Genomic DNA, 128,477 nt, shown 5'->3' on the forward strand with positions numbered 1-128,477 from the left:
GCTCAGACAGAAGGAGCAAGCTTGCCACAGCCAAGAGGGACACTTTGAAGAAAGCACAGGAGTTGAGAGAGAAGCTGCAGATGAGAGACATTTTGGAGATGGCCTTTGACAGCAGACTTTTGCTCCAGAGAAGTTAAGAGAGGACAAATGCCCCAAGAGCAACTAAGAGTGACATTTTTGAGCAGCTGCAGCTAAGAGAGGAACGTCCTGGGAGAAAGCCATTTTGAAACCAGAACTTTGGAGCAGATGCCAGCCGTGTGCCTTCCCAGCTAACAGAGGTTTTCTGGAAGCCACTGGCCATCCTCTAGTGAAGGTACCCGACTGCTGATGTGTTACCTTGGACACTTTATGGCCTTAAGACTATAACTGTGTAACCAAATAACCCCCCTTTTATAAAAGCCGATCCATCTCTGGTATTTTGCAAAAAGGCAGCATTAGCAAACCAGAACAAATGGGGATTTATTAACTTACAATACACCATTCTTAGGCCATGAAAATGTCCAAATTAAGGCACCAACAAGAGGACACCTTCTCTGAAGACAGGCTGCCGGCCCCTGGGCTCCTGCATCACGCGGGAAGGCACACGGCCGCGTCTGCTGGTCCTTGGCTCCCAGGTTTCATTGCTTCAACCTCTGGCTCCTCCGTCTGGGGCTTCCTTCCTCAGCTTCTGTGTCGTTCTCTGTGAGCATCTCTGAATTTCATCTTGTAGCTTCTGTGTGTGTTTTATCCCCTTATAAAGGGCTCTAGTCAGAAGATTATGACCCACCTTGAATGGGTGGGTCTTATCTCCATGGAAACAACCTAATCAAAAGGTCCCACCCACAATAGCTCAACACCCGCAGGAAAGGATTATAAGAACATAGCTTCCCCCAAACAGCAAATGTTATAAAAGCTGCAAAAGAGATCAGCCTTCAATTAAAGATAATAACGAAATGGACTTGGTTAGGACTACGATAAATCAGACTAAAGGGTAAAGGATGATATTGACGGTGTTTTAAAACTTCAACTTCTGTGTGGGACCAAAGGAAGAGAAGTTTATTTGGTGGAAAATCTTTGTTTTCTGTAGCATGCTATATACTTGAACTTCTATGGTCAGTTTATTTGAACACTATAATTACAGGAACCTTGACTAGAAGTGAGATCTGCTTGGTTTGTACAGGTTAGTGTGGAGCCCCGATACATCCCAGAGTAATTTGGGTAGAGAATAAAAATGTGTTTGTAAAGCCCCCTTGAGGGACTGGGGGAAAATGTGGAGATATTAAACTTCCCACCTGGGAATTACTGATATTGTCACAAGCATTGGGGACTGCCAATTTAGAAGGCTGAGACCTTGATCTTGGGGCTTGCCCTTATGAAGCCTGTGACTGCAAAGGGGAGGCTAAGCCTACTTATAATTGTGCCTAAGAGTCACAACCAACCTCTTTCATTGCTCAGATGTGGCCTCTCTCTAAGCCAGCTCTGCAGGTGAACTCACTGCCCTCCCCGCTACGTGGGACATGACTCCCAGGGATGAGCCCGGAACCAGCACTGTGGGATTGAGAAAGTCTTCCCGACCAAAAGGGGAAGAGAAATGAAACAAACTAAAGTTTCAGTGGCTGAGAGATCGCAAATGGATTTGAGAGAACATTATGGAGGTTACTCTTATGCATTATATACATATCCCTTTTTAGTTTTTCGTGTACTAGAATAGCTGGAAGGAAATACCTGAAACTGTTGAAGTGCAACCCAGTAGCCTTGATTCTTGATTCTTGTGTAACTATTTAGCTTATATGGTGTGACTGGGAGATGTGAAATCCTTGTGGCTCACACGCCTTTTATCCAGTGTATGGACAGATGGATAGAAAAATGGGAACAAAGATTAAATGGATAGTAGGGGAGGATGGGGGAATGGGATGTTTTGGGTGTTCTTTTTAACTTTAATTTTTATTCTTGTTTTTATTTTTATTTTTTTTGGAGTAATGAAAATGTTCAAAAATTGTGGTGATGAATGCACAACTATATGATGGTTCTGTAAACAATTGCACTCTTCAGATAATTGTAGGGTATGTGAATATATGTCAATAAAATTGAATTTTTTCAAAAAAGAACTTGTCCTTTTCTGGGGTACATACCAGCTTCAAACTACAGCAAATGCTTATGTTATAAGGTGTGCTGAGGAAAGCTGACCAAAACTATATGGAAAGCAATGTAGTTTGGGAGGGGTTGAGATGGGAAGTTTTATGTTGTATATTTGCACCACTAGAAAAGAGACAGAGACTAACGAGATAATGACAATTAAATGCAACATGTGATTCTGGACTGGATTAAATAATGGTAGAGAAAATATCCAAAAAGACATTATTGGGACAATAGAAAAAATTGGAATATAGACTGTAAGCTTTATATCAACATTAAATTTCCTGAACTTGATGACTGTACTTAACGTGGTAACAAAAGTAAATAGTCTTGTTTTTAGGATGTTTACATGGAAATATTTTGTGTTATGGATATGTGGTGTACACAATCTACTCTCAAATGTTTAGAAAACAGATCGATGGATGGGGTTGGATTAGAGCAAATGTAGCATGATGTCTCCTACTGGGTGGGTTGGCGTTCTCCTATTGGTTTTGTATTATTTTTGTAATTGTCCTGTAAGTTTGAAATTATTTCAAAATCAATAAATAAGTAGCTAAAACAAAATGCAGTGTGGTAAGCACACAGTAAAAAGGCCCCGGCCACTCTCTGGGGGTGTTGGCCCAGCCCCTCCGCTGCGGCCCCTTCCTGGGTGTCCACGGCTCTGCCCTGCGCCCCCACCCGGTGCCCGCACTGCCCTGTGTGGACACTTAGTCCGAACCCGGGCTGGGGTCTGCCCTGCTCTCCCCGGAGCCTGCGGGCAGCACCGGCCTGATAAAGCCCTGGTGAAGGCCTGGGGTGCACCCCACGGTGTTCCCTCCAGAACCCAAAGCGCAGACAGCCGGGCCCCTTCCGGGGGGAGGAGAAGCAGGCATGAGGACACCCCCGTGCTGCGTCGGGGGACAGCCCCTCCATTCCCAGCCCCCACTCTGTCGCGTGCCTTGGATTCAGTTACTCAACCAGAGGTGGCCCAGCCCGGGGAAGGGCCCCCACCCCATCTGCCTCCTCCCTGCCTCCCCCGCATCCGGGCACTGCAGACGCAGCCCTTCCCGCCAGCTCCAGCTCTGCCACCCGGCGCCCCCGGGCCGCCCGGCCTCTGTCCGGCCAGGAATGTTGCAGGTCACAGCTAGGGGGACCCCCTCCCAATGCTCTGGCTCCCCAGCCCAAGAAGAACCCAAGTTCCTCCTGGAATTGCTCAGGATGCGGGGGGGCAGGACAACCCGGGTCAGGGCAGGGGGCAGGAGCCCCTCACCCGCCGGAAGTGGCCCCGCTACCCAGCTCGTGGGCAGAACCAGCGCCCCAAGACCACAAGACTACAGGAGAAGGGCCCCCAAAGGGATGGGGAGGGGTGGAACAGAAGGGGGTGCAGGCAGAGAGGACGGGGTGGTGATGGGGGCCTCCCGGCACCCAGCTCAGAAGGTCCCCGCCCCAGCGGTGCCCACGCAGGCTGAGTCGGGCTTTTCTGACCTTTGCCTCCTGACCTTTGACTTCTGGCCATCACTGGAACCAAAACAGAGACACCTGCTCCGGGGACAAAGGTTGAGAAGGGTTGGTAAGAACGGGGGTCTGGAGACCACCTGCCCCATCCGTGGGCAGCTCGGGTGCTGCTGGGTCCCACGAGGGGCGGCCAGGGTGGGCCTGTAGGGGCCCAGATGTGCTGAGCACCCCGCAGGTGGCCGGACGGGCGACGGCTCTGCTCTGGGGCCCACAGGTGGAGGAGGCCCAGGGGACGGTGGGGTGGGGGCACCCACAGGGGGCGGTGGAGGAGGAGGCCTGGCCGGGGCTGGCCCCTGTCTCAAGCGGAATTACATTATAGTTGGGGAGCAGCGCCGGGAGGACAAGGGACAGCAGCCAACAAAGGAGGTGACCAGCAGCCAGGGCAGGTGCCCAGGCCACGGTGGCCAGGCAGGGGTTACCAGGGAGTGGACACGGGCAGGAGGGACCTGGGGATGGAGAGGGGCAAGCGGTCAGGGGACGGCCCCAGTGCAGACCCCACAGAGATGGGATGCAGGCTGGGGAGAGCGGAGGGTGCAGCAGGAAAGAAGACGGCTTGGCCCGGAAGGAGAGGACAGCCTGGGGTCAGGGGTGGCGCCAAAGAGAGACAAGGAAACCCAGGGGTCTGGGTCCCGGAAAGGGGGGCTTTCTGGGAGGAGGGAGTAGCCAGCAGTGTCCCAGGATGCTGGGAGCCAGGAAAGATGGGGTCCCCCAATGTCCCCGGGTCTGGTGAGCCTGAGAGGCCTGCCGGGGTTGAGGAGGGCTGGGGGGTGGAGTGAGGAGTGGAGACCCCCAGGCTGAGGTAAGGGCAAGGGGAGCACAGAGGTGATGGGGAATCAGGGACAGGAAGCCCGGGGTGGGGGGCTGGGGGTGCAGTGGGGGGAGATCTTCTTTCTGGGTCTCCGGGAAGTAGGAACGGGGGAGGGGTCCGGCGAGGGGAGGGCGCGGCCGGCAGCCGGCTGGGGGCGGGGGAGGGTGGGGGCCGTGCAAGCAGCAGCGGAGGCCCCGGGAGCGGTGCAGCACAGAAGGGGTTAAAGGGCACCTTGCGCTCGGCGAGTGGGGGGTTTCTCCTCCCCTTGACCCGACCTGCTCCGCGATGAACGAACGGCGTCGCCCGGGAGCGCGGTGGGCAGTGAGGGGGGGTCCACCCTCCCGGCCAATCAGGGGGCAAATCGGGGGGGCACCGCGGTTCGAAGTTGGAGGCTCCCGGGGGGCCAGGGGGAGGGCGCCGAGCGCAGACACCCCGGGGGTCGCGGACCCGGCTCTCGGGGGGAGCAGCAGACCCGCCGGAGGGCGCGCCAGGGAGATGGGGCGCGGGCGCTTCTGCGGGACCCCCGGCGCCCGCCCCCGGCCCCCGGCCCCCGCCCGGTGTCGCTGTCGCCCAGTTCGCGCGGCTGGAGCGGGCGCGGGGCCGGCGCTGACCCGGAGCCCGCAGCGCCGCGGGGACGAGCGGCCCCGGAGGACGGCGGCGCCGCGGCGCGCAGAGGAGCCCCAGCCCTGGGCGGCGCCGCGCGGTGAGCACCCGGGCCGCGGCCCCGAGGGGACGACAGGGGGACGCGGCAGGGGCAGCGGGGTCGGGGGCGCCTCGACTGGGGGGACCAGCGGCGGGTACCCGTCCGGGGCCGGGTGGTCTCGGGGTCCCCGGCTGCCGCCGTCCGTTTCCCCGTCGGACACCTCCGTTTCCAAACCCCGGGTGCGCCCGCCGGGCTGAGGCAGTGGTCCCGCCGTGTCGGGCAGCTTCGGGGGCGCAGTCCCTTCCCCTTGTCCCCGGGGGCGCCGTCTCTGGGGGGGCAGCTGTCGGGGGCCCCAGGAGCTCTGTCCCGGGTCACACTCCAGGGACTCGCTGCTCCCTCCAGCCCCGCCTGTGCGCTCCCCTCTCCCCGGGTGCGCGGGGACCCCCAGGGGCGTGGGAGCCCCCTCTTCCCCTGCCCCCTGGTCTCCTCGGAAGGGTGGGGAGCATCAGCTGGGCCGGCCCGTCCCCGGGGGTCCTTCCCCGAGGGCCCACGCAGGTGACTGACCCGCGACAAAGGTGGGTCACTGCCCTGTGTGGCTCTGACCTCCCCAGCACCCCTCCCTGCACCTCCGGGCCCCCCCCCACAGCCGACTGAGCCCTGACTTCCCGGCGCCCGCATTCTCCGACGACTGGCCGGGGCTGTTTTTCCACCATTCTGGGTTTGGGGGATGAGGGTGGGTGGAGGGGACTGCAGGGCGCCCTGGCCGACACCCCAGCACAGCTGCCTGGGGGAGGGGGAGGCAGGAACCCGGCTGGTCAACAGCCTGTGGCCCAGATCCTGCCTGGGGCGGTGACCTTCCACCCCTTGCTCCGGTTTCACAAAACAGCCCCTCCCCCACCCAGTGGGATCCTGCCCCCCCCCCCTCCTTTCTTGGCTGCTGCCCCACGGCTCCCGCTCCGGGCCCTAATATGCCTCGACCACCCCCAGGGGACACCGACCCAGGCCCAGCCCTGGGTGCCAGCTGGGAGCTGGCGAGTGGCCGCGGCCCTGGCCCTGCCTGACACTGCCCGAGAGGGAGCCGCCCCGCCTGGCCCCGGGAGGGGGGTCGGGTCCCGGCGCCCAGGAAGGGAACAAGGTGGAAGCGAGGTCCCCGCCAGTGACAGCCCGGGCGGCACCCCACATCTGGCAGCCGCGAGGTCGGAGGTTTCCATCCACTTACTCTTTTCGACAAATATTTATCAAGGCTGTCGGAGGCCGGGCTGGGCCGCCGGAAGGTGGGGGGGCCCGGCCGTGGATCAACAGACCTTCCCGCGGCTGGCTGGGCCCTTTGCCCTCCTGATTTCATTGTCCCCTCGGTTGTGGGGAGGTGGGGAGCCCCACGGCGCAGGTGCCCTCCATCCCGGGCGAGAACAGGGACTTCCCCTGCAGGGCGGCCTACCACCCTCGGGCCCCGCCGGGGACCCTGAGACCTCGCCTGGAAGAGGATGGCCACGGGCCGAGCGGGCCCCGGGGCTGCCTGCCGGGCCTGGGTTGAGTGGCCCAGCCCCTGCTCAGAGAAGGGTCCAGAATCACGCCCTCCTGTAGCCTTTCCTGGGTCCCCACCAGAGGCCCAGTGGGGGAGCATCGGCAGCTGCTGCTCTTCTCAGAGGACCTCAGGCTCCTGCCTGTCTCCCCAGCCCCTAGGGACTGGGCACCTGGACTGGGGTGCATGCCCAGCCTGGGGCTTCCCACTGGGGTGTAGGCACTGAGCTGTGGCGGGGGGTTAAAGGATCCCCCCACCTGGCTGCTGTGGAGAACAGGTGTGGGGGGCAGTGAAGAAGGGGCCCAGGCCAGCCCTGCTCTCCTCCCCTGAGGGGCTCTGGGCCGACTCATCCCTCCCCGCCATAAGCAGCCCCCGGGTGTGGATCAGCCCTGCCCCCCCACGCCCCGTTATGTTCTCCTAAGCACCCTGGGAAGTCGGCGAGGTGCCCGTGTTTCTGATGGGGAAGCTAAGGCAGAGCCCACCTGGGGGCTCCCAAAGGGCCTCCAGACGGGGAGGGGCTCCCGGCCAGTGCCCCTGCCTGCCCGTCTGCTGTCCACCCCACTTCCTCGGGCTCCTCGCTCCCCTGCCCTGACCTCAGGGCCTCCAGCCACTCACGACACCCCTGCACCCGAGCTGCCCAGCCGCCCCCTAGGCCCTCTCCGGGCATCCAGTGGTCTCCGGAGGCTCCGGATTCCTGGGGCCTGGGCCTGCCCAGGGCAGCTGCCTTGGGGCACGTGGACCCAAGCCGGGAGGAGATGAGCCCCTCAAGGAGCGACCCTCCTGGGGACACCCGAACTGGCCCTTCCCCTCTGCCTGCTGCTTCTCCACTTGAGGGGCTGTCCGCTCTGGGGGTCCATCTACCCAGCCCTGTGCCCGGACAGCCCCTCAGGAATTGGGACCAGTGACTCCCAGGTTCCCCATGCCTCAGGCCCTGCCTGAGCCTGTGGCCCAGAAGCTGGGAGCGGGGTCCCCACCGCCAGAAGTGTCCATGTGCCGGGCCTGGGCCACTCAGTTCCACCCCTGCATGGTGGCCACCCAAGGGTCCTGTTAGGGGCCGAGTGAAACGCAGGGAGGCTTAGCTGGACTCACCAAAGGAGGCCAAAATTCCAGGTTGTCCCTCCTTGGCCATCTGTCCAGCCCCCTGGCAGCCCCCCCTTCTCCCTGGGTCCTGGCTGGCACCATCTCTCATCATCCACCCCCATCTACCCGTCCGTCCGTCCGTCCGGGGGCCAGCGTGCTCAGCAGGCCCAGCCCTGTCCCCAGGTCCCCAGGGAGCCCTGTCCTCCCCCACAAAGGCAGGGTGGACTCTGCAAGCAGCAGCTGATGGGCCCCTGCTGTCCCCAAACCCCTGCTCAGACGCCGGCTCCGGCAGGACCAGGGGTGTGGCCAGAGGCCCTCACAGGAAGGTGCTGTCAGCCTGGGACGGGACCCGCGGGGGGCACCGGACACCCCCATCCTGGGGAATGGACCTGTGCTTGACGGAGGCCACCTGAGTGGGTGTCCTGGAGACCGGGCCCCTGGCGTGATGGGTGGGTCTTGGCATCCAGCCCCCGCCCAGCCCACGGGGTCAGCACGGCCTGGCAAGCTGACTTTCCCAGGGCTGTAAAGTGGGGAGGCTGTGGGGATCCCCCAGCCATGGGCAAGACCTCTTGCCACTTGGGGGCTGGCCTGATACCCCCCAGCCCCTCACTGGCAATGAGCTGTAACGCCCGGCCTCTCCTTCGTCGAGAGGGGCCGGATCTACGGAGGAGGACACCCCCACACCGCCGCGGCACAGCCAGCCTGGACTCCCCCTCCTTGGGGTCCCTCCCCAGATCCTCCTGCTCTGGCTTTTGGCAGCCTCCAGAGGAGGGCAAACACCCCCGAGAACCCTTTGTCCCCATCGTGCAGCCCCCGATGTGGGGGGTGGCTGCCCAGCAACATGCCCCCCCCCCAGCCTCGGCGCCCCCACCTCCTGCTGCTGCTGCTGGCGGCCTGCCAGGTGAGGGCTGCGGGGCGGCCTCCCCGAGCTGCGGGGGCCGGGCGGCCTGCACTGCCAGCCCTGCTGTGCTAACTGTGTCCTGTCGTCTGTCTCTCCGGCTGTCCGTCCACCTGTTCCCCAGCCACAGGGCCCCTCCGCGCAGGTGATGGACTTCCTGTTTGAGAAGTGGAAGCTGTATGGTGACCAGTGTCACCACAACCTGAGCCTGCTGCCGCCCCCGACCGGTGATTCCCGCCTCCTGCTCAGCTGGCCCCGGGGCGGCCATCCTGCTTGCCTGTGTAGCCCACATGGGGACCCTGCGAGGGTCCCTGCTCCCCCCCTATTTAAGGGGTGAAATGAACAGGGGGGCGGGAACGCGCCTCGGGCCGTACAGCCAGGGGGCAGCAGGAAGGGGTCCGAGCGCTCAGGGTGAGCCTGCCCTTGAGGCACCTCCGGGCTAGTGCTGGGCCTGTGGGGCTGCCTGGGGAGAAGCCGGGAGAATTGGGGTTTGGCTCCCAGGAGGGGAGGCGCTGCAAGGGCAGAAGGAAGACCCCAGGGTGGGCTTGGGGCACGTGAGGCGGCCAGCCACGAGGTCTGCAAGGGAAGGCCCTGGGCAGAGCCGGAGCCCCCGGCCGGGCTGGGCTGGAGGGGTGAGGGGGTGCTGGGCCCGGGCCCCGCTGAGGGAGCCCCCGCCCGCCCGGCAGAGCTCGTGTGCAACCGCACGTTTGACAAGTACTCGTGCTGGCCGGACACCCTGCCCAACACCACAGCCAGCATCTCCTGCCCCTGGTACCTGCCCTGGTATCACAAAGGTAAATCCAGACGAGGCTGGGCCAGGGCTGGCCCCAGCCCTGGGGACCTGGGGGCCGATCCGAGCCCCGGGGCCGGGGTGGGGGCTGCGCTGACCCGCGCCCTGCCCCGCAGTGAAGCACCGCCACGTCTTCAAGAAGTGTGGGCCCGACGGGCAGTGGGTGCGGGGGCCCCAGGGGCAGCCGTGGCGCAACGCCTCCCAGTGCCAGATGGACGTGGGGGAGATCGAGAGCCAGGTCAGCGGGTGGGGAGCCGGGCGGGGTGCCGGGCGGGGCGGGGTGGCCTGGCAGGTGCTGACGGCCGCTGCCGTCGGCAGGAGACGGTGGCCAGGAGGTACCGCAGCTTCCAGGTGATGTACACGGTGGGGTACTGCCTGTCGCTGGCCGCGCTGCTCCTCGCCCTGGCCGTCCTGCTGGGCCTCAGGTACCCGGGCGCTGGGCGGCCGCCCCGGGGCCACGGGTGGATGGTGGTGCCGGCGCTGAGCCACTGTCCCCGCAGCCGGCTGCACTGCACACGCACCTACATCCACATGAACCTGTTCGCGGCCTTCGTGCTCAAGGCCACCTCCGTGCTGGCTATCGACGCGCTGCTCAGGGCCCGCTACAGCCAGAGGGTGGGCAACGACCTCAGCGTCAGCGTCTGGCTCAGCGACGGGGTGAGAACCACCCCACCCCGAGCCCCTGAGCCCATCCTCGAGGACCCTGAGCTCCCAGCCCTGAGCCTCTGCCCCCCACCCCGGTCCCCACCTGGCCCCTGGTCACGCTGTGCCCTGTGCCAGGCAGTGACGGGCTGCCGCGTGGCCACCGTGCTCATGCAGTACAGCGTCGTGGCCAACTACGGCTGGCTGCTGGTGGAGGGCTTGTACCTGCGCCGCCTGCTTGGCTGTGCCACCTTCCCCAGGAGGAGCTGCTTTACCCTCTACCTGGGCATCGGCTGGGGTGAGTGGGGTGGCCGGGCTGTGGGGCAGGCTGGCCGGGGCTGTGGGACCAGCCCTCCCTTCCGTGCAGGTGCCCCAGTGCTGTTCGTTGTCCCCTGGGCAGTGGCCAAGGGTCTGTTCGAGAACGTCCAGTGAGTACGAGCCCCGGGTGCTGGCCCAGTCCCCTCTCTGCCCTGGCCAGGCCATGGGAGGTGGCCGCACCACTCAGTGCATGGAGCTGGCACAGGGGCTTGGGCTGGAGGCAGTGCTGGGCGTGGGGGTCGCTCTCGACCAGCTCCCTCCTTTCCTGGGGCTGTCCCGGCCGGATCAACAGTGGAAGGGCGGGTGGAGGCCAGCAGCCTGCGCCCGGGGCCACGAGGATGTGAGCCTGGGCCCTGGGGGTGACGGGGCGCCCGGGACCAGCAAGAGGCACAGGAAGTGGGCCCAGGACCTGTCCCCACAGGTGCTGGACCAGCAATGACAACATGGGCCTCTGGTGGATCCTGCGCGTCCCCGTCTTCCTGGCCATCCTGGTGAGGACACGAGGCCCTGAGGGCTGCCAGCCCCTGTCTTTCCCTGGCAGCCCTGGGCAGCTGGGTACCCAAGCCAGTGGTGCGGCCCGAGGAGACAGACAACATCCTGCCCAGGGGGCCGGGGGAGGCCTGGGCACTCGGCCAGGACAGTGGCCAGCGCCGGAGGCCACAGGCCAGGCTGCCCGGATGGCGTGTGTGCCCATCCTTGGCGGGGTGCCACCAGCTCAGGCGCATCTGGCTGCCGGGGCTGGGTGTTGGGCTGGGGCTGACCCTGAGCTGCGCCCCCTGCTCCCCAGATCAACTTCTTTGTCTTCGTCCACGTTCTGCACACCCTCGCGGCCAAGCTCCGAGCTCATCAGATCCGCTCCTCCGACCACAAGTTCCGGTGTGCAGGCGACAGGGAGGCCCCAGGGGGCGGCCGGGCCTGGGCTGCGGGGGCGGGGGCTGGGGGGCGGGGGCGTGGCTCAGGCTCGGCCCCCCCAGGCTGGCCAAGTCCACGCTGACGCTGATCCCGCTGCTGGGCGTCCACGAGGTGGTGTTCGCCTTCGTGACCGACGAGCACGCCCAGGGCACGCTGCGCGCCGCCAAGCTCTTCTTCGACCTCTTCCTCAGCTCCTTCCAGGTGCCCGCCCCCGCCCCAGTGCCCACGCGGCCCCCTGGGGTCCCACCCTGACAGCACTCTCCCCCCAGGGCCTGCTGGTGGCCGTGCTCTACTGTTTCCTCAACAAAGAGGTAGGGGTCCGGCACCGTTCCTGTCCTCCGCCCGCATCTACTGAGGGCCTGTTGCCATGGTGCTGGGGGGGGCACCCCAAGATGGTGGGCCTCAGCTCCATCCTTGGGGAGCTCACAGTGGGGGGCAGTGGTGTCCCCAGGTGTGCCCCAGGGGAGTGCTGCCCGTCCCATGGTCAGGGGCCCCCAGCAGAGCACTGCACGCCCAGGGGCCACGTGGCCCTCCGGAGCCCCGAGGTCCCACTGTGTGGGATGGTGGCACAGAGGGGAGGGGACAGGGTGGGGGACCCGCGGTGGGCAGGGATGGCAGTCCGGACCTGTGCCCGCCCCAGGTGCAGTCAGAGCTGCTGCGGCGCTGGTCCCGCTGGCGCCTGGGCACGGCGCTGTGGGAGGAACGCGCCCCCAGCAGCCACGCGGCCTCGGCCCGGCCCCCTGGCACCCCCAGTGAGAAGCTGCTGCTGGGGAGGGGCAGCAGCAGCGGCAGCAGCAACAGAGCCGGCCAAGACCCCTCCGAGGTGACCCCCGTGGCCTCCCTGGGCTCACCGGGAGCCCCTCCTGAACCCCCACCCGGAACCCAGCTGGGGCTGGACGGCTGCCCACGTGGGCATCGTGGGACAGCCCAGGAGCGGATGCCCCACCGAGCGGGAGGGGAGGGCGCGCCCCCCTGGGTCTGCCGGGCCCCAGCTCTGGTGGTCTGAGGGCTGAGCTCCCGGCCCCGCTGACCCTGAGGCAGAGGGCAGCAGACGGTACGGAGGGAAGACCTTGCTGTGGACTGTGTCCCCATGTCATGGAAATGTGTCTCCCCTCCAGCAATAAAGAGCCTGAGCTGGCCGCCTGGTGCACACACCTGGACGGGCCACCTGCCTGCACTGTCCCTCGCACGCACCCTGCCTGTCACCCCCACTTGGTGGCGAGTTGGATCTTGGACCACAAGGGGCCCCGAGGTGTGAACCTTGGTCTGTGGAGCTGCCACGGCCCCTCCCCTGCTGGGCAGGTTTAGGGTTCAGTCTCCTCACCGGCCCTGCACTAGCCCTGAGCCTCCGCCCCCCGCCCTCCCAGAGGGTCCCCATTTGCCGAGGGAGGCCACCGGCCACCATGGTCTTCCTACAAACCACCTGTGACCACCCCTCACCCAGAGGCCGTTTCCCGGGGCCCCCTCTCCCTGGAGGTCCCGCAACGCGCTCACGAGAGCAGGGCCAAGCCCGGGGGACGGCCTCCCTTGGTGCCCACGGCCCCACCCCAGCTGCCCCATCTGGCTGCCCTGACAGTTCCGCAGCCCCCGGCCATCACAGCAGGGGGAGGTGGACCCTGAAACTCCCATGAGTCCAGATAAGAGTGACAGCAGAGTTCACCCGAGACCCACCCCTGGGGCCTGCTGGTCCGGGGTGGCTCCCCGCGGCCGTGCTGGACCCGCTGCAGGGAGGCCAGGCCACCCGGGGCCTCTGGTGTAGGAATGGTCAGGCGGTGCTGGGGATGACCTGGGGCACCACCGCAGCCGGGGCACGAGTGAGTCCTGAAGCGGGGACCCCTCTGGGGCCCTGTGGCAGGCACCGAGTTGCCTGGTGGGGGAAGGGAACCTGGGGGAGCGGCTACGGGCTCAGCAGTGCCATAGCCCGGGACACGTGGGCTGAAGCCACCCAGGCAGAGCCAGGCTAATTGGAGCAAATTAAAGGACAGGAGGCCTCGCAGGAAGGTAAATAGAATTATGCACCTGCCAGGCGCTGGGGCCCTCTGGGAGCCCCCCTCACTGCCCACTGCAGGCCCAGGGTGGGCAGGGGCAGGAGCTGCGTTCGGGGGAGGCTGGGCCCTCCCGGGAGTCGAGAGGGGCCGTCAGTGTCACCGTGGCTGATGGGGGCTGCTGGGGAGGTGACAGCGTGCAGCACCCTCTGCAGGACCCATGGACAGTGGCTGCGAGGCCTCGGACTTGGAAGTTTTGGCCACCTCTGTCCCCAAGTCCCCAAACCTCAGGCCCTGACTCCCCTGCCCACGGAGGCCCCAGGGACAGGGCTCCACTGCCAGCCCTCGCTGCCCGGCTGCCTGTGTGGGCCCCAACCGGTTCTCCTTCACGCCGGCTGAGCTCGGGTTGTGCCTGCCTGGGGGGCCGTGCCCTCACCTGGGGCCTCCTGACAACCCCCCACCCCCGACTCTCTCTGCCCTTGTCCTTCACCCGTCTGGGCTCCCCAGGGGAACCGGAGCAGGCCGGTGGAGCGCTGGGGGCCTGGCAGGGGCCGGACTCTCCCTGCCAGTAAGCACTGGCCTCTGCAGGCGGGCAGAGGGGCCCCACTTTCTGACTCGGGCCAGCTCCTGGGGGAGAGGCCCTGGCCCAGTCCCCTCATCTCTCCACCAGGGAGGACAAGAGCTCCAGGCCTCCTGCCTTCCCCCCTCTCTTCCCTTCCCATGACCGCCGGGGCCTGGGCCCCATCTCCTTCCCCAAAAAGAATGCAGGGGTGCTGCCCAAGAGTGTGCAATAGAGGGGTGGGAGGGGGCGTGCACACCTGTGTCCCAGGGAGGGCCGGTGCACTGTGTCCTGGAGCAGCCGGGTGAGGCGTGTGCCCCACCTAAGATGAAGATGCAGACCCAGAAAGACACAGACTCCGAGAGACGGGTCACCCCAGGAGAGGCAAGGGCTGACCCCAGAGGCAGAGTGGCCCCTGCGTGTGCATGGGGGGGGGTGGGAGGTCTCACCCCCTGGCTCAGCTCTGACCGCGAGCCCTCGACTTCCACGTGAACAAAGTTACCCAACAAGAAAAAGATCTATCTGGGGAGACGTGGCTGGGAAGGGGCCTGTGCACGGGGCGGGGGGTGGGTAGGCGGGAAGGAGATCCTGGCCTTCCACGGTGGGCTGCCCAACAGGAAACTCAAGAGGTAACAATTCACACGCGTGGTTTAGAAACAGAAACAAAACCCAAAGAGCCAGCAAAGGAGCAGCCTCGGGGGAGGGGAACGGGGAGGAGGGCTGGGGGCTGGCCCGCCCCGCCCCGCCCTGCCCCTGGCAGCAGCCCTGGGCCTCACCCCGGCCTGGGGTCCACCCCCACCCCCCACCCCGCGCAACCCCACCTGTGCAGGCAGCCCCGAGGCTCCTGCTCCCGCCCCATCCCCACACCCCTGCAGGGTCCTGTGGCATCAGCCTGCAGGCAACACAGGGGCAGAGGGGTCTGCTCAATGAGCGCCGCGAGGATGCGACAGCCAAGCCCAGAATGGGGGAGCCCTGAGCACCCCGGGATGGCCAGTCCATGAACAGGAGAGGGAGCAGGGAGACCACACGCAGCATGTCACGTCGCCTCCAGCCTGGGCCGGTAAAGCACCGGACACATCGCAGGCTTGCCCGGGAACGGGGCCTGGGGGCTGGATTTGAGGGAACGACTGCTCGTTGCAGAAGGGGTGCACATGGCTCGGGGCCCCAGAGGTGGCTGGAGCGTGGTGCGGGGCGCAGCGGGCGGCGGGGTGGGGGCAAACAAGGCGGCTCCCGCCCTCCTCCAAGCGACACTCCTCAAACGGGCCCGCGGATGTAAAAAGCAAGCAGGAAACAGGGCAACCCCCTCCGGCGGCAATCCGGGGTAATGAAGCCCCCCGGAGCTGCCGTGGGGTGCTAAAGGAAACGAAGGGCCAGGAGGCTGTGGGAATCCGGGAGCTGCCTTGCTGTAAAACGGGGGTGTTGTGAGCCATGCGGGTCCCAGGGCCTCGGGGGGCGGCTGCGGGGTGGGGACCGCACCTCACGAGCCGCCCTGGCTCCGCTCCCCTTCCAGCCTGGGCAGCTCTGAGACAACACGGAACCTTCACCCCCAAGGGCAGCCCCCCTGGGGCGGGAGGGCGAGGCCAGGACTCTGCTCACCAGGCCCCATGGCTGAGGGGAGGTGGGGGCTGCTGTGAGCTGGGGACCCCCGCCCCCCGACAGCCCTGACCCTGGGTGCTGCCCTTCCCCCCACCCCCCACCCACGGGCACTGGGGGCGCCTGAGGGGCGGGGAGCACGGGAGCAGAGGCGTAGAGGGCAGGGCGTGCCCCTCACCACGGGAGGTGCACAGGCCCCCAACGCCCGGGAGGCCACAGGGCGTGAGGTGAGGAGCTGCTGCGCCGTCCTGCCCCGTGGTGGGTGAGGGGCTAGGGGCGGACCCAGGCTGGGCTGGGGAGTGGCCAGCTGCTCCCTGGGCGACCCCGAGGGCGCGGTTGGCAGAAGAGGCCTTTGGGTCTGCTTGGCCCCCAGCCTTACTTTGCAAAGAAGGAAACTGAGGCTCAAGATCACACAGGGGCCACAGCCCCATGGGGCTCAAGCTCCCCCTCCCCCTCCAGGGGGGTGAAACCTGCCTCCTCATCTCCTGCCCTGTCCCTGGTGGCACGGGACACGTGGGGAGCGGAGGGCACACGGGTGGGGGCTTGCAGCTGGCCGGGGGCACACCCACCTTGGCTGACACCCCCCACCCCGGGAACCCCGGCAGTGGGAGGCGGCTCAGGTCCTCCCGCCTGGCAAGACCAGCCCCTGCACCCCCGAGACCCAGCAAGGCTGCGCAGTTGACCCTGAGGACTCGGCTTGGGCTGGGTGGGCGCTGCTGCTCCCAGGAGAACCGGCCGTGTCTGCTGCCCGCCCAGGCCTGGACACTCACCCACCCTGGCCCACCGGGCCACCGGGAGCCTCCAAGCCCTGGAGAGCTCTTCCGGGAAAGGGTGCTCTGGAGCCCGGTCCTGCTCTGACTTTTGCACGGGAGTGGCTGCTCCCAGGCTAGGACTCCTCAGCCCTCAGAGATTAAGTGCAGTCCCAAGCTGGCCCCGGGTAAGCTGTGCCAGGAGGCTGGGTCCAGGCCATCCGGGGTGGGGGTGGGGTGCTGCTGCCTCCAGCCCCCTATCCTCAGGGAAGGGCCCCGACGGGGAGCCCGTGGCCAGAAGAGAGCAGTCCTGCCTCTCTCCTCAGTGGAATCCCAAAGCTCAAACTGATCATTTCTGAGCTCCCCAGGCCCTGCCCATGATGGCGGGTTTCCAGGCCGCTGCCGTGTGGGGGGCAGGGTGTGGCCCAGGGTGGGCAAGGGGCAAGGGTGCCATAGACGGCCCAGGAGACTGCACCCAGTGCCAACCCTTTATTTGCACAGACACTTGGCTTGTGGAGGGCACAGGGAGGAAGGGGGCCCTGGTGACCCTCCCAGGCACACTCCCAGAGCCAAGACGAGCCAGGACCACTGCAGCTCAGGGCCAGCCTCAGCGCCACTGCTCATGGGGGCAGGCTCCAGGGGCCTCTGCACTGGCGGCCAGGACACCACGGGGGCTGCCCCGAGGATGAGGCCGGGAGGAGGCAGGGGCTGGAGGGTGAGCAGCCCAGGGGTCCCGGGGAGCAGAGCTGGGTACTGCCTCTCGGCCACCTCGGGGACAGATCCTGGCGCAGGACACAGCCTGAGACTCCAGAGACCCCTTCTCACCTCGTATCCTTGGAGGTCAGTGACCAGGGGCAGGGAGGTGGAGACAGAGACAGGGTGGTAGGAAGAGGGGGTCTGGGGCCCCCAGAGTGAGCAGGTGGGGCCAGAAGGCTCCAAAGACACAGCTAGGCCAGGGCTGGGGCAGGGGCTGCTGGGGTCCAGACCCCCCAGGAACGGGGTGGAGATGAGGGAAGGGGACTTGGGGAGGTGGCGCTGGATGGGACCACCCATCCTGCCCCTGGGGTCTGCAGCTCGCCCTGAGCACAGCCCCGCTCCTGCCCCTCTGGAGTCGGCGCACGGGAGGGAAACCCGTGTCCGCGCTGCGACCCTGAGCTTCCGGAGGCCGGGGTGGCTGCCTGGCACGCTAGGACTTCTTGGCGTCCTGCGGGTTCCGGCGCCTCAGGTCGCCCAGGTCGATGGGCTTGAAGGCTGTGGGGTGGGGGGGCAGGTGGGACCCTCGAGAGAGCCCTGCCTCTGAAGCAAGCAGGCAGAGTCCTCCTCCTCCTCCAGCCCAACTCCCCGCCAAGCCCCTCCTGGGGCCGCGGGGGCGGGGGGTCCCCGACTCACTCTTCAGGCTGGGGTTCGGGACCTTCTCCACGTACTCCTCCACCAGGCCCCGCTCGCTGCCCGACATCTGGCTCCGCAGGTCGCGCTCTACGCCCTGCCAGGCTGCGGCAAAGAGGGGCGCTCAGCTGGCATCGGGGCCAGCAGCTCCATGGCCCGTGCACCCTGCACCCGCCTTCCCCTCAGAGGCCAATTCCACAGGCCTGCTTTCCTGCGTGTGCATTCTAGAAGCTTCCACCCCTGCTTGCCCTGGGACAGCATCTGTTCTAGCTTCCACTCCCTGGGTGGTGCTGCTGCCTCGGCACCCTGGCCAGCCATGGGGGCCCCACCCCTGTCCAACTTGGGGGCAGCCTGGCTCCCTGGGGTCTTCAGGGCACAGTGCCACTCCCACGGGGGCTCCCCCCACCCCCCCACACGTTCACACACGCACCTCCAGCCGCACTGGCCTGTGCACCATCCCTGACACACCAAGGCCCCCCCAGCGCCGAGCAGTGCCACACGCCCCCAGGAAGCTGTCCACTCCACAGGTGCTGCCTCGGGGCCCCCGGCCACTGCCAGCGCCGACCCCCGTTACTGGACTCCGTTTCCCCCTGACCCCATCAGCCTGTCTGGTCCCCAGAAGGCCGTGGCCAGATAGGGGCAGGAAAGGGGCCCTGGGGCTCCGTGGGGCACCCACCCTCGTAGATGAAGCGCACGTTCTCCTCGTGGGCCGGGGTGAAGATCTCGGAGCTGCTGGCAGGAGAGCGGGGGCTGCTGTTCCTCTTGCCGTGGAAGACGACCCTGGAGACGGGCGAGCTGGGGCCGCGGGGTGGGAGCCGTGTGAGGGGCCGTGCAGGGGGCCGCACATGATGGGGCACATGTGAGGGGTGGAGGAGCAGAGCGTCTGAGGGAGACTGGAGGAACGTGTGCGTGGGGGGGGGGCACAGAGATAGAGGCCACACTGTGTACCCCAAGGCTCACCTGGTCATCGCTGGGGTGTCTGGTCCTCGCGCTGCGCTGCCCGATCCCCTCGGCCTCTGAAAGGGCAGCCCGGGCACAGGATGGACGTGGCGTCCCCTGCAGCAGGGCGTCCACCTCCCAAGGCTGTGCACCAACCTGGCTGTCCCTGCTGCCAACGGCGTCCCCAGGGTGGGCCAGAGGGGTGGCTTGTAGGGGACTAGAGGGGTGAGCTGCCCGATGCAGACCAGTTGGGGTGCACCTGGCAGCTCGGCGGGAGCCCTCAGCTCCCAGCATCTGTGAGCGCTGTGGCCTGGGACCCCAACCCGCAGGGCGTGGGCCCCCTTCATATCCCTGCTTCCCGAGTAGCCAAGCACCTATTGAAGGCAGTTGGGGTGCAGGAGGGGGCTTCGGTGTCCCCCCAGTGAGTCCTAACACTGCCCTGGCCGTGGGGCCCAGCCGGTTCTGTCCTCGGAGGCTCGTTTCTCACCCGGCACGGGCCGAGCTCCCAGGCACAGCCGGCCCCGAGGCTGGGGCTGCTCCAGCTGGGTGAGCCAGGCCAGGCCGACCCAGTGACTGGCGGCCGCATCCCAGGCCCGGGGATTTTCACAGCCGGCGGGATGGGCTGGGGGTGCTTATTTTTAGGCTGCCTCTCGCAGTGGCCGCAGGGCCGGCACACCCTCTTGGCCCTCCCCAACTGGGACAGGAAATGCTTTGCGCCCCGGGGAAGGCAGCGGCTCAGACGACTCGGGGAAGCCAGGCTCCGTGTGTCCTCCCGCCTGCATGAACCCCAGACTGAAGGTGGGACTTGCCCACCGTGTACCTGGCCCTGCACTAGGACCCCTGTCCGGGAACACATGAGCCCATGGGCCGGCAGAGAGAGGCGTGCAAGGCCAGTCCCTGGAGAGCCAGGAGCCGGGCAGGCCCCGGCAACCTCCCCTTCCTTGGGGCCTGGGGTCCCCAGCCCTGGCCAGCGCCACAACAGGGAACAGTGCGCTGCCTGAGGACCCCAAGTGGGGCCACAGGTACATTCCTCGCACACTCCAGGCCGCGAGCTCAGGCAAGGGGCCTGCAGGGCTTCGCCAGGGGCTCGGCCTGGCCCTGGCTGCTCCCCCTAGGATGCCCCAGGTGGCCTCTCCTTGGCTTCCTTACAAACGCAGGCCTCTCGGCCTGGGGTCCCCTCACGGGCCACCCTCTGAGGCTCCCGTGGGATGCTCACTCCCTATTCTGGCTCCCCATCAAGGCCCTGCCCGGCTCCCCACGATTCCGTGGCCCTGCACAGCAGCTGCCCCCAGCTTGCACCTGCCCGGGAGCCGCGGGCCACGGTACCGGCTGCATGCATGCAGTCTCGGGCAGCGTGGGGGGCGCTGTGCAGCTGAGGTGGCCGTGACAGTGACGCTGGTGCGTGCAGGGTCCTGTATTCACACCACACACCACCGGGCATGCACTACCCTTGGGACGTTATGCCCAAAAGGTTCTAGAATGTTGCCTGGAAGGTGGACTTGCAGGGCTGCCAAGCACTCGGTGCAGTCTCGGAGGAAAACTGAATGGCACCAGGAAGGCCCCGTCCTCCTGCCTCCCCTCCCCCGGCGGCCCGAGCGCTGCCGCGGAGCCTTCCCAGCCCGGAGACTCTCCCCTCCCCGCTCAGCGTCTGACTACCCCCTGCCCCCGAACACACGGAAACCCTGCCACCCGGGGCCACCGTGGGCATGACTCCTGGCGCCCACTGCGGCATGTCCTGGAAGCACCAGCAGCTCCCTGCAAGCCCAGAGGTCTGCTCCGCCGGAAACGGGTGGCAGGGAGTGGCCTACTCGTCACTCGCCGGCCCTGGGCCCCATGGTTCTGACCCCAAGGGAAATTTTCCATTAAAAAGCAAATAAATCAGCACAGCCCACGACGTGTACCCAAGAGAGAAGCACCACCTGGGCACCAGGAGGCACACATGAGAATGGCCAGGAAGGCCCAGTGATGCCCTGGAAGAGCCGCCCCGAGAAGCAGCTGGTCCCTTCCCATGCCAACCCGCACGGACAGGAGCTGTGTGGCCACACTGACAGGGAAGGGAGGGCACGCGAGAGGATGAGCCTGAGGCCAGGATGCCAGGCAAAGTGATGAGGGGCTCGGGGAGCCAGCGGGGGCTCCTGGGAAGGGGGAGAGGACCACTTCTCCCTCTGGGGGCTGACAGCAGCACACTCTGCAGGAGCTCCGTGGGGTGGGAGCTGTGCCCGCTGTCCCGGTGCAGCCCCACCCAGGGGGGAGGATCGAGTGAAAGGCTCGCAGGGCCTGGGCAGAGAACACGGAGGACAGCAGACCTGGAGTACAAGCAGGGGTGTCAGATCAGGAAAAGGATGGCGTCTCCGGGGTCGGGGACAGAGGAACTCCAAGGGGGTGGCTGGGGTCAAGGCGTCCTGAACCAAGAGGTGACCTCTAGCCCAGGCACAGCAGATTTACCAACGACCTCAGCATCCATGTTCTGGCGGAGATGGGAGGCCAGTGCGGAGACCGCAGGGGCGGGGGGGGGACGCCAGGCAGCCAGAGACCCAGTGGGGGCCCAGCCCAGAGATCGCTGGAGTTGGGCTAAGTGCAGAAAACTTGAGCGTGTTTATGGTCAGTGGAAAGCCAGGTGTGGAAAGACCCAGAACGTGGGAAAAGGCGAGAAGGCCGGGAGAGCAGCACCAGGGATGCCGTGCAAAGGCCCGGCTGAGGCGAGGGGTCCGGCGGGAGGAGGGCTGTACCAGGCCACCTGGCACACACCTGCCCTGACTCCACCCACCTGGCAGAAAGCTGCCACCAAGCCCCACCCTGCCCCGGCCACAGTGAGTCCCTCGGCACCTGCTCCCATCCCTCAGCGGGCGGACCACGTCCTGGCGGCTCTGGGCCTCTCCCATCCTGACGTCCCTGAAACTGGCCGTATCTTGCACTTTAACGTGTCATGGTTCATCAATGACGTTTTTTCTCTCCGGGGACCGCAAAACTAGGTGCACCTCCCACATGTGACGCCACCCAGTGACAGCCTCCTCCTGGCCCCCATGCCTGACCCCCACACCCACATTCTCTCCACTTCCTTCCTCCCACGCAGGGACGGCTTCCTGCGCCAGCCCCTCAGGCCGTGATGCACACGGGAGCCAGCTTGGCATCATCCCACTGTCCCCAAGTCACTCACCAGCCGGCCAGAGCCCAGGGCCTCCAGGCCATCGAGCCTGCAGTCCAGCCACTCTGCTTTACAGGAGTCACCTGCTGCCAGGCCGCTGTGCCTGTGCGTCCTGAAGGACTCAACCCCAACATCAAGCCCCATGAGGCCTGGCAGGACGGCCTCCAAGCATAGGACGCTTCTGGACTCTTCCGTGATCCAGCACTCTGCCACCCCTATGCCCCAAGGCTTGCTCTTCTCCTCCCTGAGCCTTGTCCATGGAAGCTGGCTGGGCGCCCACCCATTCCAACAGCGAGGGAAGCCCAGCGCCATGCAGCCACCACCTCTGACGGATCTCGGGGCTCCTTAATTGGCACGGTGATGGACGCAGTGGTCACGTACTCTGCTGTCTGCCTGCACATTTCTGAGACTGAGGGGACCTGCTGATCGAGCATGGACAGGGACGGTGCTGGGCCATCTGGCTGCAGAGCCAGCGAGGTGGGAACCCAGAGAAGTGACTGTGAGGGGGCACCTGCTGCCCACCACAGCTGACGGCTGCCAGAGGCTGGTGGCCAGCGGCCACCACGTCAGGTGCTTTACAGGCGGTGTGGCCAGAGCCGAGGAAACTGGAGCTTGCGGGGCGAGGCAGCCCACTCAGCAGAGCAGGGCCTGCCAAGTGATGCCAACCCGCCCGCCCAGGGCCTCTGGGTGTGGGCCAGACCCTCAGCTGGCCTGAGCCTCCTGCAGCCGGGCCCCCAGCCCCTGGAACAGGGGCAGGCTGGGTCTTGATGGCTCTGTGCCGTACTTTCCTCTTCCAGAGAAAAGGGGGTGTGGGAGACCCAACAGGGAGCAGGCGGAGTCCAGGTCCCTGGCCCTTTGCCTCAAACACGGAAAAGATGAGCTTCTGCTGTGCAGAAAAGCGACACTGGATATTCCGGAGTTAGAACCGATGATGCCGTTGGCCATTCCGTGTTCCTCTGGAATTTCTGACGCTCAGGTTTCCTTCGGCTGCGCCACCCTCCACACCCTGTGCCTGGGAGGCTCTCTGCCCAGTCTTGGCCAGTAAGACTTCTGGAAAATGGCCTGTGACCCAGTCAGGGCCAGCAGGGTACCGGCGCGGCATCCCCCGAAGTCCCCTGAGGACCCCCAGGCAGCGCGTCCCCGCCGGGCCCAAGCCCGTGACCCCTTTCCCGGGTGGCAGCAGCAGCAGCTTCCCCCGAGCCCCGGACCCTGGCGTGTCCACCCTCCTCCTAAGCCATGCACGCCCCGCTCGCCCCAGGCCGAGGCCATCCTCCGGAGGCCGCTCCCGGGCGCCTGCCCCGAGCCACCACATCCTCGGGGCCCAGCCGAAAGGCGACGCTGGGAAGGCTGCCCGGGCCGGGACGGAAGGGGACGGTACCGGGGCTTCGCGGCAGCAGCGCCCGCGCTCAGGGCTGCGGGCTCGGGGGCGGCCCTTCCGCCCGGGGGAGGCCGGGCCGCGGGAAGGGCCGAGCGCCTCCTCCGGGACGCCCGCCTCGGGGGATGGGGCGGCCCCGGCGCCCGCCGCCCTCGGAGGAGAAGCAGCCCCAATCCCCGCGGGACCCCCGGGACCCCCGGGCCGCGGCCCCCGCCCCCGCCGCCCACAGCCCCGCGCCGGCCGGGACCCCCGGGCAGGGCGCGCCCCCCGCCGGCTGCGCGGCCCCGGGCGGCGGCGTGGTGGAGGGGCGCGGCCCGGGGTTCCGTGGGCCGGGCGGGGGTCGCCGAGGACCCGGTGGGCGCCCCCGGCCGCCGCGCGCCCGCCCGGCCCCGCCCGGCCCCGCCCCGCCCGCTCACCTCGCCCGGCCCCGCCGCCGCCGCCGCCAGCTGGGAAGCCCCGGCCGGAAGTGACGCCACGGCGGCCGCGCAGGCGCAGGAGGCCCCGGGCCGCGGCACGTGACGGCGCCGGCCGCGGGGACCCCCGGGTTCCCGGCCCACGTGAGCCGCAGGGACCCGCCGACGCCCGGAATCGAGGCCACCGCCACGGGCTTGCGCATCGCGTTTATTGAAAAAGTAAAAAGTGTCACCATACAAAAAAGGCACCTGGAGAAAAAGCCGGGCCAGAGAAGTGGGGGGCGGGCGTGAGCCCGGGGTGGGGGCTCCGCAGAGGAGGGCGCGCGTCCCGAAGCCCGGCTCAGTACACCCTGGTCCCCTCCAGGAGCTCCACCAGCTCCTTGAAGTCGGGGTCCACGAGGTCGGAGGGCAGGTCCCCGTCGTCGTTGGCTGCATCTCTGTCTGCCCCCAGGGAGATGAGGTACCTGGGGGTGCAGAGGGCGCCGGGGTGTCAGGCTGGGGTCCTGAGGCCCCCGGTGTTTTTTCCAGGTAGCGTGATGAGGAGGAAACCTGAGACTTTGGAAACTGGCCCGCTGCCCAATCCGCTCTTGTGCAGGGGCAGGGTTCCCAGGCCCTCAGGGTCCTTGCCGCCGCGGCCGGGGCTGCCTTTTGGGGGACCACCTCCCAGACGCCAGCCTGGTGGCCTGCCCCCACCGCTCACCTGGCTATGTCGGTGTACCCGTCGCTGCAGGCGATGTGCAGGGCCGTCCAGCCGTCCTCGTCACGCTGGTGGATGTCCGCGCCATGCTTGACTAGCAGTTTCACGCACTCCAGGTTTCCAGAGAGCACGGCCTCGTGCAGGGCAGCCAGGCCTGGCCAGGGTCAGAGAGACGGTGTCCGGCTGGGGCATGCGGGTCCCTTGCCCCCTCCCCCCGGCCCCGGGCCAGCCCCCGGCCGGCACCCACCTGAGGGGTGAATCATGTCCAGGGTGACCTTCCGGGCCCGGATGAAACGCCCCACCTGCTCCAGGTCTCCCTGGCGGATGTGGTCCAAGAACAGGACATCGTTGGGGAAGCGGACACTGCGCTCAGCCAACAGCCGCCGGCGCCGCCGTTCGGGACTGTAGCGGGTGTAGCGGACAGTTCTGCTGGGCATCCTGGGGGGCCGTGGAGTGGGCTGAGCACAGGTGGGGGAGCGCCGGGCCCAAGCAGACTAACGTAGGGCTCTCCTGGCTGGCAAGGTCCCAGCACAGTGTCCGAGTTCTCCCTGACAGGACACTTCTGACTTATATAGGGCACACGGGGCTATATAAAGCTGCGCGGTCACACCGAACCTGAGCCGCCCCCCTCCCAGGGAGGTGTCCGGGATCAGGTTGGTAGCTCATCTTTCAGCGCGCCTGTCGTCGTGCCCGGCCAAAGAGGTCAGATGCTTCCTGGCTGCGGTTCTGTGTCCCACAGCTGGACCCAGAAGGTGTTTTTGGAAGGCAGAAGAAGGCACTAGAAGGACAGAGCGTGTAAAGAAGGCCGAGGGCAAAGCAGGCCACCCCACAGGGACAGAGGGAGAAGGGCTGCCTCTGCACACTGCCCTCCCCCCACCGGGAAACCAGGGGACACCTGCACATCTGAGGGAGCCAGAGGTGCTGGCCGTGCCGTGGACAGGGAGGCCCTACCCAACTCCCTGCCCAACATTTTCACCTCCCAGCGTGGCTCACAGCTCTCAGAGCCTTCTCCCCAAGCCTGGATCTAGGAAGGGCTGCTCTCTTGTGCAGAAGGCTCCCCAGCACCGTAGCTTAAAATCTTGACCCCTGCACCTCCTGCCCAGCCAGCCCCAGGGTGCGTGGCCCCCAGACACCCTCGGCCCGTGCCTGTTCCCCCTGCGATCCCTCCTGGGCCGTGGGGGACTCAGTGTCCAGAACCCACATCCTCACCTGGATGGCGGCCTCTGGTCTGCACCCTGAGGACGGGGGCCGTCGTGACCCTGGGTCGTGTGCTCCATCCACACCCGCCTCAGTGCAGACCCCTGTGGGAGTTGCAAACGCACCCGGGAGCCTTAGGTGCTGTCTGCTGCCTACGCTTCTGCCACCTAGACCCGTGTTCCCGAGGTCGATGGGGCATGTCAGCAGGGTCAGGGGCAGCCGGTGTTCCCCCTGGGGGTCCTGTGGCCTGAGAGAACCAAGACCACCTGCCCGGAGGGGCTGGCAGTAGCCCCAGCCTCACTGGGCCACTCTGGATCCCACAAAATCAAATCAAACTTACTAGGCACCCTCTGGGTGCAAAGCCTCTTGTCCAGTGCGACGGGAAACTGAGGCATCCCTGCCCTGCCAGCCTGCTGCTCTACCTTCCTTGGTGCCCGGGGACACCCCCCAGCATGCCTAGCCCTGGGGGCCTTGCGCCGTGTGCCCCTGACCTTGGGGGCCCCCAGTGTCCCTGCATTTGGGGCCTCAGAGGAAAGTGTTGCTTGGTCACAAATCCTGGCCTCTGGGAGGCCACAGCGAGTCCCTTTGGGCTTGTTTAAGCAAAGCTGGAGACAGAAACTTCTCGGCTGCAGACGGGAGGCAGAACTTTCCCTTCACGTGAAGATCGTCCTCTGTTGTGGAAAGTTCTACCTCCCCACCTCTGAGAGGATCGGGTGAAAGCTGCCGAAGCTGCCCCCCCACCTGGCAGGGATGAAGCAAGCCCACCAGGTTCCGCCTGCTTGGGGACCCCAGACGGCTCCTCCAGTGCCCTCCTCCAGGTCAAAGGGGAGGCTTTGGGCCCTGGGTCTCTATTTGGATCAGAGAAGGGACTGACCACCAGAGTCTCCCAGCCTCGGCAGCTCCCCAAGAAGGTGCTGTGCCGTGTATCCTCCTGAGGACATGGGAGCAGACGTCTTCCGGAGCACCGATCCGAGTTGCAGCCTCTGACTCCTGAGCCTTGTTGTTGGAAGCCACACAGCCAGCCTGCTGCCGTCGGGGAAGAGGAAGTGTGCTGTTTCCCGCAGCGCGACACTGGGCCAGCCCGGGGGCTGCGTGGCTTCCTCCCTGACCCTCCTGGCTGGGTATTGAAGCGTCTACTCTCTGGAGGAGGGAAAACTGATTGATTACAAAGCTTACCGCCTGACTTTCGGAAAGGCTACGGGCTGCCGGCAGTGCCACCCTGAGAGCCACAGGAAACTCGAAGCCCAAGGGCCCGTTAGGAAAGCTGGGTGCAGGTCCCGGGGCAGGCCACAGGGGACCCCGAGAATTTCCTGTTTAGAGTCCGAGCCAGCGGCTTCTCCGCACCCGTAAAGCTGAACAGAGAGCAAGGGCGGGAGAGCAGCCCAGAGACCTCCACGTTGCCTCGCCTGGGCCCCCAGCCCTGCCAGCTGGTTCCGGACCCGGGGCACAGCCTCCCAGCAGGACCTGCCCGGACCGCACCACCGGCTGCCGCTGCTAAAGCGGGGGTGTCAGCGACTCACATGCCGCGCCCAGAAGCCGCACCTGGCCACGCTCCACACCGCTGGTTGTCAGGGACAGTGCACCCCAGCCCACTGCCGCACCCCTGCTCTGGAGGCCGATGAGGAGCCACGGGGGCCTTTTCTGCAGGTGGACAGATGTCAGCAGCAGCCAGGCCCCAGAGGTGGCAGAGGCGTGGGTAGGCGGCCCGTCGGGAGGGCCGGACACCTCGGGGGGTCCTCATTGGGCACCTTCTGTGCTCCCTGCTGCTGGGCTGAGCTGTCCCAGCACCCGGGAAGGCCTGGACCATGGCTGGTGGCGTTGTGGGGGACACGTGTGGGCCCCCACGGTGGGTCCCATGGGGGTGGCTCCCTCCAGCACAGGGACATCAGAGCTTGGAGGGACCCACGGGTCTTGGCAGGGTTTTAACACCACCTACTCCGGGTCTTGGCAGGGTTTTAACACCACCTACTCCGGGAAGCAATTTACACTCAAAGCAAATCTGAGGGTGATGTTTGAGGGGTGTGGGTCCCAGCCCAGGTCCCACCAAGAGGCCCAGCTCCACCCTTGACCTTCAGAGATGCCTGTCTGTGCCCTCCCCCCCAGACCCTGGCTGCTGTAGGGCCCCCTCCCGAAGGCCCGGGGTCCACTCCCGCAGGGGCCTGGCAGGAACCCAACTTGCGATCTGAGTGCAGAAGCGCTGTCACCTCCACTGCCCGGCAGGCTGGCACCCATGCCGGGGAGGCGCTCCGTCCTGGTGGTCCTTTTCCTGGTGCAAACCCACTTCATAAGCCAAATGTCATCTTGGAAACGGGACTTCTCTCAACACCACCCAAGGGAGGGGAAGGGAGAGAGGCCAAGGGCCTTGCTACTTCGCTGACACTGGCCTCGGAGGCGGGTCCTGCAGGGCACCTGGTGCCCTCCAGTGCTCACAAACCCGCAGGAGCCACTGGGCCCGGGGTCAGCCCAGCCGCGCCAGGCAGGCCTCCCTCTGCCACACCCGAGCTCCAGCTTTGCCTTGAGAAAACTCACGTGCGGCCGGCCACCCAGTCGTGCTCATTCTGAGGGCGTTCGCGAGCTGTACGCTTGGGGCGTGTGCGGCTTGTGGGTGAACATGGCTCCGACAGATGCCTGTCAGTGATGCCCCAAACCCCACCCGTCTCCTCAGATCAGTCCCACGAGGCTCAGAGAAGCATAAAGCAGAGACCACCGCAGAGAGTATAATTTCAACTTTATTTGGCCGATGCGTTCAATTCCAATGTTGTGGCAGAGGGGCCTGGAGGACGGCTGTCGCCGTGCAGCTCTGGCACCCAGAGCCACCTCCTGGCCTTGAACCTGAGCTCCCACCCTGTGCCCCGGCAGGCCCCAGCCGCCTCGCTTGGAGGAGTGGGAACCCTGCATCTGTTCACAGCGTGCACCCATCCCAGCCGCCCCAGGACGGACAGAAGGGCAAGGAGCCCTGGCCTGAGGAGGAGAGGGACACTGCCTTAGGCCCGTCCTGGGTTGTGGCCCACAGCTCCCTCCCCTTCTCCCTACACGGTGGGGGTCACCCTCCAGCAGAGATCCGGAAGTCTCCACCGAGCCAGAAAACGCGAGGCCCAGGTCCAGACGCCCTGACACTGCAGGAGGAGGGGGGTGGCTGTGTCCGGCTGGGGTGTCCTCTCCCCATGTGGGGAGCAGGAGCTTCCAGGGGAGCTCGACCAAGGTGACAACAGCTGACATCGAAAACGCTTCACCCCACAGGAGAAACTTAAAAGCGATAGCGTAAACCTCTCCATCAGGAGGAAAGCGTTTCCAGCGTGAGACTTCAAAACATTTTAGCGAGCGCTCTGGACAAAAAACCATGTACAAAAAAGTACATCACGATTTAAAAAAGAAAAAAGCAAAAAAGAGTCCACCAAAATGGGCTGGCCTGGAGACAAATCCCTTTCCAAAATTTGAAAAGCAAAAGAAACATTTAAATTCACACGTGTATCAGAGGACGAAGTGTTATGTGAGCGAAGTCCCTGGGTTTCCGACAGGTGCCCTCGCCGTGCGGGAGCTGCAGGTCTGGGGGCATCTGCTGGGGTGTGTGGCCCGCCGAGGGGTGTCACGTTCGGGGTCCCAGTCTGGCTGCTCATTACAGCTCATCTTTCATAGCTTTCTGGTCATCGTCTTCCTCCATGTCAGGCTCTTCAGCTTCTTCGAGATCTTCTAAATCCTGAGGCATGAAGCAAACGGGTGACGTCAAGGCCAGGGCCACGCCCGACCCCACCCCACCGGGACCAGGCTGGCCATGGCCGCAGCGGTCCAAGCAGCCAACCCGTGAGCCCTCCGGAGGTGGACACACTGGGGTCTTCCCGGGCAGGGGCAGCACGAGCTGCTTCTCACTACGAGACGGGGGGAGGTGGGGTTGCCCACCAGACAGGTCCCTAGCGGGTGACGGCCCGAGGGTGACCAAGGCAGCCCCCTTCCCCCGGCACCGTGGGGCTGCCTGAGCATCCAGCTGTCCCCGCCACACCCCCATGGGGCAGCCTGCACAGATGCCCCCCGACACGCAGTCCCACGGGACTCCTGTCCCCCAGGACCTCCCTGACGTGTCCACATTTGAGGAGAGAAAACATTTCCCCACTTTAGAGATGACTTACAGGACACTGAGGCCAGCTGCCGAGCAAGACAAAGGCCCCATGACCTGGCCGCACCCTCCCTCCCCCTCCTGCTTTGCACAGCAGCTGCCCCCACGCCCTTGACCTGGGCACGCAGCCCCCTGCCAGTTCCCGTGGCTGCCACATGCCGAGACTGGCAGGACCCCAGCTGCTGGGAGCAGGTGCTCTGGGCTCTCCCCCAGAGGCCGAGGCGACGCTGGCCAAAGTGCCGCCGCAGGCCCTGGGGTCCTCACAAAACACACTCACGTCATCGCTGCCTGCCCCGTCCTGCCCACCGCTCTCCAAGAACTTCTTGAAACCTTCTAGTGTCCGCTCCCCATTATAATCAATGACCTGTGGGGACATGAAGGGCAAGAAGCATGAAGCAGGCCTGGGCCCTGGGCCCCCACGCAGAGTGGGAGTGCTTTCGGCACCCCCTCCCTGGACCTGTCTGGCTCCAGGCTTCCCTGGTGACAGGTTCCCAGGAAGGCCGCCTTGGGGGACAACAGGTGGAAGCCAAGTCACGAGCAGCCCACAGTTGTCCCAGACGCCAAGTCTTGGGGTCCCGGGAAGTTACCACCAGCCCCCTGCCCCGTGCCCGCCTGTCCCCCAGCCCACCGTTCTGTCTGTGCTCGCAGGGAAGAACTTGAGTGTAGGGAAGCTGTGCACTTTGACCGCCTCCACCTCGTTGGCCGTCGAGTCCATCTTAGCGATGACGATGCTCTCATGGTCCCTGTACGCCTCCCCCAGCTTGTCCCAGATGGGCGCCAGCTGCTTGCAGTGCCCACACCACGGGGCATCTGGAGAGAAGCCGCCCTGAGAGGCAGGCAGGGCCACCCAGCTGCCCACTCCCCAAGCAGGTGCCCCAGCCAGGCAGTGGGCGGCAGCTCCAACTTACAGAACTCCACGAAGACGTTCTTCTTCTCATCAAAAGCGACCTCCTCAAAGTTCTCCCCGACCAGCACCTTGACAGGCTGCTTGTCCCAGTCCTCGGGCAGCTCCTGGCTCATCAGGTGGGGCTGCAGGGCAGATGGACCTCAGTTGGGGCGGCCCAGGCCCTGCCGAGACCTGCTTCAGCACTGGGGGAGTTGATGCTGAGACTTCCTGGTGTGAGGTCCAGGGCCCCCTTCGGCTGATTGGGCTCACGGACCCTCAGGGCGGAGGGTGGCCAGTGCAGATGGCATGCGTGACCCCAGCACGCCAAGCCCACCCGCAGAAGGGCAAGGACGGCCGCGGCATCAGCCCCGATGCACACCCAGGTGGCCCCAGCGCTTTCGCGGGTTCCCCAAGGACAGGGCTTGCCCACCGCCTCACGGGCTCTGTCCCCGGAGTTTCACGCTCATGTCTCTAGACACAGCAGAGAAGGCCGCGGGGCACCTGGGGTCCCGAGCGCGTGAGGCTGGCTGGAGGGTACCCCGCCGGACGCGCGCCTGTACCTTGATCCTGCCCTCCAGGAAGCGGCTGCAGAACTCCATGATCCTCTCTGCCGTCAGCTGCTCGGACTCGGGCTTGTACTTGGTCATCTCATCCTGCAGTGTGATGAGGCGCACGGCCGGGCACTCCTCCTTCTTCAGCCCAAAGAACTCGAGGATGCGCTGGTTGTCGCCGTGGCCGCTGTCGACGAGGATGAACAGGATCTGGGGGAGAGCAGGCCCGTGAGGCGGGCGCCGGGGAAGCAGGCTGCCCGGGCGACACGTCTGCTTCTGCCTTGTCTCTTCCCGGTGAAGCGAACCGGCGCCACGCACACCGGCTGATGCATCTCCCTGCCCAGCCGGCCGGTACCTGGGCCACCCCCCACCGAGCCCAGAGGAGGCCACAGCAGCCCCTGCAGCCCTCCAAGCCCGAGAGGGACACCCCCGAGCCTTGTCCGGCACCGTGAGCCGGGATGTGCCAAGGCCCCACCTTGCCCCTGAAGCTCTCCGCTGCCTTCTTGAAGTTGCTCAGCTTGCCGTCGTAGTCAGCTGCACTCTTGGGCAGGAACAGCAGGATGTGAGTCTTGATCTCACCTCCAAAAATCTTCGGGGCCGTCTGTGTCACAGACACGAGGGACTCAGAGCCACGAGCTATGTGACCTGTGCGGGATGTTCTCCCGCTGGCCCCCAAAGCCACTGGCCACCTGGACAACAGTGACGGGAACAGACCGTCTCGTCCACCCGAAAGGTCCCTGGGGCCAGACCTCCAACCCCCTCCCACCCGTGAGGCAGGGAGCCTGCCAGGAGGGTCCCTACCTGCTCCGTGAACTCGATGACCAACGGCAGCTGGTTGTGCTTGATGAAGGTCAGCAGGTTCTCCTTGGTGACCTCCCCCTCAAAGACGTTCCGACCTTCATCAAACTGAGGGTGGAGAGAAGGGGCGTGAGCGAGCCTCCTGCAATCTTGGCCATACTGGGCCCGAGAGACAGGAAACAGGACAGAAGTTTGTCCCATGATAGCCCATCCCAGCCCCGTCACCTGCTGCCACTATGTGGGATCCACGAGGGGCTCATGTCCACCCCACTCACGCCAAGTGCTCCTGTCCCCCCAGCTGTCCCGAGCAGCCAGCAGGGCTCGACCGGCCCCTGCCCAGCCCCACATGGCAGCCACAGGTGCTCAGTGCCATCCCGGCTGGGCCAGCATCACCCGGGGGAGCGTTACTCTGCTTCCCAGAAGCACTGGCAGGACCTCCGCATGCCACGGACGGCAGCCACTCTCCTCAAGGCACGTTGTCCCCGGGCGTGCGTTCCACCCCTGCTGCCTGAGGACCTCCACTTCCCCTGGTGACAGCTTCAGTGTAAATCGCCTTCTTCATCTCCAAGTTTCTAAAACTGTTTCTCAAAGTGTGGCCCGTACACACCTGGGGCTCCCTGAGGCCCTTTCGGGGTGCTTCAAGGTCAAAGCCACTTTTGTTTAAAACCATGATATTATTTGTCATTCCCAGGCTCAGTCTCTCGCCTGCGTACAGTAGGCCTCGCGGAGGCTGTGTGGCGTGGGACAGGCTGGCAGACGCCAGAGCAGGGCTGCTCTCGTCACAAAAAGTGTTTTGCTCGGGAAGAATTATTTTTCATAAGAATGTTATCTGTGACATCACATTATGGACAACCATTACCATAAACTCTTGACTTTACTTTCTAACACAATAAACCGGGAGGCAGAATCCACGTAACAAAAGCCCCGTAGGGTCGACACCGTGCCCGGTACCAGCCAGCGTCCCCGCAGACAACAGTAGGTGGAGCCTCGGCCGGAAGGTCCCGGCCTCGGGATGGGGCACGCGCCGTCCCGCTCCTTCTGGGGCGAACAGGAAGAATTTCGAGGGCAGGAAGTGTCTGCCTGATGTGCTCAAGGCTTCTTAACTCAGGCGAGCCTTGCATCATTTACTTCAAACTTCCTACAAGAAACTGTCTTTTCTTGCGAGCCATTTTCCTTCACACTTCCCCAAAGTAACTGCCGGGGAAGTGGGCTGTCGCCTCCCACGCCTGGAATGCCCGGGCTGCGCACTGCAGCTCCCGTGGCAAGACACCCCTGGACAGAGGTGCCATCGCAGCCACGAGCACAGCCCGGCGCCCACCCCGCCGCCCCGACCCATGAGGGGAGAAGACACAGGGCTGGAGCGATGGCAGCTGGCAGGGGCCAGAACGCATTTGGGAAATGGCCACAGCGGGGCCCAGGTTGCTCTTCTCCAGGTGCAACGCTGGGCTGTGACCGGGGGCCAGCTAAGACGCCACCTCCAGCGTCCCCCCGGAGTGGGGAGTGCTGGTGGCCCCACCGCCTGCGGAGACACCCCAAGGGTGGCACACACCTGCCCGGGACTGCAGCCTCTTCATGTCACACCGTGCGCACACTCTGCGCCCGTAAAAACCAAACAGGTGGAGCTGGCAGGAAGCCAGGCCCTGGGCAGAGCCCTGAACCCACCAGGCATGGCATCACCATCGTTGACGGTGTAAGAAGCTGGTGGAGGGGGCATTGGCCCCGCAGCTGAAGAATCGGCACAGCCCACTCCTCACTCCCCCGGTGTTAAAGAATGAAAAAGAGAATGATGTAAATGAGAAAGGAAGTAAAGATACAGGATGCTCAGCTCGCTGAACCAATGAGCGCATCTCCGGAGGCCACCGACCAGAGCCCGCTCGGCACCCAGGGAAGGGCAGGGTAAGCGGCAGCCAGTCACTCCCAGAGCCCGGCCACCGGGTCCCCCCAGGAAGCAGCCAGATCAGCCCAGCTCCCACGGTGGCCGGGAGGACAGGAAGACAGCTTACTCTGAGGGTCCCCCAGGAGGAGGAGCAAGGTGAGTCCGGGACGATGGCCCTGGGCGTCCCCTGACCCCCAGCACGGCTGACAGGAAGCTAAGTCTGCGATCTCTGCCAGGACCCGCTGAAGCAGGCATGGGTGTGCTGCCCGCCAGACAGCTCCAGCCGCAGGGGGAACCACCAGGCCTGGTCCTGGGCAATGAGCCCATGGACGTCACCTGAACGGACCCCCTACTGCCCACCGAGCTCTCTGCACCAAGAACAAGAAACATGTGTGACTGCAATAAAACTGCAAGGAAAAAAAGTTGAACTTTGCACACAGAAAAATCCTGTAATTAATTTAGCAGCTACGATGCTGGATATGACGACCTGAATGAAGATAAACGAGGGTCATAAATAAAAGGGCAACCTCTGACATTGTCAAGCCAGCAGAGAGGACCAGGATTCGAACGTTTGCCTCGGCCACACCTGGCTGGGGCTTCACCAAAGCTTCAGAAATGTGATAAGGAAACACATGGAATGTCCCGTTTGCTCGCTGTATCGCCGGTCATCTGTCCACCCAGGTGAGCTGTGTCTATCTCCAGTATGTTGAATATACGTTCCCTAATTGGAAAAACACATCCATACGTATTTTCTTTACTGAGATATAACCTGTGTCTAGAACAGTACATGGCACACAAGTGGATAAGTCAATAAATATATGCTGGTGAATTAATGAAAAAAAAAAAAAAAAAGAATAAGAAACCCTCCGCCCTGACTTCCAGGTGCCCAGGTGCCCGAGCCTCAACCGGGCGCTATCAACGGCTGCCCGAGATTTTCAGGCGTTGGGAGAGCGCCGGGTAGACCCAGCAGAGACAGAAGCACGTTTCTACAGGCCCAGGAGACGCTGCGGGGGTGGGAGAAACCTTGGCTCCGTGCCCCACTCCGCACTTCACTGCTTTACCTATCAGGCGCCGATTAGAGTTTCCCGGGCACAGCCACCGCGGCAGTTGCAGGCACTTTGGGGAGACTGAGTTTTTCGTCGTCCCAAGAGCCTTGGCGGGAAAGGCCGAGGAAACGAGCGCAGGCAGCCCCAGAGTGGCCCAGGTGGCCCGAGGCCTCCGGAAACCTGTCCCCTTGCCCTGCGGAGCCCGGCAAAGGGCTCAGGTCACAGCAGTCACCACAGAAGGTGAATCTTGCCTGGCTGTTCCCTACGTGACGTCCCTACAAGAAACAACCTTCGACCTTCGCTCACACAGGCCGACACAGTCTCCGGATGCCGCGCCCCCTTCCTGGCCACGTGGCTCCTCAGATCCTTCCACGGGCATAGACAGGGCCGGACTCAGAGACCCTGTCCCCACCCTCTCCCAGAGACACCCGCCCTGGCTTCTCTGTGACAGAACTTTCTCTCCTTTTCCATGGAACCCCGAGCTGTTCAAATGGCATCACTGCACGGTTCGGCCCTGCCCTGAGAGCTCGGGGGCTCAGCCTCATCCCACTGACCACCTGGCAACTGAGGCAGGAGGGCCCTGCTGGGGTGCTGTCCTGGTACGGCTCCTGGCCTGCTCCTGGCCTGCCCCTGGCCTGCCCCTGGGAGCAGCTCAGATGCTTAGTGCCCACAGCGGCCCCTTAGCAAGGGGGAATTGACACCCCCAATCAGCAGCTTTCTGCCAGGAACCTTTGGGGTCTGGGGAGGCTCTTGGGGGTTGGGAGGCATACAGAGGGGCTCTGCAACCTCCCTCCAGGAGCTCACACTCAAACGTGGCTCCGCTGGTGTCTTCTACCCAACACCACATCCTGGGCTGACTGGGAGACCAAGGGCCCAGAGCCCAAAGGTCTGAAGTGTGTCCTGCAGTCTGATGTTACAAAATCGGATAACAGACGATGTCCTCCAGGTCAATGAGCAGGTCCCAAGGCCAAGGCCTCATGGGGACAAGGTTCCTCACAGCCGGGCAGTAATGTGTGCAACCCCACCCCCTGAAGACCTGCAGCCGTGCTGCCTGGGCACTGCCTGGGAGCGACTCACCTTCTTGAAGAGGACAACCCCATCCTTGTCGAGCTGGTATTTGGAGAACACGTCACTGTTGGAAGTGATTCCAAATGGTATGTCATCAACAGACTCTGCTGCCAATAAGAACTGCTTGGCGGAGTCAGACTCCACATCCTGGAAAAGGAGGAGACACCAGAGGTGGCCACAAGGCCCAGCTCAGAAGACCCCTCCACGGGAGGGGGCGGGACCGACCCTGCGCCCAGGACCTTGGGGACACGGGCAGCACGGAGCCAGGAGGGGACATGCGAAGCTCCAGGGCCTCTACCTTGAAGAAGCCAATGATCGCCACCTCGCTGGACTCGACCAGGGACTCGGCGGCCGCCCCATCTTCCAGGGCCGTGGCAGCGGGGCCCGTGCGCTTCTTCAGCCAGTTCACAATGTCGTCTGCTTCTCTGCCAGCTGCACCCCAACAGACGGAGACGCCCTGCTGAAGCTGGGGGTGCCGCCACCGCCCTGGCCACACTCGGAGCCTCGGCCTGATAGGCCCATACACAGAAACCACTGTACCTCATTTACCTGCCCTCTCAGGTGTGTTTCTAAAGGGCGCCCCTGTGTGTGAGATTGGGCTTGTGTTAGAAGGAGGGGAAAAAGGGATTCTGTCCTGGGTAATGGGATTACCAATTATTTTTCTTCTTGAATCCCTCCAGGTTTTTTAAATTTCCTTTGTCATTTAAACACACGCATACACACACACACACTCACACACAGGTTTTCACCCCAAAGATCCCATGCCGGGCTTCGTCTTAACTTCGGAGACATGGAACAAAAACAGGCCCATCAGAAAATCGACCTTAGTGCTGGGATCCCCACCTGTGAAACCAGCTGCTGTCTCCCAGGCCTGGATTTAGCCCAGGAGGGTCAGGCATTGTGGCTGCCCTACTCACCTCCTCCCAGACTGGTGAGAACGAGAGAGATCACACGTGGCTGCATGCCACCAAGAATGGATAAAACAAAACAGGGAAGCACCAGACTCAAGAGGCATCTGACTCCCTGGTACAACTTGGGGAGGGGCTGCCGAGTGGGCAAGTTAAAAGGATCCCGCCCAGTGGTGACGAAGCTGAGTCGCCGGCTCAGAGTGGATTTAAGAGCAGCTGCCTCACCTACAGACCAAAGTATCAGTAGCAGGATCATGACACCTTTGGACAAGGTACTTCCTGTTCTAAAAGCAAACACAACTACAAACGGGCACAATAAAATTGGAATTACTGGGCGGCCCAGAACTGGTAATTAGAGTATCAGAATAACAAGACAGGGCTGTTCCCAGGGCAGCTACCCAAGAGGGAGCTGGCCACAGGCCGCATCCCACATGGGGCTGACAGGTGCCACCGGCACCCACCTGGCATCAAAGGGCCACCTGCTCCCTTCCGGCCTCTTTGGGCAGCACCTGAGGTCGAGCTCTGCTGCCAACAGCGCTGTGCTGCCGAGGCAGACCTAATGCCACGAAGCCTTGGCGCCCTCCTCCACGGGGAGGGTGAGAAAGCGCGCACGTGCCCTGCTGGTGTCTGGCTTGCTATAACCCTGGAGCCCCCGGTGCTTAGGAGGGCCCCAGCTCGGGCTCCCTGCCTCCACCAGCAGCCTCGCCTTCCCGACCCAGGATGTTGCCACAGATCACACCACACACCCTACACCCCAGGACTTCTTCCTGGCTGAGAACTTTCCTCGCCAGATGGAGGACCCAGGCCGAGGATACGTTCCCTTCGTGCCTCTTCATTTGCCTTCCCACCTCTCAGTCACGACTGAGAGGCAGGGCCACGTTCCCACCTGTGTACTCTTTGGGGGAAGCCGTGTCTCCGTTCTTAAAGAACTTGATCGTGGGGTAGCCGCGGACGCCGTACTGCTGAGCCAGATCAGACTCTTCCGTGGCGTCGACCTTCGCCAGTCTGATCTCGGATCCTTCTGCTTTCAGTTTGCCGGCTGCTTTGGCATATTCGGGGGCCAGGGCTTTGCAATGACCACACCAAGGGGCATCTGGAACAGAAAATCAGGGGCTGGGAAGGGGTGCTTGGTCCAGTCCTTCCAGGCCTCCTTCCTTCTCCTCCCCGAGATAACCCCGGTTACACACGGCGCCGAGCCGATACCCTGCGGCTCTTGGGCAATAATGCTGGGACAGAGACCATGAGTGACAAACCACACCAAACCCCCACCCTGCTGTCACCCCCGGCCCGGGAAGGCTAATCCCCCGACGTATCCGCGGAGCCTCCCCTTGAGAACCCGGAGTTACGAACGTCAGGACCGGGGGAGCGCCCGAGACTCGGACGGAACCGGCCCGGCTGCCGAGCGGCTCGCAGCTGTGCTCGCCCCGAGGGCCGAGGCGCGGATGCCCTCGCCGCCCTCCCGAGCGCGCGGGCACTCACAGAACTCCACCAGCAGGTACTTGTGGGCCGCCAGCGCCGCCTCGAAGTTGTCCTTCTTCAGCACCAGGACGTGGTCCTCCTCCTCGGGGGCGTCGGCGCGGACCCCGGCCGCCAGGGCCAGGGCGAGGCAGAGCAGAGCGCGGCGCAGCATGTCGGGGCGGCGGGGCCGGCGGGGCGGGGAGGGGGCGCCGCCGGGACAGCCGAGGTGACCAGAGCGCGCGCCGAGCGCCGGCCTCGTCTTTATAAACGCTGGGCCGAGGGCGCGCCCGCTCCCCCCACCCGCCGCTCCCCGGCCGCGGCGCGCACGCGCTCTCGCAGGCCCGCCGCCGATTGGCCGGCGAGGACCCGGGTCCGCCCCCGCCGCGCCCGGATTGGGGATCCACACCAGAGCCCGGCCTGGACTGGGAATCGCTACGGAGGCCTCGCTCGCCCTCTCCTGGCATTGGCCAAAGACCTCGCGCTCGTACTCTCAGCCAGCTTCTCATTGGCTCACAGCAGGGAACTTTCTCTGCTGCGACTCCTGATTGGTAGCTTTTCCCCGCACCGCCCACCAGTCTGGAGCGGCGGCTACTTTCGGCTGCCCGAGTTCTGCGGCTTCTGATTGGCCAAGGGGTGCGCGCACCCGGCGGGTCCTCCGTCGTACGTGGCATGGGGCGGAGCCTCCGGCCAAGGGGCGGGGATGCGCCTGCGCCTCCGAAACCTCTCGTGTTGCATTCTGACTGGACCGCGTAGCCGTAACGGGCACCGCCCCCGGGCTTGTGGGCCGGAAGCTGGCGAATCAACTTCCGGCGAGCGTGCGGGCCGTGCAGCGCGGGCCCGGGCGGGCGAGTTTTGGGCTTCGACCTGCCTCTCGCCGACCCGGGGCTCAGCGCGCCCCGTGGGTCCCCGTGGGGCATCTCCGAGGCGTCTCCACGCGCGGGCAGGGTCCCGGGTGTGAAGGGCCGGGGGCTTTCCCGCGGTGAACGGAGGCGCCGGGAGGAGGGGCCGTGGTTTCGAGACGGAAATCTCGGAGCAGGCCCCGGGCCTCTTCCGGGAGGGCTGCTCTCCCCTGCGTTGCCCCCGTCCCTCTCCGCTGCTCGGGGTTCTCGGGAGGCAGCCCCCTGAGCCACCCGCGGCGCCCGGGCCGTTGCCACCGGGCGAGTCCACCCGACGAGTCCACCCGACAGGTGCCCTTAGCATAAAAGGCGCCGGTGGGAGCGCGTAAAGCGTCCCGTCCATAAGTGCTTTATGGCGACCGCACGTCGAAGTGATTTCTTGTACACATTGGGTGAAATTACATCGTTAAAATTAATTCCACTTGCTTTTGCTTTTTTGACGTGGCTACTAGGAAAGGGTGAAAGCCCCGGGAGGCTTGCGTTTCTTCTGTTGGCCTGTGCCGTCCCCTCCCTCCCGCTGCCCGGAGCTGACCTCCGCCCCGGCTCGCCACTTTCTCCTGCAGCCCCCCTTCCAGGGCACCGGAGCTCACCACCAGTGTAAAAGGCAAACCCCCTTAAAGGTGCGCGTTAGCTGCGGTGACAAGATTTCAGAGACGGTCCAGTGTAGGGAAAGAGACTGCGGTGCTTTTGAGACTTGTGTTTGCTGACATGTAGCCCTTGAAAGTCTGTTTCCTCACCTTTTCCAGGGAGGACTATGCATTCCTTGAGGTCGAGACCACTTTAGTGTCTCCCTGACCCTGCCCAGCGCCAGGAGAGGAAGGGTCAGTTGGAGGTGGCTGCCCTGTCTGCGGGGCCCTCCCAGGGGTGGGTGCGGGTGGGGCTTTGGGCAGGGCCCTTACGGGGGCTCAGGTGCCCAGCAGCTGGACACCATGCACGGGCAGCCCGGTGGGGTTGCTTCACTGGGTCGCCCTATCTCAGTGTCTTTGTGATGACCACGATCTTGTCAGAAACCACAGTTTGGGGCCTGAGACAAAGGACGTTGGTTTGCACCATCTCTAGGTGCATCTGACTTCCCCAGGGCGGCCGTAACGCAAACGGGGGCTTAAAACAACAGAAATGGACTATCTCAGAGTTTTGGTCCGAAGTCTGAAGGTGAGATGTGGGCAGGGCCATGCAGGGGGAGTCTGTTGGTTCCTCCCTCTGGGCTCCCGGCGGGGGCTCAGGCCACGTCCCCACTCAGGCTCTGGCCTCTTCCCCGTGTCGGTCCATCTCCTCTCCCTGCAAGGACGCCAGTCACAGTGTGTGAAGAGCCCAGGCGCCCTATGCCAGCGTGAGCTTGTTTCAACCTGCCTACTTCCATCTGTAATGATTCTGTTTGCAAATAAGGGCACTTTCTGAGGCACTGGAAAGGAGATGTTCAACATATCTTTTGGCGGGACACAGTTCAACCCATGACAAAGCATAAGAGATGCTTACGGGGTCGGAGTTTTGTGGGCAGATGGGGACCCAGTGAAGGAGTTTGAGGCCCTATGACAAGACTTAGTTTGGGATGGTGTGGAGGCCCCGCCCCAGAACATAAAGCATAAAGGATGAATTTGCATGGAAGGGGAGAACATCGGGCCTGGCATGGGAGCACCCCGACGCAGAGCAGACAAGGATACGTGTAGTTGGCCAAAGCCGAGGGCAGTTCCGGGCACCCCTCGGTGCGGCAGAGGACAGCACCAGCGCACTGAAGGTGAGCCGGGCTCGAGCCCACTCCCCAAGGACCGGGTGCCCACCAGCTCCCCAGCGGGCAGGTTGCAGCATTTTAAGCTGACACTTCCCATGGCAGATCCTGCAGAAGGAGCCATGTCAGGTTCTCAGAAGTCGAGGGCAGCCTGGTTTGGGGCACGACTCGAGACTCCAGTCTAAGACCGAGTGGGGGGCTGGGAGGTCTGACTCCTGTCCTGAGCCCACTCGCCTTCCTTCCCGGAGCCGCCCAGGGAGAGGCTTCCTTGCCCTTCAGGCTGGACCAGGGCTCCAGAGGGGCCCCCATGGCGTCGGGACCCGCTGCTGTGGCTGCGACTGGCCTGGCCCCAGACCCGTCCCGGCTGACTCGGGACACCCTTGGGTGCTCAGTCCTGGCAGGACGACGATGCATCGAGTGTTTTGGTCAATGCTCCTGTGAAACCAAATCCAGGCAGGCTGGGCATGCTGGAGGCCCAGGGCCTGACCTGGCTGCACAGCCCTTGGCCGCGCACAATGGTCAGGAGCGCTGGCCATGGTGCACCGGGGAGTGGCCCTTGCCAGGCTGGCCTGAGGCTGACCAGTCACATCAGAGGGCCCCGTCCGGGCAGCGGAGGGCCGCTCATGGGGCCGAGGTCAGGCCTGGGGCCTCGCTGTACAAACGGGTGTGGGGTGGGACCAGAGGACTGGGGTAGACTTGGGACCTGAGAGACACATCACACCCCTCGCCAGGGAGGGGCCGGGGCAAAGTCCTGGCTGTGGGCAGTGTGCCAGGACAACAGGGTACTCGAGGTCCGAGTTCACAAGGCTGACGGCTGCCAAGCCCCAGCAGGCCTCACCAGAGCCGCCTGCTGCCCACAGGGCGCAGGGCTCCTGGAATTGCTCCCTGGGGGCGCTGCGGGGCGGCCTCGGGCTGTTGGAGCTGGGCCTCGGGGCTGGCCGGCCACAGCCTCTCCCAGTCCCGGCTTACGGGACTTGGGGCCCAGGTGGAACTTCGGGAGAGGCGGCCGGGGTCTTGGCCCTGTGGAGTTGTGTGCTCAGCCCGGTCCTGCGGGACAGTGCTGGGGGGTCATGCCGACCCCTGGGTTACCAGCCCTGCTGGGGAGGAGGGCATCTGCGCCACCACTGCTGCCCGCGAGCTGGCAAGGAGGGCCACCTGTGACCGAGGCCGGGCCCAGGAGGGGAAGGCACCTGTGCTCAGGCCACAGCAGCTGCTCCCCTTCCTGACAGGCTCGGACCAGACGGGGCAGGTTTTCCCACCACTCTTGAGGGCCAGGGTGGGGCACATGTGGCCGACCCCGCCGTCGGGAGGTGGCGCTTGGTGGCCGGTGCAGCCCCAGCCCACTGGCCCCAGGCAGCTCTGCGTGGGCTCGGAGAGGAGTCGCCGTGCCCGGCCCCTGGAAGCCTTGGGATTCCCTGCAGCCTTTTTGTACCCCAGCGCAGGGCAAGGGTCTTGCCCCCAACTGCCTGTCCCACATAACCTGCTTCACCCCGGGTCCAGCTCTCGAACCAGCCGATGTGCTTGAACCCCTCTGGCTTTCCCCTCCGGCGCCACCTTCCTCTCGGAAGCCCTGAGTCTGCCAGCATTGCCAGGTGGACAAAACAAAGGGGGTATCTGCTCTTTGGGTTTGCTGCCAGGGAAACCTGGTTGGGGTCTTGATTTTTGGTTTTTAGGGAACCCGTCAATTCCACTTGCTCCCGCTCACTGTCTGGCACAGCTGAACTCCCCGACTAAGATTCACTCTTGGGAGTTAGAAGGCAAGGACCCGTTTCCTCTGGGACCTGTGGCTGCCACGCGGGGGCTCCAGACAGGGCTGCTCCCCGGGCCTTGGGAAGCAGTGGGCCTGCGATTCTCACCCAGCACGCCCCAGGCTCTGGAGCTGATCTCTGGCTGAGCGGGCTCAACGGTGTCTGGTAGAACTTTCTGGGAGTCAGGCCACGTGCTGCAGTTGTACCACCCAGGACAGCGACGACACACACTGAACTTTTTTCCTCTGGATAGGCACAGGCGTGAGTGGGCCGGGCCGGGGCTGCAGGGCCCAGGAGCTGCCCGCCCTTCTCCCACCCGGGCCCCCTGGGCCTCCCCCTCCCCTGGTCTGGGAAGGACATAACCAGACACGCCTGGCTCCTTCGGGGACTTTATTTCCCGGCCAGCAAAGGAGAGAGGAGGGATAGGCTCTTCCCTGCCCGTTTCCGAGGCGCAAGGACCTGGCAGACACAACAGGAGACCGGGACAGGCTGGGCGGGTGGATGGGTGGGTGGCAGAAGCGTGGGAAGCAGCTCCTGGCACTGCGTGCACTTGGTCCCAGGCTGTCCCAGCTGGGCCTGTGGGGGCTCCTCAGGGCAGGGGCCCCAAGCCAGGCCAGACCCAGAGGACAGCACAAGTGGAGGCAATAAATACTGACAGGCTCGGCTGGGCCTTGCCTGTGATGGGCTCGGCTCTGTGGCAGTGGGTCGAGCGGCTGCTGTGGGGGCACCCCGGCCCTCCTGAGGTGGGACTGGAGGCGACTGGAGTTTTGGCAATCTGGCCTGGTGGGGAGCAGCAGCCCCCACACCTCATGTCACGGGGTCAGGCTGGGGGAGACGGAGAACCACATGCTCATGCAGACTCGGGGCGTCAGAGGTTGGAGGCGGCCCCCACAGCACACGCTCCACGTTAAGGCATCATGGTTAGACGGGAACGGACAGCGATGGATGAACTGACTGGGTCCTGGGGGGCCATGTGGGTGGGAGCTAGGGACCCACAGCAGGCACCCCGGCTTCAGGGATGGGAGGGGACACATGGGGCAACCACAGAGGCGTGGAGATCTAGGCGCCTCGAGAAACCCCGGGCGGCACTCCGTTCCAGGGCCTCCGGCCTGAGGAGGGGAGGGAACCCGAGGGAGCACAGGCAGAAGCAGCAGCGAGACAGGCAACCACCGCGGGGCTGGGGGCGAGGAGGGTGGGCTGGGAGGCAGGCGGGGCGAGGGCGGGCGGCCTGGGGGGCCCTGTCAGCACTTTGGTATGGGGTCGGGAGGTGGGGGGTGGGGGGCATGTCTGTCCGTCCCTGCTGCTGCCCGGGGCCTGGCCTCAGTCCTTCCACTCCTTTTTGATGGTGAGGTTCCACTCCCAGGACAGGTGGTCAGTCTTGTCGTCGTCTGTGAAGCGCGACTTGATGTTGTAGCTGCCCCGCGCCAGCATGCCCTTGGGTGCCTCCTCCATGGGTGTCAGGAACTCGTACTCCTCGGCCCGGGGCCCGTAGCTGCCCACCATGTAGTCAGTCTTGTCGACTGCGGCCACAGGGGAGGGCAGTGGTGAGCACACCCACGGCATGTGTGCACGCAGACACACGGATGCACACACGCGTGGCCCTGCCCTGCCCCTCCCCACAGGGCCCACTGCTGCCCGTACTCACTCTTGACGCCTTTCCTGTACGTGTGCTGGATGTATTTCATGCCGGACACGATCTCCCTGTTCACCTGCAGGGATGCCAGACGAGGGTCAGGGGGCTCTCAGGCCCCGCCCCCTCAGAGCCCCCCACGGCCCCTGCCCTACCTGGAAAGAGATTTTTATCTGGTACTCCACGCCCTCCTTCAGCACGAACGAAGCCTTCTTGAAGCTCTCCAGGTCGCCTGGGCAGAGGGAGGGCTGGCTTCAGCAGGAGCCTCGGGGTGGGGGTCGCTCCCGCTGCCTCTGGCCGCCCCTCCCCTGCTCCCCACCAGGGGGCGCCCTCACCTGTCAGGTCCAGCTCCAGGGGGCCCGGGGCCGTGCTGCACACCAGGGTCAGGCGGGTCACGACGACGTTGGGGACACTGGGGTCTGGGGAAAGGACAGGTGGTCAGAGCTCCACCCCTTGCTGCAGGGGTGGGGCCCGTCGCGGGAATTCGAAGTGACAGGTGTCCAGAAGAGGCTGCGGGGGCCTCACCGGCAGTCACGGCCACGCGGCCCAGCAAGGCCTCCTTGTACTTGCGCAGGCTCTCGTCGTCCTTGTCCAGCTCCTGGATCTCCTGGATGCTCTTCTGGGCTGGGGGCTTGTAGTTGACCGAGTGCTCGTCCTCCTCGTTCTCAGCTGCAATCTGGGCCAGCTGCTCGGCTGTGGGCTCCTGCTCGGCCATTCTCGCGGCTCGCTGGCTCTGGGACACCTGGGGGAGGGCACAGGCTGCAGTGGTCTGTGCTCTGCTTGTCCAGCCCGGGGCCACCTCCAGCCCTCTACAAGCCCAACAACCAGCTTGGCTCACCCGTGCAGAGGGGAGCCACTGGCAGGACCAGCCCCACCACCCAGAACCCTGAGCAGCAGCTGAGCTTTCCAGTTCCCAGAAAAAATAGCCCAAGACATGGGGGCAGCCCCTCGCCTGCCCCTGGACTCCACGGGAACTGGGTCCTGTTCCTCTGGGACCAGAAGAAGGAGAAATGTAGGACACACACAACCCTACCCCACTGCTGCGGGCACCCCCCCCACCAGCCCTCCTGTGCAGATGCAGGGAGTCCTGCTGACCCCCAAGGCCAAGGACTGGTGGAGCCTCAGCGAAACCATCTCCACAGCCAGCCGAGCCCTGGTCTTGCTGCTGTTTCGTCTACACCGAGTGACACCCCCACCGGTCCCTGAGCTGGGACTCCCCGCAGGGGATGCTCACGCTCCGCCCCCTGCCCGGGCAGAGACAAAGCCGCGAGCACCGCAGGCCCCTCCCACGGGGTCTCGGAGGAGGGGGGACCCTGGGCCTCTGCCACGGTCCTCTCCCCTTGTAAGTGTGTAACCGAGACCTGAGGACCCGCTGCGGCCTCTCAATCCCCTCGGGATCCTCTTTTGGGCCCTGGGCCCAGGAAGTTCCGAGACAGCTTCCCTCCTGCCGAGGACGCCGCTACCATCCCCGAGCAGCTCCGCCGTCCTTCCTGAAAACCCACTCACTCGATCCTTCCGGGCGGCGGCAGGCACGCGGTCTCGGGGCGCTCGGGAAGGCGACAGGCCCGGAGCAGACCTGCCGACAGTAGGGATCCCGTGTCACGGGACCGCGGAGCCGTCGCAGGCCGGGGGTGGGCCCGGCCCCCTCCCAGGCCCCCGGCTCGCCCGCTCCAGAAGCGAGCCCGCAGGGCACCGGCCCCGGCGGCGCGATCCTCGCGGCCACTTCCGCGCAGGGCGCCGCAATCTGGGCCGGGCGAGGCAATCTGGGCCGGGCGCGACCAGGCGGGGCGAGAGGCCCGGTGAGGGGCGCTCGGGGACACCGCCGCCGGCCGCAGGTCGCCCCGGGAGGCGCAGGAGCACGACGACCCCGGCCCGCCGCCCCCGCGCGCCCCGCTCCCAGGGGAGGGGCGCGCCCCAGGCCCCGCCCCGGCCGGCCGCGGTGATGCGGGCGCGTGCACCCCGAGGAGGAAGGGCCCCGCGGCCCCGGCCCGCACGTGGCGGCCGCCCCGGCCCGCGCCCCCGGCCCGCGCCCGCCTGGACCCCGGGGCTGCCGCCGTGGGGCGGGGCGCGGGGGCGGCGGGAACAAAGGCGGCCCCGCCCCGCAGCCGCCCCCGCCCGCGGCGCCGCCCCGGCCCCCCGCGCCCCGCGCCCCGCGCCCGCGCCCCGCGGGCACCCACCGGAGGCTTCGACCGCGGCCGCTCGCGCTCCCTCCGCACCGAATGACGAACGTCGCCGCCGCCCCACCCGCGCCCGCGGTCACTTCCGGGGTCACGCGACTTCCGCTCCGCTCGGGCGGGGCCGGCGGGGGCGCATGCGCGGGCCGCGGGGGCGCGCGCCGGGCGGGCTGGAGCGCGGAGCCTCCCCGGTCGGACTGGGGGTCCGCGCGCTCTGACCCGCCTCCGCCCTGCAGCCCCCGCGGAACCGAAATGGAGCGGGGTCCCGGAAACGGAGACGCCAGCGCGCACACGTTACCGCAGAGGACATTCTCCAACACTCCTGTCCGGCGAGAGCGTCCGCTAGTGACCGCCCGCTGCCGGCTCCCGACTGACCCCGGGCCGGGCGGACGCCGCGCGCACGCGCACACGCGCCGCCGCGGCCCGGCCCAGAGCGGACACACCGGAGGCGGCTCTGCAGGAGAACGTGGGCGAATCTCTTGGGAGATTTGTGTCTCCTGGAAGGTTCGCGATGACTGGGGTCCTCTGTGCAGAGTCGGGCCCGTCCGCTTCTCGTGCAAGGCCTCCGTGCCCAGTGGGTGTTCGCTACGCCGAAGCTGCTCCTGTGAAACTCGGATCCCGCCCGAAGCCGTTCTCGGCGCACCCCTGTTGGAGCCATTAGTTGCTTGGGGAAGTCTGCGTTCAGAAAACCCAAATGCTCACGCACGCACACACAAAGGAGCCCCTAGGACAGAAAATTCCATATATACACTTTTTTTTTACATTTTTAAATTCTGAAATAACATATACAGAAGTGGTAACTTTCAAAGTATGATTTGGCAAGTACTTAGCAAGTTTCAAAGAATGTTACGGGTTACAGCTCCAGTTTCCTTATTCACACATACAGTTTATTAGTACAGTATTGCTGGGTGAAAATCATCCCTGAAACTTAACTATCTTACAGCCAACATTGTATTAGTCAGGGTTCTCTAGGGAAACAAAACCAACAGGAGATACCTGTAAATATAAGATTTTTAAAAAGCGTCTCAGGCAACTGTGGGGATGCACGAAGCCACCAAATTCCACACGGCCGGTGGTGAGCTGGCCACTCTGATGAACCTCTTCGATGAAACCCCAGGAGAGGCTGTCTGAGGAAGTGAAGGTTCTCTCCTTCTCCCTTAAAAGTCTTCCAACTGATTGGATTAAATCCAGCTGATTAGATTCTCTCATTGTGGCAGACACGCCCTTCATTGGCATCATCAGTCGCAGCTGCCGCCAACTGACTGATGATTTAATAAACCAGCCTTCTGGTTTATTAACAGCCACAAAAGTGCTTGCAGTAACAGGCCAGTGCTTGCTTGACCAGACACCTGCACACCATCACCTGGCCAAGTTTATCTCGTGTGGCTTCTGAGGTCAGGGAGCAGCTTGGTTGGGTGGTCCTGGGTCTCCCAGGAGGTTGTGGTCTCTGAAGAGCTGACCTGGAGGATGCGCTTCCAAGCTTGCTCAGCAGCTGTGGGCAGTGAGAGCACAGCAGGACTCCAGTCCCATTTCCCTACCTTCCAAAGCTGCCATGTCTTTCATAACCTCACCTTGGAGGTGCTGCCCATCACTCCCACCCCATCCTATTGGTGACGCAGCTGAACCTGGTCCAGTGTGGGAGGCAAGGACATTAACTGCAGAGGTGGCCTCCCCAGGCCACCCTAGGGGCTGCCCACCACCTGCAGCGAGGTGGAGACTAGTGTCACGAACCCGTGGCCTGACAGCCAGCTCCAGCAGTCACCAGCTCATGGGCAGCCTCCTTCCTACCTTCCCACACACGGCAGCCTCGAAGCAAATCTCAGACATCGTTCAGGCATCAACATTTCAACCTGTGTTTCTAAGGAAAAGGTTTTTTTTTTTTTTTAACAGCCCCAACATTACTCCTACTGTTTCAGTTTGCTAACGCTGCCATTTTATAAAACATTAGAAATGGATTGGCTTTTATAAAGGCTGTTTATTTGGTTACACAGTTACAGTCTTAAGGCCATAAAGTGTCCAAGGTAAAGGATCAACAATCTGGTACCTTCACTGGAGGATGGCTGATGGCATCTGAAAGCCTCTGTTAGCTGGGAAGGCACGTCGCTGGTGTCTGCTCTGGAGTTCTGGTATCAAAATGGCTTTCTCCCAGGACGTTCCTAAGCATTTGCTTGCTCCTAGGCGTTCTCCAAAATGTCTCCATAAGCTGCAGCTGCTCTCCAAAATGTCACTCAGTTGCTCTGAGTCCCTCTGTTTGTGAGCTCTTTTTATAGGACTCCAGTGAACTAATCAAGACCCACCCTGAAAGAGCAGGGCCACATTTCCATGGAAACATTCAATCAAGAGGTCACACCCTAATCAAAGGTGTCAGTCACAGTTGGATGGTTCACATCTCCATGGAAACACTCAATCAGAATGTTCCAACCTAATGAACACTAATGTATCTGCCCCCACAAGATTGTGTTAAAGAACATGGCTTTTTCTGGGGAACACAATATACACAAACCAGTACACCTACCCAACCCCGAACATCTCTGCATCATGACCAGTCCACTGTGGGGTGGCTTCTTGAAGCAGCAGTGCCTCAGCCGACTCCATTAGTTCATTTACCCCGTTGCAGCCAGACAGGGTCTGTGCCAGAGCCATCCGAGGTTTGCCATCCGCTATGATCCTGTGCCATCAGCCAGAGGCCCCGACGTGTTCCCTCACTCGGGGCAGGGCTCCAGGGGCCACAGTTCACAGGCTTCTGCAACCTCACCTCTGCGGCCCAAGTGCAGGAGCTAGGCCAGCCCTGGTGGGTGGTGCATCATGAGAAGCTGAGGACGAGGATATGTGGCTGCCCTCCACGGGGCCACAGGTGATTCACGTTCCTCTGATGTGTCAAACACTCACAGCCTCCCAAGACCCCCAGAAGTTGCCTCCCGAGCTGGCTCCAGCTCCAGGCCCAGGATCTCATCACCCCAGTTGCATCCAGACAGTGACGAGGCCCCGGGCCATGGCTGCCCGCAGTCTGGATACCTGAGACAGCAGACAGGTGGTCTGGCCCGAACCCTTCACGGAGACCCCCACCAGCCTGTCCCCTTGCCACCTTCAGGTTCTGGGAGCAGAAAGCAGCTGGTTTACACAGCTGAGTTGTGAGGTGGATCTGCAACACCAACCAAGAAAATTCACAAAAGTCTGTGACGTCGCTGCAGATGTACCCAGTGCTCTCCTTGAAGCCCCGGGAGTTAACTGCTTTGTGTGAGCTGCGTGTGTGGCAATGAGCTGATCATGAGGACGGTCCTTCCTGCGCCGTGGCTTTGGGGGAGGAATGGCCGCTGTCCCGTGGGCCCCTGCTGCCAGGACCAGCCCCGTGTTGAAGCAAACGTTGCTCTCCCCTCTGCTTTCCGTGGCGTGGAGGCCGGCCCTTCAGGACACGACCCGCTGGGGGCGAGCTGGTGTTTTACTTTCACACTGTCACAATGCTCAGGAGTGACCATATTTTGAGCCTTTTATCAAATTGGTTAAAAAAAAAAAATCCAGTGCCGTGAGCAAGCATGACGCAAGTGCTGTCTTGCTCCAATTGTGGCCCAGCAGGTTGCGTAGGGATTCGTCCGGAGGAAAGTCTCGGATGTGTTTGAAGTGATGGGGAAGTGCTGGTGATGGACAGTGGTGACAGGGGCACGTCCACAGGAGTGGATGCGTCAAAGTTATGTCAGGGTGATGTACAGTACCATAAAAATTAAAAACAAATCACAATTGTGTGCAAAGGTTTAGTTACAAGGATATTCGATGCCACCTTTCGCGCCAAAAACGTCAACCCCAGGGGACCTGAGGTGCAGGGCCTGGCCGGAGAACAGGTGCCAGCGTGGCCACGGGACGCCCCTGTGCTCCCTCACTGTCCTCTGGGAGACGGCGGTGGTGAGGGGTGCACAGCACTGGGGGGTGATCAAGGCCACCGCATTGCGGGCTTGAATGAGGTTAAAATGGGAAATGTTACACTGTGAATGTTCCCATAATAAACAATGCTTTCTTCTTGTCAGGCTCCAGGTTCCAGATTGCCCTGACGGGGCTATGCCCTTCAGACCCACATTCTGCACCCAGAGGCCACACCTCGTCTCCCTTTCGGGGTCGTACCGTTTAGGCGTGGAAGAGGCCGGAGGGTTCGCCCTTCAGCCTGCCGCTTCCCCTCCCCTCTCCCAGGCCAGTTTCCAGAGCCGGGCGGGGCGCCCCTGCCCGCCCCCCCCATTCTCCTGGCCCGTGGACCCAGCACCCTGCGGCAACGGTGTCCTGTGTGCGTTCACGAGGGCAGCCGAGTGGGGGGCTCTCCCTGTCTGGCACGTCCCAGCTGCACTTCTTTTCAAAGAACCTCCTTCATCGACCTACTTAGTTGCCCCCCAAATACAGTTTGTACAGAAAAGACAGATTCGATACTAGATTCTTTTCCTTTAACAATTTCTAGGTGCAACCAACAAAAGTGAGCATGAGGTATTTTTCTCATTATGTAGGAATTTTATAAAAACAAAGTCTATGAAATCATCAGTGGTAACTTAAATGACTTGTTTATGAAGACATACATTTAAAAAATGGGTATACTCACATTAATTTATATAGGTAGATATTAACTTACAAGTAATTAACATGATAAAATATTTTAGAATTTGTTTCTACAACCTGCAGAGATAGCATAAAATTAACTCTGGCTTAGCTAAAGTGAAATGATCACAAACAAGTTCATATTTAAAATTAAAGAGGTTTATCTTCTAGTATTCTGAGTATATGATCATATTTTTATATTAAAATCTTTACTGAAGTATTATTTATAATTTCCCCCCAAATGGTTGGCCAGGCAATCCCAGAGTGACTCATTAATAACTTAACATAAAGCATATAAGCATTTATGAATATTACACAGCCATATATAATTCTATAACTAAGAAACATAAAAAATAAAAATAAAAATAAAAAAAACCCAACCATGGTGTGGGAGGCTGGCGAGATGGAAAACACTGTAGCCAGTGAGTCTGACTGTCTTACAAAGTACCCAGCTCTGCTGAGGGGCACGGGGCAGGCCAAGCTCACCTCCTGAGCAACCGTGGGCAGCACCCAAGCCCCGAGCCCTCCTGGGCCAGTCTGTGTTTCAAGGGGTACCCAAGGGCTTGGAGCCACGCAGGCAAATGCCGAGGAGAAACGGGGAGCAAGGGCGGGTCCGGGGGAAGTGGGTGGAACCACATCTACCTGAGCGCCTGGTTTTTACCAGACACACAGATGGGCAGGCGGAGAAGGAGACACGTGCCTATGCGCAGGCAAGCACGCTTTAGGAGTTTCCTTGCTCTGTCTGCTGAGGGGGCCTGGAAGCAGGGAGCGCACCCAACGCCCAGGTCTCGGCTGCTAAAGACCATTCACTGTCCAGTGGAAGGACCCGGGCTCCTGGGAGAAGCGGCCGATTCCGGGTGTAGGACACAGGAACACACAAGGAGCCGGGAGCAGCTTGTGGGGCCAGGAAGTAAAAAGAAGTGATTGAGAAACCTGAAAGGGTTCCCAGTGGCCAAAGCTGGAACAATTTAAGCAACAAGATAAATGACAGCCTCAGATTACAACCTACAGAAGAAAGATTCAGGAGCCCAAGCAGATTTAACCACAACAACAGAGTAAATGAGTAGGAGGGGAGAAGGATCAGCTCTTCCTCACTGAAGAATTCCAATTAATAAATGTCAAAATGATGAAGGGAAACCAATCAACCAAATAAACAAGAAAAAAACAACCAAAACCCCACCATCAGACAGCACAGGAATGACTGCTGTAGACAAGTCCGCTGGCAGACGCTAAAAGCAGCAGGTAAAAGAATCTCACCCCCTAATATATACTTTTTAGTTTTTTCTTTTCTTGGTAATCTACGTATTCTTTCATGTCGGGATTGAGTAGTAGTTAACAGGAATAAGACGTTCCTCCCTGGGAAGTTTGGAGAACTTGACTTGAAACAGTCACGGCCTAAATGGAGGACTGGGACAGCCAGTGCCCGCCTGACACCTCCCCTACGGACCCCCGGTGGGAGCAGACCCAAGCTCCCCATGCAGCCCGGCAGCTGCAAGGGCTGAGCCTTGTAGCCTCATCACATTTTTTTTTTTTTTTGAAATAAATTCAAAGTTACATGAATAGTTGCAAAAACAATACTAGTCCCATACACGGAATTCCATCATATCCTGACCCCCCTCAGATAGCTCAATCCACCAACTTTAATGTGCTGTCACATCGCTATTTCTTTCCCTCCCTCCCTATCATCCATCATCTATTGCTCGTCTTCTGAACATAGCCTCATCACATTTTAAAATGTAACTGAAATAAACGCAATAATTTAAAATTTGGTGAGTAAATTTTAGACTTATTCTTGTATCTCAGAAGTTGATTCTATGTTGTGACATTTTACTTCATCTGAATTCAATTAGTTTCAAATGGCCATTCACCCTTCAATCAGAAGGTGCCCTCGGGGTCCCTGCTGTGGCCAGCACCCTCTGGCCCCGCCCCCAAAGGCAGAGGGGAGGCAGTGCCTCCCTTTAAAAGGCCTGTGACCAAAGGAGGAAGGGGCCCACCCCACCCCATATTACCAACACTAACTCAAAAATAATCACAGACCTAAAGGTAAGAGCGAAAACTCAAACTCTTAGAAGTAAACAGATGTAAATCTTTGTGACCTAGGATTAGGCAATGGCTTCTTAGCTATGGCACCAAAAGCACAAGCAACAAAAAGAACTTTTAATCATCAAGAGTAAAACTTTCATCCCTTGAAGAACTCCGTCAGCAAAGTGAAGACAACCTCCAGGATGGGAGAATATTCTGCAAATTATTTCTCAAGTAAGGAGCCTGTATCCATAATATGTAAAGAACACCTAGGACTCAACATAAAAGACAAAAAGCCCAATTTAAAAATGGGCAAACAATGTGAACAGACATTTCTCCCAAGATATACAAATGGCCAGTAAACACATGACAAGATGCTCAACGTCATTAGTCACTTAGGAAATGCAAATCAGAACCACGAGACACCACTTCACATCAAGGATGGCTAGAATTTTGCTGTTATGCAAAATACCAGAAATGGATCGGCTTTTATAAAGGGGATTTATTAGGTTACAAAGTTACAGCTCTGAGGCCATAGTTGGCCAGATTAAGGCATCAACAAGAGGAACCTTCACTGAAGACAGGCCAACAGGTCTGGAACCCCTCTGTCAGCTGGGAAGGCATGTGGCTGGCGTCTGCTGGTCCTTTGCTCCCAGGTTGCACCTCAAGATGGCTTTCTCCAAAACGTCCCTGGGATCCTCTTCTCTCAGCTCCTATGCGTCTTTGTTTCTTTCTCCCAGGGCATTTCTAAGTGTCTCAAGGTCCTCTCTTAGCTTCTCCAGGGCAAAGGGCAAATTCTGGGCTTCATCTCTTAGCTTAGCATCTCCAAAGGCCCTTCTGTCTGCATCTCCAAGCATCAGTATCTGTGTCTGCTCTTAGCTTCTCTCAAATACTCCAGTGAACTAATCCAGACCCACCTTGAATGGGCGGGGCCACACCCCATGGAATTCAATCAGAGATCCCAGCCTAAGCAAGACTAATCCGTCTGCCCCGACAAGACTGCATTAAAGAATATGGCTTTTCTGGGGGACATAATAGATCCAAACCAGCACATAAGGGTTAAGGAAGATGTGGAAGCAGGAGACACAAAACAGTGCACTGTGGAAAATGGTTCAGCAGTTCCTCAAAAATTTAAACACAGAATGACCCAGCAATTCTACTCTTAGGTATAGACCCAAAGAAAGTGAAAAGAGGGTTGGTCCAGTTTGCTAATGCTGCAGGTGCAAAACACCAGAGATGGACTGGCTTTTATAAAGGGGGTTTCTTTGGTTACACAATCAGTCTTAAGGCCATAAAGTGTCCAAGGTAATGCATCAGCAATCGGGTACCTTCACTGGAGGATGGCCAATGGTGTCCGGAAAACCTCTGTTAGCTGGGAAGGCACGTGGCTGGTGTCTGCTCGGGAGTTCTGGTTTCAAAATAGCTTTCTCCCAGCATGTTCCTCTCTAGGCTTCAGCTTCTCAAAAATATCACTCTTGGTTGCTCTTGGGGTGTTTGTCCTCTTAGCTTCTTGGGAACAAGAGTCTGCTTTCAAAGGCTGTCTCCAAAATGTCTCTGTAAGCTGCAGCTCCTCTATCAGCTCCTGTGCGTTCTTCAAAGTGTCCCTCTTGGCTGTAGCAATCTTGCTCCTTCCGTCTGAGCTTCTATAGTGCTCCAGTGAACTAATCAAGGCCCACCCTGAATGGGCAGGGCCACACCTCCATGGAAATTATCTAATCACTTATCACCTACAGCTGGGTGGGGCGCATCTCCATGGAAACAATCAAAGAATTACAATCCAATCAACACTGATACGTCTGCCCACACAAGATTGCATCAACGATAATGGCGTTTTGGGGGACATGATACATTTAAACTGGCACAAGGGTCTTCAGCAAATAGCGGTACACCAATGTTTACAGCAGCATTATTCACAGTACCTGAAAAGTGATTACCCAAATGTCCATCACTGGACGGATAAACAAACTGTGGTCCGTCACACGGTGGGGTATCACTCAGCCATAAAAAGGAAGTTCCAGTCCAGGCTGCAATGGGGACGGACCTTGAAAACATTAAGCTAGTGAAGTAAGACAGACTCAAAGGGCCACCTATCGCCTAGCTCCTCTCCCGAGTGGACACACTCTGAGACAGAAAGCCGGGCAGATGTCACGACGGGTCGGGGCGCAGAGTGGGGAGTTCCTGCTCAGTGGGCACAGGGTTTCTGCTGGGGTGATGAACAAGTTTTGGGACTAGATAGCGGTGCCCTATAAAGACAAAGTTTAAATCTGTAGTTTGCTGTACGGCAATGAGACCTCTTTAAAGCTGCCCTTTAAAAAAAAAAAGGGCCCCCTTCGTGTAGGTGATGTCCCTATTCCGGGTAGAGAACTGATGGGCAGCTCAGGCGCTCGAGGTCTGAGGATCACAATGGCCAATCAACACCCAGCACCTCGACTCCTGCTGGGTGAGCACAATCCACAGGGGACCCAGTTCCTGCTTATTCCAGACCTTGCAGTCACTCGGGGCATCTTTTTGCCACAGGAACCAAAAGCCAGGAGCTCAGTGGCTTCTTGGATGGGGTGGGCCCAGGAGCCCCCCTCCTGGCACACTAGTGTCACACCCTCAGTCCCAGCTCAGGCCGTGTCCTGCTCATCACTCGAGGGCCAGCCCAACGCCACATCCTCAGGGAAACTCTGCCTGACCCTGCCTAGACAGAGCCAACAGCCCTCGTCTCCAACCCTCACGGCTGTGGGAACTAAGGCCAGACACTGGCTCACCCTCCCTGCCCGACTGGGCCCCTTGGCTCGGTCACCCTCCCTCTGCCGGCCTGTGGCCCCGCAGCCAGCTGCATGGGGGGCGGGGGGGGTCACTCGAGTGACAGCTGCTAGCTCTGTGGCAAGGGCGTGGGAAACTAAGGGCAAAAGGCCACCGTTATTCACGCTCCCTCCCACATGACACGCTAGTCCTGGAAGCCCGCCCTGCACGGGGTGTGGCAGCCGCCTCACTGGGGAGCGGCCCCGGGAGCTGGGCCTGACTGCCTGCTTCCAGTCACCCTTTCTCTTGATTCCTTTAGCCAGGAGCAGGGACACCTCAGCTGTCAGACTCAGAAGGAACAAGACGGGAGGTGCATTTTCCTCCCTCCACCCCAGCCCCCAGTACAGGCCCTGCTCTCCCAAGGCTCCCACCGTTTTCAAAGAAGCCAGCAGATGGCTCTCTCCTTGCCCCACTCTTCATGTGCCCTCGGCTTCTCCACTGGGCACTGCCCTACAGAGAGGGAGGCGAAGACACAGGAAGAGACCCCCAGGTAGCCTCCATGTCCCGCCCTGCCACCGGGGCCCCCTGCTCCACCTGCACTCCCAAGGGGTCCTGCCTGTCGAAGGCACCCATCATGTGCCTGCCGCTCCTCCCCTATTCCGCTGGTCAAAGCTGAATTTTGATTCGGCCACAGCATCCATGAGCTTCCCAGCAGCCATCTTACCAAACTGAGAAAAGGGAATCAATCCCCTTCTGTCTCACGGGGAATGCGATGGGACCTCATGAGGTTAAAACGGCTGAATCCAGGTTTCTGGAGAAAAGCTCCAACCTGGTCCCCCAAAATCTGTGCAGACAGCACAGTGCTCTGCCCCTGCCCTGTGCCCTCACCTCCAGGTGCAGGTGCAGTGACCAGGTGGCTCCAGGCAAAGGGCCGCCTCTGCTCTGGGGTCCTCCCGCCTATCAAGCCAGAGAGAGAGGAGTTAGGGACAGCAGGAAGGAGACGGGGAGCTGTCGAGACACAACTCTCCTGAGCACAAACTAACCCCGGGACACAGGCCCCAAATGCCAGGCAGGATGGTTCCCCCCGCCCCGCCTGGGGAGAGCCCAACAATGGCACAATCAAACCGTTCCAGCTCTACACACATTTCCATTTTATTATGGCAAAGGTGAAAACGCCACCTTCTCCACAACAGCAACCAGTAAAATTTATCCCAAAAATAACTCGGTACAAAACAGGTCTGTTTCAGAGTTTAAAAAAAAAAAGAAAAAAAAAAAACAAAAAAAAAACAACCTTTACATGAGATTTTAAATCCTATTTTAAAACATAAAAGAAACAAACCCTCGGCTGCACAGCCCCACCGCCCCCTCCCTCCCTCTGGGGAGCGTGGACGAGCTGCCGGGGTCCTGCGCACACATGGATCCGCCAGTCCGCTTAGCTGGTGTCCATCTGAAACAGAGGACAGGCTGTCACTTGAGAGGAGGCCCCTCCCGGCTCCACCCCTGCCACCTGCCAACTTGCCCCTGCACTTACCCGGGCGTTATAGGCATCCAGCTGGGCGTCCAGCTCCTCCGCAGAGAGCTGCTGTCGTGAGCTCCTGCCGGCTCCTCGGCCTCTCCCCCGGCTGCCCCCGCGGGAGCCTCTCCGAGCACTGCCACCACCTCCGAAAGCCCCGGTGCCGCGGCTTCGCACCATTCCACCTCGGTTCACGCTGATGATGAGAAGAGAACTTGCTCGCACACACGCCCAAGGAGGACACGACCACACCCCACAGGCCAGCCCCACTGCTCTAGGGGCCCTGGAACTCACCTCTGTGCAGGTCTCCGCTGTGTATCGATCTGTGATGTGACGAGCTGGATGTTCATGGGACGGCCTATGGCAGAGAGCAAAGAGGACAGGCATCAGGTAAGAGCTCACACCTAGTCCAAGGACACCCTACCTGGTCTCCATGCAAACACTAGAAGGGCTCCTCGTGCCGTCTCAAACACTTCCAACAAGGGAAAGGCCCGGAAACACCAGTAGCAAAACGGCAACAAAAGCAACCCCCCAAGGCCTCCTCTTTGCTTTCAGCCCAGTTTGGGTGGGCGGGGGGGTCCTCGCGGGGGTAGCAGCGGTACCTTGTCTAGACTACAGCCCCACACTCAGAGGTGCACTATGGCAGTGCTGAGGAGGCTGCCCAGAAGTGAATCTTCCGGAAGGAGCCGAAGGAGGGGAGGGAAGTGGCTTGCTGGATGGGGGTTCACAAGAGGTTGGTCCGGATGTGAGGGGCAGAATGGAAGAGAGAGACAAAGGGGCAAATGCAAAGTGTCCTCGGCCACAGGGCCACGCCGTATCCCTAATTCCACAGGTGCAGGCGCCACCCCACGGCTGCACTGGTCCAAACCCAAACTCACCATCCAAAGGGACCCCGTTGTACTGTTTCATAGCCTTCAGAGCGTCGGCCTTCCGTTCAAAGTGCACGTCTGCCGTCCCTAAACTCCGGCCAGATCGGTCATAGTGTACAGCTGCCTTTTTCAGAGTTCCAAATTCAGCAAAGAGTTCCTGGGAATTGGAAAGAGCAGCCTCGTTAGCATCTGTTTTCTTTTTGGCACCCCAGGGAGGGTCCCTGGAAGGAGTGTCACCTGCTCTGGGGCATCTCCCTGGGAGGCAGGCCATGTGAGCGGGGCAGGGCGCTGGGCACGGGGGAAGGGATGGGGCGGGCGGGTCAGCAACTTCCAAAGCAGCTGGGTCTGAGGGCTCCTGCCAACTGAAGGGCTTGCAAACTAACTCAATGCAGGAAAAGGAAGTTGCAAAATCCACAAGTAAGGGCACAAAATTAAGCCGCTCTCTTCTTTGAAAAGGAAAATTGACAACTCTCCCAAGATCTGGTCCAAGAAACAGCCAAGGCCTAGCTCACAGAGCGAGGGAAGCTGCCCGACGTTCAGAACAGCTCGAAGGGCCCGTTGATTCGGGAGCCCTGACCCCAGCCCCTCCCCCAGGGCAGTTCTGGCTCACCTTTCCCTCTCCTCCTACTCAAGCCTGCGGCAAAGTCTGAAGTCAAGCGCTGCCATGGAAACTGCCCTGACCTCAGGCAGGCTGGGAGTTGGAGAGGGAACCCAGAGTGTGGGGCTACTCCGGCCGCAGGCACACAGCGGGAAGTGGAGTCACCAAAAGCGGTTTCCAGTGGAGGCCAGAAACCACCTTAAAAAAAGCGTTGGGACACCGTGAGTGCTCACCGGCCTGGCTCCGTCCCCCCGCGGTGAAGCCCACCGGCCAGGCTCTGGGAGAGTCAACCCAGGAAGGCCCCGCACCCTGACCCAGCCATCTCTGAGACTGATCCCCAAGACGCTGATTCTCAATCAGAAAACAAGTTAAATTCCTTTGGGTTCAATCAAAAAACAAAAACAAAAACCAGAGGCTCTGACCAAAGATGAGTTTGAGAACCATGCTACTGACAAAACCTTGGAGGAGCGACAGGGGATGGGATGGGATGGGATGGGGGTGACACTAACAGGCCACAAGTCAGCCTTCTGGTCAGCAGAGCTGCACGAACACACATGGCAACAGCCTACGCCTGCTCTCTGTCAGGGCGAGTGGGGAATTTTCTTCTCCCAAGGAATAAACAAGAACAAAACAAGAAAAGCAAGCAGCCTAAATCTATGGGCAATAACCAAAAACTACTACTGTTTGACTTGTGTGTTCTCCAACTGCTTCATTCCCTGGATAGAAACAGAGAACACTGGAAGGGGATTTTCAGACACCAAGAACACACTTTTGCAGACTAACACAAAGTCACATCTTCCAACACAAATTCACCTATCTATCCAACTTTCAACTCTGCCCAGACCACTGCTGGGCAGGGGTCTTGGGTCCACGCTGCAGCCCCTTAAGTGGGAACAGCAGCTCTCCCCTGGGCAGCTGGGAGGGCTCCCTTTCCTAAGGGGAGAAAGGAATTCAGGGCCCATCCCAAACACAAGCAGTTCAGCGCAGTGTCGACTACTCACAGAGATGCTTCCGGTTCTTACCTGAATATCAGCGTCTGATACTCCAAAATCCAGATTTGACACCAGTAGTTTCCCTCCGGTCTCCACGCCGGCACCGCCTCCAAAGCCGCTGTCGAAGAGGTCGTGTTGCCACTTGTCAGGAAGCTGTTTTGGCTGAAAGAAAAAAAACCCCACAAGCACAGAGAAAGACCCGTGAGTCTCACTCGAGGGCTTTCCCTTGTCCTCACGGGCACCCCCAAAACCCTCCCTCCCTCATCCGGACCCTGAGAGGAAATCGCGGAGAAGGGGCCTCCAGCGCTTCCCTCCCCGGCCCGAGGCCCCCCACGGTCCCGCCGCCCGTGCGCAACTTCTCAGTTCCCTTCAACTAACTTCCCGCCGCCGGTGCGGCCGCGCCCAGCGTCCCCTCCACTCCCGGCCGCCATGAGGCTCCAGCGCCCAGATGAGACAAAGAGCTGGGGAGGGTCTCGGCTTCCGGGGCCGGACCCGGGCCGCGCGACCTCGCCGCCGCCCCCACCCCGCCCGCGCCGGTACCCAGCCGCCGGGCCTCGGGCTGGCCCTGTCTGCTCGGCTCGCCCTCGGCCTGCCGGGCCGGGCCGCGGTGCGAGGCCTCCGCCCCCGCCCCAGCCCCCAGCCCGCGCCCCCGGGCCCGCGCCCCCACTCACCCTGCTGTAGGGCGCCGGCCGGTTCCTGCCGCCGCCGCCGGCGGCACCGCGGGCGAGGGCCGGCCGGTTCCGGATGGGCCCGCCACCTCGATTCACGCGCGCGGCGGCCTGCGCTCCGCTGCCGCGGCCACCCTGGGAGCCGGCCCGGCCGCGGCCCCGGCCCCCGCCGCGGCCGCCTCGCTGGCTCCGGTTCAGCTTAATGATGTCGTCCAGAGACATGTCCATTTTGTCGGCCATGGCGGGCGCGGAATCAGGCCTCGGTGCGAGCGCGCGCGTCAGCACGCCGGGACGTCACTTCCCTCGTCGCGCGGGGACTTCCGGAGTCGCGGCCTCGGAGCGGCTGCCGATTGGTGCGGGGCGAGCGGCGGGTCTCGCGGGGCGGGGAGGCGCGTGCGCAGTGCAGCGCAGAGCTCGGCGGCCGCGGTACGAAAGGCGCTGCGCTGCGGCCGGGGTCGTTTTTATACCTTCCCGCGCGGACGCGGCCCGGCAACGGCCGGACGGGCGGGGCCGCGCTGCGCGTGACGACTCCGGAAGGTGCGAGGCCGCCCGGGGTTGGGCGGTGGCCGCGGGGGGCGGGCCGGGGGCGGGGCCTGGCGCGCCCCTCCCCGGGCCGGGGGCGGGTCCACGCGGCGCCCCCCCACCCGCGGGCTGGGCTGGACCCCGGGCGGGCTCCGCGGTCGGCTCCGCGCCACTTCCCACGGCGCCGCCCGGCCCCAGGGGTTCGCCTTCCGGGGCCCGGAGGGGTCCCCGCCGCAGCCCCGCGCAGGTAAGGGTGGGGGGCGCAGACCCCTCGGGCGGCTTTTTCCCTTTTCCAGAGAAACCGTCTCCCGGGAGCGGGCTCGGGGCCTGCGCCCCGGGTTAGCCGCGATCGTTTACTCGCTCGCCGCGTCCTGTTTGAAAGCGTCGCGCGACACGGTTCCCGGGCGTTCATGGAGACCCGCAGGCCCTTTGGGGGATCCCGAGGCATCGCCCGGGCGCCCAGGGAGGCGGCTCCGGGAGCGTCCAGGAGCCCCGGGGCAGGGCCCGCTCGCTGCCGTGTGCGGCCTCCACCTGGGAGCCCGAAAGCCCGAGCTGTGCAGACCGACTTCAGCAAGCCGACCTCTCCCCCGCAGCCATGAAGGTGAAGATCAAGTGCTGGAACGGCGTGGCCACTTGGCTCTGGGTGGCCAACGACGAGAACTGCGGCATCTGCCGGATGGCCTTCAACGGCTGCTGCCCCGACTGTGAGTGCCCTCCCGGCCCGCGGCCCCAGCTCTGCCGCCCGCGACCCTGCCCCGTCAGTGCCCGGGGGGGATCCCCGGGTTTCAGTCCCTTTTCCTGAAGAAAAGTCAACAGGGAAAAAAGCCAAGCGGTTTGGGCCCATGTTTATCTAAAGACTCGGTCAAAAGCTTTGTAAGAAGAGTATTTTATTGTAATCCAATTCAGCTAAGAAACACGCCAAACAAAAACAGACCTGTTAAGACTTTGTCTTTGAAAAATTTCAAAATGACTGAAAAAATAAAACAGCATGCAGACAGCCTGCAGTCCCTCCCCTCCTCTCCAGGCCGCAGAATTAATGAGTAACTTTTATTTATATTTTTAAAATCAGGTTTATTGAGTTTTAACTTACTGTAAAATTCACCCTTTGTAGGTGTACAGTTTGTTGACTTTTTTTATTTGAGAAGTTTTAGTTTTACGGAAAAATCGTGCGTAAGATGAACAGTCTCTTGATGTCTTTACTGAAGTGTTTTCAAGTGAAAATGTAGAGCAGTCCCTTTTTGACCCCACGCTTACTTTCCTCAAGTCACTTGAACTGAGAAACTGTGTGTGTTGTTGCAGAATCTGCCACCTCTCAAATTTATTGGGTGTCTTCTTTCCTGTTGTTCCCGTGCCCCCAGTAAATTCTGTAAAGTGAAAATGCTTGATTAGATTTAGGTTAAATGCAGATGTTTGCACCAGCGAGTTCATGTTTTATTCGGATCAAAATGAACAATAAGCAGAAACAGGGTGAGGGCTTTGGCCAGGGAGGACAGGGTCCCCGAGAAGAAAGTGGGGTGTGAGGGGCTGTGTGAGAGCGCAGAATCATCCTTGGGGTTTCCTTCTCACGGGGAAAGTCACGTGAGTGGATGTTAGTGCAAGCACCACTTTCTTGAGGCTCCGCCCTCTTGTCGGCCCTCATCACCTGGGCACGCCCACATTCTGATTACATCAAGCTGATTATGTTAATCAGGAAATCACTGATTGGGTCTACTTCACAGCAGATGGCTAACTAGCAAACTGCAAAGGTCTAGCTTTATTTAATCTCTCCTAACTCACCCTTCCCGGGGGGCAGCAAAGATGGTGAAAGCGTGAAGCGGCAAGGCCTTGAAACTTCCAGAGCAGCAGGCTGTTAGCTTTCTTAGACGTCTGTCTGGCCGTGCCCACGGGTGTGGACTGTGGTGGCAGTGGTGCGTGCTCCGGCGTGCCCTGGCAGCCCGTGCCACACACAGCAGTGGCAGTGACCGGCATAGAGCCTGCTCCTGCACCCAACGTGTGCAAACAGGGCCTTCTGAGGAGCCGCAGTGGCCGTACAGAATAGTGGACACGGGGTCTGCTGTCGTCTCAGTTTGTGCCGTGACGAGTCTAAGGCGCTCTCCCTGTGTGGGAAGTGACGCCAATTCCTCGCCGGCACTGAGCTCCTCTTGCAAACCCAGAGTGACTAAGGTGGCTGCAGAGGGCCTTGGGCGCCAGCAGCTCTGCCCAGAGGTGTTCCAGTTTAAAGGCTTCTTCTACGCCCTCTCGAAGGCAGCCCTGAGTGATCAGTCTTCTGTTGAGTTATTCACCAGACACCGGGGCGGCCGGCCGCCTGTCCTACCAATGAGGCAGCCACCCAGCCTCCCTCCCCGGCCGGCGGGCGCTTCTGCCCCAGGGGACACTAACTGGAAAAGCGCCAGATCAAGCCCCTTTTTCTGTGGAAGTCTGAAAGGCCCCTCGGGGTCAGGAAATGGGGGATCTTGGCACAGGGTCCCCTGCCCCCCACGCCACCTTGCCAGATAGGGACAGAGCCCCGAGGAGTCAGGGCCTCCAGGGGATGGAAAAGTGATGGAGGGTGGGCCCTGCTCGCCCCGGCCTTCTGCCACCCTCAAGCCCTGCTGCCTCGGAAGGAACCTTCCGGGTCCCAAGGCGCCCCCCACCCCCCACCCCCGCCAAGCACAGTGCCCGCCTGGCGCCCCGATGCATGGGCGTGGCCTCCCTCAGCGTCACGCATAACGGGACAGAGCACTGCGGGTGTGGGAGGACAGAGGGCACTGTCACCTGGCTCTGGGGGCCGCGGCAGCGGCAGGCCAGGCTGGAGCGCCCCTCCTGCCCCCTCTGAGTGGCCCTTGCCTGGGGTGGGGGTCTTAGCTCCTGCATCTCTTGGTGGTTTCAGACCTTGGTGGTGGAAGGGCCGGGAGGGAGAACCCAGCGGGGGAGCCTTCCGGATTGCTGTCTTCTCTAAGGATGGGGGGGTGGGGGGTGGTCTGGCAGCCCTGGGCACGCCTGTCACCTGCCCATCATGGGCTCGTGTGACCTGCCTGGCCCTGGTGGGGCTGAGCGGGGGGAGTGCCTGGTGCCCAGGCCCCCTGATGGCGTGCTCTCCACAGGTAAAGTGCCGGGCGACGACTGCCCGCTGGTGTGGGGCCAGTGCTCACACTGCTTCCACATGCACTGCATCCTCAAGTGGCTCAACGCTCAGCAGGTGCAGCAGCACTGCCCCATGTGCCGCCAGGAATGGAAGTTCAAGGAGTGAGTGCAGCCCCCGGCCCGCCTGCCCCGCGATGGAACCTGAGACGCTCCCCAGGGCGAGATATGATGGCCACGGTTTCCACTGGGGCCAGTCCCCTGGGGCTGTGACAGGGTTGAAATGAGGACTGGAGCTGCGTTTGTTTTTTTCATAACAATGATGACACTTTTATCCAATAAATAAAACTCATTAAACTGAGCCTTGCTGGAGGCCACGGGCCCTGCTTTCAGTGTTTTGATGTGAAAACTCTCATGAATAAACATGATCCAGTGCGGGCCTGAGTCACCCTGGGAAGAAGGGAGCCCGGGGTGAGGCCTCGGGGCGCAGGGGCTCCAGGAGTAGGAGGGCAGGGAAGGGCCAACCTTGGGGGCCACTAGGGAGCACCGATCTGTCCGAGTCCGGATGGAGACACTGGATTCCCACTGGCACCGACCCCCTCAGCAACCCCCCCCCACTCTCCTGGGCCCCGCTTACCGGGCGCCTTCACTCGTGGCCCAGACGCTGGCCCCTGTCAGCACACTTGGGATGGGAGGCCCCTGGGGACCGGCTCCTTCACCTGCTCAAAGGTGCCCGGCAGTTCTGACGCCGGGACTGCAGGCCTGCCCAGGGTGGGCTGTTCTTTCTGGGGAGCACCTGAGGAAGCCGCCTTCAGACCAGAATCCTTGGGGAGGGTGAGGAGGGGACAAGGTGCCCCAGGCCACGGGAAGGCTGCTGTCCTCGGGCCCACCAGCCCGGGAGGCTCCGAGCTACCAAGTTCCCTCTGCGGAAAGTTCCCCGGCCCAGCTACTGTGTACGCCCCACAGCCTCCCAGAGCCAATGTCAGGAGGAGGTTGCAGCTCAGCAGGGGGTGGGTTTAGGGGCTGGGGTGGGGGCTGTTCCCGGGATCCTGGCCTGGCCAGGGCGGATCCGCTGCAGGAACGATGTCCCCTCGATGTCCCCTTGTGGGGCAGCCTCCAGGTGGCCAGGGCCAGCAGCCAGGGCTTGCAGCTTCCCAGGCTCTCCTTGAGGGGTTCCCCCTGGCTGGGTGCCACTGGACCCCCAGTGTCTGGGATGACCCCTGGGGTTGGGCCTGTGCTCCAAGGCCCAGGCTGTCAGCCTCGGCCTGGCCCTGGGCCCCCACCCACCCCATCATCCCCCGGCTGCCTGCTGGGTGGAGGCTCTCAGAGCCACCCGTCCTGGCAGTCCACCCCCTGGGCCCTGATCTCAGGGGCCACAGGGGTGCTCAGCCACCACTGCTCCGGGATCTCTGCCCTCCTGCCTTTCCTGCTCCCAGCTGGGTCCTCTGGGGTTGCCTGTCACACACCCCATGTCTGTCTCACGCCCCAAGTGGCCCTCCACACTCTCTCCCCTCGGGCTCCAGCTGCCTCCCCCAGCGGACTCAGCCCTTCCTCAGGACCTCACTGCCTCGGCCCTCTCACCCTCTCCAAGCCTTCCCACACCCCCAGGAGACGCCGCAGCCCCGGGAGGGCAGGGTCCTGCCGCTGGCCTCCCCATCTTCCCCTCTGGAGCCCCCTCCAATATCCACTTTTCTCTGGGCAAGGATGCCCTCCCGTCTGGGGCCTCTCCCAGCCGACTGCCAGAGCCCTCGGGGTTAGCTCCCCTTTAGGGCTAGAGAAGTCGCCCCCTCTTGCCCCCCGGGGGAGGGGGCGGCCTCGCAGGCCTGGGGACTTGCCCCTGGGGAGGAAGGGGTGGCTGCGCAGGCCGGGGCGGAGGCGGCCTCCACTCAGCCCCGGGAACCCCACCCTGGGCCCGGGGACCGCGCAGCAGCGCTGGAGGCCCGACGGGGTCTCCGCGGCCCCGCCCCGGCCCCGCCCCCGGCCCCGCCGCTATAAGGCGCGGCCCGGCCCTGCCCTCCCAGCCGCCTCCCGCCCGCGTCCCCATGGCCCGGCCCGCGACGCTGGTGGCCGCCGCGCTGGCGCTGTGCCTGCTGCTGGCGCCGCCCGCCCTCGCCTGGTACAGGTCGGCGGCGGGGTCCGGCCACTACTCTGTGGGCCGCGCCGCGGGGCTGCTCTCCGGCTTCCGCAGGTCGCCGCACGGGCGGCGCTCCGAGCCCCGCACCGCGGCGGGACCCCTGGGCCGGGCCGGCGCCCTCCCGCAGCTGCGCCCCAGCCTGCGGAGCCTCGTGAGTGCGGGCGGCGCGGGGCTGGGGGCGAGGGTCCCGGGTGCCGGGGCGGCGCCCTCAGCCTCCACCTGCACCCCCAGGCTGTGTGCGTCAAGGACGTCGCCCCGAACCTGCGGAGCTGCGCGCGGGTCCCCGACGGCCGCGGGTCCGTCCAGTGCAAGGCTGACGTCTTCCTGTCGCTGGACACGGCCGACTGCGCCTGAGCCCCGCTCGCTGTCGCCGAGATTCCCCGTCCCCCTCCGACGCCCCCAGGCCCTGTCTGGCGCAGACGGCACCCCCCACCCCCAATGAGGAGATGAATAAAGCGAGAAGCGAAGAGGACCTTGCTTCCAGGGGGCGTCCAGGGAGGGGTGCAGCGTCCGGAGTCTCCACACCTGGAGGTGCCTGTCCCGGGTACCGTGGTGGGGCCCTGCTCGGTCCCCAGGCAGCTCCCCTTTCCCCCACGAAGCAGGGGGAGGAGACCAGAGCCTGCCAAGAGCTCCACACCCCATCCCCAGGAATGGGCTCACCCCCAGACCCTGCCCACCAGACCCCACTGCCCAATCCCCTCTGGGCCCTGGACACAGACACCCCCCAGAACCTTCGTCAGGCTGCCAGACTCCCCTAAAATACCCTACACAGAGGCACCCCTGGACCCCACTCCCCGGAAAACACTGCTGTGCCCTTTCACCTTCTTCTGAAACCTCACCTGGCCCCCCAAAGCCTTGGTGAGCCTCCCCAGCCCTGCCCGCCACACCTGGCATGAAGCCCCACCCCCAGCACCCCAGCCCAGGTCCCCAGTGGTAGTCAGGTCTATGCAGCTTGTATCTGCCTTCTGGAAGCCTCCGGACCACCCACCCCAGGGGTTCTCTCATCTCTGCACCCAGGATCCTGGCTCCTCCTTAGATACAGGTTTGTTTTCTTTTTTTTGCCCACTCATCCTCTTTAGAGGGGCAGCTCCTGGAGGGCTTCCCTTAGGAACCCCCAGAAGACAGCTGGTGCAGTTCCAGAAGCAGGAGGAGCCCTTCAGGCCTGGCCCGGTGGGAGGTCCCAGGGTGGGGGTGGGGGGTTGCCCAGAGGCGGCAGAACCACCACCAGCAGGACAACCCTGAGGCCCTCCTGTCCCCTCAGGGGTACAAGAAAGAAGGGGTCTCCTGCTGGCCCTGTGCCTTCCTCAAGTATGTTAAATGCCCAGGCCAGCTTTGGCCCCGAGCGCCCCCCTGGACCTGCTACCCGGGCCATCACTGTCACAATCCCACAGGTTGATTCCTGACCCCCACCCCCCCCCACCCCCTGCCGTTCTCAGGGGCTCCCGACTCCCCCGCTTTAGTGCACTTCAGAGAACGCAGGGTCCTGGGCCTCCGGCCACCCGGACCCAAGGGCCGTGCCGCGGGCGGGGCTGCTGTCTGGTGGGGAGCTCTGGAGCCCCTGGAGCTTCTGGCAGGCGAGGTCTCGAGGGTCCCGCAGGGGACAGGACCTGCGTCCTGGCTGAGACACACCCCTCCCACCACAGCCCCGCTGCTGGAGGCTCCGGGCAGCCAGTGGCGCCCACTGGCCTGGTCTGTGCACCCATGACACCAGGGCCCAGGGAGGGGGCCGGACCTCCGGGGCGCAGCCCTCCAGCTTGCGGCGGGACCTGCCTGGAACCTCCCTGCGCGGCCGCTGAACCAATTAGAGGGTCTGCGGGTGGCACAGCCCAGCAAACCCAGCAAGGCCGGGAGCTGGACTCGGAGGACACACAGACCCGCACAGACCCGCACAGACCCGCACAGACCCGCACAGTGCCGCTACGGCACGTGGTTAACGGGAAAATGGGAGCGCCAAGTTTTCCAACTACCAAAGTTAAATAGTGAAAGCAAGGAGTCACACAAGCGCCCCCTTCCTCAAAGGGAGAGAGGACACCCCGAGGCTGGGGACGTGAGCAGCTGCAGGGCAGGGGAGCCCTTCCGGGTGGCAGGGGGCCCCTGCTTCCTCCGTAGATGTCCCCGCTGGCCTGGGGCCACTCCAGGAGGGCTCCCTGACTCGGGGGCAGGGCCCCAGGGATGCGCATGGGTCCCGTGGGGTGCCCGGCTCTGTGCAGGAGGGCCGGGTTCAGCCCTGCTTCTCTGCTGCAGGGTGGGCAGCTGGGGTGAGGGGTGCCCAGATCTGGGGGTTGGCTTGCTGCCAGGCTGCCTGTACTCCCATACCCCTGCTTGGGGGTGGTGGGGAGCTGGGCCAAGGGTGGGGTGGGGGTATCGGCGGGTTTCCTGGCCCTCCCCAGCAGGGCTCGGTGCTGCAGGCAGGGACAGAGCTTTCCCCAGGCTTTATTCAGAGGCTCCCGTGAGGAGGTCAGCGAGGGAAGTGAGACTCGGGGAAGAGAGGGCTCCTAAGGAGGCAGTGGGGCTGGCAAGGCAGCAGGGAGTGGCCTCCTGGCCCCAGGACACCCTGGACATACCCAGGGCAGAGGGTGCCAGGCAGGGCGAGGGAGCTCCTCCTGCCCCCACCCAGGCAGGCGGCCATCCCGGGAGCAGGTGGAAGCAAGGCCTTCCTGCCCTCCGCCGCAGGTACTCTATCCCGCTGCCGGCTGGGCTGCTCTGCTGTGCTGGGCGCCCTCTCTGTTCAGGGCCTTCTGGAGGCAGGCAAGTTAGAGAGGGCGGCACCTGGGCTGTGGGACCCCCAGAGACCTCTCGGCCGAGGGAAGGAAAGTGGCCTCAGTGCCTCTCCAAGTGGCAGTCAGTCCTCCTCCACCTGCTGGGTGCCGTCCTGCCGCTTCGCGGCCTCCAGAAAGGCCAGCTCCTGGGCTTCCTTCTTCTGGTTCCGTGCTTCGTACTCCAACCTGAGGGCCAGGCAAGCGTGAGTGGGTGGCAGCTGGGGGGATGCTGGATGGCGGGTAGCCCCCGCCCCCGCACCTGTTCTTGATGATCCTCTGGACGATGAGGTCTGTGGTGAGGTCACTGCCGCTGTCCGTGTGACAGAAGATGCCTCTCCTCTTGGGTTCCTGGCGGCCAGGAGGAAGGAGCTGACGGCACCGCCACCGCCCTGGGCATGGGACCTGCCCGCCGCCCAGCCTGGGGAGCCTCCTGGGACCAGGGGCAAGGTCCCCAGTGTGGCGCAAGCTGCTCCTTGCGCTTGTTAGCTGATGTGCCCTCGCCATCTGTGAGGCCATCAGAATGTCACTGTCCCAGCCCACACTTCACAGACAGGTGACGGGCCTCTGCCCCACTGCATCCTGAGAGCCAGCGCAGGCCCACCTGGTACGGGTCAGAGCCGTCTTTGTCAGGTACAATTTCTGTCTTTCCGTGACACACCAGATCCACCTGAGAAGGAGCAGGGGGTTATGGCGCCCGTCCCCTCCCCACAGCCCTGCCCAGCGGGCATCCACCAGCAGTCGCTGTCTGCAGCCTGGCAGAGCTGCCCTGTGCTGCTACCTGGAAGCCTCACCTTGAAGTGGTCCAGGAGCTCTGCCGTGACGGCGTACGGCGCCCCGATCACCACTTCTGACACGTACTGCAGGGACAGCGTGCACAGCGGCTAGCCCGGCCCCTCCTGCCAGCGACACGGGGCCCCGGCCAGGTGCCCCGGGGCCCTGTGGGGAACAGGCCCTGGGAGAGCTGGGTGCTGGGGCCGGTCGGCCATGGGCCAGTCGGTTTCCCGGGAGCCCCGGCCACCCCACGCCCGTGGCCCTGGGGCACTCACCCGGCAGGCCAGCACACTCAGGGTGCGCTCGTGCAGGTTCATGATGGGGTAGTTCTTCCCCTTGTAGCGGTTCACCTCCTGGAGCCAGAGTGGGCCAGGCCGGCCTGGTGAGCCCGGGCGCTGCAGGCAGCGGCCCCTCCCCGCGTGCCCCCACCCTCGGCACGCCCCCAGCAAGTACAGGGAGCAGGTCGGGAGGGCTTGGTGTGGGCAAGGCCCCCCTGCCCGCCCCCCAGTCCCTGTGTGGGGGGAGCGTGTGGGCGCCGGACGCTGACCTGGTCAAAGTGCAGGCCCGCGATGATGTAGGGCCTCTCCGCCAGCCCGTGCACCTTCTCCAGGAAGTCCACGTGCCCAATGTCTGCATCCCGGTTAAGAAGCAGGTGACGGGTGGGGTGGGGGTCTACCCATGGACCCCAGGGACTCGAGCAGGAGAGAGGCCCCTTCCTGTACCCAGCACTCCTGGCCTCTGACTGCCCCCACTCTTCACCCCCATGCCCTGGCCCAGGAGAGCCAGGCAGCCAGGGAGGCCACTCCAGATACCCGCAGCCCCCAGGGTGGGAGGCTGGGGCCACCACTCCTCGCAGCCGGGAGGTGGATACGGAACAGGTCGAAGGCACCGGCCACATAGATGACGGTCTCCCCCGGCTGGGGCTCCTTCCCAGAAGCAAACTGGATGATTTTCTGGGACGTCTGCAGGAACTGGGACACCCCTGTCCAGGGGTTCCGCCCCCCTGGGCCCTGTAAGCACACAGGGGGGACCCAGTCAGCAGCCGCTCCTCAGCCGGAGCCACCTGTGTCTGTGGGGGGGAGGGCAGGTGGAGGTGGCACCTCAGCCAGGGGGCAGGCAGGGAAGGGCAGGCCGGCACCCACTCCGGGCTGGGCAGGGCCCTGCGGCCACACCAACTCCCAGAGGTCAGCCCGGGCGGGAGGAGGCACGGGGCTCAGTGGCCACAGGACATGGCCCTCTGGGGACCTGGCACCCCAAGGCCACCGTCGGGTCACCTGGGAGGAGCCTTCTGAGGAAAGTGTCTCCCCGGCGGGTGTCGGGTGAGGGGGCTAGAGGGAGAGAGGGCCGGGCCACCTGGTTAGAGCTGCCGCCACAGCAGCTCTGGCTCCTCCTCCCAGCCGTGGCTGCCGGGCTGGGCCAGCTGGCACCCACCTCCTGCCCGCCCTGCCCGGGCCCACTCACCTTGCCGAAGCTGTCTGCGTATTCCCGGTACTCAGAAGACATCTCCTGCAAGGGGGGCAGGGGGCTGAGGGCAGGGCGGCCGCCCCGGAGCCCACGGTGGGGAGGGGGCGGCGGGCTGCAGTGGAGGCAGCTCCCACAACCCCTGGCCACCCCTCAGAGGGCAACGTGGATGCTAGCTCTTGGGGACCCCCCTCCTCCCAGCCGCATCCTGCACCCCGGGCCCCCCAGGCTGACCTGGCTGCTGTGGTGGGCCTTGGTGACCAGCAGCATGCGGCCGACCAGGTCTGTGGTGGACACGCCCTGGGTGCGCTGGCACTCCCTGGGGGCAGGGGCGGCTCGTGAGCATCACCCGGGTCACGACCAACGAGCCCGCCCTCCAGGAAGCCCACTGTGTGCCTCCAGGAAAGGGAAGGACGGGGGGCCAGGCAGGAGGACAAGGACAGCGCCACAGGGCTGAGGCCTCCACCCCACTCCCATGTGTTCTCTGCCAAGGGAGCCCCCCACGCCCCTCGGCCATTTACATCAACATCAGCTAAAACCAAAGCCCGGGTTCTCAGTTGCCCCGGCCACGTGTCCAGTGGGGCTGGGGGCTGCCGAGCCAGGTGACACGGATCCAGGCCACTGCCCCCCTCCACCCTCCAGGCTCCCCCACCCCTTGAGAGCCCAAGGGCAGGGCCCGGGAATGGGAGGCGACAGGCACGCACCTGTACCTCCCTGCCTGCTTCACTTCCTCGTAGGTGTCACGGCCATCCACAGTCAGCGTGATGTCATCTGAGGGGTGACGTGTGGGGACGAGGCTCTCAGCCCCAGGCTGCGGGAGGCTCTCGGGGGCCCACGGCCACGGGCGGGAGGATACAGGGCTCTCCCGGCGCCTCAAGGGTGGGGCCGCACCTTGGGGGCCCCGGGACCCCAGTCCCACCACTCACTGCCGTGGACGCAGAAGTCGCAGCTGTACTTGTCCAGCGTTCCCAGCGTGGTGACATAGGGGGCAGCTGCCACCACCTCGTCCACCCACTTGATGGCCTGCACCATCTTGTACCTCTCCTCCTGGGTAAACACCGGGGGCCCCTTGTGCTTGGCAATCTCCTCTGCAGCCGGGAGAGACAGACGAGACAGTGACCACTGGGGGCCAGGCCACCAGCTCCCCCAAACCTCGTCTCAGAAGCCCCCCTGCTGCCCACCAGCACATCCCACATCCCAGAGCTCCTTCTCAGGACCCCACCCTGGGCCCTCCGCCACCCACCCCAGCTGCACGTCAAGTGTAACCACACGCAGGGCTCACACTAGGCCCCCAGCCCACAGGGGGTCCCACGGCGAGTGGTCACTGTTCTGTTCTACAGGCCTGGCTCAAGAGCTTGGGCCATGCTGGGTACACGACTGGAAAAGCAAGTGGGGAATGGGTGGCACAGCCAGAGGGAGTATCAGCCGCCCGGCTCAGGCCCTCAGCCAGGGCTCTGGGTGTGGGGGTGGAGGGCCCGGCCGTGCAGCCGGCTCGGCAGGCTGCAGCTTACCGTCAGTGTGCACGCCCACGATCAGGTAATCACCCATGGCCCGCGCCTGACGCAGCTGGTTCGAGTGGCCGTAATGAACCATGTCATAGCTGTGAGGACGGGCACAGCTGGTCAGTCCCTGTGCTGAGGAGCTCTCCGAGGAGCTGCCCCTGGGAACTCAAGCCTGGCCCTGGCAACCAGCTGGGCTTGGGCTTCTGTAAGGGACATGCATGCTCAGCGGTCCAGCTGCTGGTCCCTGGGGCCCGGGGGCAGAGCGTGAGACCTGTCAGTGCCAGGTTAACCAGCCTGGGCCTGGGTGGGGCCCTCTGGGGATTGGGGCCCTCGGAGGGTGGGGCAGGCCCCACTGCCCATGCAGGGAGCTGGGCTCTGCCCTCACCCCCTCCTCCCACATCCAACCTGTGGGTGCAGGGTCGCACCGAGCTTTGCAATACGCCAACATTAACTTGGGGAGAGGACAGCTGAGTTGATACTGCCCCCAGAGCTAAGAGTCCTACATAAAACAAAAAATGCCAAGAGAAGGACACGGACTTGGGAACTATTGGCTTTAAAACTCATTTCCTACCACGGCAGCCTCGGGGAAGAATAAGGTCCCTGGAGATGAACGGCCACCCCCCTGCCCCCTGGCACTGGGTCTGCTCACAGGTTAACTTCCAACTACAAAGCTACCCACAAAGCCCCCTAAGATGCTTAGGCTCATGTGACATGTTGGAAGGAACGTGACCACTCATAGGATGGCCCATGTGCCACCCCAGCTCCCAGCCTGGCCTCAGTCATGGGTACAGCTCCCCCCGATTCCCCAGGTGAAGAGGCACAGCACACGCCGTGCCCAGGGCCACGACCACCCTCACCTTGGGTGCACCAGGCCCCAGCAGACAAGCACGGCAGGTCACAGGGTGCTGGGCCAGGGCTAAGGGGCAACAGAAGTCCAACTGGGCAGCTGGCTGGCCACGTACCCACTGGCCTGGGGGAGCACCGCAGTGGATGGGGGGTGGCACTGTGTCCCTGTCGCTGTGGCCTTGTGATTGGCCCGCCTGGCAGCAGGGGCCTTGCCAGGACCAAGGTCAGAGTCCACAAGAAGCCATCGTCCCTTCTCCTTGAGGTGCTCTCACTGGGGCCCAGGGCTAACCAGGTGGTAAAGGTCCTTCCTGTGCTGTCATCGAGTCAATGCCCAGGGGAGCACCAACGGCGACAAATTATCAAAGAGCGTTGGCTCCCCCTTGACCACCAATAGCCCCTAGGGGATCCTAAGACCGCGCCCGCTGCCTGCTCAGCCGGAGCAGAGACGGGCCTCCTGGGCGCTCGGGCGGGCCGGAGACGCAGAGCTTCCCTGGGGTCCCGGGCAGATTCCGGTGATTCCGTCTGGGCCGCGGGCCGGCCACGGAGGGGCCGAGCCCTCAGGGCGCGCACAGCATCCCGGCGACGCCCACACGGCCCGGCCTCCCGCGCCCCTTCCCGCCACCCGGCCCTCGGGCGAGGCCGCGGCGGGGGTCCCCGGGCCGGGGCGTTAACGGCGGGGGCGGGGCCGCGGCGGAGAAAAGGCGCCTCGCCCGGCCCCCGACGCCGACGGCGCGCGGCCTTCCCGCTCAGGCCCACTGCCCGCCCGGCCTCCCCGACGGCCCGGCGCCCCCGCGGTCCCGTCCACCGGCCCCGGGGCCCCGGAAGGCAGCGGCCGCCGCCGCGCTCACCAGCCGTCGCACCACACCCGCACGGTGCGCCGCTCCGCCGGGCCCCGCCGCCCCGCGCCGCCCGCTGCCCCGTGCCCGTTCCGGATCATGGCCCCGCAGCCGCGACTCCGGGCGGCCGCCGCGCCTCCCGCCCGACCCCGGCGCCCCGCCCCGCGCACGCGCCACCGCCCTCACGCGGGCCTCACCCTGCCGCGCGCGGCCAATGGCGTGCGCCCGTCGCCCGAGCCCCGCCCCCCGCCCCAGGGAGAGCGCCCGATGACCCCGCCCCTCAGCGCGTGCGGCCAACGGCGTGCGCCTGCCCCACAAACCCCGCCCCACAGTTTCGGAGATCCCGCCTCACCGCCGCACGGCGTTCGCGGTCCTGCCCGATAACCCCGCCCCTCCGCGCGCGGCCAATGGCGTGCGCCCGTCGCCCGAGCCCCGCCCCCCGCCCCAGGGAGAGCGCCCGATGACCCCGCCCCCCAGTGCGTGCGGCCAACGGCGTGCGCCTGCCCCACAAACCCCGCCCCACAGGTTGGGCGGTCCCCCCTCATCGCTGCATGGCGCTGGCCGTCCTGCCCGACAACCCCCCCAGCGCGCAGCCAATGGCGTGCGCGTCCCCGCCCGAGCCCCGCCCCCGCCTCCTTTCAAACTCGCCGGGCCCGGCTCCTTCGTTTTTGCCAAGGATCTGCCTGGCGGAGAAACCGGGACTGCCGCACTGGGACCGCGTCGGAGCAGGGGTCACCTGCGACGCCAGGACAGAGTGCAGGGATGTTTAATAAAAAATCGTAACGCTCTGCTCGGGGTCCAGGCCCCAACCCGCCCCCTTTGCACATTCCCAATACAGAAAAAGTTTCTATAAAGTTAACAATTTTCAGTAAGAAGTAGTAGAAATAGGGTTTAGGCCCCTGAGATTAGCCTGTTGAGTGAGGTAAGGCAGCTGTGTACTTCCTCTTGGCCAGCCAGGTGTGAATTATCACCAGAGTTCTTTATTAGAGAAAAGGGTCACTGCCCCTGTGTCCAGAGCTGAACCGGTGAAGGGCTGGCCGCCCAGCAGCAGCACCAGTCACCAGGAGGTGCCTGCTTTCCACAGACAGATAAACGGCCAAGGACATCGCAGGAAGATGCCACCCCCAATTCACTCTTCTCACCAGACCCCTGGGGGCAAGCCCCATTCGGGGTGACCCTCGTCCCTGAATAAGAGTCTGGCAATTTGCAAAGTGCCAACTGTTTGCCCTGCACCAAGCACAAGGGCTATGTCACTTTTTTCCTTTTTGTGCGTTTAGTGCAGCCCCTGCCAAACCAGCCCCCTCGGATGGGCACTGAGCTGAGTGGGGCCCCTCGGTCCCCAGGCTGGGCCTCCTCGCTGCTTCTACACAGGGCCTTTCGACTGTGGCTGCCTTCTTCGCCAGCTCGCAGAGGGGTCGCCAGGGAGAAGATGGGGTCCTGCCACCTACCGAAAGAAAGCTGGGTCAGGTGTGCCTTGGAGGCTTGCACAGCCACCACCTGCCCCATGACGGGAAAGCTGAGGCCACCCTGCCGTGCCACCCGCCCCTCCCCTTTGTCATAATCATGGCTGGGCTGTGGTCAGTAGTAGCCCCCGCCCCCCCGTTACCAAATTCCAGAACAGCTGCGGCAAAGGGCACCTCCCTGAGTGGGAAATCAAAGGTCCACACACAGATTAGCTCGACCTCTTCACAGCCAGGGGCCCTTGCGCGAGGTCGAGTGAGCAGTGCACACGCAGGGTGCACCACACCCCTGGGCCCCACCTTTCACCCAGACGGCAAGGGGGCAGGCAGAGCAGACCCTCCCCCTTCCCAGACTGTGCCTTGGGGAGGGGGTGAGGGGTAGGGAGCCCTATGGACTACAGTGTGAAAAAAATCATAGGTCTGATTTGAGATGTAGAACCACGTATTGTAAACTTAAGATACAGAGAGGCACTGATAAAGAAAATGAGCTAAATTAATGTTAAAAAAAAAAAGTACAGTACACGACAGGGCCACATTACAGAACACCACAAACATAACATACAAGAATTGCCAGGCCCAGAAGGTGAAGGGATCCTTAATTTCTTGAACCCTTTGATTAAAAGAAGTTATTGATTTCCCCTATAAGACCCTGAAAATTCACAGAAAAAGAAAGTGTAAACTTTTTACTCAAAACACACACCACATCTAAATTATCACAAGTTCTAGGTTAAGACAGTTTCTTTTAAGCTTCCCAAAGGTCTGCCAACTCCCAAAGACAAGCACACCGAGCCTGGGCAGCGCTGCCACGACGCACTCCCTCGAAGCACCGTTCCCATCCGTGGCTAGCTGAGGGTTGAGGGGGCTGCCACGGAGCACACTGGAGGCTGCATCTCCCCGCCGGGCGGAGCGTGCACGCAGGGTCTCAGCTAGCCACTGCGGTTCCTCGGGGGCCCCCTGACTCAGTCGCCCCTCACACTCCACTCCCAACACTCAGTGCTTCCTCTCTGCTCAGCTCATGAGAAGACAGACAAGGCCCATCCACACGCGGGGACAGCACCTGGGTGCTGTGGGAGGCACCCTCTCACCTGTTGTAGGGGGGGACCTCCAGGCCCAGCTCATCCATGAGGAGCTGCATGACGTCGTCACACTTTCCGTGTAGCTTCAGGGCAGCCCCGTCATCCTTGGGTGTCCACTGAGGGCAGGGAGAGGCCAGCAGGAATGGCACCCCACTCCCTCCCAGTCACCTCTCCCCACTCTCAAGGATCCCCAAGTGCCCCTGGGGTGTGGGTCTCCGTGGCACGTCAGTGTGGGTCCTGAGCGTCCCAGGGGCATCTCTCCAGACCCTTCGGTTCTAAGGGGTGGGACGAGGTGACTCTGGGAACATCTGTTCCCACGCTCAGAGCCCACGGGTTACCTGCAAGTTCACAATGTAGAGCTTGGGCCGCCGGCTCGGGGGCTTGGTCATGCACCAGAGGCATGGGTACTTCTTTAGAACCTGATGGATATACGGACAGACATACCACACACACACACAGTGGCGTAACGCTGAGGCAGCCAGCTTTGGGAAGGAAGGGGCAGGAACGTCCAGCCCTGTTCCCACACGTGCCCTCACCACCTACCTTGAGGCTGGAACCCAAACACAGGATCACGTCTGCTCTGCTGGCGGCCTGCGTTGCTGCCTCCCAGTTCAGAGGCTGCCCCAACGTCCCCCTCTCCCCAAAGTGCACGATGGTGTCCCGGAGCTGCGCCCCGCACTTGTGGCAGGCCCGTCCCGTCTGGTGGCGGTGCAGGGCAGTGCGCTCTGTCACGTCAAACACCCGCACGTACTCCCTGTTGGGGGTGCAGGAGGTGCAGACCTGAGAGGAAAGGGGGTGCCATGAGCGGACCTGCCTGGCTGCACCCCCCCGTGCCCTGCCAGGCCTGCTCACTTCAATGTACATGTTTCCGTGGAGCTCCGAGATGGCCGTGCGGGGCAGCCCGCTCCTCAGGTGGAGCCCATCACAGTTCTGAGACACCACGTGCTGCAGCTGAAGGGACAAGGGTGGGAGTCAGCTCAGGTAGGCTCTGCCCAGCTGCTCCCAGGAAGGCCCGGTGGGAGGGAGGGCGCCGCGGCCCACCGCCAACAGCTCTGCAGCCCTCGGAGCCGGTCAGAGGAGGGAGGCGGCAAGCGTTTGCCCCTCAGCTCCCCCAGTAGCTGGGAAGCGACTCTGTCCCCAGAGGGTGCTCTCTGGAGTCATTATGCTGCAGTTCCCCAGAGGCCCTGGCAGATCGCGCCTCCCTGACCCGGCTGGAAGGGCCAACACAGGGCCTCCAGAGGCCCCCAGAGCCTCCCCTGTAACAAGGGTGGCTTCCGAGGTCCGTGAGGGCAGTGCAGGAGAAGCGGGAGGGGAAGGGGTTACAGTAGTGCGGGGACAGAGGCTGGCCTGCCCGGAGAGTTCCGGAAAGAGGCTGCCTCATCCTCCTGGAGAGGAAGCACAGGGAGGGCTGGAGGGAGGGCCCGAGCCCCTCGGTGGGTGTGTGGGGGGCTGAGCTGGCAGGCAGCGGCAGGCGCGGTCCCGCGCTGGCAGGTAGGTGGCGCTGTGGGCCCTGCGCCCGCCCCGGGCTCTTACCAGCTTCTGCTCATGCAGGCGGGCAATGCTCATGTGCGTGAGCGTCGGTTCGGCCTCGCTCAGGTCAGCAGCACTGCCAGATGGCGGGGAAAGCCAAGGTGAGGGTGCTGCGAGGGCAGCCCTGTCTGCCTGCTCCGCCTCCGTTCAGAGGGGCCGCCCCGGCCTGCTTACCTGACGCGCCTGCCTTTCTGAAGCAGCGTCCACACTCCATTAGGGCCCCGGTAGTCTGGGATGGAGGCTGCCTGCGTGTTCAGAAAACAGACAAGGCCCCCAGGAGGGCATTGTGGTGGGTTCTGGCTGGATTCCCAAGAATGAGAAGTCAGTGTTTCTCCTGCCGCGCTCCAGGCAGGCCCACGAGTCGGTCCAATTCATGCCACAGTCCCAGTGTTTCCTAGTCTGGCCTGCCTGACCGAAATGGAGTGTGCCAGAATGCAGCTCCTTCCCTCTGGCTGGAAGGATGCGGGACGTGGGAACCTCTGCTGTGTTGTCACGCGGGCCTCAACCCTGAAGGGAGGCTGGTCAGGCTCGCCTGTCCCCCCAGGACCTATTCAGTGCAAATGTGAACCCCTAACTGAGCATCTGTTCAAATTCCTGCATCCTGATGCTTTCTCCTCTAAGTGGCTCCTGGTCCACCTTCACAAAGACAGGATCTCTCCAGGTTAGATAAAATGCTATTCAATATCCTAAGCCTCCAATTCAGTGAACCCCATCCCGAGAGATAAGAAAAGATGTGCCAGGAACAGGGTGCCCACCCCAGCCAGTGGTTCTGTCGCCTTCAGAAGGCAGCGATGCTCCCATCAAACTAACGAGCAGCACAAGGTCTACAGGTGCCACTCCCAGCTCTTCAAGAGGTCGTTACTATCTCCAGGTGATCACATGACTGGATTTTACATGTGACTGTGGAGGAGGAGGCCAGATGCCAGGGCTCCAGATTTTTTTTTTCCCCAGGTACTTCTGAAGTAGGCCAGTGAACACGTTCTGTACACATTCTTACCACCATGCCTCCGCTGTTTTTTCCCCCCACCTTTACCTGGGAAATCTTTCCCATCCTTTAGGGCCCTGATTCAATGTCGCCTCTCCCAAAAAGTCAACCAAGATGTTTTCCTGGCTCTCTACTAGGTCTTTACTCAACTCACCGCCATCAAACTAGATGGACAATGAGCCATTCACGCTTCCAAAGACCAAGACAGCTCCTCAATGGAACTTCTCAAAGCTCAGTGCATTTCTCTTCTTTACCCAGGATATCCTGACTCTCTGGCCTTCTCTTTGCCTTCCTTAAACACTCAGAAACACAATGAACCCAGAAGGGACCCAGCCTGAGCCAACCTCCATAACTTTAAACACACTAAGCCAATAGGTCGGGTGTCCCTCTCTCTTCCTTCCTTGTGTTTACTCGAGGACGGACGCAGCGTAGTCATCTAATTAATAACGTTTCCGTCCTCCACCCCGGGGAAGCCACCGGGGAGGTGGCGCCCTCCGTATGCCCTTCTGGGCCCACAGTCGCATGATCCTCGGAGCGCTCGGTCCCCGGCCCTCTCGGTTCTGCAGGCGGGCGTGGAGCAGCGCGGGGAGCTCCCCGAGCGCGGCCACCCCCGCTTCGTCTCCCTACCGTGCTGATCCCCGCGCCCGTGTAGGCGACCAAGTACTTGGCGTTCCGGACGGCGCCGGCCAGCTCCCGGACTTTCCTCCGCAGCTCCTCTGGGTCATCGCACACCTGCAGAGAAGCCGAGGCTGGCCATCGACCCCGTCCTTGGCTGCTGCCCCCACCCCCGGGCAGAAGGCCGGGGCCAAGGAATTCCCGGCAGAAGCCCGGGACGGGAGGCCGCCTGCACCCTCGGAACGCCGGCCGCGCGGGACTCGCCTCCTCCTGCCGCCGCTTGAGGCCCTCGCGCCGCCGGCTCCGGCCCTGCAGCTCCGTCACCAGGTCCTCGCTCTCGGCCAGCAGCCGGCCCTCCTCGGCGCTGCGCTCGGCCGCCGCCTTCCTCAGGATGCGGGACACCTGCGGGCGGGCGGGCAGTGAGGGCCGCGCGGGGCCGGGCGCGGGGCGCGGCGGGCGGGGGCCTACCTGGCGCAGGCGCTCCCGCTGCTGCTCCTCCCGCAGCCTGCGGACCCGCTCCGCCGCCTTACGCTCAGAGCGGCTCAGACCCCCGGCTGCCATCGCTCCCGGGGCAGCCCGCGCTTCCGCTTCCGCCTCGCCCGCCGCCGCGCGCATGCGCACCAGGCCCCGCCCCTCCCGGCCCCGCCCCTTCCGGCGCCCAAGGAAGCACCTGCCAGTATCTTTTTAAAAGGTGTTTTATTGGTCATATACAAAATAAAGAAAACCTTATATGTCACAAACATACACTATGTACAGCAATAAATACCCGGGGGGCCGGCCCAGCGCCGCCCCTCCCGGACAATAATTTAGCAATAAATACTGCGCGGGGCAGAGGGGCCCCGACGGCCGACAGCGAGGGGCAGGTGTGGGGCCGCCCTGGGCCCGTCCTCGCCTAGACCTTTAACACCTGCCCCCACCTCGACCCACCCAGCCCCGGGGCACCTCTCCGCAGCCTCCCCCTAGCTTCACCCTGCTCGGACCCACCGTCTGAGCGCCTGGAGAGCAGCAGAGCTGGACACAGCGGGCAGCCCTTGTCCTGTCGCCCCATTCTCCTGTTTGGTTCAAGGCTTCAGGGAGGGAGCAGACGGAAGAGATGGGGAGAAGGACAAGGCTGGGCCACAGGGCCACCACTGGGGCCAAGGCCCAACTGACCACCCAGAACAGGGGCGGCCTCCGCCAGCCAGCTTGGACTTGTGGGACACCTGAGGTGGCAAGGCTGCTGCTCTGGGCACGGTGGACATTTGTGCAGGCCAAAGCACGGTGGGCATGGACAGTCTTGCTGGCACGCCCCTGCCTCAGTGTGGCGCCACGTGTGTTCTGCATTCTCTCCACCTGCTATCAAACCACTGACAGCCAACAGGAAGGCGCAAAGGTGCCAAAGAGAATTATTCAATGGCTTCTAGGGGAAAAATCGTTAATGTGTTGGTTCCCTTCACCAAACCACAGCCTAAAAAAATAACACAAGATCCCAGAGCGGAAACGGTGCTGCAGGCTGTGGCTGAGGCTTCCCAGCTGTGGACAGGGAGCACGGGCCAACCAGAGGCTGGCAGGGACAGCATGGGGCCTGACCGCCCACCCCGAAGCAGTGCAGCAGACCAGAGCCGTGGGCCGCAACACCGAGACCGCGGAGGCCGCCGACAGTCAGGCGTGCAGGGGGCCAAAGCAAGGGAGGACCACCAGCACCCCCAGAGCTACCAGGGAGCAGCACCTACGCAAGAGCAGCGGCTGGGGGCCTAGGGGGTCTCGGCAGCCACACTCTTTGGGCAGGAGGTTGCCTGTTCCTGCTGGGTTTCCTCTGAAATCCGAGTGTCCAGGCTGTGATGAGAGGAAGCAGGGGCAAGGGCCAGGTGGAAGGGAAGACACGTTATGGTTTACTTAGCGGACAAGTGTGGGCGACTTGGCCTGAGCCAAAGCCCTCGACTCGCTGTGTCAAAGGTTCAGTAGAAGAGGAAGGAAAAGGAACACGACACCCTCACAGTAGGAAAACTGAATTAACAAGGATTAGAGACAACAAGCAGTCATGTGGGAACAAGAGGCTGCTGCCAAGAAACCAAGGTGAAGAGGAAAAGGCCTGCCGGACAGGGGTGTGCCCCCTCCCCGCGGAAGAGCTGCTCCAAACCCAAACACTTCAGGGAGAAGCATGGCCTTCGAGGGACCCCGTCAACTCCTGGAAAGCTAGGGGAGCTCCTCCCAGACCCTGCTCCTGCTGCTCCCTCTGCTCTCCACCCCTGGCGTCTGCACCTGCTGCAGGTGCTCAGACAGAGATGACAAGGAAATGGAGAGTCTGTCCCTCCCCCTCCAGGCAGGTCACAACCTCTCTTTTGGGTGCTTTATGATACAATTCCAACTCACTGCTGCTACAACCGGCACGAGCCACTCACACTGGACTTCTGTTAGACAAAACCCTCCAGTCTTGAAAGAGAGAAAGAAGTCCCCAAGGGACTCAGATTTGACAGTCAGAATCTCCACCTGGAGGCGGCCCAGGCCCCAGGAGAGCCAAGAGAAGCCCGCTCGGGACGATAGAGGCCTACAGCCCACCCGTTCCCATCTCAGACTTGCCAGGTCACACCCTCAGATGAAAACACCACTGCCCACGACGTAAGCCTCGCCTGCTCGCACTCCTGCACTAGTCCGGGGCCTGGGACCCAGAAAACCCAACTGGTGACCCTGAGGCGAGGCCCATGTGGGCATCCCCTCACACTCCAAGACAGCTTCCCAAGCCGAGGTGGGAGGGCCCTCTGCACCAAGTGGCTGGAAGGAAGGCAGACGAGGCCCCAGGAGAAGCACCTCTGAGAGCTGAGACGCTGACCCTGGAAGACACACACCCCAAAGGGAGGCGGAAGAAGGGCCGGATCGAGAGCTGCCGGCGAGTGCAGGTGCGGGGACAGGACCCGGCGCTGTGGGTCCCAGCAGAGCCCTTGTCTGGCTGGTGGATGACCCCCAGACTCTAGGGACAAGGCAGGTATGAGGAAGAAGGGGTGCCTCAGTGGCCCCCAAACCATTCTGCCTAGGGAGGCACCACCCCCCAGAACTGAAGCAAACCTAGGAGAGGAGTGTAGGGGGACTCACGACCCCCCAGTTTGGGCCCTGGGGGTCCTCCGGCTGAGGCTACGCAGAGAGCTAGGGAACCGAGCCAAGGCTGTCCCTTGCCCGCCGGTCATGAGGAAGACAGCAGTCCCTGGGCCACTCACAGTGGCTCCTTGGTCCCGGCCACCCAGGACAGGTGGCGGTGGGCATGGAAACAGCTTGGGGGCCGCTGGGGTAGCCCCGTGTCACCTGCCCTCCCCCGGGATCAGTCCAGCTCCTGGACACACACAAATCCAAGTGTCAGGGGGTGGGAGCAGCAGAGCCCCTTGTCCCACATCCAATGCCTGCCACAGGGCACGGGAAGAGGGGGCTGTGGTGGTGGGCACAGGTCCCCACGCCCCTGCTAGGCAGGCGCTGCCCGACACCCCAGGCCCTGCAGGCCGGCAGAAGCAAGAACACAACTAAACCCGAGAAACAAACACGGGAGAACAGACACAAGAAGTGACACCCACAGGTCAAAGGTCACCAGAAGCACCAGCACATTACGGCTGCACAAGGACCTCACCAGGCACGGACGACACCACGGCACCGGCAAGAGACGGAAGCAGGGGGCAAGGGAGTAAGTCACTTTCGGTACAATTGCAAAAGAGATATCAAAGAGGACGCCAGCACGCGCCTTCAGTCGCTTTGTGGTTCAGTTGTTTTTTTTTTTGTCTTTTTTAAAACTAAGTTTTATAAATAACGTCTGATAACTCTGTGTATATAAAAACTAAACTCCAACAGCCACAAAGAGTTGTTCATAAGTTTACAAGAAATGGATCTTTTTTTTTTCCTTTTTTTAAACTAACAAAGTTTCTACTATACCTTTTTTCCTTTTCCATTTATATGGTCAAATGTTCTCACTTGGTTCTTTTTTGTTTTAAAAACACAATTTTATAAATACTCTGCAGCTCTTTTCTTTCTCTTTAGCTTTAAACATATAATTTAATAACTTTGTAAAAGGAACTTCTCTCTTAAATAAAGGGCTATTTAACCACATAAACAGGTCATGTAAACAGTGACACGGGACCCCTGGCAGGACACACCGATGTACCCTGCACCACGCACACCCCGTGGTTTTGGTCTCGTTCAGGGCAGTGCGTCGCACCCAGCGCTGCACCCTGGCCCGTGGCCACACTATCCCCCACCCCATGCCCCGCAGACAGCCCCGCTCTCCAAGGCAGGGCCCTCCTCACCTAGAACACATCGCCCACCCCCCAGCCCGGCAGCGGCCAGAGGCAGGGGGCAGAGGCAGCCCCTCGGGCCACGGATCCCAGGGCCTGGGGACAGCGAGGGCAAGGGGCGAGCCCACGTCACCACCGAACTGACCAATTCCAATGTACAAGACACACGACAACCACGACGAAATCAAAGGGGGCTCAGCTCGGGCCCCCAGGTGGAGGTTGTGCTTTGTGGGGAAGGGGAAGAGGTGGGAGGAGGTGGGGGAGGGCAGGAGAGAGAAAAGAGAAGGAAGAGGGGCCCGGGCTGCTGAAGCCGCCACGGGCCGCTGGCCCTCCCGGACCCGCCTGGGCGCGCGCCCCTACGACCGGGCGTCCGTCTTGGACTTGACAATGGTGATGACGCTGGTGGCGGCCACCTTGCCGGGCACGAGGGGCCCCAGGCTGGCGGCCAGGGGACCCCGAGCCGGCGCCACGGGGCCGCGGGCCACGGTCCTGGCGAAGGTCTGCAGGGCCTCGTACTTGGAGCGCAGCGCGTCGAGCTCCAGCCGCATGCTGGCGTTCTCCGAGGCCAGCTTCTCCACCTCCTGCTGCAGCTCCGCCTTCTGCTTCTCCAGCTCCTCCTTCTGGGTGACCCGCTTCACCCGGCAGCTGGCGGCGTAGCCCCGGTTCTTGAGCGTGCGCCGGCGCTGCTTCAGCTGGATGATCTCCTCCTTGGACAGGCCGCGCAGGTGCTGGTTCAACTCCCGCACCGACATGGTCACCAGCTCCTCGTCCGTTAGGCTGGTGCCATTTTCCCCGGGCTCCCGCTTCACCTGGGGGCGGAAGGCGCCTGCGGTCACAGGTGGGCGGGCAGCCCCCCACCCCGCCCCAGCCCAAGGCCCCCACCTGCCTGCTCACCTTCAGGGCCTTGTTTCCTTTGTTGGGAGCCGTCATAACCCGGGGACACAGCGAGCAGGCACTCTGCAAGACACAGCGGGGTCAGGGCCCTGGAGACCCCAGCCCCAGCCTCCACCCACTTCACCCCGTTCACAGAGCCGCGGGGACGCGCTGCACACGGGCACCTGCGGCTCAGGGGCCCAGCCCTCCTGCGCCAGCCTGCCCGCCGCTCCCCCATACCTGCCCCCAGGGCAGCCCCTCAGTGGATCCGGGGCTGGGCCGCTCTGCTGCGCCCTCAGGCACCCAGCGGGAGCCCAGAAGGGTCTGACAGGGGAAGGGGAACCGAAGGCAGCCAGGGAGGCAGAGGCACGGAAAAGGGGCCGGGGGAGCTCGGAGGGGCGAGAGGCGGGAGGGCCGGCCGAGGAGGAAGCCACGAGCTTTAAAAATAACCCCGGCGCGCCCCGAGCGGCTGTTCCCGGCGAGTCACGCTGACTCAGCATATGGCGCTGCTCCCTCCCCGGCGCTGGCGCTCCCGGCCCCGCGGCAGCCCTGGGAGGGCCGGGCTGGCAGGTGAGGGGGGCCAGGACCCTGCGCATGTGGCCCAGGGCCCACCCCCAGGGCTGTCTCCCCAGCCCGCTGGGACAGACCCCCGCTCACAAAGACTCAGGGGTCCGTCCCCACTGGGAACTCGGGTAGACAGGGCGGTGAAGGAGTCTAACTTTGAAGAGCTGGGGAGGGGGATGTCACTCAATCAGCTCTGACTCAGTTTCGGGGGACCGACCCGTGGTGGGGAGCTCCCCCACCCTGGGGCAGCAGAGGGCTGGGGCCTAGCCAAGGCCCACCGCCCACTGATGGGGCAACTGCCCTTGTGGCTTTGGGTGCCACCTCTGGGCCCCTGCCCCACCCTTCCAGGTTATTTCACAAGGGCGGCCACGTTTAGCCATCCAGGAGCCTGCCCAGCAGGGACAGGGGGTCACCGCACCCCAGGGGTCACTGACTGCTCTCTGGCCTCCCGGGTCAGGGCCCACAGGCTCAGGAACTCAAAACAGAAGGGGCAGGAGCTGAGCCAGGAGCCGCCTGCCCCTCCCTCCCTTCAGACTCAGTGCCCACCCAGCCCCTGGAGGCCAGAAGGTCTCCAGGCTCGGCCCAGCCCTCACCAGGCCCACGGCCAGGACCCCCTGTCCCTGCTCTGCCCCCCACTTCCCAGTTAGGCTCGGGAAGGTAAATGGCCCAAAAAACGAGTACACAGGTGGGTAAGACACACTGCCAGGAAGCCACAGGCGCAGAGGAGGGTTTGAGCTGGGGGGCTTTCTTGCTCTCACTCGGGGAGTCAGAGGCCCGGGTGTGCACTCGGGTGGAGACCCCGCCTCCCCAGCTTCCAACCAGGGGGGAGGCTGTGGCTTAGGGAGAGGGGAGGCAGGCCAAGGCCCCCCAGCAGGGACGGGGCCTCCTGCAGGCCAAAGGCTGGGGATGACCCAGGAACTAGAGACCACAGAACCGACGCGGCGTCTGGCCCCACGCCCCGGGAAACAGGCCCTCCCAGCAGAGCCAAGCAGGGCACAGGGACACCCTCTTGGGACCCCCAGGCTGCCTCCGCACCTGCTTTTCCTGCCCCTCCCCCAGACCGCTTAGCACAACGATGACTTCTAAGAGCTCACGGAAAAGTGCCTCCTCGACAGATTTCACCTCGCAGAAAGCCTGGGCTCAGCACACACAGCCCCTCGCCTTGGTGCCTGCTGTGTCGCTGTGTGTGCATGTGCGCGACGGGGGAGGGCCGGCCTTAGCACAGCCACCCCGGACACACTGAGGGGCAGGGCCGCCTTTGGAGACGGGCTGGGAGTGGCGGCCCCCGGCACCCATGGGAGCTCCGTCCCCAGGGGCTGGATCTGAGGCCAGTCCAGAGCTGGGGCACTGCCACTTCCCCCGAGACTGAGCTCACTAGAGGGAAGCAGATGATCCCGAGGGCCTCAACCCACCAGGTACACTGGCCACCCACCCAGAGTGCCAGGAAAAGGACAGAGGTTTGGGCTGTCCCATCCCTTCCCCTGGGGCCAGACAGTCAGCCCCTGCTCCCACCATCCGGGCCGCAGGCAGGCAGGGAGGCAGCAGGCTGTGCCCACTCTGGCACCCCAACCTGGCCCCGCCCTTCAGACCCACATCCTCCAAAAGCCACTCAGCTAAGAAAGCCATTCTCTAAAAGGAGTCTCAGTTTTCACTGTGAAGACTCAACCCCCTCCAGGAATCTGCATTTCCCTAGGGGGATAACCCCTGGAGTCCAGGGGGAGGACGAGCCACAAGGCCAGCCACACCTAGCCACCAACCCATCGGCAAGGGTGCAGCAGACAGGATCAGCTCCTTGTAGGCTGCATGCTCCCTCCCCTGCCCCGGAAGCACTGTGCACCCAAGGAAAGGTAGCTCTCGGCCACACCACCTTCGGGCTGTCACTTCCCAGGAGTCTGCAGAGCACTTGGCTAACTTCACACATTGTCAAACCTCAGCCTCAAGTGGGAACAACTCTGGGGTGATGGGGAGCTGCTCTCTTCCCACATCATGCCGTCCACACCTGCACATCTGCTGCACCCCGAAAGCCAGGCACCTCACAAATCCAACCACCTGCAGCTTCATCAAGACCCCAAGGCCAGCAGAAGGGAGTGGCAGGGCGGCGCCCCCTGATTTCTAAGTCCTGCTGCTTCCTCTCCCTTGCAATTTCCTGGTACAGCAGCCCTGCAACTGGCTTCCTCTCTCGCCCAGCTCCGACTCAGCCCAGATCAGGCCATGTACACCCTTCTCTCTCCCACAGGCTCACAGTCCACCCAGAGGCTGCCCAGCCTGGGGGGCACAAGGAAAAGCTCCTTCCTGCCCAGTGAGGCAGCCCCTAAGCTCCTCCCCTCCTCTCAGCTCAGAGAACTCTTTCCCAGGCTGGGAACTGCCCCAGACCCAGGACTGCCCACTGCCCGCAAAGGGCGCGCCTGGGAGGGGATGGACAGGCCCAAGGGCCTGGCCTCTTCCCTGGGAGACGATCTGCAGGTGACCCCTCCCCTGCCTCCCCACGTGCCACAACGCTTGACACTAGCACCCTCAGCCCAAACTTAAACAGACGCCCCCGACTCCTCGGCCTGGCCCCCATGCCACATCCCCAGGCTTTTCCTTCCACCCCTGCACTTCCCGGCCTTGAAACCCCCGAGACCCCTCCCGCCAGCATCCCCCCTCCCCCACCCCAGGCACCAAGTTGAGCACCGAGTGACCTCATGCTGATGACTCAGCAAGTCTCCCTCCGGGCCCAGCACGCGTGCGACGGGAGCCGAGGCCGGCGCGGGCAGGGTCTTCCCGGGCCCACTCGGCACGCGCCGCCTCCTCCCCCCGCCCCGCCGGGGACCCCTGCGCGCGGGGGGACGGACGCGGACACCTGATGAATCAGCACTCAGAACCGCGGCCGCCGGGCTCCCCCGGGGCCACCTGCGCGCCCCGCGACGGCCCGCTCGACCCCGCCCTTCCCTCCCGCCGCGGCGGCTGCCCCTCCCTCTTCGCGACCCCAGACCCCCCCGAGGTAGCTCCGTGCGCGCGCCGCTCGCGGCCGCAGCGCCCCCCGGGGCCCCATCCACCCCCGCGGCACCCCAGGCGGCAGGGTCCAGTCCCCGAACGGCGGGGAAATCGAGGCACGGGCCGCCAGCAGGGAGCGGGCCAGACCCGGGGCGGCCGGACCCCACCGCTCGGCGGGCGCACCCGGCCCGCCCCCGGGAGGAGCCCCAGGAGCACCCCGGCCCGCGCCCGCCCCCCGCGCCGCCCGCCGCACTCACCACACTGCGGGCCGGACGAGCCGAGGCCGAGGCCGGGGCCGGGGCCGGGGCCGGGCGGGGCCGCGCGGGCGCCGGGGGCCGCGCGGGGCTGAGGCCGGGCGCGGGGGGCCGGGCCCGGGATTCGGGGTGGGGGTCGCCGCCTGCGCGGGCCGGGCCGAGCGCGCTGGGAAGGCCGGGCCGGAGCGGACCAGGCTCGGGATCCGCGGCCGCCGCCGCCGCCGCCCCGCCGCCGCCGCCGCCGCTCCACAGACGTCACATGATGTTTGGTCACGTGGGCTCCATTCATGAAGCGGCGTCGCGACCCGCCGGCGCTTAAAGGGGAAGGCGCGGCGGCGCGGCCGGGGGCGGGGCGGGCGAGCTGCACGGCGCCTGCGCGCCCGAGAGCCGTCGCCCTGGCAACGCCCGCCGCGCCCGCCAGCCCCCGGGCGGAGTCTCGTGGTCGGGCCACGCCCACCCGGCGGCGGCGGCGGGAGCCCCAGGGTCGTGTTTCCCGGAGCCTTCCCGGGCTTGCAGCTTCCAGCGCCACTTCCCACGGTCCCGGGAGGGACTCGGGGCCCGACGCGTTGAGGAGAGCGGCGCTGCCACCTGCTCGCTCTTGGCGCCTCCTGCGGGCAGCCCTAGGGCAGATCCCGGCCCCGGCCCCGGCCCCGCGCCCCCGGTTAGGGAGGGTCCCAGAGCCGCTGAATCAGCAGCTGATGGAGGAATCCTCACGCTTCCTTCCCCGTTTCCTCAACGGCCCGGAACTGGGCTCCCGAGAGCGCCGCGGCTTAGCTCTTCCCTGCGAGGGTCTCATTGCCCCTCTGAACGCCGGGGAAAGGTGGCCGAGGGGAAGGTGGCCTCCGGTGTCCACTTCCAGCTTCCGGACCTTTATGCAGCCTTCTCTTCTCAGGTGTAAAGCCGGGAAGGAAAACCGCCCAGCCAGCCCGGCCCGGGGCACTCACGGGAGTCAAGTGGGGCCTTTGGGATGGGAGTCAGGGTGCCAGGCAGGGAGGCCGGCAGGGAGGCGGCAGCATTGCTGGCCAGTCTGCCGGGCTCCCACAGCTTTTCTCCCTTCTGCCTCCTCGGACCGGGTGTGGGTGGACGATCGTCACCTGCTTCTGCGGGGTGAGTGGGCCTTAGTCTTCCCCTCCTGCCCGGGCCAGCTGGAGTCGCACAGAGCTCAGGGGCTGGACGCAATCCTTAATTCTCAAGGCCCCGAGGTCACTATTAAAAACTAACAATTTGCCAGGAGGCCGAGAATCCTGTTCTGTTTCCCCTTCTCTTTTTCCTCCTCACCCCCGGACTCCATTTTAGGAGGGTTCACCCTGAGCCATTGTCCCCGCCTTGCCCAGCAGGACCTGGGCTCCTGAGGGCTGGCCTGGCAGGTGACACCAAGTGACTTCAAGATCCGGCTGTTGACTTGCTCCTCCCTGTCCATGGTCCCACCCAGCTCCAGCTGTCACCTCAACCTCAGGACACGTGGGTGGCTGACCCTGGGATGGAGGGAGCTGCCAGGTGGGCATATACTGCACTCTGATGCACACCACCCCCAGGCCCGGGTCTTTGCAGCTTTATTCCTATATGTCGGAGGTAACTGAGAAGCTGACTTACGCATCATTTTGATTCGGAAAGGAGCCTCTCCCCCGTTCGCCCCTCCAGTACAGACGCAGGCCTCCGCTGCCTTTTTGGGGGAAATGCACTCACCCCAAATCCACCAGGCAAATCCATGGAGAAGGGACAGGGCTGGACTCACCTGGGGCAAGGAGGGGGTGTGGGTGCTGGGCTGCTTCCTGCAGATGTGCAGATGCCCTGGGCCCTGAGGTGGGCCCTCGGCTGCTCCACTCTCCCACCCACAGGACAGGAAATGGGGTGCTGTGCTGCGTCCCCTCTCTTCTCTGGGGCCTGTGGGGAGGGCTGCACACCAGAAGGTGACCCAGCCTCCCTCCTTCCCCCCAGGCTGGTTTTCCGGAGCTACCAGGGCAGAGGAGCCCAGGCTTGGTGGCTTGGACCATCAGATGTGTACTCTCTGTTCTGATGTGTTTGTGTGCACCTCTGGGGGAGGCTGTCCAGGGAGAGAAAGGTGCTGCCTTTGAAACGGCCAAACCGCGAAGCCCAGGCCCTGTCCCGGTCTGGCTGGCAAGTCCAAGAGGCTCAGTGGCTGGCGAGGGCCAAGCTGGCCATGCCTGCAGCTCTCCCTGCCTGCCAGCTCCCCGCCCGGCCCGGGCACTTCTCCTGGGAGCAGCAGCACGGCCTTGCTTGGGCCCCAGTTGACCAGGCCGCTGGGGCTTCTGAAGGGCTCCCCTGCTTCTGAGGGGAGGCCCGCTGGTCTGGGACGGGTGTGCCCGAGCCGTTCCTCCCTGCACACGCCCCTCTCTGGACATCCGTGGCCACTGGGCACCTCCCTCCTGCTGCTACTGTCCCCGGCATCCCCCCAGGAGCCCCTGCCCCCCAGCTCCTTGTAGGTCAGCTGTACCCTCCAGGGAGCAGAGCTCCACACTCAGTGGGCTCCTCCCAGAAGGCAGCGGGCCCCAAACCAACCTCTGGGAAGGCTGAGGGCACCCCAGCCACAGCAGGGTACAAGCCCAGATACAGCCCCAGGTCTGCTCCTCTTGGCCCCTCTCCAGCATGGGGGTCCAGGGGGCAGATGGACCCATCTGAGGGCTCCCAGGGTGAGCTCTTCCTCCCTGCCTGGCCCATTTGTTCTGGAGCCTGAACCTGGCCTGTATGGGGCCTTGGGCCGGGGCTTGGCCCCACAAGGGAAGGTTCCAGCAGAGGGAGGCCAGAATTCAGGACCAGGGTCCAGGCAGGAAACTGAGGCAGAAACCAGATCAGAGGGCACCCACTGGGCCAAGGGCTGTAAGATTCCAGGCTCTGAGCTAGGGGGGTGGGTCCCAGGAAGCGGGAGGTGTCAGAGCTGGCTGGGAGGGTATTGCCAGGCTGCCCCTCAGCCCGCTGGCGCTCGTGGATCCTCTGTGGCCTGCCCCCGATCCTCAAGGAACACATCCCAGCTTAGCTCAGGACCGAGCTCACACCTGTCGCGGCCTCCCCAAGTCCCGGCCTCCTGGAAGGAGGTGAGAGGCCCTCAGCTGCCTGCCTCAGCCTTCCTGGCCTCTCCTGCCCCGCATAGACCCTCGTCAGGCCCCCTCGGGCTCTACCCGACTCCTCACTTCTGGCCTTTTGCTTAATCAGGAAGTGCCTCAGCAAGGCTCCCCACCCCGTCTGCTGGAAACTTCTTTGAGGATTGGGGCAAGACCCTCTCTGCAGAGTCTGACCTGGCTCCTCCGCAAGGCCCCATTCTATGGCATTGGACCCCTGAGTCTTTGCCTTCTGGTCTCCTTCCCACCCCCAGACATTGGGCTCAAGCAGAGACTGGCCTGGACTTGAGGGGCCCAGTTAGCAACTGGCCTGGCCCTGGGACAGGTGTGTGGGCATCTTGTCCCCAGGGGGTGGGCACCAGGGACCCCTGCACTGTGGGGGAGGGGTGACTTTTGCTGCCAGGGTCCACACCCCTCTTCCCCATGCCCACTTTTGCCCGTGCAGGCTGGGGGCTTATCCCTGGGAGGAACCCCCCAGGAACAGAGTCACAGCCACCCCACGGGCACTCCAGCCCTGGCACCAGCTGCGTGGCCTGTCTTATCTCCAGCCACCAGGCCCCAGCTCCTGGAGGGTGGGGCCCCCACCCCACCTCTGGGGAGCAGCCAGGACTTTCCCTGCCACCCTGCAGGAACAGAGGAACACAGTTGTGCCCTCGTTTGCTTTGGGGAACTTTTCTCCCATGATCCCTCCTCAGTCGGTCTGCTGAAGGGCAGGTGGAAACCCAGGACTGAGATGCTCCCCACAAAACTCTTTCCCTGCAGAGCTGTCTTGACCCACCGCCTGGCCAGCCCAGTGCCCCTAACCCACGTGGGGGGTGAGAAGGGGCCTCCCTCTCCAGGAACATGCCCACCTGGGGAGCCCATGACTAGCTGGGAGAGGGGAGATGCAGAGCGAGCCCAGCCCCGGGCGCCAGTGTCCAGGCACGTTCCTGACCGCTGAGTCCCTGTGCCGTGCCGTCGCAGCAACCTCCGGCTGTGAACCCGAGGGCCCTGGGCCCACTGGCTGCTGCCCGGCCCCTGATGTTAAACCCACAGCAATGACCCCGCAGGACCAGCAGCAGGGCAGGTGGAGGGCTCCCCTCGCGCTTGGCCGAAACAGTGAAGGCAGAGCCAGGAGGCGGGGACATGGTTTATTTAACCTACAGGGTCAGGGAGAGACAGGGACAGCATCACAAATGGGCGCCGGGTGGCCAGGGATGCTGGGCAGCCTTGGGGATCTGGGGCCCTTTTCCCATCAAAGGGAAGTCATGAGTACAGCTGGCCAAGAGACCTGGGTCCCTCACCCTGGGCTCAGACCCCGGGAACCCCCCTTTTCCAAACAGAGAGGGAGAGGGGTCGCCCCAGGGTGGGGCGGGGAAGGAGCCAGAGGAATGAGACTGGGTGGGACTCCCCGGAGGGAAAATTGACCTTGCCCTGATGAAGGGGCTGGAGCCCAAGCAGGCTGGCAATGGGGGGCTGGGAGGGGATCCCCCCAGCCCGGGCCTCCTTGCTTGGTTTCTAGGTGGAGAGATTGAGGTCAAAGAACCCCTGCTGGGCTGGGAAGTCCCTGGGGGTCACGGAGGTTTCCAGGGAAAATCAGCATCTGCCTTCCCTGACCACAACCCGTCTCTCAGCAGCCCTGAGCTGCCCGGGACCATGGACAGTGAGCAGGCCACTATGGGGACACTGGGGTGTGGCCTGGGGTGGGAGACCCCCCAGAGTGGGAGCTCGGCGCCCAGGAGAGGAGAGACAGTGGAGGGCAGGTGGACGAGTGGCATCAGTCCTTCTTGCCCGCAGGGGCCAGGCTGCGAGGGAGCAGCTTGGCATGGCCGGAAGGGGACAGCGAGGTCCCCTCCGAGGAGTCCAGCTTCAGTTTGTCCAGCACAGTCTTCTTGATGGCGGCTGGCGAGACCGTCTCTCGGTCAGCCATGGCCTGCAGCTCCCTGTGGAGGCATACAAGGAGGTTGGGTGCCAGGGTCCCCCCAAAGGGAAGGGGGAGCCAAGTCCATGGCTCTCAGCCTGCCTGCCCTGGACAGTGCGGGGCCATCACACTTGCCTTGGGGCCTTGGGACAGCTCCCTCTGCAGCTACGCCCTTCCCCAGGGAGCTGCATGGCTCCCCTGCGTCTGCTTCAGGTCAGCTCAGGGCCACTGACTCTACTGGCAGCCCCCTGACCCTGGGTCCCCCTGCGCACGCATCTCGTGGCCCCGACTACGGGACGTATGTCTGTCTCCCCTGCAGGGGGCTGGGTCAGCTCAGGCCCTGCATGCAGCCCTGGCCGTCACGCGGTGCCACTCGGAGCAGTCCGCGGGGTTTTGGGCTGAGGACAGGTGGCGTGGTGAGAAACACCACCTGTCCTCCCTGAGGACCTGAACCCGGGACAGTTCACATCTGCCCTGGCCCTGCACCAGACCAGCTGTGAGGTCCCAGGAGAGATCCAAACTCAGTGTGCGTCTTCTGCGCCTTGCTTTTCTGCCGGTGCCCAAGAGGCTTTCCCTGGGCAGGCACACGGCAGAGCAACCGACCGGAAAAACTCCTTCAAGCCTCACAAAGCTGCGAGGAAGGTGCCATCATTGGGCACAGAGCGGCAGCTGGGTCCTGGCACCTAACACCCATGTGTACTGCTCCCCTGGCTGGGGACGGTCATCCCTGCTCTGAAGGTCCCAGTGAGCACAGCGAGGCCTGGAGACAGCACCCAGTTACACGTGGGGACGGTTCCTCCTGCCAGATCCACCAGGAGGGTGAGGGGCACTACACACCCTCCCCGGGGGAACCGGGGGTCTGGCCTGGTGTCAGGCACCCGCCTCAATATACGTCTGTGGAAGAGAAGCCTAGGCAAACGCCGGCAGGACTGGGGCCCCGGCGAGGCGGGCAGGGTGCAGGGGCGCCCACCGCGTGCGGATGCAGGAGGCCTCCACGGCGTTGATGAGCAGCGAGCGGAAGCCCCCGCTCTCCAACACGTGCAGGGCGTGGATGGTTGCGCCGCCGGGGGAGCAGACGTTGTCCTTGAGCTGCCCCGGGTGCTGCTCCGAGTCCAGGAGCATCTTGGCGGCCCCCTGCAGCCAGAGGGCGCGGCTGAGGGCTGAGGGTTGGGAGGTGCGCCCCCCGCCCCCGGGCACTGCCCCCCCCCCAGCCCACCGGCCATGTGGGACCCACCAACCCCCAGCCGTGCACCCTCGGGGCCTCAGCCTGGGCACCCGGCGAGGAGCGCCCCGGCCCCGCGGAGGATCCAGGGAAACACTGACCAGCAGGGCCTGGGCTCCCAGGCGGACGGCCAGGCGCCGCGGAAGCCCCATCTTCACGCCCCCGTCAGCCAGCGCGTCCAGGGCGGTGAACGCCTGCGGGGAGAGGGCGCCCTGAGCCGCGGCAGCGGGAGGAAAGGCGGCGGAGGGGGCGAGGCGCCAGCTCCCCCAGCCTCGGGAACCCCCATCCCGGATCCTCGGAGCGGACCAGGAGCAGACGCCTGGTTCCGCGTGGGTGGAGCTACAGCCCACCAAGCTCCTCCTCAACCTCCTGTGGGCGGAGCCACAGCCCGCCCCGGCCTCGTGTGGGCGGGGCCAGAGTCCACCACCTCCCCCTAGATCTCCAATAGGCGGAGCCACTGCCAGCCCCGCCCCCTAGGTGGGAGAGTCCACCGCCCAACCCGGCCTCATGTAGGCGGGGCCACAGTCCACCACGCCCCTCCTCCGCCTCACATAGGCGGAGCCGGTGCCCACCCCGCCCCCAGGTGGGAGAGACCACCGCCCGTCTCGCCGCGCCCCGGCCTCACGTAGGCGGGGCCGCTGCCGCTGAGCCCGGTGACTGCGTCGATCAGGTCCTCCTCCACCTCGGTGCAGAAGCCCACGCTGCCCATGAGCTGCTCCAGGAGCCGGCCGTCCTCCACCTGCGCGTGCGTGCCCGTGGCGTACACCGTGGCCCCCTCCCGCACCACGACCGGAGTGTTGGTCATGCAGCGGATGACTCTGGGGGCCGGCAGGAAGGCGGCCAGCTTCTGGAGAGGACACCGGCCGTGTTCCCATTCGCGGGTGGGAATCGCCCCTCTCCCGAGCTCTCACCCGGGCGTCACCACGCCCCCTCGGCAGGTGGGTGAGCCCGCACTCCCCTCCCCTCCCCTCCCCTGCCCCCTAGGCCCCTGGGCCCGCGCCCGCAGCACCCACCTTCTCGATGGAGCTGATGGTGACGCCGGCGGCGCAGGACACCACCATGTGCCGGGCCTCGATGTCGGCGCCCACCTCGTCCAGGATGAAGGGGATGATGTGGGGCTTCACGGCCAGGAAAAGCACGTCACTGTGCTGCACCGTCTCCTTATTGTGGGGTGTCAGGTTCACCCCCATCTTCTGCAGGGAACCGAGGTGCGCTCAGCATACCCCTGTGACTGCCACCCCGGCCCAGCCACATCCCTCCACCTGGAGGCTGTTGGGAGTGTGGGTGAGGGTAGAGTTGGGGTCTCAGGGCAGGGGGTTTGGGCCCATCCCCCTTTGGCCCTCCCCACCCGAGATGGGAGGAAGCACTAGGCTCTGGAATGTGTCTCTTGCAAAGAAGGGGCGCTCCATCTCAGCACCCAGGCCCCACCCCATGTCAGCCTGCAGCTCCTGACACCGTCTCTCCTGAAGTGAGTGATGGTCTTAACCTCAAAGCCTTCCAGGACCCCTGGATCTGCAAGACAACTTGACCGTGGCACACAGAAGCTGTGTTCGGGTGTGTCTGGTTCAGCCCCTAGCTCTGGCCCCACTTGCCTGGCCCCACAGGACTCTGGCTGGTGGCCCCAGCTCCAGACCAACACCCTGTCCCCATCAGTTGCATGTCCAATGGTCACCTAGACCCAAGAACATTGGAAGGGGGTCCCCTGGGCAGAGCCAAGAGGCAGGGTCCCTCACAGGGAGAGAGCAGGCCAGTCTGGGGGTCCCCAGCCCAGGTCATGCCTCTCACTGGGGTGGGGCACTGGGTCACAGAGCAACCCTCACACCCCAGGGCTCCACTCTCGGCCATCCTTGGGTGAGCGCTGAGCAGGAACCCCAAGATGCACCAACAGCTCTTGCAGAGACTTGACCTCCCTCCTTCCTTCCACCTGTACCTACCCTGAGGGCAGAAACCGTGGCCAAGTCCATGTCTGGGGAGCTGGCCATTATCTTGTGGGCAGCGAGGACACCTACAGGGGACAGAATTCCTGCTTGAGCTCCACACCCCAGGGTGACACAGGACACCTGCCCAGCCCGCACACCCTGAAGCTGCCATTTCCCATGGGACTCAAACAAGGGGATGCCATCCAGACCCCCACCCCCACCCCCACCCCCACCCCCAGCCCCTCTCTCGACCCGCCCCCTCTAGCCTGGGGGCCTACCTGCAGTGGTGAAGCCCTTGGTCAGGGCAAAAGCCAGCTGGCCAGCACCGATGAAGCCCACGCTCATGGTGTGCGCCCCACAGCCCTCTCGCTGGCACCGGCCTTGCAGGGTAAGCTGTGGGACGAGAAGAGGCGGGATGGAGAGGTCAGGGGGGCAGTGCCACCCCCAGCCACCTCCCAAGCGGCTGGGTGCCCGGGTCCCCCCATCCCAGCTGTTCTAACTTTCCCCTTTACTCCCCGACAGCCCCGGGCCCTGTAACTGCTCCAACCTCCCCTTCCAGGGCGCCGATGCCGGACCTGCTCCCGAGGGCTCAGAACCCGGGGGACGCGGTGGGGAGCGCGGGGCTCCGGCCGGGAGCACAGGGCAGGCGACCCCAGGGAGGCGCGGAGGCGGGGTCCGGCAAGGACCGGCGCCCGGAGGCCTCTCCCCGCCCCTGAGCCCCCACCCCGCGCACCGCCCCCCGCGGGCCCTTCGGCGGCCGCCTCCCGCAGACCCCGGGGCCGCCCCGGCCCGCCGCCCGGTTACCCGCGGCTCGGATCGCCCCTCCCGCCGCGCCCGCCACGCGGCACCCGCGCCCCGCAGGCCCCGCCCCGGCCGCCCCAGCCAATCCGCGGCGCGGCCCCCGGGCGCTGGCCAATCGGGAGGCGCGGCTGGCGCCGGGGGCGGTTGCATCATCCTGCCGCCGGGACCCACGCCCCCCGCGTCCGGGCCGGGCCGGGAGACCCGCGGACCCTGGGGCGGGGGGATGAGGGTGCCGAGCGGGGCGGCCCCGCTCCCGGACCGCGGGGACCGCAGGGGGCCGCCCCGGGCGGGCGCTCTCCACGTGGGCGGGGGCGTCTCAGGCGGCGTGGTCCCGCCGCGCGGGCACCGAGGAGCCGGGACTGCGCCCTGGACCGCGTGGCCGGCGCGACCCCGGCACCGTCTGCGAGCGCGGCCGCGCCCCGGAGCGCCAGGCGGCCCCGCGCTGCGTTTGGGAGGCGGCCCAGGCGCCAACTTGCCGGACGCGGACGTTGGAACAGCACTGTGCAAACAGCAGCGTCTCACTGTACCCGGCGCGGCGAGGACGGAGCCGGCCCAGGCCCACCTGCGCTCGCGACGCCCCGCAGGGCCGCCCAGACCCTCCCGGCTGCGGGGCGCGGGGAGGAGGGTCTGTGCAGGCGGGGCCCTGCACCCCCGTGCGCCCCTAGAGCTCCGGCTCCCCCCCGGACAGCCGCTGGCCCCCGGCGGAGCCCCCGCGAGCACAAGTAAGGGGAAGAAGCGGATCCTGAGGGGCCCCTGCCCCCACTGCCCCCTTCCCCAGGCTGAGAACCCCGCCGCCCCGCACAGCTGCTCCCCAGGGGCCAGGGAACTTCGCGGCCTTAGGTTTTAGGGGAAATAAGGCCCCAGGTACACACAGGTGCGCCCGCACACCCGCCCGGCCTGCGTTTGGGTTGACGGCCAGTTTGGGGCAAAGAAAGGCTCCACCAGCGGCCGGCCCACCACGGATCCCCGGAGCTGCTTTACTTTTTCTGTTCTATATCTTAAATGGCTAGGGAGCTGTTCTCAAACTTGATATCAGGATGACTCGCTGTTTCTGTCATCCCAGTGGGCTGTGAACTCTGGTTTCCCAGCCTCCCGGTTCCCTCTTTTATGTAACCACCACCACCACCACCCACCTCACACCTGTGTAGTGGTCACCTGTTGCGGGGTGTGGTTTCCAAGCCCCCACATACATTATCACATGGAATCGTCGAGGGGCTCTGGAAAGTTCCTGTGCGAGGTTGTGTGGCTCAGAGGAGCAGCTCAGATTCAACCCACAGCCCAGAAGCATGAGCTCCACTGCATTGCCCCTGACGGCATGTGCAGCAGATCTCCCTGTTTTAAAAATTACCTTTTTCAATGGATAAAAACAAATAAAGCCAAACCCAAGCGAAAAGCATGTTCCTCTGGTTCGGGCAGTAAGCTCAGCAGAAACGACCCCCGGTGGGCCTCCCAGGGGCCCCTCAGCCCTGGACCCTCCTCCCTGTCTCTCCCTCGGGACTTTTGAAACACAGACTTGGTAGAGGCTGGGGGCAGGAGCCGGCGGGATGGTGAGGAAACCGAGGAGTTGGTGATAGAAAGTTGGTTCAGAAGTTCCACTAGAAAAGGAAAGAGAAAGAAAACAGGGGCCATCCCCAAGAGCCGTGTCCAGGCCTCTGCTGTGCCCCAGATGGGTGCGGCCCACGTGTCCACTGCAGCTCGGCAGGTGCCCCTTACCCATGCCCCCCCTCAGCGGAGGCCCCCCAGCTGCCTGCCTCCCCGGGGATCCCTCCACGCGGGCACCGTGTCTGCCACTGGCCCAGGCAGAGGCCGCCTGCCTTGTGGTCTGTGTGTTGCCCACCCAGGGCCTGGCTTGGAGTCCTCAGCTGAAAGCTGCTGGGTACCATGGCCAGTGCCAGCAGCCCCTCCGCCTCCGCCCATGCCCAAGGCCCCTGGAGACCCCCAAGGGGCCAGGGGTTGCTGGGAAAGAGGAGGACATCCCCGTGCCCCTGGGAGCCTCCTTGGCCTGTCACACATGTGGCAGTGGGAGGGATCTCTTCTTGCCTCTTCCTCTAGAAGGCTTTCCCCTCACCCCCGAGCCCGGGAGACCCCCAGGGTCAATTCCTCACTCAGCCAGTGCCCCGGTCTAGACCCTTCTCCCCAGAGCATGCTGGGAGGGAGGGGGCCCAGGAGGTGCCCGTGGCCACAGCCCCCCTGAGGACAGACGATGGCTTTGCCAGAACAGGGTGCAAGTCAGCATGGCATTTATTTCCTGCTTGAGACCCTGGGTGTCCCCCGGGCTCTGGGCTGGAGGGTGGACAGCAGGCCTGCTCCAGCTGGTCTAGCCTGGGCTCTTGTGCATGAGAAGCTGGCTCGAGCGTGGAGGGCTATGGCCTGGCATCTGGACTCCTGGAGTAGAGGGTGTGGGCAGCTCCCAGTGCCCCAGCAACTCGTCCAGCGGGGTCACCTGGTTCTGGTGGCCAGCAGACCTGCCCTCTGTGGCAGCACTGTCCACCAATGGCCGGCGGGCACTGCAGAAGCCACGGATCAAGTGGACGGGATGGTCGTGGGGCTGCTCCAAGTGGGAGGCCAGGGAGGCCAGGAGCCGGGGCTCGCTCTCCCCGGCAGCCTGGCCTCGTCTGTCCTGTCTTTGCATTTGTTTCCTGTCCAGGTCCTGGAACTGCCCCATCAAGCTCAGGGGAGGTGATGACCCCAAGTCCTTTCTGACAAAGGTGTGCTCCTTGGCTTCTTTCCGACCCCTCCCCTCACTTCTGGTAACTGTCCCCTTGTCCTGTGCTCTGCGCTTTGCTCAGCCTGAGTGTGGTCCCAGACCCTGACAGGCACCTGGGGCCACCCAAATCCCTCTGGCCTCCATGTTGCCACCTGCAAAACAGCTCCACAACAGCACCTGTTTCCAAGGCTGCCGTGGGTCAGAGCCACCAGCACTGAGCCCGGGAGAGCCGGGAGAGGGGGCTTACAGAAGGAAGCAAGGAGGGAAGGAGGGGGGAGAAGAACAGGGAGGGAAGGAGGGTCCTAGCTCCCCAGTCTGGGCCCCTGGCCCCTCTGTCCACCTCCATCAGGCCGCTGAGCTGGGCCAGAAGTCCAGGAGGGGCTCCTGCACCGTGTCTTCCCCGAGCCCCAGCCTGGCCTCCCCTCCTTGCATCCTGTGCATCATGCTTCGTCCGGGTCTCCTCTGGCCGGGGAGCAGAGGGGCTGGTGGCCCTTGGCCGGGCCCGGGTGCTGGCCGCTACGGGGTGGGCACAAAGCGCAGCCTCTGGGCATAGGCCAGGTCGGCCACATAGAGCAGCAGGTTGACGTACGTGAAGATGGCCACCACCAGCTGGCTGTCCCAGGGGCAGCTGCCCCCAGGGCAGTCCGGGGGCCGCCGGGGCTCACCGTACTTGGGGTCGAAGCAGAAGACGGGCCAGGTGACGGCGGCGCTGAGGTACAGGAGCACAGCCAGAAAGGTGTAGAGCACCACCAGGCGCTCGAAGGCGCGGCCCAGGGCCCCCGCGTGGCCCAGAACACTCAGGGCCACCACGGCCACCGTGGCCAGGAAACACAGGCTGTAGACGGCCACGCACCACTGGGTGGCCGCGTAGCGCCCGTAGCCGCTGTCGTGAACCAGCGCCCCGAAGATGATGCAGGCCACGAAGGCCTGGACGACCTTGAGGAGCCCCGACGCCGTGGCCATGTAGCTGGTCACCTGGCCGGGCCGGGCCCGGGTCAGCGCCACCTCGGCGGTGTAGGCCAGGAAGAGGAGGCCGGCGAAGATGCTGGCAGCCAGGCGGAAGTCCCGGGTGGCGCAGCCGGCAGGCTGGGGTGGGCATGAGAGCCGCGTGAAGTACAGCGGGTAGATGACCGCAGCTGTGGCGGTCAGCAGCGTGGCCAGCATGGCGAAGGCGGCCGTGAAGTTGCCCCAGGAGAGGCGCAGGCAGCCTTGCAGCTGTGTGAGCTCGCAGGCCACCACCAGCGCCGAGACGGCGAAGCAGAAGGCCCAGGCGGCCATGCAGAAGGTGCCCTGGGTCCCCACGAAGCCGCCCCGGTGGGCCACCAGGCTGATGGTGGTGCAGCCCAAGGCCAGCTGCAGCAGGCGGGCGGCGCCCAGCGTGGAGGTCACGGCCCCCAGATGCAGGTACGCGCCCCCGGGGGGCTCCAGGGTGCTGCCCATCCCCCAGCAGCGCCGGATGACCCTGAGAGGGCAGCGGCCGCCTGTCCCGGCCCTCCCGCGCTATAAATAGGCGGCCGCGCTCAGAGCCCCGGAATAGCGCAGCCTGTCCCCAGCCGGGAGGGACAGCTGATCCGGCGGCCCGGCGGCCATTGGCTGCGGTGCTCGCCTCCTCCCGGGACTGCATCTGCCACTGGGGTTGGCAGCTCCGTGCAGGAGGGCCGGAGGGAAGCTGGGGGGCGCACGGGGGGCTGCAGGGGGGCCGGGGGCGGGCTCCGGGCTCTGAGCATTTGGGGACACTGTCGTCACTGTCCGGGACTCATGCCCAGCTTCCTGACCCCAGGGAGGGGGAAACGGCGGGGCAGGGACTTGGAGACCCTGCACCCCCCAAAAGCACCCGCCCCTCTTTCTCCCCCTAGTCTCCAGGGCTCCAGCCTGGCTCCTGGGGGTATTGGAGTTTTAGTTATTATTGGGGTTGGGGTGGCGGGTGTCATCGTGTTCTTTACTTGTCCTTCCTAGATGTGAAGACAACTACAAAAACTTCAACTCACCCTCTACTCTAGGATTAAACTGTAGTGTATAAGAAATGATTTTCAAAATGAAAAGAAATGTTTCCTGATTATAAAAGTGATACATGCTCGGGCCCAATCTGTACAGGAAAAGGAAAAAAATCCCCTGTAATTCCATCGCTCAGACTCTACCATGAAGAGTGTCCCCAGTTTTTTATTTAGAAAATTTTCAAATCTGATATGATACTCAAATAAGGCGTCACCATGCGTTCCCGGGTCTTTAGACCTCTGGGGTGCACTGGCCCCCGGGGGCCGGGGGGGACCCCTTCAAGGTGAGCCCTCCGCTGCCTGCTCTCCCCTCCCGCAGCCCGGCCCTCACCCGCCGCCCGGATCCTGGAGGAGTCGGCTCCCGGCTCCGCGGGGGGTGCTCCCGGCCAGGGACCGGGGCCGGGTGGGGGCCTCGGGCGTGGGGCGTGGAAGGGTTCTGCCTCCGGCCCCTCCTGCCTGGGGACCCAGAGGACAGGGAAGAAAACCCTCTTCCTGGGGCCCTTGGTGAGTTCACCTGATCGCCGAGGCTCCCCCGCTTCCAACGCGTTCACAGCTAAAGGGGAACGCACGACGGCAGAGCTGTCACCCAGCGCCCAGGCTGGGGGCGCCCTGGGCCCCGCTTCTGTGCCCTCCACACCCCCCTGCTGGATTGTAGCTCCTGGCGCTTCTCTCCTCGCCTGGCACTTCCAGGTGCTCAGAGATGAGCTGCACACCTGGGCGGGTGGGTGGGTGCCTGCCAGGCATTCCCTGGCAGGTGTGGGGGGGGGGACAGAGGGCAGCCCCCTCCCCTCACGAGACGTCCAGACATCAGGTCCCTCCCTCAAAACCAGCCGCCGCACAGACCCTGCCCAGACTCCACCTGCAGGCCCAATTACGCCCGAAAACTAGGTTAAAAAACGGGCCAGCAGGTGCCAGGGAGGGCCGGTGCCAGACTTGGAAGAGGGGAGACAAGGGGAGACCATCCTGGGAGCCCCGGCCGGCTGCTAACCTGGTGGCGACTGGGGGGCTCTGGGTTTGGAGTAAGGATGACAAAGCCCGAGTCAAGGTGTCCTGGGCACACCTGTGGCCGGCCAGGTGAGAGGTGGCCTGGCAGCCCTGAGGGTGAGAGACTGGTGAGTGTGCGGAGTCCTCAGATGCCCACCTGACGCTGACTCCCCCCCCTGCTGCTGGGGCTCCCTGGGGTCCCGGGGTGGGGTGTCCTCACCATCCTTCCTCAGCTGAGGAAACGAGGCCACCAGGCTCCCGTGCCCTGTGCTCAGGGCCACCCCGGGGAGTGGCTTCCCGGACCCCTTGCAGGTCTGCTGCACCCAGGCCCCCAGCCCCAGACCCTGGCTCCCTCTGGCCGCCTCTTTCCTACCCCAGCGACCCTGGGGAGGGCGGGCCAGGGCACCCACATTTTCACACGTGAGGAGGAGAAAATGAAGCCCCTGAAGAGGCCAAAGGTGAGGCATGCTTGGGAACCCACCTGGGGGCTCTTGCTGCCCGGGTCCTGCCTGCTTTCCCCCTCCCCACCAGCCTGGGCTCAGGACCAGGCCCCATCGGCACCCCAGGAACAGACACCAGGGCCAGCTTCTCGGTTATACCAGCTCGCCAGGTCCCACAGGGTCCCCTCACCGAACACGGAGCATGCTCAGATGCTGGACACCAGGCTCCCCGCCGGCCCCGCCGCTGGGCTGCTCGGCCCCCTTCTCACAGCCAGCAGGGACACCAAGGCCCATGGCTGACCGCATCACGGCTGACCACTTAGCCCCAGTGGACACACACGGGACACTACACCCAGCAGAAGACTCAAGTTTCTCGAGTGCACACAGAGCATTTCCAGGGTAGATGGTTTGTTAGGCCACAGATCAAATCTCAATAAACTTAACTATTAAATCACAAGGGAAATTAGGAAATCTCTGGAGACCAAGAAAATGAAAACACAAACCTACCAAAATTCATGGGATGCAGAGAAGGCAGCGCTGAGAGGGAAATTTATAGCCTCAGATGCCTACACGAAAAAAGAAGGAAGATGACAAGGCAGTCACCTGATGTCACACCGAAGAAGCTAAAACAAGAGAAGCAAGTCAAATCTGAAGTTAGTAGCAGGAAGGAAACAGTAAAGAGACAAATGACACAGAGAATAGAACAACAGCAGAGAGAACCAACAGAACCCGAAATTGGTTTTTTGAAAAGATCAATAAAATCGACAAACCTTTAGCCAGGTGGGCAAAGAAAAGGAGAGAGGACATAAGTAACTAAAACCGGGGATGAAAGTGGGCACATACCACTGATCTTACAGAAACAAAAGGATTCTAAGAGGATACTGTGAATGGTTATACGCCTACAGACTAGAAAGTCAGAATGAAAGGGACTGATTCCTAGAAACATACAAATTAATCTGATGCCAGAAAAAAACAGAAAATCTCAACAGACCTTAATAAATAAAGAGACTGAATCGGCAATTAAAAACCGTGTGACAAAGAAAATTCCAGGACCAGATGGCTTCACCGGTGAATCCTGCCAAACCTCTAAAGATTTAACACCAGTCCTCTCGAACTCTTCCAAAAAATAAAAGCAGTAACACAAACATTCGTTGACTTTCCAACTTCACTGAGCCCAGTCAAAGGCTCGGGGGCCTATTACGGCAAGACCTTTATTCTCTAGGAAATTGAAATTTAGTCCTACATAGAAGATTAAAAAGTGCTACTAAAAATTTACACTTAAGCGTAAGCTCATTTGACACAATCTCCACAACTAAAAGCAACCAGAGGCAGAACTGTCAGTAAATACCAAAGGGTTGGTAATGATTTCATAGAAAACATGAGGGTTGGATGGGGCGTTAAAGGCTGGGTGAAAGGAGGGTGGTGAAGACAACATGCCCCTCTGCTTTTCTTACACTGTTTTTTTTCCCTCCCCCCCCCTCCACAAACACACACACATCATTGCAAGTTGTCTGGTCTCCTTTGTGGGCTCAAATTATTTTCTGGTTCCTGAAATATTGGTGTTACTCAGGATCTTGTTTTTTAGACAGCCAATAAATTCTCTTACTTCTTTAATTCAAAAATAAAAAATAAAAGAGTAAGGATTACTTCTGAACTCACTCTGCAAGACCACCATCACCCTGAGACCAAAGCCAGATATAGATAAGAAAATTACAGACCAATATCCTTTATGAATACAGATGCAAATATCCTCAAAAAAATATTTGCAAACCAAATCCAACAGTATATTAAAAGAATTATACACTATCACCCAGTGGGATTTATTCCAGGATGCAAGGATGTTTAGTTAAACATAAAAAAAAAAGTCTATGTAAAACACCATATTAATAGAATGAAGAAAAAAACCACAAGATCATCCTGATTGATGCAGAAAAGACGTTTGACAAAATCTAACATCGTTTCACGATAGAAACACTCCAAAAACTACGAATAGAAGGGAACTTTGCCACATGATAAAGGGCATTTATGAAAAGCCCACGGTGACTATCACATGTGACGGGCCCGCTGGTGTCGGGGAACCGGCAGCTGCACAGCACTACAGCCCAGGTAGCACCTGCCCAGGCATCGCCACGATCCGCGCACCCACGTGCAGATAATGAGGGCGCAAGCACCCCGTGCACTTGGCGAGAGGGTGAGCTGCCACGCCGTCGGTGGGCCATGGACGTCACCCTGTGGGCAGCTCTTGGGTTGGGGTGATCTCCAGGGGAAGACACAGACAACGGGTGTGGCGTGTGGCTGTGTGTGTAAAGGGAAAACGTGTGTACACGTGTGCGTCCGTGTGTATAAATGTCTCCAGGAAGGCCGTCGGACAGCGACCCGGGTTGCTCCAGGAAGAGGATGGCTGGAGCCGTCTCCCCGGAACAGTGAGCGCTTAGAGCCTGTGCGAGTATTACCCGCTGACTGTACCAACACCTCTCGAGAAACGCCAGCTGTTACTGTGCTGGAAAGTGGGGGCCTGTGGCCGGTGCCCGGTTGGTATCTGCCAACTGGATGGACAGACAGGGGCCTCCTCAGGCAGGGCAGACACAGGAGGGGTGACCCCTGGGCTCCCCCAGCTCTCCCTTCTGCCCCGGAGGGCAGGGGCGGGTGGTGAACTGCAGGCAGGACGGCCCAAAGAAACATGTCAACAGGGCCAAGCTCTTTGGTCATCTTTATTTCATTATTAAAAAAAATAACGTTACAAAACAATATCATTCCACCATATATTTCTTGCTTAATTTCCTTTGTTAAAAATCAAAGTAATAAAAAAGTCACTTTATAAAATAATACAAAAGGGTGTGGGGGCTGGGCCGGGGGGCTGAGGAATCCAGTGCTTCCGGCTCCCCCTCCCCACTGTGGGCTGGGGCCGGGGAGGGGCGGGGGATCGGGGGTCTGCGGCCCCTGGCTGGGCCCCTGAAGGTGGTGGGAGTGGGCGGCGAAGGCTCCGGGACTCAGGGGTCCGGACCTGGGTCGGGGGTGGGCTGGGGCCCCGGTGACCCTCGGAGAGGCAGGGGGCCCCCCTAGGCCCCGCTGCCCAGCATCCCCAGCAGCTTGCTGGGCTCCAGTCCCTGCTGCTGGGCCACGGTCTGCACGTCGAAGCCCATGTGCATGAGAAACTGCGCCACGCTCATCTCCTGGCCCGTGAGCTGGTCCCGGATGGTGGGGCACGAGGGGTTGCAGTGGGGCCACGGGCAGCTGTCCACGAGGTGCACCGGGCAGCCCTTCAGGGGGGCTCGGCCGGCCTTGTGGCTGTCGTGCAGGCTCCGGTCCCAGCAGTACAGCGCCCGGGGCAGTGAGGTCCCCTTCACCTGCACGTCCGTCCAGTGGCTGCGGACAGAGGTCCAGGGGGGTCACGGGGGAGCGGCCAAAGAGAGGCAGCACTGCGGCCCCTGGAGCAGTGCGGGCGGGAGGGCCCGGGGCTGAGTTTGACTTCTTGCCGTGCTGCTGGTGACCGACAAGGGGCTTGAAAAGCACAGATGGGGCAGGCGGGTGGGGGGCACGGGCCTGGGGGGGACCCACCTCCGGATGATGATCTCGTGGGAGAGGCAGGCAGGGGCGAAGCCAGCCCTGTGGGGTAGGGGGGGACAGAGTGAGCCCGGTGACCATGGCCCACCCTCTCCCCCTCGCTGCCAACCCAGAGGCCCTCTGTGGGGTAGGGACACGGGCTCCCAGGCCGGCCGTGGTTTGGCATTTGGTGGCCTCTGTTTTCAAGTCGCTTTGCTCGCTAAACATTTAGTGTCCACAGGCCCTGGTCCCACTCACGCCACGTCCTTCAGGGTGTCCCGCAGTGCCCGGCCCAGGGTCTGGATGTACAGCCACTGGCCCTCCTGCACCGGCTGCCCCGTGAGGTGCACGTTGTCCACAGTCAGCTGGGCCTCATCAAACAGCCACTGCACCACAAAGACCGGGCCTGGGGTGGGCACGGCTCTGCTCAGCACCCCTGCCGGGCCCTGCCCCCCGATGCTCTGCTCCCCTCCATGCTCTTCACCCGCAGGTTCAGAGCCCCGAACTCAGAGGTCCTGGCCAGCTCCAAGGCAGCCTCTGGGTTCAGAGCCCAGAACCGCCTGGCTCTGAAAGGCTATCCTGAGCATGGGTGCAGATGGGCGACTGGCCACCCTGCTTTCCCTGGGACCAAGGGGTTTCGGGAACGTGGGGCTTTCGGTGCCCAAACCAGGCAAGTCCTGGGCAGAGGGCAACGAGAAGGCTGGCCTGATCCTGGGCCAGGGCCAGGACTCCGGGTCCTCCTGGCACCCGGCTGGCCCGGGGCAGTGGTCCGAGAAGCTGAGCTCTACACTGGGTTCTCGGGAGCCCCGGGAAGCGTCTGGCTGCCCGCCCCTCATCCGCGCACCCCGGCCCCCCGTGGCCACTCACAGCGCAGGGTCGGGTAGATCTTGTATCCGAAGAAACAGTTCCACTCCTCGCCCTCCTTGAACTGGCGCCGGCAGCGCTCCGGGACCACCCCGTTCCAGTACCTGGGGCCCGGCACGCTGGGTCAGGCTGTGTTCCATCCCCAGGTGCCACCCCACCTGGCCTGGGCAGGGCCCCCGAGCCCCAGCAGGGCGGACAGCTGCCCCACACACCTGATGCCGCGGCGGATGGCCTCCGTGGGCGCACAGGTGACGGTGTCGATGCAGTCCGTGCGCCGGTACTGCTTGTTGTCCAGGAACCAGCCCGAGTCGGCCAGGCCCCGCACCTGGATGGCCGGGTGGCCCAGCTCCTCCAGCTGCTCGGCCACGCGGTCCACGTTCAGCAGCACCCCTGTGCCGCCGGCACTGCGGGGAGGGCCGGGGCAGTGAGGCAGGTGGCTGGGGATGGCCCCCCAGCCCAGCTCACACACCCTGGGAACGGGGGGCCCCCTGCATTCCCAGGGGAGCAGTGAGCCACAGAGACATGCCCTGGAGGCACAGATGGGGCAGCAGACCCCATGCGCTGGCCCAGAGCCAAGGGTGGCAGCCCATGTCCACCTCTGCCACACGGGGAGCTCAGCCTCCCCCTTCTTCTGTTCCTCTCTTTGCCTCAGTTTCCTCATCTGAAAAATGAAACTGAACTCTGTGGCCTCAGGCCTTCATCTCTCCCACAGCGGTCTCCTAGCACCCGTGCCAAGACAGAGGTGTGACCCCTGCTTACCGGCTTCCCAGGCCCCGCTCTGAGCCAGCCACCTGGGCACTGCGGCCCTAGCCCCTCACACCCAGAGACCGGTGGACCCAGGCAGCCTGGCCAGGGGCTGCCCGATGGAACCTGACCGGAAGCCCCCAAGGACACCGGTTCTCCCACCCAGCCCGACCCTCCCAGCTGCCCGCCCAGGCTTGGCAAGGACGGAAGCAGCAGAGACAGTGGGGTCAGAGGGCTGGGCACCTCCAGGTCTGCCCAGGGTCTGCTCCTCCCCCACCCCAGACACCTTCCCCCCACCTCTGGGTCGGCTCCACCCTCAGCTCTGCCCCTCCTCTGCTCCCCCCCACCCTGCTCCCGGCCAGCAGCACCTTGCCCATGCTCCCCCTCCCCGGCCCACCTGCTCCCGGCCAGCAGCAGCACCTTGGCCCCGCTCAGCCCCTTGCCCAGGAGCTCCCGCACCACCTCCTGGATGATGACAGCCCCCATGAAGGCGTACTCGTCTGTGTGGAGAGAGGAGGCTCCAGGTGGGTCTCTGGGGCCAGACTGATCAGGTGCAGCCTGGACCCCTGAGGCTGGGGGCCGCTCTCCAGGGAGCAGCCCAGGAGTGGGGGCCCCTGCGGGGACCAGGCCAGCAGCGGACAAACTGGCAGTGGGGCTGGGGGGGCATGGCCCGCTGTCAGGGAACCCGAGGCAGCTGGGGGCTGAACGCCTGGCTCTCCAGAAGCCCCACCCCCACCCCCACCCCGCTGGGGGGGAGGGGGAGAGGAGGGCGGGAAAGCAGGGGACTCACTCTCCTGGGATTTGGGGGAAGCCCCACTCCACACATCACTGGAACAGTAAGGGATGAAGCTGCAACACACAGACGGGTGAGGTGTGCCAAGGCCCTCTGCCACCCGCACCCCCAGAAGGACACCTCCCCAGGACAGCCCCCCCCCAGGGCCCAGTGCCCCCCAGGCCCTCTTACACCATGTTGGCGTTCCACCAGTGGGGGTTCTCCTCAGGCTGCGAGGACAGGATCCCGGTGCCTGCCAGGACACGGGCACGGGTGGGGGTCTTTCTGGTGGGAGTGCTGTGTGCAGGGGTGGGGGCTGCAGGAGGGTGGGGGGAGTGGGTGGCGCCTACCTGGGTGGTCTCAGCCTGACCCAAGAGGCCCAAGGAAGGGCAAGATGGGGGGAGGAACAGGAGGTAACTGTGGGCAGGCTGCAGCTGGGCTGTGACCCTTGACCTCCCCTGCCCTCCACCGGGGGCTTTGATCCCCGGGGGGATGATTCCCCGTACACCCAGTTATACAAGGAATGAAAGCCAGGGGGTGAAGAAGTGATGCGTCCTGCGCCGAGTTCGGAGGACACAGCCGGCTGGGGCCGCTCCGGCCGCAGGAGCCCGCGCGCACCCTTCTCCAGGACTTGAAGCCTGAGCCGCGGGGAGGCGCGGGGCGCGCCCTGCTCACCTGTGCGCGTGTGCGGCCAGTCCCTGGAGCTCATGAGGCGCCGCATGGTGTCATAGCGGGAGTCGCAGTTCTCGCGGTTGAAGCAGTACCAGCCGCCTGCGGACACCGCCCGGCTCAGGGCCCGCGCCCCGGCCGCCCGCGCGCCCACCCCGCCACCCGGCCCGGGGACGCACCTTCCAGAAAGAGCAGCCAGCGCCGACTACCCTTGGACTCCTTCAGGTAGTAGCTGCGGGGAGCACCCGGGGAGGAAAGGGTTATTCCACCTGTCGCGGGCGCGCGCGTAGCGGCCTCACGGGGGCGCCGCCGGTCAGGCCCGGGCGCGCGAGCCAGTCCCCGCCGGGCCCGGGAGGTGGCGCCCGCGGGGCGGGGAGGCCCGGCCAGGGGCTTGTGGTCCGTGGAAAATCCCCACGGCCCGCCCGGCGCGGGACCCGCCGTGACCTCCGCCGGGGGGCCGGGCGGGGGGGGGTCTCAGCTGGGCCTCGGGGTCTTCCCAGGGCGCGCAGGGACCCTGGAAAAGGGAAAAGCCTCCTCGCTAGGGGGGTGGGGGGCAAGTAGGGGGCCAGGTGGCGAGGCGGGCGGCGCGGAGGGGCGCAGGAGGGCAGTGGCAGCCTTGCTACCGAGACCCGACCTGGTGGCCGGCTCCTCGGCGGCTGAGCGCGGGGCGCCCCCCAGACGCCTCCCGACCCGCGCATCCTTCCTTCATCCACTGTGGGAGTGGGCGGGAGACACGCAATGAACGTCTCACCCCACTCCCTTACGTCCACCTGCGCTCCCTCTCTGCCCCTCTGAAGCGGGCTGCCGCGGGGACCCCTGGGGGTCCCGCCCGCTTCCTGGGGCCAGAGGGAGCAGAGGGGCAGGAGCCGGCGATGGGGGCCAGCATGGCTCTCCACCTCGGACTGCAGCCAGGACAGCTCGGGGACTGCTGTCTCCCCGCCAGGCAGAAGGACACGAGCAGGGGAGCTGGGCACGGATGGCCCAGGGGTCAGTGTCCGGGCCGGCTAGGGACAGAGGCCTTCCGGAGGGCCCCACCCCCGCGCGGCGGGTCACCGGGCCGCCCGGGCCTCTATGGAGGCGGCCAGCACAGAGTCCTGCGGCCCGGGCCTTACCCCGCGGGGCTGCCGTCGTTGCAGGTCACCGAAGTGTTGAGCAGGAAGTGCAGGCGCAGGTCCTCGCTGAGCTGCTGCGCCGAGCAGGGGTACAGGGACTGCGCCAGGCTCTTGACCTGCGCCATGAAGCTGTCCATGTTGCCCTCCACGGCCGTGAAGTCCAGCGGGAAGCTCTCCACGGGCTGCCCGGCCGCCGGCGCCGCCTCGGGTCGCGGCGGGGGCGGCTGCTGCCCGCGGCGCCGCCAGGTCTTCCGGCCCTCGCCGCCCCCGGCCCAGTGCAGCAAGCCCAGCAGCAGCAGCACGCGCACCCCTGGGCCCATGGCCGCGCCGCTCGGGCCCGCGGCCACCTGCGGAGAGGGGCGGCCTTGAGCGGCGGCGGGGCGGCGGGGCCCGGGGCGCACCGGAACACGCGCGGGGCGCCGCCGGCCTGCTCGCTCGCCCACCCGCCCCCGCTGCTCGCGCGCCGGGCCTGGCCGAGGAGGCGCAGCGGCTCGGCGTCGAGGCTCTCGGGGCCCGGGCGTCGCTCGGCCTCTGGCAGCTGGGGCGCGGCGCGCTGCCGGCCGAGGGCAGCGCAGGGTCCGGGTGCGCTGGCTCCGGCCCGCGCCAATGAGCGGCGGGGGCCGAGCCTGGGCGTAGCTCGCGGGGGCCGCGGGGGCCCGGGTGCCCGCGTTAGATGTGCCGCCGCCGCCCGGGCTCGGCGAGGGGGAGGGGGCCGCGCTCGCTCTTTTCCTGGCGGAGGCATCGCCTTTTCTTCCCAAAACCGCAAGGCTGACGGAGGGGCCTGGACTACTCTGCCGCGGCCGCCGGAGGCGCTCCCGGCCCGGCTCCGTGGGGGGCAGCGCGGCCCGGAGGCTCCCGGCGCGGCGGCCCCCGCGGCTCTGCCCCCGCGGCCTGCCCGGCGCCGCCTTCCTCGAGCGAGCGGCGGGGCGCCCGGGGTTGGAGCGGGGGTTTTCGACTCGGCCCGGAGCCGGCGGGGAGAGGTCCGGCACTGCGCAGCGGCCCGGGCCCGACGGGCTGGGGGCGCGGGGTGGCCGCGCTCTCCTCGAGCCGCCGGCGAACCCTCCCTCGCCTCCCCGGCCCCGCGCCGGCCGGGAGCAGCCCCGGGTTGACCCGGACCCCGACCCGCCGCGCCCTCCCGCCCCGGAACGGCCCCCGCGCCCCGGCTCACCGCGGGCGGCCCCGCGGCCCCGGTTCCTCGGCGTCGCTGCCCCTTGCGCGGCCCCGCTGGTGCGCCGGCTCCGCTGCGCTCCCGCTCTGGTGCTGGCGCGGAGCCGCCCGGGACTTTTATCCAGCGGGGCCCCCGGATCAAAGCGGCGGCGGACGCGGGGCCGCGCGCCGAGGGGCGGACAGGTGCGGAGCGAGGCCCCGCCGCCCTCGGCGACCTGGGGGAGAGACCCGGTGCCCGGCGCCGGCGCCGCGGGGGAGTCGCCCTGTGCCGTGCCGGGGTGGGAGATTCTGCGCCGCCCTCGCAGGCCTCGGGTCAGAAGGACCGCGGCCGCATAGTGAGGTCGGTGTCCTTGGGGTGGAGTCCTGGGTCCTCCTTGTGTGCCCCCGGCGGCCCCACACCCCCACCTCTCCTTGTCGCAGCCGCCGCGGGTGGTGGGGTGGGGGCGGGGAGCCGAGGAGCTGCGGGCCAGGCTCCCCTTGGTGGCCTCCAGTAACCTGGTGCTGTCTGTCCCCCATCACCTCACCTCCCAGCCGGCGCCCTGAGTGCACCCTCCCCACCCCAAGTCTCAGGTCATTCGGGGCAGAATGTGATTCCTCCTCAGAAGACCAACTGGGGGGCGGGCAGTGGTGCAGGAGGCAGCCTGGCCCGTAGCTTGGGTGGGGGGTCAGGAAGCAGCATCTACCCCCTGGGAGATGGGTTCTCACTTACCGTTTACCCTCCCTTTTACTGGTAGCCCCAGGAATCGGGCCTTGCTGGGATCCTTTGGCCCCAGGGCTCGTCCTTCTCCCAAGTCCCCAGGCTGAATGATAAACAGAAGGAAGAAAGTGGCCACTCCGCTCTGCACACACATACTGACTCACTCCGGCCAGGCCCCGAGAGACCAGCAGGACTCTGGAGCTCTCCCGACCAGCGCTTGAGGGGAGCAAGAAGCCTGACACATGGCGGAGTCGAAGGCCATGCCAGGTGCCCCAGAGGCCAGCCTGGGCTTGGGACGCTCAGCAAAGGGGAGGTGGCCGAGCTACAAACTCCTCCCCCAGGTAGCCAGGCGGGCGTGCACCTGTTTTCCTCATGGGGGGAACTGAGACCCTGAGAGGTGAAAGGTGAACAGCAGAGCTGAGACTGGGGTCTGGAAGGCCCCACTTTATTGGGCCTGCTTGGGACTGGCCAGAGCCAGTAGCTTCAAACCCAGGTGGGGTCTCAGCCCCAAGTAGTCTCGGCATCTGCCTGAAGGAGGTAAAGTCTGTACAGGTTATTCTAGGTGAGATTTTTCAGCGCTGGGTGAGAGCCTGTCCCCAAGAGTCCCCTGCCTCTGAAAGCCCTCTGTCTCCGAAGAGCCTGGCACTCCAGCCCCAGGCGGAGAAGCTCTAAGGTCCATCTGGGATGTCCTTGGCCTGGGCTGTGCAGGGACAGGCTTCCTACCGAGCTGGCTGCCAGCCAGGTCCCGGCCAGTGCCCTGGGGCAAGGCCCGGACGCTCTGCTTGTGCCTCTGTTTCCTCCTATTTCAAGTGGGGCGATGACCGTGAACCCATTAGAGGGTTGGTGTGTGGCTTAGAGAACCGGAGCATGAAAGTGCCCAGCGCGGTGCCCCGCGGAGGTGGCGGTCTGATTGCCAGCAACATTCCAGGATGGCAGAGGGACATGCTGGTTCTCCGGCATTCACGGCTGTGCTGTTCAGCCCGCACGCGAAACCCCAATGAGGTCATGGGTTTCTTCAGCAGCGGCAGCGGAACGAAGGGGGCCTTGAGCTCAGAGCACCCCCCAACTCCCTTGCCCTCTCATGCTGTTCTCCGTTGCCAACGACTGTGCTCTGGGCCCCTTGGTGCCCACCCCCGAGTCCTTTCCTGGGTGCAGACAGACCTGGCTCTGCCCGACCCCCCCCCATCCCCAATTTTCAGCTCTTGACGTCTGGAGGGCAGGTCCTTCGAGCCCCTGCATATGGCCTCTGGGCCCGGGCCACCTGCCCCCAGGCCAGTGGGCCTCCAGCTCTGACGGGTATAAGGCAGGACCTGGCTTCAACACCCGTGGGTCAGAACATTAGGTCTGGCAGGCTGGGGACAAGTGCCCCGGGCAGCCGGGGAGAGGGGTGAGGCGGGGGGACAGGAGCCCGCTGTCACAGCACTCGGCCTCAGACCAGCCCTCCTGGGCCTGTGGGATGCTCTATGCCCCTTTGGTCAACTGGACAAATCCCGAACCTTCAGGGGTGGCGGGTGCATGCCTCCTGCCCGCAGGTCCCACTCTGCCCTGTGCGGCCGTGCTCGGGCGGGTCCCTCGTCTGTACAATGGCAAGAACAGCACCCGGTGCGGCGGGTGAGCCTCCGGGGGTGCTCATGCTGTTACTGCTGCCCCAGGACCGAGACGCCTGAGGTCCTGGGGCCAGGGCCTGTGGGGTCTCTGGGTGGGCAGAGATGTCGGCTGGGGGACCAGGAGCAGTGGCACTGTCCAGGCACCTGCCTCACCCGTCCCACACAGACACGCACCGCTGCACTGGGATGCAGTAGGAGCCTCTGAGGTCACGCGCCTGGGCCTGGCTGCAGGGCATTCTGGGAGACAGAAGAGCTGGAGGTGGGCTCCCCCTCTTAGGAGGGGCTTCCCAGGGTGTAGGATGTGGGTCAGGGACCAACCTGCTGCCTCCCGCTCTGGGGAGGAACGTGCCCCACTGTGCTGAGAAAGGGGGTCAGTGCTTGGACCCGTGTGGGGACAGGGAGGAGGTGCGGGGGAGGGTGGTGGTGACACAGGTGGCACCTGGAACCCACAGTCCCTCATGCTGCTGCCCTGCCTGGAGGGTGGGGCCTCCAGGGCTTTGGGGTCACCCAGCAGCACCCCTTCCCTCGCCGCACAGCCACCTTCCCTCCTCAGCCCGGGGCGGGGCATGGCCCAAGCCTGCTGCCCTCACTTGGCCACCCGGTGGCTCCATGCCAAGTGGGCAGGGCCCAGGCAGACGCCCCAAAGCCCCCGATGGTCTGCCCGGGGCCCACCTCCAGCCTGGGAGGGCTGTGAAGTCAGAGTATGGACCCCCTTTCGCTTCCCCCCAAGTCCTCGTCCTCCCTCTCTGTCTTCCCCATCGGTGGGCAAAGCCCCTGTTCAGCCTGTGGCCCCAGACTGCGGTGGGCAAAGCTGCTGGCCTGGAGCTGGGGGAGGTTATGCTGGCCGAGGGGAGCCGGGGAGCAGAGGGCCCTCCAGGGCCAGCAGCTCCTGCCTGCCCCGAGGCCCCCAGCCTGGCGCCCCTTACCCTGGGCCCAAGCATGTGGGACCCCTTCACCGAGGGGCCGCTGAGTCCTAGACGCGTCCTCATGACTGAGCAGTGACCCCCAGTGCCCCTCGATGGCCCGGGCACCGGCGGGGGCAGCCTGGGTGTCCTGCGGAGCGTCAGGGCCAGCCCCTGAGGCTGGGGGCCGGGACAGGGGCGCACACGGGGCTCCCCGCCTGGCCCCGGGATGGGGCTTCTTGGGATGTCGGGGGGCGGGGGAGGGCGGGGGCCGCGCGGCCTAACGAGCTGCAGGCGGCCTGACCCGGGCGGCCTCCCCGCTCCCCCGGCCCGGGCGCCGCAAACCCTCAGATGTCGCCCCGGGAGCCCCAGCGCGGCGGCTTCAAAGGGGGCGCGGCGGATGCCGCTCTTAAAGGGCCAGGCCGCCCTGTAATTCAAAGCAGATCCCGGGAGCAGCGGCGCCGCGGCGCGGGGAGGGAGGGCGGCCGGGCGGGACCCCAGGCCCTGGGCCGTCTTGCCGGCGATGAACTGGGACTTGCTGCGTTCGCTTCCCAGCGCTAGTGAGACCGTGGATAAACCGGGGCGGAGGAACGGGAGGTGCTGGGCGCGGGCCCCGTCAGCCCCGACCCTGGGAGCCGCAGGCCCGACTCCCGGAGCAGGAAACCCAGGCCCGGGGGGTCCCCGGTCCCCGGGGGCGGATTATCCGCTAGCTCCGTGGCTCCCATACATAGTGCTCCTCCCCGTGCCTCTGAGTTTGACCTGCGGTTCTTACCTTCTCCGGGTGTCGCCTCGGCCTGGAGGCTGCTGATGTGGTTCCTTCACTCACCAACGTGCAGGGGCACCTGCTGTCTGCTGGGCACCGTCCCAGGCTCAGGATGCAGGGACTAGAGAGACCAGTGGCCGCCGTCTTGGGGCTGTCTCCTGGGTGGGGAGATGAGAACTTGCAGCTGTCCAGGGGGCTCCAGCATAGGACACGGGAAGGAAGAGGGGGCGAGTGGGAAGCAGGGGTGGGGGTCAGGGAGCACCCCCAGAGGAGGGGACACGTGGGCAGGGAGCTGGACAGGAGCAGCCGCACAGGCCGGGCAGTGGGGAGAGGGTGGGGCGTGGACCAGCAGCTAGGCCAAGCGCTGGAGGGGGCGGCCGGGAGAGCTGGCAGCGCCGGGCCGGCCTCCGAGGGCCAGCAGGGTGCGGGCGTTTTCCTCTCCCTGTGGGGAGAGCTGCTGTGCTGTTGATAATACAATCTTCAGAAGGACCAGTGTGGGAAAAATTGGACTAGATGCTGGTTTAATTTAAAATGAAATTGGTTGATTTACAAATTTAATGCAATCCCTATCAAATTCTAGCAGTGTTTTTTGCAGAGATGGTAATGCTGCCCTCAAATTGATATGGCATTGCAAGGGGCCCTGTTCTAGTTTGCTAATGCTGCTGGAATGCAAAACACCAGAAATGGATTGGCTTTTATAAAGGGGGTTTATTTGGTTACACAGTTACAGTCTGAAGGCCATAAAGTGTCCAAGGTAACACATCAACAATCAGGTACCTTCACTGGAGGATGGCCAATGGTGTCCGGAAAACCTCTGTTAGCTGGGAAGGCACGTGGCTGGCGTCTGCTCCAGAGTTGTGGTTTCAAAATGGCTTTCTCCCAGGACGTTCCTCTCTAGGCTGCAGTTCCTCAAAAACGTCACTCTTAGTTGCACTTGGGATATTTGTCCTCTCTCAGCTGCTCTGGAGCAAGAGTCTGCTGCTTTCAATGGCCATCTTCAAAATGTCTCTCATCTGCAGCTCCTGTGCTTTCTTCGAAGTGTCCCTCTTGGCTGTGGCAAGCTCACTCCTGTCTGATCTTATATAGTGCACCCAATGGGTGGTCCAACACCTACATGGAAATTATCCAATCGGAGTCATCACCCACAGTTGGGTGGGGTGCATCTCCATGGAAACACTCAAAAAATTACAATCTAATTGACACTGAAAGTTCTGCTCACACAAGATTACATCAAAGTTAATGGCATTTGGGGGGAACATAATACATTCAAACTGGCACAGGCCCCAAAGGGCCAAAACAGTCTTGAAGAAGAATGAGGTTGGAGGATTCACACTTCCTGACGTCACAACTTACCACAAAGCTACGGTAATTAAAACGATGTGGCACTGGCATGAGGGTTCTGAGCCCCTCACCTCCCAAAGCAACCAGGGCTCCCTGCAGGAATCGTGGCTTTCAGGGTTCAGGCAGGGGTGGCACCCGGCGACCCCAGAATGTCTCGTGGCAGAAGTAGGAAGTGCTCCAAGGATAACAGAGAACTGTTGAAAGGGTTGGCCATGGTCAGCTCACAGCCTGGACTCGGCACGAGGTGCCCCATGGACAGTCCGTGGTTGTCTGAGAGCGCTGTCTTGCTCTTAGGAAACGCACACTGAGGTAGTTAGCAGCCCCCAGGCACAGACCCCCCCACTCACTCACAGTGGCTCAGGGAAACTACAGGTACATGACAGCTTCTTGTGCACATGCAAGACAGAGGGGAAGGGAGGGATGTGGGAGGGGTGCCCACGTCGGGGCAGGGGTAACCGGCTGATGAGTTCCAGCCCATTGGGGCATCAGAAAGAATCATGATCGAATAAAGAAAAGAGTCCGTGAATTCATAGCGATATTTAAGAAAAAATAAGGTGGGTGTGGAGCTTTTCTTTATGGAAAAAAAAACCAAAATGCCAGGTATTAAATGTAGAAGGAATGATAAAATTGGGAAGTCATGACTTCACCACCCACGTGTAATAACAGATCCAGGCAAGGATCGTCACTGGATGCTAAAGCTGATGGGTGGATGGTGATGGGAGAAACAGGCTTTTTATGGTCTCAGGGGGTTACCCCCACCGGGCTCATCATGCCGTGAGGAGCGAAGACTTCTGCTGTGTAGGAATCTGGCCATCCCCACTGGACCAGGGGTTCCCACTTCACGTAGCCCTCACGGGACCCGCTGAGCTCCTGCACCTGATGGACGCCGGAAGTGAGGTCACCTTCGCCACTTTGCACCCCAGGAAGGATCGGGTGGAGCCACACTTTGGGTTTTGTAAGGAAAATGGACCCAGAGCCTTTAAAACCACCAGTGTGATGAAAATTTAAAAAATTAAAAAATTAAAAAAACTAAGCAGAGGGACCGTTCTAGATGCAAGACGTGTAAACAGACCTGATAACTAAATGCAAAGTGGCAACCAGCTTTGAAGGACAATTTGTGGACAACCCTGGCAACTTTAAAGTGGATGGGTTCGAGATCATGTCCCGGTGACCGCGTAGTTGGTGGCTGCAGGTTGGCTGCTGTGTGCATCGTCTTAGATCCCGCGTGTTAGATGACGGTTGCTGTAGGGTTTGTCGTGAGCTGCTGGGGCTGTGACTTGGATGGTGGTCTTGTCTCAGGGCTCCCTGCTGAAGTATTTAGAGGGGAAGAATCTGGGCATCTGCAACGTCAAAAGTTTCAACAAACACGGGTGCGGGAGAGGGAGAAGGCGGTGGGGACGCAGCAAGTGTCAACAGTCGTGGCCTCCACCCCGAGGGGCAGCGTTGAAAAAGAAGTTCACTGAATCACATTTTTAGCTTGTTTGTAGATTTGTCATTTTTAACTGAAACGTTTATTGAGATAATTGTGGCTTGATGCAAAGTTGCAAGAAATAACACTGAGAGATCCCAGTTACCCACTGAGGTAACTTTTTTTTTTAAGGCAAATGCTCACTTTAATTATAATTATAGGTTATTCGTGGTCACATTAACAGAGATGTGTCTATACACCAGGAAGAGCCAAGTGAAGTAGCATACATTTTTTAATGGTCAACATGATTTGAAAACAATTTATTGAAAAGCAACCAGGAGCCAGTGGAAAGTCTCACCATGAATATAAAACGCACATTACTATTTTTATTCACCAGGAATTCCGATTTCAGCTTTCTGGAAAGCTCTATTACTTAATATCATAATAGGGATGACTAAGCACCTGACGGCCACTCTCCAAGAGAGTCACTTAACAAGAAGTGATTACTTGAAGAAACAGCTTCCCCCGGTTTACATTCACAGTGAGGGAATGTAAAACTCCTGGCAAAGTTCTTATTTTTTCATGAAATGTAGCCAAGCAAGGATAGATGGATGCAGTGGTGTCAAGGAAAAGAGCATATCAAAACGTTTTCACTTTTATTAAAGATTTTGACAAGGAAGTTTTCATCAGAGGTCACAGAATCTATTTGCTATACAATCTGCAGCTGTCTCTCAGTAGGAGATGCATGCCATAGTTTGGTAACTGTCTTACATGAAAGTATGTGACTAAAATATGAACTACTTTTGCAGTAAAACTGACCATCCAGCTTAAGAAGCTTGTAAGATTTCAGAAATGTGTCCCCAGGGGCATGGAATGTTTCTCTTGCCAGATAAACTCTGAACAGTTAAGCAGCCATAAATGAGATAAAGTTAGAAAGGAACAGGATGTTCCTAGAAAGGAGCAGATGCCATGCGGACTTCCTTTGTGTCAGTCAGACCGACAACCATGACAATGAATAACTGATATCCATCAAAAGCTCGGGGGTTTTCTGCCCGAAGCGCTCAAATGACCAATTCCTGAGACACCAGGGTTTCAGAGAGAAAAAGTTTATGGCTGCATGTGGAGCAGGAGATCAGATGGCCTATCGGCCTAAAAATCTGTCTGCCTGAATTGCAGTAACTCTGATAATTTTTTAATTACTTTTTTATTGTGAAATTTAACATATATACATGACAGTAATAACTTTCAGAGTACGATTTAACAAGTAGTTAGAGAGCAAATTTCAAAGAATGTTATCGGTTATGATTCTACCATTTCAGTTATTTCCTTCTAGCTATTGTAATACCCTAGCATCTAAAAAAAAATTATACCAAGATTCTTATCTTATCTGTTGCCACCTCTTCATCTCGTTTAATCCCTTTCTTCATCTTCAGGGATGTCTAGGCAGTGACCACCCTAACTTGTTCATGTTGAAAAGGGGTGTCGACAATATGGGGAGGGGGCTGCATCTGATTGCTTGACTTGAAGAGGCTGTTGCCTCTGGGTTTTAGGCCTTGTCTGACATGGGAACACTCTGGGGGATTTAAGTTTCTGAGAGATAAACTTAGCATAGACTCTCAGGTAGGGACCTAGGTATTTGGGGACTATTGTTGGTAAGGGCTTGGTGTACTGCGGCCATTTGGGGTATCTAGCTGGAGCTTGCATAAGAGAAACCTCCAGGAGAGCCTCTCGACTCTAACTGAAATCTCTTAGCCACTGTGACCTTATCTTGTTACCTTTCTTTTCCCCCTTTTGTTCAGGAAAGCATTTTCAATTCCCCGATGCTAGGGCCAGGCTCATTCCTAGGAGTCATGTCCCACATCACCAGGGAGATTCACTCTCCCAGGAGTCACGTCCCTTGTGGGAGGGAGGTTAATGAATTTATTTGCCGAGTTTGGCTTAGAAAAAGGCCACATCTGAGCAACAAAAGAGGTTCCCTGGAGGTGCCTCTTAGGCGTAATTAAAGGTGGGCTTAGCCCCCCATTTATAGCCCTAAGTTTCACAAGAGCAAGGTGCAAGATTGAGGGCTTGATTTATTAAGTAGGATATAGTCTGTCCAAGATAAACAATCAGTGTCTCATATTATTTTCACTTAGATGTACAATCATCATCACTCTCAATTTTAAATAATTATCATAATACATCCCAGAGTTCTTATCAGCTGCTAATGATTCATCCCTAGTATTAGTGTAGTACTGGTAAGATATTCCTATTAAATATAGTCTATAATATGTAATGGGTTTTTCCATATACCACTCTGTTGTTAACTCTCTGTACCAGTGTCACACCTTAGAAGTATATCATGCAAACATTTATTTATGTTTGTAGTGCTACTCTGTGGGTTACATGCCTTTAAACAACCACTTTTGATCATGTTTGCCTTCAACGTGTCACTGATACTTATAATCCCATTACCGAACCATCATCACTCCTGTCCATTCCCATACCTGTAAGTTCACCCACATTGACATGTCTGTACGTATTAGGTTATCGTTCCTGCCTCACTAGCCTCTGTCTATCTCTAGGTCCCCTGTATTCTACATTATAAGACACTGATTTTACGTTTTTCATGGAGTTCACATTAGTGGTAGCATACAATATCTCTCCTTTTGTGTCTGACGTTTCACTCGGCATTGTATCTTCAAGTTTCATTCATGTTGTCGTATGTTTCAGGACCTTGTTCCTTCTTACTGCTGCATGGTATTCCATCGTGTGTATATACCACATTTTGTTTATCCGCTCGTCTGTTGAAGGACATTTGGGTTGTTTCCATCTCTTGGCAATTGTGAACAATGCTGCAATGAATATGGGGGTGCAAATGTCTGTTCCTGTCACTGCTTTCAGATCTTCTGGGTATATACTGAGAAGTGGAATTGCCGGATCGTAGGGTAATTCAGTATCTCGTTTTCTGAGGAAGCACCAAACTGTCTTCCGCAGTGGCTGTACCATTATACATTCCCAACAGCAAGGAACAGAGTTCCTGTCTCCAAATCTGACAGTTTTATAGAATCAAGAGATGGGCAGGTTTTAGGATAATGAACAATGGTGGCTCCAGATGATGAATTAGAAGTGATCTAATTATTGAGCATGTACAATATGGATTACAAGCTGAGTCACAGAATGTGTGTAAGACAATGGCAGCCATAATATGATAATGGGCATGATTTTTAGCAATATAATGAGGTATAGGTCACTAAAAGTTAAAGTTTAGCTACTGTGCATGTCAGGTGGGCCTGTTTTGGTTAGCTCCAGCTCCATCTAGCAAAATAGTTTTGGAATTGGGGTGGGTTAATTCTAGGCTGACTCAAGGCCCTTCATTTATACACATTAGGGGCTGTTTTCGGTGATCAGAAGATTCTATAGTTGAAAAACAGGCTAAAAGGTACAAGTGAGGGTCAGTTATAAGGCTTTTATGATCACAAGACAGAGGCTACATAGTTGTACCATCATTATCAGAGATCAAGGCAGCTGGATTACAGTTCAGCAATTTCAGGTATTTCCCTCTGGCTATTCCAATATACTAGAAAGTAAAAAGAAGTATCTATATAATGATTCAGTAGTCATATCATTTATCATATCCTAACTTCTCGGTCACAACTCCTCCCTCTCGTTTGATTATTCTCTCATCTTGAGGGATATCTGGGTAATGACCATTCTGACTTCCTCATGCTGAAAGGGGTGACATTATGGGGTAGAGGGATGAAACTGGTGCCTGTTCTTGGAGAGAATGCTACTTCTGGGTTTCAGGGCTCATCCTGCACAGGAACAATCCAGAGGCTTTGAGTTTCTGAAAAATAAACTTAATAAGTAAAATTTTTATAGAGTCTTAGATAGAACCTGGGGTATTCTTTAGAGTTTTCAGGAACACTATTGGTTGGGGCTTGGCATACTGTAGCAGTTTTCAATATCTGGCTGAAACTTGCATAAGAGTAACCTCCAGAATGACTTCTCAAGCCTCTCTGAAATCTCTTCACCCTGAAATTTTATTTTGTTTTATTTCTCTTCCCCATTTTGGTCAACCAATCCCACAGTGCCAGGGCCAGGCTCATCCCTGAGTGTCGTGTCCTACATGGTGAAGGAGAGTTACAACGCTGGAAGTTATGTCCCACTGCGGTCGCTGTTGACTCTTTTGGGGGGGGGGTGGCGGCCGGTTGCTAAATCCTATGCTCTCGGGATTGCTCGGAGGGTACCGGCGGCGGGGGCTCTTTCCCGGAGGCGAGGGCGAGGCGGGGGACTGGGCCCGGTCCCCGGCGGAGGCGTGCAAGGTGTGGAGGGCGGCGAGAAGGAACAGGCGGGACACGTTTCTTTTAGGGTGAAGAAGCCAAGAGAGTTTATTAGGGGAGAGTACAAGCTTATATCGGGCGGTTTAGAGGGCGGGGTAGCTGTAGGGGTTGAAGGCTAGGATTGGTTCTGAGAGGGCGCGGAGGTTGTTTGAAAAGGGGCGGGAGTTGCTCCGGTAACGAAGAGGGTGGAGGGTACGGGTAAGGCACGGGGGGGGGGGGGGGTTTCTCCGGCAAGCCCTCCCCAACGGTTGTACTTTGGGGTGAGGAAATGGGGCCTGCATTCGGCTCCACTTTCTCAGGCCCGGGGGGCCGTGGAGGGCGCTACCACCCGTGCCCCACTACCTTTCCTAGGGGCTGATCAGTTCCCCTGGCCCAGGCCCGCCAAGTCGGAACTCGATAACAGTGTCCCGCATTTCCCCCTTCTTTTCTAATTAGAGGAAGAAGCTTACCGGAGAGATCCGCCGAGGGGTGAGGGAAAGGGGAGGTGGGGGAAGGGATAGGGGTAGATGGTAGTCAGAGAGGCTGGAGCTCGACGTTGGTGCGGCGCCCGGGCGTTCGAGAGGGGCCTCGCTGCTTGCGGGATGGACGAGGGTAGCGACGCTGCGGAGGGTTAGTTTCTTTAGTAGAGGCAAGTTGTTGATACTGGACTTGCACAAATGATGAAAAGACAGCATTGGCTTGGTTCTTAGCAAGCTGGACAATTCTGCGGATAATGCAGGGCCCTAGGGTGAGAGCTAGAATGATCATTAGTAGGGGGCCGAGGAGAGGGAGGAGGTAAGGGAGGAGGGAGGTAAAGATGTGGGACCAATAGCTGGTGGCTTCACGGTCTCTTCTACGTTGTTCCAGTCCCTCTCGGACCTTCTTTAGGCTGTCTTCGGCGAGACCTGTGGAATTGGCATATACACAGCACTCTTCTCCTAGGGCGGCGCAGAGGCCGCCTTCTTTGAGGAGGAGAAGGTCGAGACCTCGGCGGTTTTGGAGCACGACCTCAGAGAGGGAGTTAACAGAATTTTTAAGATGGGAAATAGCGTTTTGTAGGTGACGAATGTCCTCGTCAACAGCCGCCCGGAGGTGAGTTAGGGCGGAACCTTGACTGGCTAGTGCAGCGATTCCGGTGCCAGCGCCTGCAAGACCTAGGAGGGAGGCAATTGTGAGGGCGGTGATGGGCTCTCGCTTTTGCAGTGGGGCAGAAGCTGCAGTTGTTTCCAGGCGGAGGAAGAAGTCTTCCTCGCTGTGGTATAGGACCCTAGGGATAAGGACAATTAGGAGGCAAGTTTCATTAGTTGTATTGAGGGTTTGCACGTTAAGGCAGGGGGTAAGCCCTGTAGAGGAGCAGAGCCATTGGGAGGAGTTATGAGGAATGAGAAATTTTGCAGAGCTGCTGGGAGATGAGTAGTCGGCACAAGCTGTGAGGTTGGGAGAGTTACTTGAGCGACGGCGGATGCACTTTCCTGTAAAGGAGACTGAATGAAAGGTTAGGGGGACGGCAGAGGTATTCCAATTGCATTCCGAGGGGCTGTCCTCTGTGTTTTCTGAAAAGGAGAGGTTGGAGGTGATGGGCTCATACAGTGAGGAAGAGGTGGAGAGGCAAAGCCAACAAGAGGAGGTAAGATTGGGGTAGGAGACATTTAGTGAGGTGAAGGTTGCTTGGATAAGGCTGAAGAGGGGAGAGGAGTAATGAGAGGGGGGTAGAAAAGGTTGGGGTGGTGGGGTTGGTGATACACTGTTTGCAGCTGAGGTGCGGCTGGAGGCAGCTGAGGTGCGGCTGGAAGGCTGTGGAAAAAGGGGGTTAATGACTTTATTGGGACCAATGGCAGAGGGGTTTTTTAGTACAGCCTCCTTTTTTATGAGAATAAGTGATAAGGTATTGATCAGGAACAGGAGGCTTCCAATTTCCAGGATTTGAGGATGGGCACATGTAATACTGGTCTAGATTTTTGTTACTGCGTACTCCAACTCGGCCTCCCCTTCTAGAACTACCAGAATCGCTATTGGCGGGGGAAAGGTTTCGGGAAGAAACAGTTCAGAGGCATTAAAAGAAAAGGAGGGGGGTTGTGCAGGCTGCGGGGAACCCATGGGAAGAATATGCTTATTGATCTCCCGCAGATCATTGAGGAGCCTAAATTTCCCTGTGGCTTTTTTATGAATAACAAACACTGGCGAATTATAGGGACTAGTAGAAGGTTCTATGTGGCTTGCGTCCAATTGTTCTTGGACAAGGGCTTGGAGTGCAACTAATTTATGCGTGCGAAGGGGCCACTGCTCCACCCATATAGGTTCCTCAGTATCCCACTGCAGAGGAACGGGCGCTGGAGGTGTTAAACGAGCAGTGGCGCACATTATTGGGGGGGCTGCGTGGTAAGCACTGCCCCAGAGGCGGCGAGGATGTCACGGCCCCATAAAATTTGGTCTATGGTGTGGAGGAACAACGGGCGGAAGGTGCCTGAGTGGCCTTCTTCATCTTCCCACTTAATGGGTCTCATGGCCTGAAGAGAGGTGGAGGTACCAGTGGCTCCCACTACTGAGGGACCATCGAGAACCATGCACATGGTGGCATACTGAGCGGGCATGCAAGAGACTTCTGCCCCTGAATCGAGTGTGCCCGTGTACCATTGCCCCCCTATTCTTAATTTACGAGTAGGCTTTTCCGGAGTGATAGGGACTGTCCAGAGAAGCGTTTTATTGCCGGTGAGGTGATTAGTTTTATTAGAACCGGCCGGCACGCTGCCTCTTAGGGGCGGGGCTGAGGCTTGCCCCGCTTGGAGTTTAAAGCTTGCTCAGCGTTTTGGCGCTGATTGACACCAGGGCAGCGGCAGAGGTTTTTGGGGTTATTTTTACAATCGCGCGCCCAGTGATAGCCACGCTGGCAGCGTGGGCAAGGAGTGGGGGGGGGCGCCCATTGCGCTGCATGAAAGGCGGGCGGTTGACTTCTGCATTGGGGCACTCCCGGGCAAAATGGCCGCTCTGCCCGCACTTAAAGCAACCGGTGGTGGCGGCTAAGGCGGCAGTGACAGCGCCAGAGACAGCCTGGGCTAGGGACGCGGCAGCTGGGTCAAAGGCGCTGCAGGCGAGTATCCAATCCCATAGGCTCTTCTCCCGCAAGGGAAGAATAGCCTGCTTGCAAGGGGGATTGGCTCCCTCGAGAACGAGTTCTCGAGCGAGAGCCAGTTGGGCCTGGGGATCATTAACCTTTCGAGCGCAGGTTTCTTCAACCCTAGAGACAAAGGTGGCAGAAGGCTCATTTGGCTCCTGGAGGAGCTTGGTGAATTTAGTAGGCCGACAGGCGGAACAGTTGGCAAAAGCTCGCAAGGCGATTCCCCGAAGGATAGGCCAAAAGGTGGCAGGCGCATTAATATAGGCGGATGCATGTATAAACGCTCCCGTGCCCAAGTAGGCTTCGGGGTGATGATAGACTCCAGTGGCTGCGTCTTGCTCGCTTTGCTTAGCTGCTTCTGCCTGGAAGTGAGCACGCCAGTCAACAAACTGGCCGGGGTTAAGAATGGAACGGGCAAGCGAGGCCCAGTCTTGGGGGAGGCAAAAGTCCATGGCGATATCCTGTAGTAATTGGGAAGCGTATGGGCTACCTAACCCGTCCTCCTTGACGGCCCTGCGAAGCTGCTTAATAGTATCAGAGTCAATGGGATACCAGTCATACGGTTTCTGTGGGGTGGGGGTAAGGTTAAGAGGAAAGCAGCGAAAAGCACGAGAGAAAGGAGGACGCGCTTGCAGAGGGCCTGGCGCGGGAGTGGGGGTAGGGGGAGCGTTGCCCCAAGGGTTGCCTTGAGGTGTAGAAGGCAGCCAGGGGTTGTTAGACGGCAGGGTGGGAGGAGCGGCGGCAGCTGCCGGTAGCGGCTCCGAGGGGGAGCTCGCCGGAGGGGGAGGCGGGAGTGGGAGGCCCCAAGCGTCGCAAGACGGCGGCGCGGTAGGCGTGGCTAAGACACAAGATGGTGGACTAGCTCCGCCCTGTGAAAGGGCGGGGTCCAAGGCACAAGATGGCGGACTAGCTCTGCCCTATGAAAGGGCGGGGTCTAAGGCACAAGATGGTGGACTAGCTCCGCCCTGTGAAAGGGAGGGGCCTAAGGCACAAGATGGCGGACTAGCTCCGCCCTGTGAAAGGGCGGGGTCTAAGGCACAAGATGGTGGACTAACTCCGCCCTGTGGAAGGGCGGGGTAAAGCGCATGCGGTTTCCTGCCCGGCTTAGGGCTGACGTCATCACTAGAGCACTTCCTCCCCTCAGTAGAAGAAGAAGGAGGAAGTTCGCCATTTTGGAGCAATCTGGGGGGGCGGTTGCAAAGAGGCACAGGGCGCCAAACAAAGAAACAAAGACACAAAGGACCACAGCAAAGTAATGGAGGGGAAGAGGGAAAGCTACTGGAGGAAGAGTGTTAGGAGGAATGGGGGGATATAGGAAGAGAAGACGAAAGGTAGTCGGGGGCAAAAGCCAGGTTAATGCGGGAAAGGAAGAGCGGCCTGGGCGCGGAGGGGCGTGGGAGAGGCGGCTCCGGACGTGGAGCGGCAAGGGAGAGGCGGCTCCGCGGGGCGGCGAGGGAGAGGCGGCCCTTACCTTGCAGGCGAGGAGAAGGGGAGTTGGAGAGGCGTCCGGGCGAGCGGGTGGTTTTACTGGACCGCTGTGTGGAGAGGACCTGCCCCACGTTGGGCGCCAGTTGCGGTCGCTGTTGACTCTTTTGGGGGGGGGGGGGTGGCGGCCGGTTGCTAAATCCTATGCTCTCGGGATTGCTCGGAGGGTACCGGCGGCGGGGGCTCTTTCCCGGAGGCGAGGGCGAGGCGGGGGACTGGGCCCGGTCCCCGGCGGTGGCGTGCAAGGTGTGGAGGGCGGCGAGAAGGAACAGGCGGGACACGTTTCTTTTAGGGTGAGGAAGCCAAGAGAGTTTATTAGGGGAGAGTACAAGCTTATATCGGGCGGTTTAGAGGGCGGGGTAGCTGTAG

The 128,477-nt window shown here is 62.5% G+C and overlaps 15 protein-coding genes and 1 long non-coding RNA gene across 34 annotated transcripts; 3 read left to right on the top strand and 13 right to left on the bottom strand.

Moving 5' to 3' along the window:
- Positions 1–3,601: 3,601 nt before the first annotated feature.
- GCGR (glucagon receptor) lies at positions 3,602–12,404 on the top strand. 6 transcript variants are annotated; one of them, XM_037810675.1, is made up of 14 exons: positions 3,602–3,664; positions 8,314–8,563; positions 8,685–8,787; positions 9,247–9,354; positions 9,467–9,588; positions 9,669–9,775; positions 9,851–10,007; positions 10,131–10,290; positions 10,360–10,420; positions 10,732–10,801; positions 11,098–11,186; positions 11,285–11,423; positions 11,492–11,533; positions 11,863–12,404. In XM_037810675.1, exons 2-14 carry the CDS (start codon positions 8,504–8,506, stop codon positions 12,226–12,228), a joined length of 1,584 nt encoding a protein of 527 aa, XP_037666603.1. In that variant the 5' UTR covers positions 3,602–3,664; positions 8,314–8,503; the 3' UTR covers positions 12,229–12,404. The 6 variants fall into 6 exon arrangements, with proteins under 6 accessions (XP_037666603.1, XP_037666608.1, XP_037666605.1 ...); XM_037810677.1 differs by having other exon boundaries at positions 3,607–3,664; positions 8,422–8,563; XM_037810679.1 differs by having other exon boundaries at positions 3,617–3,660; positions 8,422–8,563.
- LOC119514849 (collagen alpha-1(I) chain-like) lies at positions 4,025–7,249 on the bottom strand. The gene is made up of 6 exons (XM_037810560.1): positions 7,065–7,249; positions 6,663–6,846; positions 6,059–6,606; positions 5,687–5,844; positions 4,649–5,546; positions 4,025–4,055 (listed from the first exon to the last, which is right to left on the bottom strand). Exons 1-6 carry the CDS (start codon positions 7,247–7,249, stop codon positions 4,025–4,027), a joined length of 2,004 nt encoding a protein of 667 aa, XP_037666488.1.
- A 4,178-nt stretch (positions 12,405–16,582) lies between the features above and the next one.
- Positions 16,583–23,414, bottom strand: MCRIP1 (MAPK regulated corepressor interacting protein 1). Of its 2 annotated transcripts, none has more exons than XM_037810742.1 (5): positions 23,370–23,414; positions 18,455–18,510; positions 18,171–18,289; positions 17,498–17,599; positions 16,583–17,359 (listed from the first exon to the last, which is right to left on the bottom strand). In XM_037810742.1, the coding sequence occupies exons 2-5, from the start codon at positions 18,460–18,462 to the stop codon at positions 17,295–17,297; spliced, it is 294 nt and encodes a 97-aa protein (XP_037666670.1). In that variant the 5' UTR covers positions 18,463–18,510; positions 23,370–23,414; the 3' UTR covers positions 16,583–17,294. The 2 variants fall into 2 exon arrangements, with proteins under 2 accessions (XP_037666670.1, XP_037666669.1); XM_037810741.1 differs by lacking the exon at positions 23,370–23,414 and adding an exon at positions 21,591–22,668.
- Positions 23,415–23,616: 202 nt separating this feature from the next.
- PPP1R27 (protein phosphatase 1 regulatory subunit 27) lies at positions 23,617–25,428 on the bottom strand. Of its 2 annotated transcripts, none has more exons than XM_037810752.1 (4): positions 25,273–25,428; positions 24,311–24,611; positions 24,067–24,217; positions 23,617–23,830 (listed from the first exon to the last, which is right to left on the bottom strand). In XM_037810752.1, exons 2-4 carry the CDS (start codon positions 24,498–24,500, stop codon positions 23,707–23,709), a joined length of 465 nt encoding a protein of 154 aa, XP_037666680.1. In that variant the 5' UTR covers positions 24,501–24,611; positions 25,273–25,428; the 3' UTR covers positions 23,617–23,706. The 2 variants fall into 2 exon arrangements, with proteins under 2 accessions (XP_037666680.1, XP_037666681.1); XM_037810753.1 differs by lacking the exon at positions 25,273–25,428 and adding an exon at positions 24,679–24,684 and having other exon boundaries at positions 24,311–24,501.
- Positions 25,429–27,971: 2,543 nt separating this feature from the next.
- P4HB (prolyl 4-hydroxylase subunit beta) lies at positions 27,972–38,239 on the bottom strand. The gene is made up of 11 exons (XM_037810681.1): positions 37,984–38,239; positions 37,391–37,597; positions 35,895–36,028; positions 35,606–35,743; positions 31,610–31,714; positions 31,284–31,409; positions 30,818–31,018; positions 30,280–30,400; positions 30,000–30,181; positions 29,649–29,735; positions 27,972–28,957 (listed from the first exon to the last, which is right to left on the bottom strand). Exons 1-11 carry the CDS (start codon positions 38,132–38,134, stop codon positions 28,877–28,879), a joined length of 1,533 nt encoding a protein of 510 aa, XP_037666609.1. The 5' UTR covers positions 38,135–38,239; the 3' UTR covers positions 27,972–28,876.
- A 4,468-nt stretch (positions 38,240–42,707) lies between these two features.
- On the bottom strand, positions 42,708–46,231 carry ARHGDIA (Rho GDP dissociation inhibitor alpha). The gene is made up of 7 exons (XM_037810725.1): positions 46,140–46,231; positions 45,469–45,538; positions 44,488–44,704; positions 44,298–44,381; positions 44,118–44,194; positions 43,978–44,041; positions 42,708–43,852 (listed from the first exon to the last, which is right to left on the bottom strand). The coding sequence occupies exons 3-7, from the start codon at positions 44,675–44,677 to the stop codon at positions 43,653–43,655; spliced, it is 615 nt and encodes a 204-aa protein (XP_037666653.1). The 5' UTR covers positions 44,678–44,704; positions 45,469–45,538; positions 46,140–46,231; the 3' UTR covers positions 42,708–43,652.
- A 412-nt stretch (positions 46,232–46,643) lies between these two features.
- Positions 46,644–48,386, bottom strand: LOC119514949. Of its 2 annotated transcripts, XR_005212883.1 has the most exons (4): positions 48,181–48,386; positions 47,925–47,994; positions 47,133–47,628; positions 46,644–46,781 (listed from the first exon to the last, which is right to left on the bottom strand). It is a non-coding gene; the product is annotated as an uncharacterized LOC119514949 (long non-coding RNA). The 2 variants fall into 2 exon arrangements; XR_005212884.1 differs by lacking the exon at positions 47,925–47,994.
- Positions 48,387–56,726: 8,340 nt separating this feature from the next.
- ALYREF (Aly/REF export factor) lies at positions 56,727–60,511 on the bottom strand. The gene is made up of 6 exons (XM_037810726.1): positions 60,104–60,511; positions 59,463–59,594; positions 57,852–57,999; positions 57,268–57,331; positions 56,992–57,169; positions 56,727–56,907 (listed from the first exon to the last, which is right to left on the bottom strand). The coding sequence occupies exons 1-6, from the start codon at positions 60,338–60,340 to the stop codon at positions 56,893–56,895; spliced, it is 774 nt and encodes a 257-aa protein (XP_037666654.1). The 5' UTR covers positions 60,341–60,511; the 3' UTR covers positions 56,727–56,892.
- Positions 60,509–63,995, top strand: ANAPC11 (anaphase promoting complex subunit 11). Of its 2 annotated transcripts, none has more exons than XM_037810758.1 (3): positions 60,509–60,637; positions 61,216–61,326; positions 63,706–63,995. In XM_037810758.1, the coding sequence occupies exons 2-3, from the start codon at positions 61,218–61,220 to the stop codon at positions 63,849–63,851; spliced, it is 255 nt and encodes an 84-aa protein (XP_037666686.1). In that variant the 5' UTR covers positions 60,509–60,637; positions 61,216–61,217; the 3' UTR covers positions 63,852–63,995. The 2 variants fall into 2 exon arrangements, with proteins under 2 accessions (XP_037666686.1, XP_037666685.1); XM_037810757.1 differs by lacking the exon at positions 60,509–60,637 and adding an exon at positions 60,710–60,869.
- A 1,723-nt stretch (positions 63,996–65,718) lies between these two features.
- NPB (neuropeptide B) lies at positions 65,719–66,280 on the top strand. The gene is made up of 2 exons (XM_037810754.1): positions 65,719–65,967; positions 66,048–66,280. Exons 1-2 carry the CDS (start codon positions 65,725–65,727, stop codon positions 66,168–66,170), a joined length of 366 nt encoding a protein of 121 aa, XP_037666682.1. The 5' UTR covers positions 65,719–65,724; the 3' UTR covers positions 66,171–66,280.
- A 1,948-nt stretch (positions 66,281–68,228) lies between these two features.
- On the bottom strand, positions 68,229–74,137 carry PCYT2 (phosphate cytidylyltransferase 2, ethanolamine). Of its 3 annotated transcripts, none has more exons than XM_037810703.1 (14): positions 74,004–74,137; positions 72,319–72,407; positions 71,734–71,895; positions 71,512–71,578; positions 71,042–71,126; positions 70,808–70,852; positions 70,621–70,674; positions 70,218–70,356; positions 69,894–69,976; positions 69,622–69,699; positions 69,367–69,432; positions 69,177–69,242; positions 68,835–68,923; positions 68,229–68,761 (listed from the first exon to the last, which is right to left on the bottom strand). In XM_037810703.1, the coding sequence occupies exons 1-14, from the start codon at positions 74,090–74,092 to the stop codon at positions 68,659–68,661; spliced, it is 1,215 nt and encodes a 404-aa protein (XP_037666631.1). In that variant the 5' UTR covers positions 74,093–74,137; the 3' UTR covers positions 68,229–68,658. The 3 variants fall into 3 exon arrangements, with proteins under 3 accessions (XP_037666631.1, XP_037666633.1, XP_037666632.1); XM_037810705.1 differs by lacking the exon at positions 74,004–74,137 and adding an exon at positions 73,167–73,941; XM_037810704.1 differs by lacking the exon at positions 70,621–70,674.
- A 604-nt stretch (positions 74,138–74,741) lies between these two features.
- On the bottom strand, positions 74,742–80,284 carry SIRT7 (sirtuin 7). 2 transcript variants are annotated; one of them, XM_037810701.1, is made up of 10 exons: positions 80,126–80,283; positions 79,922–80,059; positions 79,670–79,774; positions 78,232–78,302; positions 78,061–78,133; positions 77,380–77,478; positions 77,071–77,307; positions 76,866–76,946; positions 76,537–76,643; positions 74,742–75,435 (listed from the first exon to the last, which is right to left on the bottom strand). In XM_037810701.1, the coding sequence occupies exons 1-10, from the start codon at positions 80,270–80,272 to the stop codon at positions 75,237–75,239; spliced, it is 1,257 nt and encodes a 418-aa protein (XP_037666629.1). In that variant the 5' UTR covers positions 80,273–80,283; the 3' UTR covers positions 74,742–75,236. The 2 variants fall into 2 exon arrangements, with proteins under 2 accessions (XP_037666629.1, XP_037666630.1); XM_037810702.1 differs by lacking the exon at positions 74,742–75,435 and adding an exon at positions 75,461–76,100 and having other exon boundaries at positions 80,126–80,284.
- Positions 80,285–80,336: 52 nt separating this feature from the next.
- On the bottom strand, positions 80,337–88,768 carry MAFG (MAF bZIP transcription factor G). 5 transcript variants are annotated; one of them, XM_037810745.1, is made up of 3 exons: positions 88,578–88,768; positions 84,802–84,864; positions 80,337–84,716 (listed from the first exon to the last, which is right to left on the bottom strand). In XM_037810745.1, exons 2-3 carry the CDS (start codon positions 84,835–84,837, stop codon positions 84,264–84,266), a joined length of 489 nt encoding a protein of 162 aa, XP_037666673.1. In that variant the 5' UTR covers positions 84,838–84,864; positions 88,578–88,768; the 3' UTR covers positions 80,337–84,263. The 5 variants fall into 5 exon arrangements, with proteins under 5 accessions (XP_037666673.1, XP_037666676.1, XP_037666672.1 ...); XM_037810748.1 differs by lacking the exon at positions 88,578–88,768 and adding an exon at positions 88,187–88,208; XM_037810744.1 differs by lacking the exon at positions 88,578–88,768 and adding an exon at positions 87,212–87,813.
- A 3,994-nt stretch (positions 88,769–92,762) lies between these two features.
- PYCR1 (pyrroline-5-carboxylate reductase 1) lies at positions 92,763–97,508 on the bottom strand. 3 transcript variants are annotated; one of them, XM_037810717.1, is made up of 8 exons: positions 97,497–97,508; positions 96,971–97,085; positions 96,708–96,778; positions 95,787–95,966; positions 95,399–95,620; positions 94,875–94,967; positions 94,522–94,685; positions 92,763–93,573 (listed from the first exon to the last, which is right to left on the bottom strand). In XM_037810717.1, the coding sequence occupies exons 2-8, from the start codon at positions 97,035–97,037 to the stop codon at positions 93,408–93,410; spliced, it is 963 nt and encodes a 320-aa protein (XP_037666645.1). In that variant the 5' UTR covers positions 97,038–97,085; positions 97,497–97,508; the 3' UTR covers positions 92,763–93,407. The 3 variants fall into 3 exon arrangements, with proteins under 3 accessions (XP_037666645.1, XP_037666644.1, XP_037666643.1); XM_037810716.1 differs by lacking the exon at positions 97,497–97,508 and adding an exon at positions 97,268–97,455; XM_037810715.1 differs by lacking the exon at positions 97,497–97,508 and adding an exon at positions 97,240–97,455.
- A 3,097-nt stretch (positions 97,509–100,605) lies between these two features.
- Positions 100,606–101,640, bottom strand: MYADML2 (myeloid associated differentiation marker like 2). Its single transcript, XM_037810719.1, has one exon. It carries the CDS (start codon positions 101,638–101,640, stop codon positions 100,717–100,719), a length of 924 nt encoding a protein of 307 aa, XP_037666647.1. The 3' UTR covers positions 100,606–100,716.
- Positions 101,641–106,311: 4,671 nt separating this feature from the next.
- On the bottom strand, positions 106,312–113,459 carry NOTUM (notum, palmitoleoyl-protein carboxylesterase). The gene is made up of 12 exons (XM_037810682.1): positions 113,199–113,459; positions 111,323–111,669; positions 110,390–110,442; positions 110,217–110,312; positions 109,734–109,794; positions 109,560–109,618; positions 109,167–109,269; positions 108,238–108,429; positions 108,029–108,129; positions 107,420–107,567; positions 107,177–107,224; positions 106,312–106,984 (listed from the first exon to the last, which is right to left on the bottom strand). The coding sequence occupies exons 2-12, from the start codon at positions 111,640–111,642 to the stop codon at positions 106,678–106,680; spliced, it is 1,488 nt and encodes a 495-aa protein (XP_037666610.1). The 5' UTR covers positions 111,643–111,669; positions 113,199–113,459; the 3' UTR covers positions 106,312–106,677.
- Between the last annotated feature and the right edge of the window lie 15,018 nt (positions 113,460–128,477).

The sequence above is a fragment of the Choloepus didactylus genome, chromosome 18, assembly GCF_015220235.1.
Source record: "Choloepus didactylus isolate mChoDid1 chromosome 18, mChoDid1.pri, whole genome shotgun sequence".
In the NCBI taxonomy this organism is placed as follows: domain Eukaryota; kingdom Metazoa; phylum Chordata; class Mammalia; order Pilosa; family Megalonychidae; genus Choloepus; species Choloepus didactylus.

What these genes read in the sequence shown, in the direction of transcription:
- PYCR1 (XM_037810717.1), bottom strand. Translation starts at nt 97,037, where the DNA reads ATGAGCGTGGGCTTCATCGGTGCTGGCCAGCTGGCTTTTGCCCTGACC. An exon ending in CAAGGGCTTCACCACTGCAG is followed by an intron (nt 96,779 to 96,970) that starts GTAGGCCCCCAG and finishes TGTCCCCTGTAG; the next exon opens with GTGTCCTCGCTGCCCACAAG. An exon ending in CCATCAGCTCCATCGAGAAG is followed by an intron (nt 95,621 to 95,786) that starts GTGGGTGCTGCG and finishes TGTCCTCTCCAG; the next exon opens with AAGCTGGCCGCCTTCCTGCC.
- LOC119514849 (XM_037810560.1), bottom strand. Translation starts at nt 7,249, where the DNA reads ATGCCCGGAGAGGGCCTAGGGGGCGGCTGGGCAGCTCGGGTGCAGGGG. An exon ending in GCTCCCCCACTGGGCCTCTG is followed by an intron (nt 6,607 to 6,662) that starts GTGGGGACCCAG and finishes TTCTCTGAGCAG; the next exon opens with GGGCTGGGCCACTCAACCCA. An exon ending in CTGTGGGGGGGGGCCCGGAG is followed by an intron (nt 5,547 to 5,686) that starts GTGCAGGGAGGG and finishes CACCCTTCCGAG; the next exon opens with GAGACCAGGGGGCAGGGGAA.
- GCGR (XM_037810675.1), top strand. Translation starts at nt 8,504, where the DNA reads ATGCCCCCCCCCCAGCCTCGGCGCCCCCACCTCCTGCTGCTGCTGCTG. An exon ending in GCCGTCCTGCTGGGCCTCAG is followed by an intron (nt 9,776 to 9,850) that starts GTACCCGGGCGC and finishes CTGTCCCCGCAG; the next exon opens with CCGGCTGCACTGCACACGCA. An exon ending in GCGTCTGGCTCAGCGACGGG is followed by an intron (nt 10,008 to 10,130) that starts GTGAGAACCACC and finishes GCCCTGTGCCAG; the next exon opens with GCAGTGACGGGCTGCCGCGT.
- MYADML2 (XM_037810719.1), bottom strand. Translation starts at nt 101,640, where the DNA reads ATGGGCAGCACCCTGGAGCCCCCCGGGGGCGCGTACCTGCATCTGGGG.
- ALYREF (XM_037810726.1), bottom strand. Translation starts at nt 60,340, where the DNA reads ATGGCCGACAAAATGGACATGTCTCTGGACGACATCATTAAGCTGAAC. An exon ending in GGCCGGCGCCCTACAGCAGG is followed by an intron (nt 59,595 to 60,103) that starts GTGAGTGGGGGC and finishes TTTTTCTTTCAG; the next exon opens with CCAAAACAGCTTCCTGACAA. An exon ending in TATCAGACGCTGATATTCAG is followed by an intron (nt 58,000 to 59,462) that starts GTAAGAACCGGA and finishes TCCAATTCCCAG; the next exon opens with GAACTCTTTGCTGAATTTGG.
- NPB (XM_037810754.1), top strand. Translation starts at nt 65,725, where the DNA reads ATGGCCCGGCCCGCGACGCTGGTGGCCGCCGCGCTGGCGCTGTGCCTG. An exon ending in GCCCCAGCCTGCGGAGCCTC is followed by an intron (nt 65,968 to 66,047) that starts GTGAGTGCGGGC and finishes CTGCACCCCCAG; the next exon opens with GCTGTGTGCGTCAAGGACGT.
- P4HB (XM_037810681.1), bottom strand. Translation starts at nt 38,134, where the DNA reads ATGCTGCGCCGCGCTCTGCTCTGCCTCGCCCTGGCCCTGGCGGCCGGG. An exon ending in CGATCATTGGCTTCTTCAAG is followed by an intron (nt 35,744 to 35,894) that starts GTAGAGGCCCTG and finishes CTCCTTTTCCAG; the next exon opens with GATGTGGAGTCTGACTCCGC. An exon ending in ACGGGGCAGGCAGCGATGAC is followed by an intron (nt 28,958 to 29,648) that starts GTGAGTGTGTTT and finishes TTCATGCCTCAG; the next exon opens with GATTTAGAAGATCTCGAAGA.
- ANAPC11 (XM_037810758.1), top strand. Translation starts at nt 61,218, where the DNA reads ATGAAGGTGAAGATCAAGTGCTGGAACGGCGTGGCCACTTGGCTCTGG. An exon ending in CAACGGCTGCTGCCCCGACT is followed by an intron (nt 61,327 to 63,705) that starts GTGAGTGCCCTC and finishes TGCTCTCCACAG; the next exon opens with GTAAAGTGCCGGGCGACGAC.
- SIRT7 (XM_037810701.1), bottom strand. Translation starts at nt 80,272, where the DNA reads ATGCGCGCGGCGGCGGGCGAGGCGGAAGCGGAAGCGCGGGCTGCCCCG. An exon ending in CGGGCGCGGGGATCAGCACG is followed by an intron (nt 78,303 to 79,669) that starts GTAGGGAGACGA and finishes CTGAACACGCAG; the next exon opens with GCAGCCTCCATCCCAGACTA. An exon ending in GTTTGGGTTCCAGCCTCAAG is followed by an intron (nt 76,947 to 77,070) that starts GTAGGTGGTGAG and finishes TATATCCATCAG; the next exon opens with GTTCTAAAGAAGTACCCATG.
- ARHGDIA (XM_037810725.1), bottom strand. Translation starts at nt 44,677, where the DNA reads ATGGCCGAGCAGGAGCCCACAGCCGAGCAGCTGGCCCAGATTGCAGCT. An exon ending in CCGCGTGGCCGTGACTGCCG is followed by an intron (nt 44,382 to 44,487) that starts GTGAGGCCCCCG and finishes TCCTTTCCCCAG; the next exon opens with ACCCCAGTGTCCCCAACGTC. An exon ending in GTACAGGAAAGGCGTCAAGA is followed by an intron (nt 43,853 to 43,977) that starts GTGAGTACGGGC and finishes CTGTGGCCGCAG; the next exon opens with TCGACAAGACTGACTACATG.
- MCRIP1 (XM_037810741.1), bottom strand. Translation starts at nt 21,890, where the DNA reads ATGGCGCTGGGCTTCCCTCGCTGTTGGAATGGGTGGGCGCCCAGCCAG. An exon ending in CCCTGGGCTCTGGCCGGCTG is followed by an intron (nt 18,511 to 21,590) that starts GTGAGTGACTTG and finishes CTGCCCTTTCAG; the next exon opens with AGGCCGAGGGGATCGGGCAG. An exon ending in CCCGAACCCCAGCCTGAAGA is followed by an intron (nt 17,360 to 17,497) that starts GTGAGTCGGGGA and finishes CCCACCCCACAG; the next exon opens with CCTTCAAGCCCATCGACCTG.
- NOTUM (XM_037810682.1), bottom strand. Translation starts at nt 111,642, where the DNA reads ATGGGCCCAGGGGTGCGCGTGCTGCTGCTGCTGGGCTTGCTGCACTGG. An exon ending in CTGGCCGCACACGCGCACAG is followed by an intron (nt 109,795 to 110,216) that starts GTGAGCAGGGCG and finishes GTGTCCTGGCAG; the next exon opens with GCACCGGGATCCTGTCCTCG. An exon ending in TGGTGGAACGCCAACATGGT is followed by an intron (nt 109,619 to 109,733) that starts GTAAGAGGGCCT and finishes TGTGTGTTGCAG; the next exon opens with CTTCATCCCTTACTGTTCCA.
- PCYT2 (XM_037810703.1), bottom strand. Translation starts at nt 74,092, where the DNA reads ATGATCCGGAACGGGCACGGGGCAGCGGGCGGCGCGGGGCGGCGGGGC. An exon ending in AGGCCCACCACAGCAGCCAG is followed by an intron (nt 70,853 to 71,041) that starts GTCAGCCTGGGG and finishes CCCCCCTTGCAG; the next exon opens with GAGATGTCTTCTGAGTACCG. An exon ending in AGCTCCTGGACCACTTCAAG is followed by an intron (nt 69,243 to 69,366) that starts GTGAGGCTTCCA and finishes GCTCCTTCTCAG; the next exon opens with GTGGATCTGGTGTGTCACGG.
- MAFG (XM_037810744.1), bottom strand. Translation starts at nt 87,265, where the DNA reads ATGTGTGAAGTTAGCCAAGTGCTCTGCAGACTCCTGGGAAGTGACAGC. An exon ending in TGGGAAGTGACAGCCCGAAG is followed by an intron (nt 84,865 to 87,211) that starts GTGGTGTGGCCG and finishes TGTGTCTTGCAG; the next exon opens with AGTGCCTGCTCGCTGTGTCC. An exon ending in AAGGAAACAAGGCCCTGAAG is followed by an intron (nt 84,717 to 84,801) that starts GTGAGCAGGCAG and finishes TTCCGCCCCCAG; the next exon opens with GTGAAGCGGGAGCCCGGGGA.
- PPP1R27 (XM_037810752.1), bottom strand. Translation starts at nt 24,500, where the DNA reads ATGCCCAGCAGAACTGTCCGCTACACCCGCTACAGTCCCGAACGGCGG. An exon ending in GGACATGATTCACCCCTCAG is followed by an intron (nt 24,218 to 24,310) that starts GTGGGTGCCGGC and finishes GACCCTGGCCAG; the next exon opens with GCCTGGCTGCCCTGCACGAG. An exon ending in GGGTACACCGACATAGCCAG is followed by an intron (nt 23,831 to 24,066) that starts GTGAGCGGTGGG and finishes CTGCACCCCCAG; the next exon opens with GTACCTCATCTCCCTGGGGG.